This window comes from Gopherus evgoodei, chromosome 6 (genome assembly GCF_007399415.2).
Source record: "Gopherus evgoodei ecotype Sinaloan lineage chromosome 6, rGopEvg1_v1.p, whole genome shotgun sequence".
Taxonomy (NCBI): Eukaryota; Metazoa; Chordata; order Testudines; family Testudinidae; genus Gopherus; species Gopherus evgoodei.
This window is the reverse complement of record NC_044327.1, coordinates 110,633,770-110,777,948: the sequence shown is the minus strand read 5'-3', so window position 1 is coordinate 110,777,948 and position 144,179 is coordinate 110,633,770. Positions and strand designations below refer to the sequence as shown.

Sequence of the window (144,179 nt, the reverse complement as noted above, 5' to 3'; positions counted from 1 at the left end):
GGTCAGAAAAGAGCCACACAAATTATTCGAGGGCTGGAGAAATTGCTTTACAGTGAGAGACTTGAAGAGCTCAATCTGTTTAGCTTATCAAAAAGAAGATGACTTGATTACAGTGTATAAGTAACTCCAAAAGGCTCTTGAATATAGCAGAGAAAGGCATAACAAGAACTAATGGCTGGAATCTGAACCCAAACAAATTCTAACTGGAAATAAGGCACAAATTTGTAACAGTGAGGATGATTAACCATTGGAATAAACTACCAAGGAAAGTGGTAGATTCTCTATCTCTTGATGTCTTCAAATTGTAAGTGGGGGAATGGTCCCAAAATTGTGGGGATCTTTCCTGGCTTCTGCACGACCCCAGTGAAATGAGCTAGCTGAAGGATCTGAGTCTTCACTCCCACTTCCTTTACCCAGAGGCCTCCCTGCCCCCAAGAACTCCCCTTCCACTCTCCTGTCTGGCAGAGTCCTTAAAACCCCAACAAGGCTGGGCCCAGATTCCTGGGGGGCTTGACCCCCAATCTTGCTGTGGTCACCTAGGACAGGGACTAAGTTGTTCCCTCTTTGGGATACTCTCCCTGCACTGGACACTTCTCTGACCCACTGATCATTACATACAATTTAAAACAAATACAATTTATTTAATCAGCAATTAATTTTAAAAAGAATAAGGAAAAATGGGAAAGGTTAAAGAAAAACACATCACCTCGCTCTGTGAAACAGAACATTTACAAAGTCTCTGGAATGTCAGAGCAGTTCACAGTCTGTTCCTTGTAGGTCTCAGGCCTTCTCCTCAGGACCTGGCTGTGCTGCAGGGATGCTAAGGGTTGGACACTTGCTCTGGTGGTGGCCACACACTTCCGGGCTTTGGGTGGTGGGACCCTTCTTCCCAGCATCAGCCCCCCATCGGGTTAAGATCCCCCTCCCAGTCTGGCCTGCAAGGACCATTGGCTGGGGGCGATGTCTTTCTGTGCTGGGCCCTTTGCCCAGGGTCCCCCATTGGCTGGCCCCAGTTGCTCACAGCATCCGGCTCCAGACTGCTCCAGTTCCAGCCCACTGTTCTAGCTCCGATTCCACTCTGCCTCACTTATGCTGCTGCTCTGCCTCTAGCCTCTTGGTCTGCTTCTCTGGCTCTGTGGCTGCAGCTTCCAGCACAGAATCCCTGAGCTGCTTCTGTGACTCTGCCCCCAACTCTGACCTGCTTCCTGGGCTGCTTTTCTGGCCAGTCTGGATCTGGCACGGCTTTGCTCCCCAGCTTGGACCCCTGTTTTCTCCTTAGCTCCGCCCCACTCTGTCTGACCCAGGCAATTCCAGCTCACATGGAGGACAGGACCCCCACCCCCGGCCTCCTGACTCCCTGATTAGCCTGCCCACCCTGTCCTGGAGCATTGGTCTCTCCCCATTGTTCCTGGGGACTGTCAGTCTCAGGGTCCTGATTTCCCATTGACCCTTCCCCTTTCTTTTGGTTGTGGGAGCTAGCCAACCAAAACACCCCCACTGAATGTTAGTAAGGGGGCAACAGTCCCCTTACAAAATCAAGCCTTAATGTCTTTCTGGAAAATTTGCTGAAGTCAAACATAAGTTATTGGGCTCAATACAAGGGTAATTGGATGAAATTTAATGGCCTGTGATACGTAAGAGGTCATACTAAATGATCTAATAGTTCCTTGTGGCCTGAAACTCTATGGATCTATGAACATACTATTCAAGTATATACTTTCCTTCACCAAAATCTAAGCATATTCCCTTTGAGGTGAATTCTGTTCTCTTCCCAATAAATGTGAACAGTTTTTATAGATTATCATTAGAATTACATCTATCTTTAGGATCTCCTCCATAAATCTATGCCTTATGAAACCCACAACTGTTTCTATGCAACTCAACCATTTAGGGAATATGGGAAAATCAACCTAGGGCTCTGAGCATTCTAAGTGAGCCTGTCTCCTCAATTTCTCTGTTTATTGTTCATATCTATGTAAGGGGACCACAGATCCATGTATTAATACACTTCAGTATCAAGTCCTCTCCTTTTAGGAATAAGAAGTTCAGACTCTTATGGAACTCTGAGTGGGTAAAAACCTAGAAAGTGCCTATCTGCAATAGCAGGCGAGTGGCATTTTGTCAAGCAAACATTCAAAATGGGCAGACTAAAAGATTAAGTGACAGAATCAAAAGCTGCAGTGGCCACCTCACCTTCACACTTTGTAGTGACTCATCAAAGCCACAGAGGCCACTTGTATTCCCCTGTTATTTTGGTTGCCCAAGGTCTTTGCTGCTGCAGCCATCCCAGTTCTCCCCTCATGATACCTCAGTTCTCCTATTAGCTGCTCTGCTTCTGATTGTAGGACTACAGGATCTGCTAGGGTATGGGGCTCAAACCACCATCAGGGCTATAGGTGTATGTAGTCCATTGGGGGAGTGGCTCCTCCCCCTCCAGATCTGTGAGCAGCCAATCCACCCACCATGTCTCTAGGGGTTGTCTGATGTGGAGAATCAGCAGGGCAACAGGAGACATAAGCTCAGGCCTGTGATCAGAGTGGAACAACAAATGCTGTTACAGGGCCCCAGCTCCTGGTCAGGGCGGGGCAGCAAAGAGTCTCGGGCTCAGGCCTGTACTCAGGTTGGGCTGCAAACAGTAAATTAGCCAAGGCCCTTGATCGGGGCAGGGCAGAAGAGAGTCTCAGGGCTCAGGTCTGCACTCAGGCTGAGCTGCAAACAGTCAGGCCTCCTGGTTCCAGTGGAGGGCTGACAAGCACAGGCTTCTTGCCTAAGAGAGGGGAGAATGACACCCACAGATTGCAGTGGCGGGTTGTGGGGGAAGAGGGGACGCAGGCCCACCCACTCTACTGCATCCCAGCCCAGGGCCCTAACAGTGGCAGAGCGGTCTGCCACTGGGTCAGCGGGGATCCCGACCACAACACACTGACTCACTTGCAGTCAGTGTTGCAGCCAGACAGGGACTGGCTACCCCTGGGCCACTTCCCAACTTCCCCTCAGGGTGTACATGGCTCTGTAGAGGGCTGTCCTAGTTGTCAGGGAAGAAGGCCTCTATCAGGGCTTACAGCTCCTCCATGCTCAGGTCTATAAATGGCCCTGGTGGTCCTGGCTACTCCTCAGCTCCCTGGGGGTCTGCAGCGGCCTCCCAGCTTGGGAGCTTACAGAAGACATCTGGCTCCTCTGGCAGCTGCTTCCCCACTGAATTCTGTAGCACACCTTTTGTACTTCTAGTCCCGCCCGCTGACTTCCAGCGGGAGGGTTGAGCATGGTGTGGCTCTGCTCACCAGGGTTCAATGAGGGGCTTCTCCCCCTCTGGGTCTGTGGGCAGTCAGTCTGCCCCACTACAGTATACAATGTACATCCTTAGCTAAGACACCTTATCCTGCAGTGTCTATTTCTGTCAGTCAGTCAGTCAATGTTATTGTGGATTCTGTTTCTGACTCTTTCACCAAATCACTCTGTGATGCTGGCAAATCTTAACTCTTGTACGGTTCACTTTGCAAAATGGATACAATAATGCATAGCTACTTCACAAGGCTGTTGTGAGGCTTAATCACTGATCATTGCTTGTAAAGTGTTTTGGGAGTCTTTCATGAAGACTTTCTATTAATTATTTAATAAACGAGCAATACATGAATAAGAAAGTTTCTCAGTACTATTAGAGATTACATAAAATCCCAAAGGAACAAATAGGTAGGGAAACTAGATAATTGTTTAAAAAATGCAAATCAGAAAGCACTTTAAGGTGATTTTTTTTCTTGTAGTTTTGACTTCTTTCATTAGCAGGAAGCAAACTTTACAAAGTACTGAACCCTGTTTATATACATTGGCGTGTTAATTGGAGGTCTACTCAAAAAAGCCTCCTGACTGATCTTTCCTTTTTTTAACTCATCCAGAGACAGTCTTTGAGGCCAATGAAGCCTCTGTCTCTGCCCCTCCTTCTCCCTGATTTTAGAGACCTAGAAGTTGGAGATTTCTCTATAAATGAAAACTGAGTTTCTCTTACTTTGCAAAAGACAGATTAGAAAACGGAAATCAAAGTAAAATGGTCACTGTGGTTGGAAGTTTGTCATCATGGTTTTTCCAGAAACAATTTTCAAAGGCACAAAGGGCATTTAGGTGGTCAACTCCCATTGAAAAATCAATGGGGATTAGATGACCCATTTCCATTTGGACCTTTGAATATCTCCCCCATATTCCTCAGCTTTATGGGAGATCTCAAACCAAGTCACAGTGCCTCCAGGGCTATTGCTAAAGAAGGCCCCCACAAATCCATCTTAGGCACTAGAGGTGATATCCTAGCACTACTGAAGCTAATGAGAATTTTGCCATTGACTTCAATAGATCTAGAAGTTCACAGTCAGCTGAGCTGGCTTCTCTATTGAAAGGCCAACACGAGTAGGTAGCTCAATAGTATGGATTTGTGGTCTAAGCACAAAACTCAGAACAAAAGACATCCTCATGCTCACTTTGCATAAAACCGACCATAAGTTTGTTAAAAGCTTAGCCCTACTGGTGCTAAGTTTTTATTAGTGTCTATGTAAGTAGGAGGATGAACTGGAGACTTGTGACTAAAAGATCCAGGGAGACAAATCACCCTACTTTCACGAGTAATTTATTATGAGCAACAAGAGTGCCAAGCTGAATGGCGCAGAAGGAATTAGAATCACAGGGGAAAATCAGAAAGGCTGGCACACAGTGGTATAAATTACTGGCCTCCTTACCTGAAGCTTATTTGTTAAATTGTTTCTTGAAAGTGTCTTCTAATTGTTGTGAGCACTGTGTAGATTCCAGCACAATAACATGGGCCCCACTTCTCCTGCAGTGGGAGGATAGTGATGGTGTTCTGATTTCCGAGCCCTTTTTATATAAAACAAGGCAGCAAAGCTTCAAGATGCTCCCTAAAAAATCTCACTGAGCTTCCCTCAAATTCTCAAACACTCATTGCAAAGACCAGGGTGGTCATGATTGACAGGAAATATTTACAGGACAGGAGAGGAAGAGCAGGGGTGTAAAAATTGTTTTACGGGCCTACCCCAAAATTCTAAGCCTGGCTCTATAGCCTTCTAACTAACCTTAAGGGCATAAATAGGACAATAAACAGTTCTATAGCATGAAACATGTCTGAGAAACTGGATTATTTTATTTATGCCTGAACTCACCTTTCGAAGGGGATGGAATAAAAGCCACAAAGGCTGTTACTTTAGTATCTGCGTAACATGATTAAGGCATTAATAAAAACTGTGAACTCTAATTTCACATAAACATATAAACTGGTTGAACTGTAATGAGGGAATTGTGTGAAAATGCAGGAAATATCATTGCTAGAACTGTCACGTTCACAATTAAATTTAAGGAACCTTTAACAAATATTTCTTTTTTTCTCCTTTTCCTTTGGTATGAAGTTTTCCTCTGGCTACATGTAAAGTAGGTTCTCTTATTTTGCATTTGTTTGCTGCTACATTGTTAGTACTTGGATGTCTTTAAAGACTTCTAACAATAAGTAGGCAATGGACTGAATGCTTTAAAAAAAAAAACCTGGAGAAACGTTTACAGGGCTAACTAATGTTGCATATTAAGTTGCAAAACTGAGGGAAGTAAAAAGAAGAGAAGCTATTTTGTACTCACCATTCAGGGTTTTGGGTATCCAGGCTAAAGTAATGGTCCAAAGAACAGGAAGATAAGGTCATAGCTGTACCACATGAAGTGGACAGAATCCAAAAAAATCTTTTTGAAGGTATCCATTCTTGTAACAGAACAGAATGTACTCTTCGTTTGAAACAGCCAGATCAAAATTTTGCAGAAGACCTATGCAAAGTGCATTAATAAAATGGCTACGTACAGTTCTTACAGTTAAAAAAACCACCACGTTTAGATAAAAAATTCCCTTTCCTTATGCTGCCAAACATTATGAATAAGTACTTTGCATCAGGTTAAGGGAAACCCTCCATTTGAACTCTGCGATTCTGCGTTGTGATGAAGAGTGTCTAGTGGGATGCTGTTTGCAACCTCCCCAGATCAGTATTTTCAAGATAAGGAAGTGATTCTTGTGCTCTTTTTTCTCATTTCATCCTTGACATGTGATATAAAGCCAAAATCCTGAACAAATGTGGTCACTGAACATCCCATAGCACTTTTTGATAAGAATAAAGGTGTTAACTATGACCAAATCCTTGTCAAATTCCAATTTGGTACTTACATTTTGCACACCTAAATTTCTCCCTGCAGTTTCAACCAGATACAGTATTCTTCTTCATTTACTGTTCTAAATTGTTTTTCTGGAGGCTAGTCTAGATAAACTGCTAGGGTTCAGCTGATGTGTCAATTTATAGCACATTAGCATTCCGTGCAACCAACTGTCCATCTGGACCCTACTGCTGTGCATTAAAATTTCCCTAGCGTGCATTGACCTACTCCTGTTTCAGAACTTCTAGTGTGTGAAGCTTGATCCACAGAGATAGATAGTGAACGCTCTGCTATTGTGCTGCAGATTTACACCCTAGCTTGCTGCGCACTAAATGTTTATCTAGACAAGTCCATAGATATAACACTGCTGCCACATTTCATTCAAGCAATGGCCACACTTCAGAGATAGGAAAAGTCAGAATTTTGTTAGACTTTTTAGAGGCTTCAAGATCAAAAGGTGCTATCTCCTATTAATCAACTTTGTGACCGGATTTTTAGTGTGACAGTGAGAGAAAATTTTTACTAGAAACTTTCCATCAGTAATGCACTTAGTCCTTATTACTGATGTACCTGTTTTTACTATGTAATTTAACCATGCTGACCGTACAATATTGTTCATCAGTCAGGCTGTCTCTGGAAAACTGTTTAATATTTTAAACATATTTTAAAACAATGTGACTTATACTCACTGGATCATTAAGTCATCCTCCTCCTTCCTGTCAGGGCCGGCTTCAGGCACCAGCCGACCATGCACATGCTTGAGGCAGCACCTTGGGGCGAGGTGGCGCTTGGGTTTTTTTTTTTTGGCCAGGCGGCGCTCGGAGGGGGGCGGGGGCTTCTGGCGGCGCGGTGCTCAGTGGGGGCGGGGGCTTTGGGCAACGCAGCGCTAAGGGAGTTTTGGCGGTGCAACCCTAAGGGAGGGCAGGGGCTTCAGCAGCATGGCGCTTGAGGGTTTTGGCGGCGCGGTGCTAAGGGGGTTTTGGTGGTGTGGCGCTAAGGGGGTTTTGGCAGTGCGGCACTAAGGGGTGTAGGGGTTTCTGTGGTGCGGCGCTAAGGGGGGGGTCAGCGGCATGGCATTCTTTTTTTTTTTTTGCTTGGGGAGGCAAAAAAGTTAGAGCTGGCCCTGCTTCCTGTTATCTTGTGTAGGATGAAAACAAAAATGTGGTGCTTCCACATAAAGGCTGAAAGCTCCCACAGTCATTCTGTAGAGGAAAAAAAAAATTATGATTACACTGCCAGTCTGAATACCTACTACACTAGCATTTAGAACACACAGCAGTAAACCAAGCCTATGTACTCCAAATAGCAACAATACTTAAACAAAATTCCAAATCCATTTATTATATGGATGAGATGTTGAGGATTAACAACACCCCTGGGAGTCGCAACTTCCTACCAACATGTAGTGTAAGAATTATCAATTATGCACCTCAGAATATCTTCTTCCACAATATATCTAGTAGTTTTATATGCGTCCTCTTATAGTACATCATGTTAATTTGTCATAAACATTATCCTTTAAATATCAATACTCAAATTTATTTCAATAGTTATTTACTAATAAGTTCTATCAATTGTATGATCAATTCAATATTATAGTTAGAATTATTTAGATCTTTTTCATTACACATAAATAGTTTTCTTCTCTCACTCAACCAACTGTTTAGATGGCTTAACAATGTTTGGCAAAGCATTTAGCCAACATATTTTATTCTGTCAGTCATTGATTAAATTCATTCTGCTCCAAAACCAAGACTAGCTCCCTCTGCTGTACACATCTGAAACAAATAGCATATTATTAGCATATGCAAACTGCTCAAGGGTAGCTGGAAATTGTGGAGTTCTGCTGGCACCAACCCAGGGGGGGAAGCCCAGTGGCACATAATCTACCAGGGGCTGTAGTTATGGTGACACATTTCAGGGAGAGGATATTGGGGCTGGTACAGCATAAACAATGGACACTGTTTGCTGAAGAAGGGGAGTGGCCTGTGCAGCAGAGAATGCACAATTTCAGGTAGATGTTAAAGCCTGTCCCCTGCTGCAAAAATTAAGGGACGGCAGGACCCTGCCTTCAAGTTGGTGAAAAGAGATTATGTGGCGCAGGGAGTAAGTGACAATTTCCTAACTTTTTTCAGCTGGGCCCAGTGATTTTGAATTCCTTCTAACCCAATTAATCAGAATGAGTTTTTTCCCTGCATTTTTTTTCACAAGTCCATATGGTTTCTTATGTGAGTCCAAAATAAAAGATCTTATTTACAAAAACACTAACAAGAAATGGGACAAAATTATAGCTAGTTTTATGCAAAAAATGAATATGGATATATATCCTAAGGATGGATTTCATCTATGTGCAATCTTCTTCAAGAACTTCAAAGGAAGTTCAATGGCAATAGACATCTAGCTGAATCCTGATATGTCTTGATTTTATCAAGGCATGAATATTAAGGCCATGATTGTTTGGATAACCTATGTACAATTTTCAAATTTTGATAGATTTTATGAACTCTGTGTATAATTCCAATCTTCAATGTGCAGTAATCAGCCATGGGCTAACAAGGACTGTACCACATATCACACACCCTGTTTGGAAGAAGCTACAGAACAAACAGAAGAAGTCATTAATATGTAACAACTGTTCTCTGTCATAACAGTGGCTATGCTAAAGAGGGTGCCTGAGCTGGAAGAATCCATTTATTCCAGGTGGTATGCAGGGAGAGGGGGTTGGAGGAGTGGAAACTTCCCAGAGGAGAATAAAGAAACCAGGTGTTAAAAGTGGCTTTTAAAAAACTGAAAAGTTGAAAAACCAAGGGACATGCTTCTCAAGCAAGGACATTTTTATTACTGCACCAATTGAAGCTGAAGGGAGCTAGCAGTAGGGGTCACAGAAGAGATACCATGATCCAGAGGAAAGTGAGGACCAGGAGAAGGGACCTGGAACCCTGAAAGGACTATGACCAAATCCCAAAGAATGCTCAGGAGTAGTGAGGAAATTGTGGCAGGAAATGGCATATAGGTGTTCCTTTTTTTGCATGGCTCTGTATATCTCTTGTGCTGTCTAAAATAAAGAGTGATTGGTTTACAAATCCCTCTACATCAGGGGTTCGCAAACTTGGCTCGCAGCTTGTTCAGGGTAAATCCCTGGCAGGACACAAGATGCTTTGTTTACCTGAGCATCCGCAGGTATGGCTGTTCGCAGCGCCCACTAGCAGGGAACGGCGAACCGCGGCCACTAGGAACTACGAGCGGCCTTACCTGTGGGTGCTCAGGTAAACAGAGTGTCTCACAGCCTACCAGGTGCTTACCCTGAACAAGCCACGAACCAAGTTTGGGAACCCCTGCTCTACATAGTCCATGTTATTTGCTTCAACTATCATATGAAAGGGTAAACTGTGAACCAGAGTACCGCATGAAGGTGGCACTCTGGAGAAGTTGAGCTTAAGCTACTGAAGAGTCTTGGGTCCAGGACAACTGGACTGTAGGGTCCCACTTCCAAAGTGGGGTGCCAGACACAGAGTCTATGTCAAGGAAGTGAGCCTAGCAGTTGAAGAAAGAGATAGTGCCCGGAGCCTACTCATATCCAGCGCAGGTTAAAAGCACAAGGGTAGAGTATTGGGATCCAAACACAGCAGCCTGATGAGTGTCCAACAAAGGGAAGCTTGACCATAACTGTGTCAATGGCACTGAAGCCAGATGAAATGGGCAGTTTCCCCAAAAGCTTTCTTTCTTACATTTTGGCAAAGAGCTACTTTAGGTTGAGGACATTTTATAGGGGTGTTTGGCCAAATCCCAACTCCTATCCATACGTGCATCCATAACATGGTAACCAAGGTTGTTCCTATTCAGAGCTGAAAGTTAACTGTGAGACATGTCAAATAGAAATGAACAAACATCTTGCATTTATTTGCAAGTGTCAATTACCTGCACTGCCCATTATAATGCATAAAAGGTGGCATCTCCTGTGTAAGAAAGTAGTTTTTGCCCCTATACTAATACGAATCATTCCGCAGTACAGAGAGCCAGGAAAAACTGCAGTAACCATTGTAAGAATACTATAAGAAGGATGAAACAATACTAGGCACTGCCCTTCCCAACCCTGTAACAGTCTTGTGCACACAGCTAACAAAATCAGAAAGAAAAAAAGAAACAAAATTGAACAACTTTTGGAGTGACTGCCAGTCAAGGCTAGTCCTATCCACCTCCTTATCTCCATTGAATCCTAGTGTGCCCAATACAGGTTTTGTATCGCACTGAGATTTTTTAGTCTCATGTTATTCCTTTTTCAGAATTGAAGTCATTAAGTGTATGCTGGAAATGTATACAAGAGAACTCCATGAGAACATGATAATGGGTCATATATATGCTGTGGATACACAGATATCACGTTCTCAGTTATAGGAGCACCATAAATCTAGGCATCGCAACTCAGAGGATAACTGAGCTATATTGAAAATGTCTGCTTTGATCGAGTATTCACACATCAAGTATTTATTCATGAAACTTCCAGGGGTCTGTCATCCCATAAGCACAACTTCCATTGACTTCAAAGGGAGTTACTTGGGTGTACTTTATGGAATAATTAGGCCTGCTCTACACTACACGTTTAAACCGATTTTAGCAGCGTTTAAACCGATTTTAGCAGCTGTACCTATCCACACATCGAGGCCTTTATATCGATATAAAGGGCTCTTTAAACCGGTTTCTGTACTCCTCCCCAACGAGAGGAGTAGCGCTAAAATTGGTATTACCATATCGGATTAGGGTTAGTGTGGCTGCAAATCGACGGTATTGGCCTCCGGGCAGTATCCCACAGTGCTCCACTGTGACCGCTCTGGACAGCAATCTGAACTCAGATGCAGTGGCCAGGTAGACAGGAAAAGCCCCGCGAACTTTTGAATTTCATTTCCTGTTTGTCCAGCATGGAGCTCTGATCAGCAAGGTGGTGATGCAGTCCCAAATCCAAAAAGAGCTCCAGCATGGACAGTACAGGAGATACTGGATCTGATCACTGTATGGGGAGACAAATCTGTTCTATCAGAGCTCCGTTACAGAAGCCGAAATGCCAAAGCATTTGGAAAAAATCTCCAGGCTATGATACAGAGTCCACAGCACAGTGCTGCGTGACATGCGTAACGGAAAGCCAAAGAATCAAATGGATGCTCATGGAGGGAGGGAGGGGGTACCAAGGACTCCAGCTATCTCACAGTCCCCGCAGTCTCCGAAAATCTTTTGCATTCTTGGCTGAGCTCCCAATGCCTGTAGGGTCAAACACATTGTCCGGGGTGGTTCAGGGTCTATCTCGTCAATTTCCACCCCTCCTCCTCTGTGATAGAAAAGTTTCTTGACTTTTTTATACATCACCCTACGTATACTGCATGCTGCTGGTAGACATGGTGCTGCAGCAGTAAACAGTAGCATCCTCTCTCCTCCCCTCCCCAGTGGCAGACGGTACAGTGCAGTAGGACTGATAGCCGTCCTGGTCATGAGCCCGTGAGTGCTCCTGGCTGGCCGCAGGTGAGGCCGGCCTGGGGCGCGTGGGTAAAAATAGGAATGATTCCCGGTCATTCCCAGTAGATGGTACAGAACGGCTGGTAACCGTCCTCATCATAGCAACTGGGGGGCTGAGCTCCCTCAGACCCCTCCATTTCCTGTGTAAAGAAAAGATTCTGTACTATCTGGACTATCATAGCAGCTGGAGGCTGCCTCCCCCTCATTTTATCTCAGTAACAAGTCAGTGTTTCTTACTCCTGCATTCTTTATTACTTCATCACACAAATGGGGGGAACACTGCCATGGTAGCCCAGGAAGGTTTGGGGAGGAGGGAAGCAACGGGTGGGGTTGTTGCAGGGACACCCCCCGTGAATGGCATGCAGCTCATCATTTCTGTGGGATCTGACATGGAGCGGCTGTGCTTTCTGATACACTGGTTCTCTAGTACACTTACCCCATATTCTAGGCAGGACTGACTCTATTTCTAGATACCATAAAGGAGGGATTGACTAGGGGAGACATTCCCATTTTTGTCTTTGCGCCCCCGGCTGATCTCAGCCAGGGGCACCCATGACAGCAGCAGATGGTACAGAAAAACTGATAACCGTCATCTCATTGCCAATTTACAATGGCGCAGCAGATGGTACAGAACGACTGATAACCGTCTCTGCTGTCATGCAAAGGCAAATGAATGCTGCTGTGTAGCGCTGCAGTATCGCCTCTGTCAGCAGCATCCAGTACACATACGGTGACAGACAGCAAGAACCTTAAAAATAGGGTCTTTATTTATTTATTGTAATTGTTATATAACACCCATCCCCATGGTTGCCATGCTATGGCATCTGCCAGGGCAATCTAGGGAAAAAGGGCGCAAAATGATTGTCTGCCGTTGCTTTCCCGGAGGAAGGAATGAGTGACGACATTTACCCAAAACCACCTGCGACAATGATTTTTGCCCCATCAGGCACTGGGATCTCAACCCAGAATTCCAATGCGTGGGGGAGACTCCGGGAACTATGGGATAGCTACGGAATAGCTACCCACAGTGCAACACTCCAGAAATCGAGGCTAGCCTCAGACCATGAACGCACACCACCGAATTAATGTGCTTAGTGTGGCTGCGTGCACTCGACTTTATACAATCTGTTGTACAAAACCGGTTTATGTAAAATCAGAATAATCCTGTAGTGTAGACGTACCCCCAGATTCATAAAGTCCTGTGCCAGGATGTATTGCATACCAAAACCCAGGACAAATCCTTGCAAGAAGGGAAATGAATCATTTTTTGTTGTTGTTCCAGAGTCCTGATCAGGAATATATAGGCTTTGTTCCCAAGACATTGAAATATATGAATTATTTTTCCAATCAGGAACTTAATTGATAGAAGACCTAGTCTTGAAATGCCTCACATAGGCATGTAAAGGCCTCTTGCACCTTAAAAATTGTATGTGTGAGTATATGGGATTTCAAAAGTAGTAGATGCCCTGTGCAAGGACTCTCCATAGCCACTTGTTCGCCACTGAGATATTCATGACTCTGTGGAGTCGGGGATGTTGGTTTTCAGAGGCATGGTCAGTGGGTCAATGACTGGTATGAGACCAAATGGCACAAAACCTGCATAGCACAAAAGCAGTAGTTGTATCTATAACTCTCAAGCCCCTCCATCCCCCCTCTCAAATGTCTATTAGTATTTGGATGTGGCCCAATTATGCATGTGCTCCATCTTTGCCTTGCTTCCAAATTAGTGGTTAAAATTCCATCTTTACAGAAAAGTATTCTTCTTTGGTTTGGTTTTGGGCTCAGGATTGAGCCTTAGGTGTATGCTATTGTAAATGGGCTTTGAAAAATAGCATTCAGTGGTCCAAGTACAGAAATTGATGTTATGTTTTAACAAAATATATAAATAGCTTGAATTTTGTTTAAATGTTCCTGGCACATCCAGACTGTGTTTATGTTGCACAGGACTAGTGAAACAATGCTGGAATGTTCACCACATGATACACACAAAGTAATTCCACATTAAGGTGGACATTTAAAAATGCAAGAAAACTAGAACTTTATTTCTGTTTCCTTTGGAGGAAAAAGTGTATTTATGAAATAATTCACAATCTTATTCCTGATGGCCTCACCATCCTTAAGACTATGTAGTTTCATACAGGGTGTGACACTCCCATATGGTGTACTCTAGAGCAGTGGCAGACAACTTGCAGCACGTGGGCCATTAAGGTGAGTTGATTGCAGGCCGTGAGACATTTTGCAGATGTTGACCATCTGCAGTCAAGGTCTCCTGCAGCTCCCAGTGGCTACGGTTCGCAATTCCTGGCCAATGGGAGCTGCGGGAGACCAGTACGTCTGTCTAATGGCTAAGACTTAACTTAATAAGCTATAGTCTTTGTTTAAGGAAGATTTCCTGCCAATCTTTCTTCTTTCCAGTCATTTCTGACTTTCTTTCAGTCAGGACCTTCCACAGAAGTACAAGGTGCCAGTTTCCCTGTCTTCCTAGGTGAACGATAAAGATGGAGTCTCTCTCTGTTTCTTATATTCCCAAAGATGTTGTTTTTGTCTTACAAGTTAGCAAGGCTTTCTGGGTATTCAGTCTCTTGTGTCTCTCTGGAGTATAGGAGCCATGTTAATTCTCAGTGTCTTGAGTTTAGGATCAGGATAACTTCTGCTGGTTTAGCCTGATGGCTTTGTTTACTGCTATTATGTAAACTGAGGTAAACTCACATTCCTTTGTCTTGGGCAGACCTGTTTATCACCTTTACCTAGGCTAGGCTGTCTTGTCTTAGACATATTCTAGTAACATCATACAGAGGGAATTCATATCTTCACCTATAACATTCATACCTGCATTTTACAATGATATTAATAACCAGCAAGGTATTGGATTTTATGATACCTTACACGATACCTTTCTGATAAATACAATGACAACAGGATGCTGGATGTAGTGAGTTGGTTGGGTCTAATGAGAGACAGTGTACCCTATGCCAGTGGGCAATAGACGTCTGAGGGTCATAACAATCTTTAGTTAAAGGCTAATCTTTTCTCAGGAGCGAATATTCTGGGTGAACTCTTAAAACAAGTTTCACTATATACTTTGAATATCTGTAAACTAATCTCCTTGTTATCACAAGACCCCTTCTGACCAAACGTAATCATGTTTTTCTTCAACTATTGCTGAGTGCCCAACAGATTTATCTTAGTTTTGGTTTGTGTGCTGAATTGTGTATGGTGGAAACTGCACTTAACATTTACAATGAAGAAGAAGCCATATAAACATCTCCATTCCTCCTTGCATCAGCACCATACAGGTGGTTCTATATCATGACCAGCATTATTCTAACTGCACTGGGCTGCTTTTTATACCATTCTTCAACTTTCCAGAAGGACTATGGAGCAATGTGAGGCTTTCAGTCCCTTCATATACTCTCGTTGGGGCCAAATACTATGTTTTGACATCTCATGGAGTCCTGCTGCCATAACAGGACATGGGACTGGAAATGGAATCTGTCTCCTTCTTCATAGCAGTGCACATACCCACAATTAGACCTCCAGGTCAACTTAAAAAAGAAACACACCCCAAGATCGTTCTTCTGATTCCTGATACAGATTTCAAGCTATCTCCAAGGGATTATGTGTAAAGCACTGCTCCTACTTAGTGCCTTTCTCAGCTTTTGTATGATCACCTTCTAGTGAGAAAACCATAGTAATGCCCATAATCCTAACGTCTGTCAAAATATGCTACCTCTGACAGCAGTGAAACTGTAAATGGATTGACACTCTGGGTGATGAGGTCAGGCAAAACAAAACTCCTGTTCTCTTGAGATACTTAAAGGTAAGTGCTAGACTGGCGTGCTCTCTTATTCAATGTTCAAACATGCAAAAGTAATAGTTTCTTTCTTGTTTCACAGCTCAGAATTAAAGATGTTCTCCAAACTGCCTGTGTCTTTCCTTTCTCTCAGAGAAACAATACATACTGTACATGAATCCAGTTATTAAAGAAGATGAGAAAAAATAAATAGTTTGCGGGAAGAGAAGAAGACATAAGAAATATTGAGGAGGAATTTAATTGTGAGTGCCAGTGACATACTTGGCATAAAAGGCAATATCATGCATCATACATTTTACAACAAAAACTTTTGACAATTTTACCATTGTCCCTAAATTACCTGATTACCTATTTAATTTTACATACAGCTCCCAACCAACATGTCCAAAATACCCCTCCTATTCTTTAGCGATTTGCCCCAATTAAGATCAGAAAGAGCATTTTTGTGTAACAAGCTCCTTTCTCCATGACCACAGCCTTCTCTCCAGACAGCAAGAACCTTAAAAATAGGGCCTTTATTTATTTACTGTAATTGTTATATAACACCCATCCCCATGTAACTGGCTGTGCTACAAAAGTTAGCAACAACAATAAATAAAATAAGTCTGACCCAGTGGCCCAGAGAGAAGCAGTTGTTCTGCCAAGAGAAAAGCCAAGGAAAAAATAACCCGGAAAAAAAGAGCTGGTTAGAAATGGGAAGACGAAATGGTCAAAGATGCACTGACCAGACAGGTCAGCACAGTTTGTATACCTAGCTACTCATATGTTGTCATCACTGCTATATGTGAGCACCTTAAACTCAGCCCCAAAGACAACTGCAGACAGACATATTTAGGAAGGGTATCATGGAAACAAGAAGGCTCTGCGCCTGTGTGGAAATCAGTGTAGTGCAGTGAAGACATCAACAGCAAGGACAGATCCACCAGCTCCATCCACTTTGGAAGAACAGTGCGGAAGCAACAATCACTTACTACCCTGATCTTAGATTTTCAAGGATTTTATGTATCATTAGCATAAGCAAGACCTTGAAAATCCAAATCTTTTCACTCCAGGGATATGTTAATGTGCAGGGTCCTTGCAAGAGGACACAAAGTCAGTGTCCAATTATAGCTCCCTCACACCCCCTGTTGAATTCAAAGGTGCCTTTGGATGTATATAGCACATACTGTAGTACAACCAGCGCTTTCTAACTCAACTTAGAAAAGGATAACTCCAGCTTCACTTTGCCCTTACACAGACGTTTGGGTGAGAGCTATGAGAATAGCTGCTGGTGAGCATGTCAGAAGGCAGGTCTCCGTCTTGTTTTTCTTATAATAAGTAGTTTTGATTAATGTTGATAAAGATTTGCTTCTGCAGAACAATCCAGTTGTTTACTGATGTCCTGTTTCTGTTAAGTCCGCACCAGTCCACAGGCATGCTGAAAAGCACCAGTCAGTGTTCTGCTATGGTAGCCAGGCTGTGCTCACTGAAGCGCTACTGCTCTGCACCTCCTCCTGGAATATACAGATGTGCACTACACAATCCTGGGGCATGGAATGAGCTGATATACATTTATTTTACTTTGATCTAACTTCCTCAGCTTTCTGAGTGAGACGCTGTCATAGGTGCTCCTATGGCCACTGCCTATTGCCTCATCAGCATTCCTCTTGGTACTATACCATCAAAGAGGTTTAGAAGTTCATCTTTCAGTAGGAATAACTCCAATCTACCTTAATCCAACAGCTATAATCTTTGGATAAGCCTTTTACTTTTCTAAGGATGCAACCTGTATCTCTAATTATATCACTTAAAAACACATTTTCTGGTCTAAAAGAAAGAAAATCAAGATACAGAACACTGTGTGCAAATGCGGTCAGCTCATCTCAAAAAAGATATATTGGAATTGGAAAAGGTTCAGAAAAGGGCAACAAAAATTATTAAGGGTTTGGAATGGCTGCCATATGAGGAGAGATTAATAAGACTGGGACTTTTCAGCTCAGAAGAGAGACAACTAAGGGGGGATATGATAGTGTTCTATAAAATCATGACTGGTGTGGAGAAAGTAAATAAGGAAGTGTTATTTACTCCTTCTCATAACACAAGAACTAGGGATCATCAAATGAAATTAATAGGCAGCGGATTTAAAACAAACAAAAGGAAGTATTTCTTCACACAACGCACAGTCAACCTGTAGAACTCCTTGCCAGATGATGTTATGAAGGCCAAGACTATAACAGGGTTCAAAAAAGAACTAAAGTTCATGGAGGATAGGTCCATCAACGGCTATTAGCCAGCATGGACAGGGATGGTGTCCCTAGTTTCTGTTTGTCAGAAACTGGGAATGGGCGAGAAGGGATGGATCACTTGATGACTACCTGTTCTGTTCATTCTCTCTGGGGCACCTGGCATTGGCCACTGTCAAAAGACAGTATACTGGGCTAAATGGACCTTCGGTCTGACCCAGCATGGCTGTTTTTATGTTCTTATGTACCTCCTAGCTATAGAAGGGAGCCAACATTCATGGACAGCCTCCAGCCTAGAGACTGTTTCTGGATAAAAACCTCAGTCCTAAAAATGCTTTTAAAAGGCTTTTTTCCTTTTATTCCCCTCTCTCAGTCCATGATGACTCATGATTATTCAGAATGGGGAAATTCCCTCATGACTTTATGCTTGGAGCCAGGATGTTCTTTTCAATGTCTTGACATTAACTCTAATGGTTCACTACTCTGTTTCTGGACTGGACAATGGGTAGTTCCTGAAGCCCATTTCATGTAAACAACTGGCTTGGGAGATGTCCCTCCCTGCCTGACTGCTCACCACTCTGCTGTGAGCCGGATCTGAAGTTTATGAGCATTTTTTTCTATATGCACAATTACATAAAATCATAACCATGCTCTGTATACATGTCATAATGACTATCAAGTTCTAAAACATTACAAGCTTTCATAAAATACCTTACTTGATGTATTTTATTGTATAATAACACAGTATGCAATTGGCTTAACTGTCTGTTTGGAGGTTTAGACCCTCTGTTTTCCCCTTGGGGTGTCTGGACCCTGATTATCACAATCATCCTTCTCCCCTCTTTTCTGTGAGTGTCCCTCAAAGCTCCATTCTTGGCCTTCCTCTTTTCTCCCCCTACACTATCTCTGTAGGTGCTCTTATCCCTTTTATGCAGGTGATTCTCAAATCTACCTCTCCGCTAATGCTATCTCCTTTCATCCAGTCTAGTATCCTGGCCTATCTTTTTTATATTTCTTCTTGGATGCCCAGTTGTCATCTTAAACACAATATAGACAAAACTGAGATTTGGATTTTTCCCTCAAGCCCCCCCCTCTTCTTGCTTTCTGTATCACTATGGACACCACCACACTTTTCTCAGTCATTGAAGCACATAAACTAGGCGTCATACTTGATTTGACTCTTCCACTGGGCACTTGTTCAAGCCATTTCCAAGTCTTGCTGATTTTTCTACATTGTATCTCTAAAATACAGGCTTTTCCTTGTCACAAGAACATAAGAATAGCCATATTGGGTCAGACCAATGGTCAGTCTAGCCCAGTATCCTGTCTTCCAACAGTGGCCAATGCCAGATGCTTCAGAGGGAATGAACAGAAATGGGGGAAATTCTCAATTGATCCATCCGCTGTCACCCAGTTCCAGCTTCTGGCAGTCAGAGGTTCAGGGACACCCACAGCATGAGGTCACATCCCTGACCATCTTGGTTAATAGCCATAGATGGACCTATCTTCCATAAATTTATCTAAATTCTTTTTTTAACCCAGTTATACTTTTGGCCTTCACAACATCTCCTGGAAATAAGTTCCTCAGGTTGATTGTGCATTGTATGAAGAAGTATATTCTTTTGTTTGTTTCATTAGAAGACACCTAGTTTGCATATTACGTGAAAGGGTAAATAGCACTTCCTTATTCACTTTTTCCAAACAAGTCATGATTTTATAGGCCTCAGTCATATCCCCCTTAGATGCCTCTTTTCCAGATTGAATAGTCCTCGTCTTTTTAAGCTTTCCTCATATGGAAGCTGTGTCATATGCCTAATCATTTTTGTTGCCCTTCTCTGTACCTTTTCCACTTCTAATAAATCTTTTTGAGATGGGGTGACCAGAACTGCACACAGTATTAAAAGTGTGGGAGTACCTTTTCTAATGGTTCCTAACATTCTATTACCTCTTTTAACTATCTCTGCACACCGAGTGGATGTTTTCTGAGACCTATCCACTACGACTCCAAGATCTATGTCTTGAGTGGTAACAGCTAATTTAGAATCCAAAATTCTGTATGTATAGTTGGAATTATGTTTTCCAATGTGTATTACTTTGCATTTATCAACATTTAATTTTATCTGCCATTTTGTTGCCCAGTCACCCAGTTTAGTGAGATCCCTTTGGAACTCCTCACATTCTGCTATGAGCTTGCATAATTTTGTATTGTCTGCAAACTTTGCCACTTTACTGTTTACCCCTATTTACAGATCATTTATAAATATGTTGAACAGTACAGACCTCTTGGACACTGATGTTTACCTCTCTCCATTCTGAAGACCAACAATTTATTCCTACCCTTTGTTTCCTATCTTTTAAGCAGTTACTGATCCAGGAGAGGACTTACTCTCTTATCTCATGCCTGCTTACTTTGCTTAAGAACCTTTGGTGAGGGACCATGTCAAAGGCTTTCTGCAAGTCCAAGTACACTATATCAACTGGATCAACCTGATCCACATGTTTGTTGATTCCCTCAAAGAATTCTAACAGATTGATAAGGCATGTTTTCCCTTCACAAAAGCCATATTGATGCTTTCCCAACAAATGGTGTTCATCTATGTGCCTGATAATTCTGTTCTTTACTATAGTTTCAATCAATTTGCCTTCTACTGTAGTTAGGCTTACTGGTCTGTAACTGCCAGGATCAGCTGTGGAGGCTTTTTTAAAAATTGGTGTCACATTAGCTATCCCCCAGTCGCCTGGTACAGAAGGTGATTTAAGTGATAGGTTACATACCACAGTTAGCAGTTCTGCAATTTCATATTTGAGTTCCTACGGAACACTTAGGTGAATACTAGCTGATCCTGGTGACTTATTACAGATTCATTTATTTGTTCCAAAACCTCTGCTATTGACTCCTCAATATGGGACAGTTCCTCAGATTTGCCACCTAAAAAGAATGGTTCAGGCATGGGAATCTCCCTCACATCTTCTGTAGTGAAGAAAGATGCAAAGAATTCATTTAGCTTCTCTGCATTGGCCTTGTCATCCTTGAGTGCTCCTTTAGCTTTTCAATCATCTACTGTCCCTACTGATTGTTTGGCAGACTTCCTGGTTCTGGTGTACTTAAAAACATGTTGCTGTTAGGGCATGTTTTCACTGGCAACATTAAAGTGCTGCCACGGCAGCGCTTTAACTTGGCTTTTGAAGTCATGGCACAGTGCTGAGAGAGAGAGCTCTCCCAGCGCTCTAAAAAAACCCACCTCCCCAAGGGGCATAGCTCCCAGCACTGGTGCACTGTCTATACTGGCACATTACAGCACTGAAACTTCCAGTGCTCATGGGGCTGTTTTGTCACACCCTGAGTGAGAAAGTTGCAGCACTGTAAAGTGCCAGTGTAGACAAGCCCTTGGTTTTTGTGTCTTTTGCTAGTTGCTTTTCAGATTCTTGTTTGGTCTGACTAATTATACTTTTACACTTGACTTGCCAGAGTTTGTGCTCCTTTTTATTTTCCTCAGTAGGATCTGACTTCCAATTTTTATAAGATGCCTTTTTGCCTCTAGACGCCTCTTTTACTCTGCTGTTTAGCCATGATGACCTTTTGTAGGGAAGGGAGCCTTTTATTCTTTTAATTTGGGATATACAATTTAATTTGAGCTTCTATTATGGTATTTTTTAAAAGATACCATACAGCCTGAAGACATTTCACTCTTGTGACTGTTCCTTTTAACTTCTGTTTAACTAGCTTCCTTATTTTTGTGTAGTTCCCCTTTTTGACGTTAAATTCTACTGTGGTAGGCTTCTTTGGTATTTTCACCGAGACAAGGATGCTAAACATAATTACGTTATGGTCACTATTACCAAGCGGTTCAGCTATGTTCACCTCTTGAACCAGATCCTGTGCTCCACTTAAGACTAAATCAGAAATTCCCTTTCCTCTCGTGAGTTCCAGGATTAGCTGCTCCAAGAAGCAATCATTAATTGTGTCTAGAAAGTTTATGTCTGAACCCCATCCTGAGGTGCAAAGTACCCAGTCAATATGGGATAGCTGAAATCCTCCATTATTATTATTATTGTGTTTTCTATTTTTATAGTCTCTCTAATATCCCCGAGAATTTCACAATCCTCAGCAGGTGGCCAGAAGTATATTTCTACTGCTAGGGCTGGCTTTAGGCCGAGTTGCCCGATTCCTCTGAATCGGGCCCCGCACCGGCACCGGCACCTTTTTAATTTTTACTCACCCAGCAGCGCTCCGGGGGTCTTCGGCGGCATTTTGGTGGTAGGCCCTTCACTTGCTCCAGGCATTTCGGTGGCGGGTCCTTGAGTGCTGCGGAAGACCCAGAGTGAGTGAAGGATCCACTGCTGAAGTACCGCTGAAGACCCAGAGCACCGCCGGGTGAGTACGAATCAGGCCCCGCACTTGTTAAAGCCAGCCCAGTCTACTGCTATACTCATTATTCAAGCATGGTTACCTAGTATAGTTTGATTCATTTAACATTTTTACTATATTTGACTCTATGCTTTCTTTCACATATAGTGCCATTCCCCCACCAGCATGACCTACCCTGTCATTCCTATATATTTTATATCCTATAGTTATAATGGAACATTCCATCAAGTGTCTGTGATGCCTATTATATCAATATCCTCATTTAATACCAGACACTCAAGTTCACCCATCTTAGTATTTAGACTTCTAGCATTTGTATATAAGCACTTATAAAATTTGTCACTTTTTAGTTGTCTGCTTTCATGTGATATACTTGAATGGGACTCTTTTTCATTTAACTGTTTCTCTTCAATTCCTACCTGTACTTTATCAACTTCCATACTCTCCTCTTTATTAGAATATAGAGAATCCCTGTTTATAGATCCTCCCCATGGGATGTCCCTGTCAGCTTTCCTCCAGCCCTATGTCTAAAAACTCCTCTATAACCTTTTTAATTTTACATTCCGCCAACCTGTTTCTATTTTGGTTTAGGTGCAACCCATCCTTCCTGTATATGCTTCTCCTTTCCCAAAAGATTCTTCAATTCCTAATAAACCTAAAACCCTCCTCCCTACATGATCATCTCACCCGCACATTGAGACCCTGCAGTGCTGCCTAACTGGCCCTGCATATGGAACTGGAAGTGTTTCAGAGAATGCTACCGTGGAGGTTCTGGACCTTAATCTCTTACCTAGCAGCCTAAATTTGGCCTCCAGGACCTGTCTCCAACATTTCCGTATGTCACAAATACCTACAAGTACCATGACCACTGGCTACTCCCCAGTACTGCACACAGAATTATAGAAGATTAGAGTTGGCAGAGACTGCAGGAGGTCATCTAGTCCAACCCCCTGCTCAAAGCAGGACCAACCCCAACTAAATCATCCCAGCCAGGGCTTTGACAAGCTGGACCTTAAAAACCTCTAAGGATGGAGATGCCACCACCTCCCTAGGTAATCCATTCCAGTGCTTCATCACTCTCCTAGTGAAATAGTGTTTCCTAATATCCAACCTAGACCTCCCCCACTGCAACTTGAGACCATTGCTTCTTGTTCTGTCATCTGCCACCACTGAGAACATCCTAGCTCCATCCCCTCTGGAACCCCCAGTTCAGGTAGTGGAAGGCTGCTATCAAATCCCCCCTCACTCTTCTCTTCTGCAGACTAAATAACTCCATTTCCCTCAGCCTCTTCTCGTAAGGCATGTGCCCCAGTCTCCTAATCATTTTTGTTGCCTTCTGTTGGACTCTCTCCAATTTGTCCACATCCCTTCTGTAGTGGGGGGACCAAAACTGGATGCAATACTCCAGGTGTGGCCTGATCAGTGCTGAATAGAGGGGAATAATCACTTCCCTCGATCTGCTGGCAATGCTCCTACTAATATAGCCCAAAATGCTGTTGGCCTTCTTGACAAGAAGGGCACACTGCTGACTCGTATCCAGCTTCTTGTCCACTGTAATCTCCAGGTGTTTTTCTGCAGAACTGCTGCTTAGCCAGTCAGTCCCCAGCCTGTAGCGGTGCATGGCATTCTTCCTTCCTAAGTGCAGACTCTGCACTTGTCCTTGTTGAACCTCATCAGATTTCTTTTTGCCCAATCCTCCAATCTGTCTAGGTCACTCTGGACCCTTCCCTACCCTCCAGCATATCTACCTCTCCCCACAGCTTAGTGTCATCTGCAAACTTGCTGAGGGTGCAATTCATCCCATCATCCAGATCATTAATAAAGATGTTGAACAAAATTGGCCCCAGGACCCTGGGGCACTCCACTTGATACCGGCTGCCAACTACACATCGAGCCATTGATCACTATCCATTGAGCCCAACAATCTAGCCAGCTTTCTATCCACCTCATGGTCCATTCATCCAATCCATATTTCTTTAGCTTGCTGGCAAGAATACTGTGGGAGACAGAGTCAAAAGCTTTGCTAAAGTGAAGATATATCACATCCACCACTTCCCCTTATCCACAGAGCCAGTTATCTCATCATAGAAGGCAATCAGGTTAGTTAGGTATGACTTGCTCTTGGTAAATCCATGCTGACTGTTCCTGATCACCTTCATCTCCTCCAAGTGCTTCAAAATGGATTCCTTGAGGACCTGCTCCATGATTTTGCTGGGGACTGAAGGGAGGCTGACCGGTCTGTAGTTCCCTAGGTTCTCGTTCTTCCCTTTTTAAAATATGGACGCTAAATCGTCCGGGACCTCCCCCAATCACCACAAATTTTCAAAGATAATGGCCAATGACTCTGGAATCACATCAGCCAACTCCCTCAGTACCCTTGGATGCATTAGATCTGGACCCATGGACTTGTGCATGTCCAGCTTTTCTAAATAGTAAGTCACCTTGTCCACACAAACAAAACTCTCTTCCAAACCCTCAGAATTTCTTATCTTGACAACTGTAACCTCATCTTTTCTGGCCTTTACTACAACCACCTTGTTCTCCTCAAGTCTATTCAGAATGCTATGTTTAAAATTATCATCTTGGCTTCTCATTCTGATCACGTCAACCTCAAAAGTCCCTACATTAGCACCCCATCACCTCCCAATCAAATACAAGATTCTTGTCTATGTCTTTAAGGTCCTTCCTAACCTAGTTCATCTAGTAGTCTATCGTGATGTTGACCCTACCTTTGCTTTGCCAGCAGTCCCTGTTTTTCTCGCCTATCGGTTTCTCCCTTAAGCACCTCCCTGCTTTGTCCCATGCTAAGTGTTCTTGAAATGAATGTACAACAGAGGTTCTCAAACTGGGGGTCATGACCCCTCAAGGCATTGCAAAGTTATTATATGGGGGTCATAAGCCTCCACCTCCAAACTCCACTTCACCTCCAGCATTTATAATAGTGTTAAATATAAGAAAATGTGTTTTTAATTTATAAGGGGAGGCTTGCTGTGTGAAAGAGGTCACCAATACAAAAGTTTGAGAACCACTGAATTGTACAATGACCTCATATAGTAAAAGCAATACATAAATGATACATAATGATACATAAACTTAACACAGTAAGATCTCCCAAAAATATTGCAGGAAATTGCCATATCTGTCACACGATATCCCGCAATGGTGTGCACAGACTGGTGTATACCGCTCAGGCAATGAGATGGCAGACAATGCAATTTGCACATTCAAATTTGAAGTTTTGTACATGTAAGAAAAATGCAGAGATCATGCTGAGCTCCCTTTGAGTATCTGACTCATAAATACACAGTTCTGTGCAGAATTACCACACCACCATGCAAATATAACTGGTATTTTCTAGACTGCTCATCACCCTAGGCTCAGACAGAACTAGCATGGAGACTGAATTACTTCTCACCCATGGAGAGAGTATTCCTCTCTGGTCAAGGTGTCAAGGTTACTGGCAAGGCCTGAGAGAAGCTCTCTATGAAGCTGCCTGTATCATACAGCACTGTGTCTAACGGGAGGGAAAACAGCAGACTCCTACTGTGCCAACTCTTCACCCTCTGTGAACTAAGTACTGAATAAAAAGTAAGTAGAGGCAAGAGTATATTTTGCCAATGATACATGCAGCATTTATTACTCAAGTGCATATGCTCTGAATAAAATGATCTTTGTCATTAGTGCACAAGGAATAGTTTTTAAGTAAAAATTTATACAATGGGAAAAATTATTGAAGAATATATTACTTTACTTTGCTTTTTTATTCTTATTTTCCTACTATACTGTACTATGATTAAATAAATTAATAAAATAAGAATAAATAATGATGAAAAGTAACTCACCCCAGAGTATGAGTCCTTCTTGTCAAAAGGCAGCCATCCAATTCTGGAGTTTGGAATCAGCTCTTTGGTGCTGTCTCGTCAGGCATATCAGCACTCGCCTTTTCAATTACCAACTTCCTGACATGGAGAAGGTTACACAACTTTCAAACTCATGCTCATTATGGAAAGTTTGCAACTTGGGGATAGAATTTCAAATAAAACTGCTCTAATGATATATTTTAATCAAAAAACAGCGTTTCTTTTCACAGCTGTAATTATTTAAAACAGTTTGGGAATCATAAAACTGATTCACTAATCTAAAACACTTTTGCATTTTTGGAAAGGACACCAAAAGACTAGCTTAGTAGAGCTATTGGGCTAACCAGCTTGGCCCACTTTCATGTTTTGGATGAACTTAAATCCAAGTTTCACATGCGCCTCCTCTCTTCCCACTTGTGCAGGGCTTAGACTCTAAGCCATTCAAAATTCTGTAGTTTCTTCTCAATTTGCTTTGAGATTGCACATTTATTTAAAACCAATGCTTAGATCACTAGAACAAAAAGTTATTTGAACCTCATTTGAGCTGGAACCACCAAGTTTTGCATAAGATCTGAAAGTCTATATTTCACTTTTCAGTCACAAGGAATCAATGTGTGCCACTGTAATGAGTATTGTGCCAGGAGAAGGACAGCTTTGAGAACAAAGTACCGATTTTTCAGGAAGACTACAATCTCGTGTTTATTATAGGAGGTCACTGTACATTCATTTCAAGATGATTTTATTTATTACCATATTTGTGCACAAAGGGAAGTTGCAAGGCAGCAGACAGAACATTCAGGCAGAGTGATGTCAACAAGGTAACACTAGTGTAATTCAGAGAATTTGACTCCAGATTTCAGGTATGTGTAATAATTAGTGATGGGTGAACAAAGTTCCGAGGTTTAGATACTCTTCTGAACCATTAGAACCTCTTTGTTCTAAAAACTGAGCTGCAGATATAATCAGAAGCATCTTCTCTGAAAAACTTCCTTGCAGTAGCTGACGTAAAAAGACTTCAGAAATAAACCTTTCTAATTTCACTTCTTTTATTTCTGGTGCCACTTGAAAGAAGGAATTGTAGAAGCATGTTTGGGAGGGAAATAGTTAACATTTTCCATCATGATGAAATATTCAGATCAAGTTCAGGTTACTCTTTTTTTATCTGAACTGGTTAATTCAATCAATCAAGCAATCGGATATTTTTCTTCAAGCATATTCTATAAAGGACAAAGTGTAGTTAACTCTCTCTATAGATGGTTTTACTGACAAAAAATTGTTTAGTAATATAAAGGGTACGTAATCTCCTGTTAAAGAAAAAAAAGACACTGTGGTGCCACAAACTGCAACTTTAGTTTTTATTTTAGAATAAATTTATCATGTATTATAACTGTCAAATGGTAGAAAATATTCTTATATGAAAGGATATAAAAATAAAAGAGAAACTTACAAAGTTAACAATTATAGTTGATCAATTTTCTACACTCCAAATACTGTAATACATAATAAAGTTTACGGAGAATATGGTCTGGACCATCAGCTGGGATGAACCAGCATAGCTATATTGAAGTCAACAGCTTGTCTTGTGTGTACACTATACATGAATTTTCACACACATTTGTGTTTATGTACAGGGAGCATGTCTGTGTCAAGAGAATCAAACAAACATAAAATGTCTTGAAAACATTTTTATTTGCACAGCTGTCCTGCTGAGTTTGGACAGAAGTGTGCTATAAAAAACAGAAGATTATAATAGAATTGTTCTTGCTTTTTGAAGACTGCTGTGCATCCTGAGCTCTGCGTTCTCAGTGGGAAGTAATGCATGGAGATTTTGAATGTCCCCTTTATTGTACTGTGTTAAAGATGCCTGTATGAAGTGAATAGCTCTGAGATTTTGGAACTGTGGGAGAGGTTATTATAATGTTCCAATACCCTACTGCGGGAAGTGAATATATTCCCTTCTCCAGAGCTCTTATCTGGAGCACTCAGATAGAAACTGAATAGAACAGTGAATTGTTCGAACACTGCTTGGAAGACCAAAGTAGCAGACCTCTTCTGGGAAAACAGTTTAGTAATTAAAAAAAAAATCAAGAGGAAACTGAAAAGGTCTTCAGACAGCAAGTCTGAATTATTGTAAGCTTTGTAGCCACACTAAAAGGGAAAATTTGAAGGTTGGAGCCTACTCCATACTTCTGAAAAGTGCAATGGTAGAAACTGTTACTTACATCAAGTATCAGTTCAGAGGGAAATGGTTCAGTAAATTTCACCTGTGCAGAGGGAAAAAAAAAACCCCCTTCGTTGCTTCTACTAGAGAATATTTTATATTCATTTTGGGTTCAGTCCAGTTGTATGGTCTCCATCACCACAAATGTAACTCTTTCAGCTTCCAGATGATTTCTATGATGAAGTTTAATCACCAAACCCAGACAGCCACTCTCTGCTCAATCTGCCGAGGGGACAGACAGGCCTGATCCATCAATTCATACTTCTTTTCTGTTGTCTGAAGCTAGATACAATTTTCCAACCTCTTTTTTTGTTTTTGGTGTACCACAGGAAAAAAGTAGTTATAATCTGATAAGAGATTGGAGAGTATTTAATGTCCAACTAATATCAAAGGCCCTGATCCAGCTCTAATTAAAATCAATGGAATTTGTAATGACTATAAAGTGGTAGGCTTTACTGATGCTTCTGACACAGATTCTGTAGTTCCCCCTGGTTCTATAGCTCCCATACTAATTAAGCATAGCCTGTACAGTACACGGTCACCCCATAAAGTCTCCTTCATGCCCATCCTCAACTAAGCAGTCATGGAATTGACTCCTGACTACAGACGCCATATGCTGGGCAATAAACAACCACAAACAAAGGGCTATTTCCCTTCCACTTTTCAATAAAACAGCCATAGCCACAGAGTTTTACCCTATACCACAATGGTGCACTGATTTAGGTTAAAGCAACTGAAGGCTTTTGGTGCCTTTCACTGGAATTGAATTCCATTTAATAGTACTATGCCACTATAAATGTGGCAGTATATTTCTATTGATACGCGTAAACTAAACTAAAATTGAACGGTTCATAGTTATTTGGTGGTTTGTTCTGTAGTGCACAGCATATGTGCAAGTACAAATGTAACTCCATTTACATGTAGAATATCCACTAATCTTATTCAGGATTATGGGCCCAATTCAGCATTGCTCTATACCTTGTGTAGTCACTATACGCCAATGCAGAGTGGGTGTAAAACACTACCATATTAGAGTACAAGCATTTTACACTTTACACTAGTCCAAATGACTACATAGGCTTCAGGGTAGGAAAAGATCAGGCCCCATGTATATGAATCAGCAAAAGAATCGGGAAAGGAAAATAATAGACTAATATTTTAACAGAAACTGAGCCATAGTCTACCTTCATTCTGTACACAGATGCAGGCCCGCTGACATGGGCAGAAAAGGGGGTAATTTCCCAGAGCTCTTTTATATTGCCCCAGCGGGCTGCAGGGCTCCTAGACGCATGAGGAGTGGTAACGTTACCCCTTTTAAATTGCCTGGGTGGGTTGCAGGGCTCCTACGTGCGTGCAGGGTGGTACCGGCGGTGGCGAAGGCAGCCGGGCAGGCATGTGGAAGCCCTGACTATGCCAGAAGAGCATGCCCAGCAGTGCAGCCGCCAGCACGCTGGGCACCAGCCAATGCAGGCGCAGCACCGCACACACAAATTCAGTGAATGCCATTGTCATTTCACATATTTGTATCTTAAAATAATATCTCGCAATATTCAGGAAGGCATCTTTGGCTATGATGTTTTCAGGCAGTTCAATATGTCACTATCAATAAGATTGTATCTTTGGACAGAGACCAAAGCCCCACATTCCGCACATGCATACAAATGAATTTTCCTCTGAAGATCAGATAAAGTCCAATATTTTCCTAGCAATGAACATTTGTATTGAATATTTTATTTCAACTACCTCTTCTATAGGATATGTACTGTATGCGATCCTTCATATCCTATAAAGAAATAATTTCATACCAGGTAGTTGAAGGCTGCTGTCAAACCCCACCTCATTCTTTTCTTCTGCAGACTAAATAAGCCCAGTTCCCTCAGCCTCTCCTCCCAAGTCATGTGCCCCAGCCCCTAATCATTTTCATTGCCTGCGCTAGACTCTCTCCAATTTCATTCTATAATGTTTTTATTTAATTCAATTCAAAATAACAAATTCTACATTTTATATGTAGGCTCATGATTTGTTTAATACTGATGCTGTAACTGGAAAAAAATGTGAACTGCATCAAGTAAAGCCACAACTTACGTATATTGGGTTCTAATGTGTTATCAATAGGATAAAAAAGTAATGTTGTGAACCTCAGCCATCCCTTTCAAGGTGGCCCATTGACTGTTCTGCCCTGGGCCAAGAATTGCTGTCAAGGGGCCTGCACAGATGTCATCATGACTGAAGCTAGTTTAAATAACTGTACAGATAATATTTTATCTTTAATTTTTCTAAATGTGTTATTATAAAGTTATTTTTTCAGTTTTTAATTACAATTTTACATACAACTTTAATAGCTCATAGTGATACGAAGCCCCTGGAATCTTGTTTAAAGCTGTTTGAAGGCCACATGAACAATGCTGATGATATTAATAAATTCATGGTATACAGCTCTCATTTGATTCTCCTAGCATGAGTTTTGGAATTGTTGGAGTTCTGTCTGTGATAATTTTTTAGGGACCTGAGCCTGCAATGTGTTGAGTGGTCTCAACTTGCACTGAAGTTACTGGGAGCTGAGAGCACCCAACACTTCTCAGGAAGCATGCAGCCCCCTTGTGGGATCATGCCTTAATCACATTACACACCCAGTATAAAGCCCTGTCCCAGATGATGTGTTTCAGGATCATGGAATGAATTGAAAGTGCAAGTTAATGGTACAAAAAAGGGTTTCTATAGTGATTTTAGAGGCTAAATGAATCATCATCAGGAAATGGAAATCAAGACACAGCTGACTCAGGCCCCTGTTCAGCACTTCTGACTCACTCCTTATGCAAGTAAAGCTCCCAGTGAAGACAACGGGAGTTCTGCCTGAGTAAAGAGTGGGTCAGGAGTGTTGAACTCCCATTGTCTTTAGTGGGAGCTCTGCCTGCATGCGGAATGAGTCAGAAGCAATGCTGAATGGGGCCATTCACAGAGCAGCTAAGTAAGACACCCAATACATCACTATTTTGAAGTTAACGGTAGGTGGTAGACACAACTGGAAGAAATACAGGCATTTTGTAGAGTTATGTGAAAGACTTGCACAAAGTGGCATTTTAAATGAATTCACTTTTTTGGCCTTATATCAGCCTTTAAATTTTTGTTTTGCAAGATATCTGGCTGTTTGCTCTTGAGGTCATTTGAGTTTAACAAATCAATTAAAATGATGATTTTTTTATACTCTGTTTGTAGGCTGATGGGATGTCCCTGCTTTGAGGGACAGACCTTGTGTCCCTTGTTAGTTTACTGAAAATGGGAAATTGTTTCAGTTTCAATATACTGCAGGCATGTTTGATCATCCCAGGGGATTTCCACCTACCTCCACTATTCCCATTATTCTGCTCTATGTGCTTCACACACAAGCATAACCAATGGTTGCTTTTCCACTGATCTGTGTGGCAGAGGGAGTCAGTCACATCTCTTGCTGGTTGCAGCTAAAAGATACAAGCGGCAGCAGGAATAGAGTAGCAAGGACTCCACGCCCATAGCTCGGCAAGAGTAGAATTTTCAACTTTATATCCAGACCCTGGTGAGAATGGGTGTTGTGGGATGGTTTGTTCAGTCAGCAGGCCTAGTGATATGGGCCTCTGACTCCAGTCTCTCTATCAGTTTGTCACAAGGTGATTTAGCCGGCCAGCAGTCCTACTGTCTGGGCCTCTGACTCCAGTCCTATCAGTCTGTAGCAGAGTACTTTGGATGCTCAGCAGACTTATTGTCCTGGGCCTCCAACTCTGGCCTCTCTGTTAGTTCAAGGTGTCCCTGCCTGCTGGATAGCTACATTGGCCTCTTTGATTGTAACCCTTCCTTGGGGCCAGAGGCATAGCCCCAGGGTGGGTAGAGGGGCCTGGGCTCTCCCTCTCCACCAGGTTCCAGTACATGGCCCTGAAACTGAAGCAGTGTGCATTGGCCATAATTTGGCCAGGCCACTTGCTCACCTTCCCCATGGCCACTTCCTACTACCACTGCATCTCAGCTTAGGGCATGGTCACAGCAGACTTAGGCCATGTCTACACTAGCACTCATGTTGGCAAAACTTTTGTCATTTGGGGTGTGAAAAAACTCATCCCTGAGCTACAAGGTTTGCCAGCGTAAGTGCTCATGTGCACAGCACTATGTCGATAGGAGATGCTCTCCTGCAGACACAGCTACCACTGCTCATTGAGCTGGTTTTATTATGTCGCCAGGAATGCTCTTTTCTGTGGGAATAATGCAGCTACATAAGTGCTCTTACAGCGGCACAGCTGTATCAGTACAGCTGTGCCACAGTAAGCTTGTAAGTGTAGACATGACCTGAGAGTCTACTTCCAAAGCCCATAGTCTAGGGATGACACCTGCAGCCTTGTCAAACCCTTGCCCATGGCTTTCCCTCCCTGTTGGAGGGTATCCGTTTGTGGGGGGCTGGGGGGAGACTCACAGTCAGATCCCCTCAGTAGAAGCATCCTCCTCTCTTGCTGCAGAGAAATTCTCCTCCAGGAAATGGCCTCTTTCTCCCTCTGGGACTGCTGAAGCTCCCTTTACCATGGTCTTCTCTCAGAAGCATGCTCAGCACTGCCTGAGCAACAGGGCCTCTCTGGCCCAGTACTGCTCCAGCCCTCCTCTTCTCCCTGCCTTAGTCTGGAATTTCTAGACACTGGTGTAGAGGGTAAAAGAGAGGACAGAGAAGAGAGAGAGAGAGAAAGGGTGAGGCTTTAAAGACAGAGAACAGAGGATGCCAGGGAAAGAGGAAGGAAAAGGGACAGAGACATGGAGACATAGAGGGAGAAGGGAAAAATGAAGGAACAAAAACCAGAAGGACACAGGCACAGGTGTTAGAACTAGAGATACTGGGGGTGCTGCTGCACCCCCTGGTTTGAAGTGGTTTCCATCATATGCAGGGTTTACAGTTTGGTACAATGGCTCTCAGCACCCCCACTAGACAAATTGTTCCAGCATCTCTGGACAAAGGATACATCCAGAAGGAGTACAAAATAAGGTATGACTGGGAGTCAGGGGATCAAGGAGCAAGAATAAGCAAAGATCAGTGGAGAACAGGTTAAAAAGCCTGAAATCTTCTATTGAAGTCAGTGGTAAAACTTTCGTTGCATTTCAATGAGAGTGAAGTCTGTCCCCCTCCAAATGGAGCTAAGAGAAAATAATGGGGGAACAAAGAGGTGGAGATGGAACTATAGTCAACGGGTGCACTTGGGAGAAGGCGATCACTGTACCAGGCTGACAGGAGGGAGTGAGGAGTTGTGGCTCCACTGAAGAAGAAAGCGTAGGAGGAAGTGTGAGAGACCTACTTGTGAAAGAGAAAGCAACAGAAGTGAGAGAGGCAGCAGGAAGGATGGAATGGGTAAAAGGGTGAAAGAGCAGATCAGTGAGTGCACATATGAGTGACTGGACAACTGTGTGGGAGAGAGGGTGAGTGAAATACAGAACAGATGTAAGTGAGGGAAAATGAGCAAGTGGAAAAATAAAAGCAATACAGTGGGCATTTAGCTAAGGGAATAGGGTGGCTAACTTAGGAGAGGGAAGGGGTTTTCCACATTGAAAATCTGATCACAGTACACAAATAGGGGAGGAGCAGCATATGGCAATATGATCCCCACCACATATTTTGGGTATCAGACACCATGCAATGTACTAAGGATCTTTTTGAAGTTTATAAATATTTAATATGGCTTTTTTTTCAGCTTTACAGAAAGATCAGACCAAAACTTTATTATTTATTTTTCAAGCCATGTGTGACAAGGCAGTTACCTACCGAAACTGTGAGACTTGGATTTGGATGTGCTTTAGAAAAAAAATCACCCTTGCTGCTCACCAAGCAGATTATGCACATTTCTGACAGATTTAACTAATAGTACAATTTAAGACCTAAGTGGGAAATGAGAACAAAAAAGTCAGACAAACAACCAGGCCTTGATCCTGTAAGTTTTTGCTCTGTGCAAACTTGTATACAACTTCAGAGCAACTATAAGGGTTGTATGTCAGCACAAGAGCATATGGAAACCATTTATGGATTATAGGGCAGAAATAACATCTAATTAGTACATAAAGTAAATAAAAAACAATTTGATCTCTGCTGCTCTATGCGCTTCACACAGAAGCATAACCAATGGCTGCTTCTCTGCTGATCTGTGTGAGAGAGTCAGTCACATCTGTTGCTGGCTGTAGTAAATTTTTGGGTAGGACCCGGTACTGTTCAGGGTTTGATTTTCATTTCTTGGTAGGTTATTGTCTGCTCTGGAGTAAAATTATTGTCTGGTCTAGAGTGGTTTTATTCATTTCTACAATTGTGTTTATAACATATCAATAATGCTTTGTTTAGTAGTGAATGAATTTAAATAATATACAATGTAGCTGTCACAGTTGTTGATATGGTTGCCCTCTAAGCAAAATTTTAAATATACAAACATTTTGAAGATCTGTAATTTTTCTAAAATACGGTTTATCTGTTCCATGAATACTCACGTCACCTCTGACACTTGACATGAGTACTGAAAGAAAGAATCTAGTGCCACCCAACTGAGCAAGCTGAAACCACATTTCACATAAGTGACATGTCAGCTTTCCACTGTAAAGACTGGGCCACTGTGCTATGTAGCTCTTCTACCAGCCTAATTTTCATATAGGGTCTGAAGGCTGCCCTCTGACCATCTTTTGAGATGGAGAAAGGGTAGTGGGCAGTAAAGACCTGACCCAATGCCCTTTTAAGTCAATGAAAAGACTCCCACCGTCTTCCATGGGCACTGGATCAGGCCCCAGCAGAGGAGAGGCTTTCGGAGGGAAAAAAAGGATGACTACCACATAGCATGAATGGCAGATGCCAAGGATACTCTGAAGCAGAATGGCATTTTGAGTTCTCTCCTGTGTTATATGAAACAGAGACCAACTAGCAGAACATAATGACTTGAAATCATCTCAGTCATTATGGATTGATTATATACACAGACAGTAACACAAAATACTTTTTGCCATTCAGTTTTCTAAACTTGAAACTGCATTTTCCCCTTGCTAAAAAATTTGCATATTTCCTCAGAGCTTGTTTCTTTCTCACAATAAACAATGCATAGCCCTCCTGCCAAAAAAGTCCAAATGCTAAACAGTTGCTATAATAGTCGTTATTATAACAGCACTTTGAGCTGTGTGTCTTAAATTATAATTATTTTTTCAAAAGATTTCTATGTGGTCTTGATTGCTATAATTATGATTCTATAACAGTAAACATGTATGAAAAAATTCACATTAACATAATGCTCCACATAAATGAGTTTCCTTAATTGAGCTTCATTTAAATGAGTGGTGTTCTTTGTATTTGTATTTTATTTGCTAATATAAAAACTACCCAGAATTCATTTAGTTTAGGCAAAGTCATTTAATTATAGGTAAAATGCAGATGCATAAATGAGAGTGTGTGCACAATATAGGCTTCATACAGAGATGCTGTTGGAATGAGTCCATTTTAGAAATAATAATTTCCTTTAATCATGCCTCTCATTTGTCTGTCCTGCTTTCATGGGGGCAGGATGTCTAGAAAACAGGGGAAGAGCAAGGGAGAAGGAGCTAGAGTGACCATGATCATTATATATGCCAGAATATGCCCAGTGATATTTCCGTTCATGAAAGAGAAGTCATCCACTATCTCCACAGCATCATATGCCTCCTGTCTCTTAATATCCCATGGGTGGAGGGATATTCAAGGTGGGAGGGTGAGCAGCAGGATCCAGGAAATGCACATTGTCCCCTACTAATCCTGTGAGGAATCTGCAGAGAGGTTAGCACATCACCAAGCAGGTATTCTCACCCACAGTAAAGGGGGTGAGAAGCCTTGTGCCTTTGCACAGAGGCCTGCTATGAGGTAGCAAAGGAATACATGCACTGAGCTATGCTGGCTCCACCAGTAGCACTGGTGTCCCTGGAAGGGGCAGGAGTGGAACTATGGCTCTGTTGCCTTGCCACCTTGGCCAGCACTGACCTGGAAGGGTACAGCAGGCACTGCAGTGTGTATATCCTAGGCATAATTTTTCCTGGGGACTCTCAATAGTTCGGTTAATTCACAAACTGGTTAAGGTTAGGATTGATTGGAGAGAAGCTTAAGAAAACAAGTGAGGGAAAACAGAATGGGGATTAAGTGACATGACAGGGAGGAGATTGCAGGATTCTGGCTTCAGTGAAGTCCCTTCCACCCCCTCTTTCCATAATTAGTCTTGAAGCTGCTTAGGAACCCCATTAAGAGGCAGAATGTTGCCAGAAGCTGTGGTGGAGACACTGCAAGGCAGCTTGGAACCAAAATCTTCAATAGCCATGTGGAGTCCTCCAGTAGATCCCTAATATGTGGAGGCCAAACCCCCGGCTTGTTCTATGGGGCAAACTACCTCATTGTACTTTGTGTATACACACACACACACACACACACACACACACACACACACACACACACACACCCTTGATGTAATGCTTTGGGAGGGGGGAAGCCACAACTGTATTCTCTACCTGCGTAAATCCATTACGTTTTCCTCCCACATATCCTAGGAGGTCGTGATCTGTCTCCTTATATTTAAAGGAAACAAGCTGTCAGAAATCTCAGTATAAAGTTACAACTTATATTCATGGCAAAAAACTTGTACATGTTCTATAATTAAAATGAAAGGTGTTTTAGAGAAAAGAAGTAAAAACAAAATCAGAGGATTTGTATGCTGGCTACAGTCAGCAGAAACACAGTAATGCAGGGGAACGGCCACCACTGTAATTCGAAAATAAATACAAATTTATAGATTCATAGACTCTAGGACTGGAAAGGACCTCAAGAGTTCATCGAGTCCAGTCCCCTGCCCTCATGGCAGGAGGAAATACTGTCTAGACCATCCCTGATAGACATTTATCTAACCTACTCTTAAATATCTCCAGAGATAGAGATTCCACAACCTCCCTAGGCAATTTATTCCAGTGTTTAACTACCCTGACAGTTAGGAACTTAGAAACAAATCACTGAAAATAGGAGTCCTGCAGATCAGATAGCAACTGTTTTGCCTAATATCGGAGAAGATGTGCTTCCAAAAATCACACTTCGGGTGGCTCAGTAGGATTTTATAATAACCTTTTATACTCCATCATCAATAGAGTGGCCCGTTGGCATTCTCTTCCACAACTTCCCCATCATAAATCACATTGGCTTATCGACTATTTGCAACAGATGAAGTGAAAAGAGATGGCTGAAGTTGCCAGTAGATGAGGTTTCACATTGATGACCAATTATGAAATGAAGATCTTTTGCCATGGCTTAGCAAAGAAGAGGTTCTTTGCCTCCTCAAAGCATCTGCAAAATCTTGAGCACCAGAGTTATTCCATGTACTTGATAAACTGCTGAATCCGTGCTTTCTCTCACAGGAGCTGATAAGAATACCTTCTATTGGAAGGAAACTTCCTTTTATTTTACAAATAAAATTGTTCAGATCAGAACTGAATGAGGGCCCCATCCCCTCATTTCACACTGGCTCATAGTGCAGACTATAGCACCACAGGAACATGCTGCAGTATCTTAAAGCAGTGGTTCTCAAACTAGGGTCGCCGCTTGTTCAGGGAAAGCCCCTGGTGGGCCAAGCCGGTTTGTTTACCTGCCGTGACTGCAGGTTCGACCGACTGTGGCTCCCACTGGTCACAGTTCACTGCTCCAGGCCAATGGGGGCTGCAGGAAGGGCGGCCAGCATGTCCCTCAGCCTGCGCTGCTTCCTGCATCCCTCATGGCCAGTGAGAGCTGCGATCGGCCGAACCTGCGGACATGGCAGATAGCCCCTGGTGGGCCGGGCCAGTTTGTTTTTCTCTGAACAAGCAGCAGCCCTAGTTTGAGAACTACTGTCTTAAAAGAGCCTTGCGCCCTTACATTGACAAACAGGGCACAATCTAGCCCAGGGGTGGCCAACCTGTGGCTCGGGAGCCACAAGCGGCTCTTCAGAAGTTAATATGCAGCTCCTTGTATAAGCAACGACTCGGGCTGGAGCTACAGGCGCCAACTTTCCAATATGCCGGGGGCTGCTCACTGCTCAACCTCTGGCTCTGCCACAGGCCCTGCCCCTACTCCACCCTCTCCTGCCCCCTCCCCTGAACCTGCAGTGCCCTCACTCCTCCACCCTCCCCCTCCAGAGCCTCCTGCACACCACAGCTGATTGGGAGGTGGGAGAGGGAGCGGGAGGCACTGATAGAAGGGGCAGACTGCTGGTGGGTGAGAGGCGCTGAGAGCATGGTGCGGGAGCTGATGATGGCCTGCTGACATATTACTGTGGCTCTTTGGCAATGTACATTGGTAAATTCTGGCTCCTTCTCAGGCTCAGGTTGGCCACCCCTAATCAAGCCCTTCATGATGATTTGAATGGAAGGGGAAATGCTGGATTTCAAACACATTCATACGTTTGGTGAAAGGAGAGGCAGTCTGATAATGCAATTTTGCATTGGTGTTGATAAACATCCATCAAAATGCTACAACTACTTGTAACCCTTCTGTCCCTCTGAGTTGGCAGCAACAAGGGCCGGGTTCAGTATCCAGGGGTTCCGTTTCAGTAACATAATGCATAACCAGCTCAAGCCCCCACCCAGTGACCTGGGACACTCACATACCACACTCCCCTGGGCGCCTCTAGGAGGCAATACTTCCCCTCTCGCAAGCACGGAGTCTGAGTGTAGCAAAATCTTTTTAATAAAGGAAGGAATCAATGCGGCATCCCATTGGAGAAACACCACAAACAGGGTTATAACACAAACCATAAACAAAAAACCACCTCCAAGTACATTTGGCACTGTCCTTTTTCCCCTTAGGGTTTTAAGTCCAATCACCTCAAAGTCCAACAACCCAAAAGTCTCTGGTCAATGCCACCCCAGAGTTCGAGAGTTTATCTCTAGAGGTCCCTCCCCCCAGCCTGGGTAGAAAGGGGCACCTTACGTGGTCCGGGGCCAACTGCCCTGCCTCTCCGTGGGTTCTGCTTCCGCCTTCTCCACGAACTGCTCCGCTTTACCAGCCACTCCACACTGCTCCTCCAGCCGTCCTCAGAAACTGCTCCGCTCCACCAGCTGCTCTGCTCCATGAGCTGCTCCAGTTCTCTCTGCAAACTGCTCTGCTCCGCTCGCTCTGTGGGCCGCTCCACCCATCCCACAGCTACTCCGCTCTGCCAGCCGCTCTGCTGCCACCAGCTGTCCCGTGATCCGCTCCAGCCGTCCCCACAACTGCTCCACTCCGCCAGCTGCTCTGTTCCACAGTATAGCTTCAGGCTCCCCCACTAGTTAGCACAGTACTCAGTGCTCTCAGCTCAGTACTTTCAGCTCTTTAGTGATTTCAACTCGTAGTGATCTCAGCTCTTAGTGGGGGAGCCCCAGTGCTAGTGCACCATTAGCCCAAAGTGAGTTCAGCTCAGTAACCTGTATTTAGATTCTTGAGGGAATAAAAAAAATCAAGTCTGACATTCCACAGTGGAGAGAGGAGGGGGTGGAACTGGTGCTTCTAGCTCCACAAGGAGACTGCACCACCAGGCACAGATACCTGTCCCCAGCCCCTCTCAATTCACTGGGTTTTGGAACCCATGTCCCTTGTCTAGCAAGTACCACCCAACTGAGGGTGAGTCATTTGTCACCAAGCAGTCCCACAGCTCAGCAGTCTGGGATAGGGTAGGCATACCTATGCAAATATACTCTCTGAAATTCTTTCCACCAGATGTCAGGGTAGAGCTTATCCTGACTCTGCTTACATACTAATTTGTTATTTATAACTGTACAGTATTGAGGAAAATATTGGATTTCCCTTTACCACATACAGCTAAGTAATAAGCACAGGACAGGGTTTGAAACCACTCCTGCAAGGAATGGCAATGGCCACACATTCCTGTAAAAATGTGTACCTGGCAAGAGCCACAGACAGATGCAGGCATGTCTACTGCATGTCAGAATTGGAGCTCTAAAATAACCTGACATGCAATTGCCGTTAAAAAGAGTCAGCATTTGCCAATACTTACCACATAGCAGTATCTGAGCTATAGGGGAGATAGCTACAATAACTGTGTGGTGAAAAGCTGGCAAATATCAGCCTTTTATGGCTTCCTCTCTATCTAGAAAATTAAAACAATTCTTATGTGAAACAAGACTGGCACTTGTCCATAACTCAACTTTCCCTGAAATCATGTGTGTTCAATTATAAGACATGGAATAGTTTAGGTAAACTTCATATAGTTTTATCTGTATGTACTTACACCTTGTTAGGGGACAACTTACATTTTCAAATATGATCATACTGAACCTCCTATCTAGGAAAGAAAGCCCAGAATGGTTCTACAGTAAGCTTAGCCTGTTTTTTTTTCCTGTATGAATTTAAATTGTATTCCTTGTTTCATTCTTTCCTTGGCAATATTTAGAAAAGCAGCACTGAAGCATTTGTTTAGAAAAAGAATCAGTCATTACAAAGAATTAGATGATCTTTGCTAATATATTCTTAGAGGTATGCAGAGCACATATGAATAAATGGAGTAAAGGGTCATCTTCACGTCCCACTGGCTTTAATAAGAATTTTGTCATTGGCCACCAGACCAAAATTTGGCCTTTAATCACCAGTACTGTACATTTTTCACATCTGGTCAACCAAAAATCAGATACATTAGAATCCACAGAGATGGGTGAACTGGTTTGTAATAAAAGAAAAAAAAAGCAGCTCTAAATTTTCCAACCAAACCAAACCTTGACAAAAATCCTGCCCTTTACATTAATTCAGCTAGACTGGAAGCAAAACTGCCAAAATATCACAAGAGAAACTATTTTCACAGCATGGGAGGGACCATGATTTAGTGGATAGGGGATGAGACTGGAAAATTAGAGGCCTTCATCTGTCTCCTAGCTCTGCCATTTACTCACTATGTCACCTTGGGCAGGTTATGTAAACTCCCTGCACCTCAGTTTCTCTACCAGTACAGTAGGGCATAATGATACTTACACATTTCTAAAGTTGTCTGAGGCCTATGGATGAGTACTAAGTGCATTCTGTCCCACTGGATCAAAGACAGGACATATCAAAAACCATATAGGAGAACAAGTTCTCATGAGATTTCCATACAATTTTTCTGATATAAGATAATTTGAGTAAGGCTTTGATAGGCCACTCATGAGTGTGTCTAAACCTCCAGAACTTTTGAGATTCACCCAGTATTAGCATACAGTGATCATTTGCTTAGAGGTAAGAAAGGTTAAAATGCATATTTCAGCTGGGATCAATGCACTCATCTGTGTTACATATATGATTATTATTATTATCAATCGTCATCATCCAAAAAATGGTCATATTGAATTTTACTATGTATTACTTAATTTCCACCTCTTACATTTTCTACAGCTGGATTGGCTTGGTTGCTGTTTAATAGTTTGATGCATCTACAGAGAGATATAACAAAACTTCACATTTATATTGACTCTCTCATAACATTGCTTCACAAAGGCACTCAGATACTGATGGGTGCCAGTAAAACCCTACATAACCAAAGCAATAAGTATTATCTTTGTTTTAGAGCTAGAGAAACTGAGGCATAAAGAAGTTAATATAATTTGGAAAAGATCATACAGTGAGTTAGTGGCATAGATTACCTGTCTCTTAATTCACATTCCACTACTCTAGCCACAAGGCACACTGCTTTCTCTTTCTTATATTCTCTTTGTTGATTAACTTCAGTCTAACATTATCATGTTTTAAGTACCTTTCCCCAGAAACAATAAAAACCTCTAGCACTACTGGAACCATATGCTGAATTTAAAATACTAAACTTTGAGACAACTCAATGTTCATTTTCTCATTAGGTTTTAATTCATTTCCTTTCACAAGCAAATACTACACATTCTCACAATATCTACAAGTAGTTAAATGAAGAAATACTTGCAAATCACTTGATTTGGTACCTGATCCTCTCTCACTGAACTCAATGGGAGCTTTACCATTGATTTCAATGAGGACAGGATCAAATCTTTATTTGGGAAGTTCCATAGAAAGCTTGCCAGCCTCCAAGGGAAAAATTAAACAAGCAGATCATTAAGGCCCACAAGTCAGCTAAAAGGTCAAATCTCAGTTTCAGGCTACATGGCAAAAGCATTTAAAAACTGCATCATAAAAAATACCATTCTGTTGATTGATGGGATAAATAGGAACCCTTAGGCAGGAATTTAAAGTATAGCAAGTACTGTTAAAGAAAATAAATTGCTATTACATTTGCAACATTACAGTCTATAATCATTTGCCCATTTTATTAAAATAGTATATAAGGTAATTTTAATTGAATAAATTATATATGCATTCATCCAATTCATAGGCAATTCAAAATGAGTTCAATTTTGATGTTTGTTTTCTTTACTCAGTGTTAAATATCCAAGTACCAGATTCTTCAGTCTTTACTCAGAATTTGGACCTAAATTAACTACAAACATTGTTCTTTAATCCAATATTCTTTGTATCTAAAGGCAACATTGTTAAGCAGAGTAGATTGTAATTATACATTGACTCTATCTGGTTTTTAAAGAGATCTTTTTAGATAGTCCTCATTTTATTTAGAATACAGCTGAAACCAGGCACAGTACATATGGTGAATATCGACTTACTCCCTAAATAAGAAAGCAGAAACATTGGGGTGATTTTTGGCAAATAATTCTAATACTATTAAATTTATTCTCAAAGTTTATCCTTATTATGCCTAGTTTGTATGATCATTGTGACATTTAATATTTTTTCTTTTTACAGAAACCTTATTAACTGAAAGTCCTGTCCTCTGAAGTAGTAATAATAATATTAGCACCTAGTACATGGTATACTTAACATTTTTCATTTGTAATTCTCAATAGGGAGTCACCACTCAGGAATCTGATGAAAGATATGCTAAAAAGTAAGCCCCCATTATTTAAACAACATGATTTATCACCCGGCACCTGTCAGTTACTCAACCAGCATTTAAAATCAAAATTCATATTCTGAAAAAGTAAAAGATGCTGCTTTTTATTTATTGCAAAATATTCTTCCAATGGTGCAAGCTTTTAAATGCAAAAAGGCCACTTATTTTTTAGGAAAAACTGGCTGTTTTCCTTTATTAGTCACACTGTGCTATTGAGACAATCTTTTTTGAACTGGGTTGACTCTAAAAGACTCTAAAAGAGTTTCATCTTGCTTTTTGAGTAACAAGAAAATTATAAAGAACTAGATCTGATCATATTTTGATCGATTCTTGATAGCTTTACATTTCTCAGGAGTAACTGGAACACTGTTTCCCACCTTAGAGAAAGATGCTTCCTTAAATAACTGTCATTAAGGATTAGAAAACACTTTGGAACTACCAATCAAAACACTTATAGTAGAATAACATCCTCAGATATGTCACCATTTTTTTGAAAAAGTAGTGGAATAATGTTATATAATTATGTTTAATTTTTACAGACTCCTGGTTTGGAATCTCTAATAACAAAGACTTCCAGCCTTCTGTGTTGTGTGTCATTCTTCAACTCTTCCTGAGTCCTGATTTTGCATTTCTAATGAAGCTGAACTGACAAAGCGTGAAAGTGGTCTAAAGGGAAAAAACAAAGAAAGCAACCCTGTTTTTACTGTGCCAAGACTAATCAATATTCCAGAAGCTCAGCCTTTTATTCCTCCTTCAGTTGTGTTTATTTTTTTTCCAGAGTTGGATTAATAGTCTCCTCCCCTTTTCTTAAGTTGCAGTGATAGTAAGTTGTTGTATCCAGAGCACATGCATATTGTCAGTCTTCTACTTCTCTTGCTCACTGAATTTTTCCATCTCTATTGTACCTACTGGGAAATTTACCTTGTTGCTTGGCTTTTGTGCTGGGAACATTGCAGAATTTGAAAAGGTGAGCTTGTTTTCTTTATTGGTGTTTTTCGTTTTTCATTCTCTTCTTTTGTAAAATACTTTTCTAGGTCATTTGATATGATGATGCTTTGAGGTGTATACTGAATGTTCTTTCTTGATTTTAATCTTACTTAAAAAGAGCAGATTGGGGTGATATTGCGTTAACTGGTCCTGGAGGGAGAAGAGGGCTGGGTGAATCTATAAGCTTGTTACAAAATACTGCAAACTAATTTTCTGAAGAAAAATCTTTCAAACACACAGCAGTCATGCCTCCATGATCAAAAATACCATACACAATACATTTAGTTCAGCCTAAGAACTCCCCCCCCCACTCTGCAGCCAATTAAAAAAAGACTAATTAAATATTATAGCTTTTCCCAATTTAAAATAGACATTTGTTAAACAAAAGGAGAGAGGGGAAGACAGAAAAGGGGGAATCGGACATGTGTGTATATAGACAATCTTGTTAAAAAACCATATTACAATGTGTTAAAATGCAGGGAGAACAGTATATTAACATATTAGTTTTAAACATATATTAACTCCAAGAGCAAGACCAAATCCCATCAAAAACATTTTCTTACCTTTTTAAACAACATGATTAGCCCCTTCAAACATCCTTCTTCCAAAACCTGAACTTTCTAAATGCTTTCTGCAAGGCTAATTAGGCAATAGATGTAGGAAGGCAGAAAGATATAAATGACCTATATAATTGAGAATGGATTTCAGTGGTGCAGCCAGCTATATCCATTCATGAATTTGTGACCCTACTAGAGAAATACTAGAATAGATAGCAGGCATAAATGTGTTATCCAACATTATGGAAAAGCAGATTCTCACTTTGCAAAATAGTTTTGTGCAGATTTAATTACAGAATAAATTAATTTCAAGCAGTCAAAAAAATTACAGCGTGTTTGAAATGAAAAGTAGATTATCTTGCAAACATGTCCCAACTATTTTAAAGAAAACTTTAAAAAAAAATCTTAAAGGCAAATCTGTAGTGTGATTTTTATCAGATCATATCAATGCAAAGCATTATCTGTAGTGTGAACTTGTAACAAACATGAAGAAACAGGCTAACTGGGTTACATCTTCTGATGTTTTACAGATGTGTTCAGAGTAGCTTACATACTTCAAAGAGGAATGTTACTATCAAAGACATACCTCCTGAGTAGTAAGTAAAGAGAAACTATTCCTGCTGTGTTTTGCAATATAACAGGAGAGAAATCAATGCAGGACAAAGCATTAAAATTATCTAGAAACATCTGAAATACATAATATTCTGAATGCTATGATTTAAAAAGATATTTATCAGAAGTTTCATTGAAAGGTGGGATAGGCAGATTCTGTACAGATAAATATGTGCCTGCTAAATACATGAAAATGAGGCTTGATCAATAGTTATAGATATACAGCAGCTGATTCTCCTGTGACATCCATTTTATAGTATTGTGACTCCATTGACTGCAGTGAAGTTACTCCTCATTTATACCAATGTGAAAGAAGAATCAGGCCCATTCCCTGCAGATGCAGAAATACAGATCTGAACAAAATCTATACTTTCAAATCAGGGTTCCACCAACTGTTGCACTTATTTACCACATACTGCAATCAATTAATTAATCTAAATAATCCAAGTCTGCTTGTTATATGATGAGTATTTGCCTGCATGTGTAGATATGACTAATCATTCCTCTGAAGTTTAACTTATTGTGACATTTGACATATCTTGTCTTCTAGCTTCCTCCTGCACTTCCCAAGGAAGAAGGTCTTCTGTCTTTCTGGAGAGATTTTAACAGCAGTAAATTATAAAAGAAGAAATCACATTTCAAAATATAGATGACTAAAAGTAACGGAGAAGATCCAAGATCTGGAAGTAGGATGGAGCGCTTTCAGCAAGGAGTACGGAAACGTACACTCCTGGCAAAAAAGAAGATGCAGAGCGTAACTAAGGATGATGTTAAAGGTTACCTAGTGAGGAATGCCTTTGTGCTCCTCACCGTCACTGCTGTCATTGTTGGTGAGTAATTTGATCAATAGGGAGATTCTGTTTCTCCATTGCATTTGACAGCCTTAGAAAATGTCCTTTGGCCTCAGCAATTAGCATTCTGAAAGAGATCCCAGATTCTTCTCCACTGATAATAACTTGCTGGCTTGGAGCATTTTTGGCTATGGAAGTGTATGTTGAAGTTTTGGAGAAAGTATAATTTTAGTTATTCTAGTATTCAAAGCGGTGAATCATTTTGGTAAAGGACATTAATTCAGCTGTTTTATTAATTCCTCTGTTTAAGAATCAACCCTACTATAACAGAACAAAAGGACTGAATAATCAAACAAAATCTGTTTCTGCCAAAAAGCAGTTGCAATACAATGCCTCAGAATGTCACTTTCCACTAACCCATGCAATTAACATGTTGAAATGAGAGACAGAAGTCCCCAATATTAATTATAGGGTCATTTGCTTCTCAGACAAGCCAAATATCAGAGATCAGAACCCAGAGTCTAAACCTTTTGTGCTTTCCCTTGACAAATATAAAATAAAACACAAACCTAAATCCAAGGTCATGCTTTCTCAATTACTCTTATTCTTACACTTGCATCTTTCAGATACAATCTGAGAGGCAATAAGAGTTCTACCTGCTCAAGGACTGCAGGATGGTGACTAATCAGACATTGTTTCTATACATGGTGGAAATTCAGTAGATCAAATAGCATGCTCAAACTTTTCAGCTTCCATTAATTTAAATCGGAGGGGGTCTGGCCCGCGAAATGAGCAATGCTGGATTTAGAATGTGCCAAAATTTAAAAATCTTTTAAAATATTTTTAGCTACATAAAAGATTGATTTGATGGAAAGACTTTTATCTGAAGACAATGAATTTTCACCAAAAAGTGTTCTATACAGAAATATTTTATTATTCATAATTGTTATTTTTCTTAACTAGAATTTTGCTATCTAAACAATATCATTTTGCACTGAATAAAACAATTCCCTCTTTTGTGGAGCAAGTAGATTTTGGTTCTGTAATAAAAAAAAATTGTGATCAGATTAATTTCAAGCCTAAACATATTAATCCACTCACCCACATGCCAAATTTTAGAGTTTACAAATGAGGCCAAATCCTGCTTGGGTGAGCAGTCCCATTAATACCTTTAGAGACTGCTGTAATGATGCTTCCTTATGTAGATTTGATTGTTTCATTTCCTAAGCTTCCTTAGGAATCAGACATCATTGTTGCTGTTACTGTTTCTCATATCTGTAGGATTATTTGTAAGAATTTCCATTTTATTGGTGGTCTTTTGCTGACAGAAAATGCAGTCTGGGGGCCAAATACAGTACCTACTTTATATCCCTAACAGAAATAGCACCTTTTCACTTTTTATCAAGAGTAATTGGTTAACAGTGTTTTGATTCCTAAGTAAGAATTTGCCACAGTCAACAAAAAAATTAATTAATATCAGTAACATAAAACAAAGTATTTTAACTGGTTGTCCACTGAGGAAGGTGCATTATAGGATCTGAAGTTAAAAATATGATCTAATTCAAAAGCAATTTAATTCTTAGACTAATCTGCTCACAGCAAGGTATATCACTAAGTTTATAATGAGGAACTAGCAATTCTTCCAGCACTGGTCTAGCACTGGTGTAGTTCCCCCAGCACTAGCAATGGTGGGAACATTCATATAGGCTCTCATGTTCACAAGTGCATCCACCATTGCTAGCACTAGTGGAGCAGCAGTGATGCTAGAACTGTTGAAAATTCACACTGTAGCAAAGACCATTGTGACAAATTCTGACTACTCATACAGTGGTATATCTGGAGTACCTCTCACTCCAGCAGCTTCAGAAGCGTTACTTTAGATATACTAGTGCAGTGGAGAGCAGAATTTGCCTATGTTTGTAAAATGATGTGTAAACTTACATTATATGCACAAATAAAGGGGAGGCATATCTATGGCTCTCAACAAAAGAGCAACTTCTTATAAATAAGTAGACCTCCTGTTACTGGTATGCTGAGGTAGAAATATATATTAATTGGGAACTGGATGGCTTAAGAGTATGAACACCTCTAAATTGTCACTCTGCATCAGGTTGGTAACGACTAAATTTTGTTACCATCTCTCAGTTGTTTGGGAATCTACATAAAACCAGATGGTGGGCATGGTCTAGTTCCTAGTGGACAGTAGTCCACATCACAAAACTAATCACCGTTAGAATGAATTGGCAACCTTGTTGGCTATCACAGTAAAAGGACCAGAGTTTGAATGAACATGAAAACTGAACTGTGTTTTTGTGCCATGGCAGGGTTGAAACATCACCAAGTGGTAGCAGGCAGGGCACATTTGAGGAAGCTTTCATTGCTGACAGCCCAGGCTCTAACAATTAGATAAATAAACCAAGGGCTTTAGTTTCCAGGGCTGTCAGTACAGCAACTTTAAAAAGGACTGAATTCACTAATTGTAAAATCAAATGTTACGTACCAACACTTTCCTGCTGGCCGTTTTGTCAAGGTGGGAAAGCAGGTTTAATATGGCGCTTCCCACTTCATTTGTTAAGCAGGACTGAATCTGGTAGAGATTAAATTTGTAGGATCATAGGACTTAGCCCACAATTACAGGACCATAGTTTCAAGTGGGTATCTGAGTTCATGTAACAATTGTTATGAATGCATAGATACATATTTGCTCATAGAAAATGGATATACATTTATCTGATTTGTGCACATTTATTTTGTTGACTTAACTGACATTACCTAGCACTCACCTATAAGCAAGAGCATAGTGCACAGGAAATAGCATCGTGATCCTCACGAGATAAGGGAAAGTGTATCTATTACCTCTAACTTCAGGTGCTACTGCAATGAAAATTGAAGAGAATGAACAGAACTGATGAAAAAGGATGAGTGTATACATGCTATTGCAAAGCCCGAAAGATGAAAGAAGGCAATGCAAAGTGCCAGTTATCTTTGAGGGGAAAGCACAGAATCAATTGCTAGGGTACAGATAAAAGGCTTCCTTGTCTGCTGCAATAAAAACAATTAAAGTAAAAAAATTAAGCTATTGATATGGAGATGTCAGAAGTTTCTCCAGAGCTAAAGCTGAGACTAACTTCTATAATATTCCTGGTTTTGGCACCTTTTCTGAAACCTTCAAGAAAGTTCCTTTTGGTGTCAAATTTTGCATGTATGGTCTGTGGCTCATTATTACTATTGTTATAGTTTCATAAAATTGGAGCTGATTTCAAACAAGCTATCTTTGAGAAATATGATGTAGAAAAAAATAGGTCATTCTAAAGTTTTGAAAACGTCTGTAAGTTCTTTTGTCTGCAAAATGAGTTGTCTAGAAACTTTAAATGAGCTTTTCAGTGAATCTTGGCAAGTTCTAGGGTTCAGGACCTATTCTGAGCTGGAGAAAGGCATATTTGGGGAGTTGTTCACTAGTGAATTGAGTATGACAAAATGACCAGTAGCACTTCTAAGGTGTGCTGCAGGTCCTGATGACTTTTGGAAAGTTTGCAGGAGGTCTTACAGACTTTGAAATGTTCACCAAAAACTTTGGCATAATCTCAATGGCTGTTCCATTCCCCCATGCTTCCCTTCTTGTATAGTCTCTCCTGATTCCTGCTGCCCACCACCCAGTTTCCAAAACTCCCACAGGAGTCCAGATTTTTTCCAGAAGAACTCTGAAACTCCACAGGAACTCCAGTGGAGTTTGGTGGCTACCCAAGGGAAAAGCTCAAGTCACTTAGAGTTTATGAGTAGAACTCTTGTGAAGCTAGTCACAGAGGAGCACTACTAAAACTGAGAGGTCCAGTGGTACTAAAGGAGAATGGGGAGTATATAAGATAAGCAATAGTTCCTGCATATTTTGTGAGGTGATCACGACCCTACTGAACTCTCTAGCTAAAATCTTTTCACAGTGACCAGTCTAACTAATCTAGCTGTGCACTGGGACACTCCATGGGGGAAAGGGAAGGAATCCATTCCCCAGTCCACAGAGTTAAAGCAGTGCTGCTTTGTTACTGCTAATTGAGCCTAATGGCTGGAATAGGTGAAGGATCAGAACATGTGCACAGCAGAAGATCCTCCTGCCTCATGCCACAAAAGTGTAGAATTCTGAGCCACACAGATGATGTGCATGGTGTACCCACATTTTACCTCCCTGGTGTGGTGAAACTGCTCCTATGCTGCTGCTCAAGGGCACTCTGTAGCCCGAGAAGAGGGATATAATTTTCCCCATTTAAGATGCACATGATCTCAATATACACTTTGTAAGTGCACATGGCCACAGTGCCTGAGGTAGGGAGCTTAAAATTCACATGGGACCAAGATGTCAGGCTACTAAGGTGTGGTTTTAGGTGAGCAAGCATGAGCACATCACACAGGGCACAGAGGGTTCACCTGGAAGTGAGCAAAAGGGACAGAGACACATAAGAACCTGCACAGTTCACAAGCTCCTCACTGACTCCTCTCACTGAATAATTCCAAACTTTTCAAAAATGCCTCAAGCATATTCCCAGACAAACACTGAAATTGGAGTTAAGATTGAAAAAAAAAATCACTATGGGGAAAAAAATGTAAAAGATCACTTTAATTTTCTTACAACAGAACAAAACCTGAAAGTTCAAATGTACCAAGTTTTCTTTATCAGTTACTTCTTACAATACTACCATACTTTTGATTTTACAATTATTACACACTCATAGTTTGAAACTAAACAGCATCCAAAAATTCAAATGACTATTATTTTATTTAAAGCCACATACAGTACAGAGAAATCACATACTTGGTCAATGTGGGAATCGAAATGTACAGATCAACCAAGGTAGAAGTTCTTTTAGATATATAACTATATGTACAAACTTCCTGTGCTCCAAACTCTGGAACTATCATAGGGTAGAATAGTGCTGAAAAATAACATTTTGGAGCAGTCATAAAATTTGTGTGCAGAAAGTACACACTGCAGTTTACTGCACTGTACATACAAATTGTACTAATATCATAACTTTTTCTAAATAGATGTCAGAGACCTTCTAAAAACTCATTCTGAGCTGTTTAAAGCTGATTTAAGACTACTTCTTACAGACTAGATTTGAAGGCTATGTTGCATGGAATGTGAGAAGTTGGCATGAGCATAGCATTAAATATGTTTGTATGGCTTTAACTATGATTTCAATTCTCTATGTAAAAAGATAACAGGACAGGGCAAAGGCTCTGTGAAAAAAATACATTGCAATAGATAGAATGGGTGACCTGAACTTTGTCTGAAGGTATTTTATGGGCTGTATATTTGCATGACACCCAGCATATGTCTAAAGGGGATAAAAAACCACTATTTTAGCTATAGGTATTGTAAAAACTATTGTTAAGGTTGCCTGACCCTTTCTAATCTATGATTCAGTTGCTTACAAATTTCTGAAACTTTCATCTTTCAGGCTGAAATTTTCACTATCCTTTCCTTAACATAATATAATCTTTTAGATTCCAGGTTAATATTTAAACCATATTTCAGGGTAATTCCAAAGACAGCAGGATATGGCAGATTAAGTAACATTTTATGTGTCACTAGTATGTTTACAGATGAGTTGTGAGGAAAAGTATTTTGGAAAGTAAATAAAGAGCTCCTGGTTTTAAGGATTTTAGAATGAATCAAGAAAATTGTTAGATTTCTGTGACTATCTGGTATATCCTTGGCTACATAAGGTAGGCTGAGTGACAGCCAGTGATAGCTAACTAAGAGTAAAAAGACATCCAAAATAATTGCATTTTGAGGAATTTTTTGAAAGAGGTGATTTGGAGAAAGGAAGAGGTGATAGTTGTAAGTAGAAGAAGAGACAAAGGGAATTGGAGGTAGTTCAAACAATTAATATTAAACATTCATGTATAGAATAAGTAGGTGTGTTTTCTATGAATTTTCTTGTTTGTTTTTTTTACAAATCTGGAGATTGGCCTTTGGGATGGGTTTTAGGTCATAAATATAAATCAGTCAGATGGTCTTATACTTATTCTTACTAGATATTGGCATGGCTTCCACATTTCTTTGCAAATTAGCAGAACTGACACAATGTTTGTTCAAGAAAGGTGTAAGATTGAATAAGAGGTGTGTTGTGCACCCTGGCTGATCTGCCTTAGGTGAAACACTATATACAGAGAAGGTTACATGTGTCTACTTATAGCCCTAACTGCGTCTAGTTCATTATAGTCGTTCCTCAATTTCATGAGGACCAACTTTACAAACGAAACAAAAAATGCCACACACCTGTCTGGGTATCAATCTCTCAAGACTCTACTTAATCAGATATTATTGGAAGTACCGAAAAGGCAACTCACAGATGACACTGTCTAGTGCACAGATTTTGGTGTTTCTTACAAGTATTTTCACCTAGCCTTTTTTTTTGCCATTAGTGTAGTCTTTAGGGTGAGTTGTAGCCCTTTCTGAAAAATGTTTAACAGACCAGGAGATTTATTTGTAGATGCCATATCTGCAGGTGATGTGAATATACATTCATTATATTCAATATATATATTCATTATAAGGATCATGCTTCATGGACCACCCTTCCTAGAGGTGTGATCCTTCAAGAGGTTGAGCACCAAAGAGAATGTTGGGAAGATACAGATGAGAGACGCTGAGGCTGAAGAGTTAACAGAAGTTCTGTAACAAATCAATACATTAAACAGACTGTTCTCTCAGTAATACTGGACAGTATTCATCCAAGAATTGTTAAGAAATTTAAGAATGAAGTGGCTTAGCAAATATATGCAATTTATTAAAAATCAGCTAGTATACCAGAGAGCTAGAGGATTGCAAGTGTTGTACAGGAACCTACCTATCTTTTAATAAGTTGCTAGAGGTGATCTTGTGAATTACAGATCAGAAAGTCTTACTTCAATACCAGGAGATATGATTGCAATGATCATTAAAAATTATAAAAACATTTAAATAAGCATGATATAATTAGGGACAAACCAGCCTGCCTGACTTTTCTGATGGGAAATCCTTGCTCTAACCTACTCAGATTATTTGTGTGTGTCAAGAAATGTTGGATAAAAGAGAACTTGGAAATATAATTGAACTGGATTTTCAAAACTCCTTTGACAATGTGCCACACAAGAGTCTATGTTGCATGAAATGAAACATCTTTACCCCCTAGTGTTTACAGGCATAAAATGCTTTTGGCACAAGCAGAGTTTGATTCATCAAACATTTGTTTAGCACTGTGACAGACACCTCAATTACACAATTAGACTACTCAAGTACTAGATTTCATATGTTAATGGGTGGTCATTGCAGGAATCAGGAGTTATGATAGGTTCTCTATAGAGATCATGTATTCTGGATGTTAAAGTGCTATGCACATTGCAAGAGCAAACAGTTTCGGAACTAATGAAAATAATGAGCATATTATTTATAAATGGGATTGTGACATGGTACCTATGACTCCCTCCCAATAGAGTTAGAGGGAATGAATGATTGGAGTTAGAATAGGATATGACACTTTATGACATATGAGGTCTGATATGAAGCTAAAGCAATATTGGAGCTCCTAGCAATTATCTTTGAAATAACTGAGCATCGGAGAAGGGCAAACATAGCACTGATCTTTAAAAAGTGGAACAGAGAGGACCTAGGGACTGGTCATCTAACTTTGATATCTAGAAAGATACTGGCATAAATTATTAAACAATCATTTTATAGGCACCTAGATGATAATAAGGTTATAAGTAATAACCAACATGGATTTGTCAAGGACCAATCTAAATTTCCTTCTTTAACAGAGTTACTGGCTTCATGAATTGGGGGAAGCTGTAAACGTGATATATCTTGATTTTAGTAAGGCTTTTGACACAGTCCTTCTTGACATTCTCATAAGAAAAATAGGGAAATGTGGTTTAAATTACTATAAAGTGGGTGAAAATCTGGTTCACAGACCATATTCAAAAATAGTTACCAGTTGTCAAACTGGGAGAATGTATCTAGTGGGATCCCACACAGGTCTCTCCTAGTTCCAGTACCATACAATGATATAACATTTTTATTAAATATTTGAACCTGGGGTGAAGATTGTTCTTATAAAATTTGCAGATACAAGATTAGTAGCACTTTGGAGGACAGGAATAGAATTCAAAATAATCTTGACAAATTGGAAATTTGTCTGAAATCAACAAGAGTAAATTCAATAAAGACAAGTGCAAAGTACTACACTTAGGAAGGAAAAAATCAAATCCACAACTACAAAGTGAGGCATAATTGGCTAAGTGGTAATACTACTGAAAAGGATCCAGATATTAGAGTGGATCACAAATTGAATGAGAGTCAACAATGTGAAACAGTTGTAAAAAAGGCAAATACAATTCTGGGGTTTGTTGAGAAGCGTCATATGAAAGACATGGTAGGTAAGTGTCTCACTCTATTTGGAAGTAGTGAGGCCCTCGGCTGGAGTACCTAATCCAGTTCTGGGTACCACACTTTAAGATGCAGAGAAACTAGAGAGAATCCAGATGAGAACAATCAAAATTATAAAAGGTTTAGAAAACCTGACCTATGAGGAAAGATTGAAAAAGCTGGTCATGTTTAGTCTTGAGACAAGACAGCTGAAGGGAACCTGATAACAGTCTTTCAATATATTAAAGGCTCTTATAAAGAGGACAGTAATCAGTTGTTCTCCGTGTCCACTGAAGACAAGACAAGAAATAATGGGCTTAATCTGCACTAAGGGAGATTTAGGTTAGGTATTAGGAAAAAATTCTAATTATAAGGGTAGTTAAACTCCAGAATAGGCGTTCAAGAGAGATTATAAAATCCACATCACTGGAGGCCTTTAAGAACAGGTTTGGCAAACACCTGTCAGGGATGGTCTAGGTTTACTTGGTCCATCTGAGTGACAGGTGCTAGATTTGGTGACTTCTCAAGGTTTCTTCTGGCTATGATTTTATGAAAGTGGACACTTTCCACAAAGTATCATGCACAACTGTACATGCAAGAAGTCAAAACTAAGATGTACTGATTAGGTAAAACAGATATAAGACAGAACCAAAAAAAGTGTATCTTTTGTGGGAAGGACTCCTACCTGTAGTTATGGATACGTTGTAAATGTGTGAACACAAACAGATGTGGGATATTTTAACACAAATACAAGACACTGTAAAATCTTACATAAGACTATCTCTTAAATTAGATTGTTAACTCTTTAGGGAAAGGACAAAGTATGTTCCTGGGTGTTCATACAATGCCTGGCTCCATGAGACCTGGATCCTAACTGTGGCCTTTGGATGCCTCACCAATATAAAGGAAAGATTATAATGGATGTAGATATTTTGAAACTGTTGTACAGTAAATGGGAAAGAATCATAAGCTGTTAGAGAATATGTCAACTTCCAATCCAGGGAGAACTGGAAAAGAGAGAAATGTAAAGTTAATAAAGAAACTTTATAAACTGACCAGTATATTAAAATCAGTATTCCATTCTGCTTAAGAGAGAATAACTTATCTGTTGGAAGCCATTATTTTAGGGACCAAAAATATGAGCACTTCTCAAGAGGATGCAGCAGGAGTGATATCCAGACAGAAAAGTATGTCAAGATAATTATAGTTATTATTATAATTTTTACAAAGTGGCTAACAGCACCTTAATTGTACATGAACCTTTGTAACACATATAATGGGATATAATCCATGAGCCAGATTCTGATCTTACTTACACTAGTAGTGATCTGGTGTAATTCCAGTGACCTCAGTAGAATTATTTAGGATTTACATCGGCATAACTGACATTAAAAACTGTCCCTCTACTTCAAAACAGATTTTAAAAATAGGACAGTATTATTCTGCACTTCTAAATAACTTCCATCTGAGGATCTCAATGCATATTAATGAACTATGTTTCATAGCAGCCCTGAGAGTTCTGACAGAATTATTCAGTTCATCAAAATCGAAACATCCTGTGCAGATTGTTCTATTTCAACAAAGTTCCAATGGAACTCTGTCTGCCAGGCAACTTGTGAAACATGTCTGGTTTCCTGCCAGCTTGCTTCTCAGTCTCAGGGCTTCCAGGGTCCACAGCCTTGGGGTAGCCAGCCAGAAAACCTGCTCCAGAATTGGAGTCCCAGGATCCATGGCTCAGAAGAAGCCAGACAAGTGAACTACCCCTGAGTCAGGGACCCCAGGTCTTCTAGGGTCTGTAGTTCTGAGGAAGCCAGCCAGGTGGACAGCCCTGGAGACACAGACTCCAGGACTTTCCTTTACAAAGAGATTTTCAAATTTTTTGGTTTTCATTCCTAATTGGAACAAAATCAAATTTCAAAATATTGAAATCCCCTGTGACATGGAGACAGGTTTCAGAGTGGTAGCTGTGTTAGTCTGTATCAGCAAAAACAACGAGGAATACTTGTGGCACCTTAGAGACTATCATTTATTTAGGCATAAACTTTTATGGGCTAAAACCCACTTCATCAGATGCATGAAGTAGAAAATACAATAGAGATAGATAGATATACACACACAGACACACACACATAGTACATGAAAAAATGGGGATTACCACTGCAAAAGTGATTTTTCCTCCTGCTAATAATAACCCACTTTAATTGAATTGTCTTGTTAGAATTGGTAAGGCAACCCCCATCTGTTCATGTTATACATGAATATATATATATATACACACACACATACACACACACACACACACACACCTCTTCCTACTGTATTTTCCACTCCATACAACTGATGAAGTGGGTTTTAGCCCACAAAAGCTTATGCCCAAATAAATTTGTTAGTCTCTAAGGTGCCACGAGTACTCCTCGTTGTTTTTTCTGTGAAATGGAATTACCTGTCTCCACACAAGTGTACTGGCTAGGTACAGTAGTTACAGCATTATTATCCCTATTTTGCATATGAGGAAACTGAGATACAAAGAAGTCATGTGACTCACAAAAAATCTGTGACAGTCCCAGGAATGGAAACCACATCTGATGATTCCCAATCCTATGCTTTAGCCACATGACCCTCTTTCCTTGTAGTTCAAGTAAAGGAGAAATCATTGGTGAGAAACCAATGTAAGAAGGATTCATGGAAGAAGAGAGTTTTAAAGAGAAACTTGGAGACTGACAGAGAAAGCATTTGGTGGCTTAGAAGCAAGAGAGTATATAAGTTCCAGGTATATAAGGTACCATAAAAGTAGTACTAGAGCCAAACAGTAAGGAGAGTGAGGTGGATGAGAGATCTGAGAGTAAACCATAATGTACAGCACAACTCAGTAAATAAGGAACATCTAAAGGTAGCGAAGGGTTGACAGTGATTGTTTTTAAAATGTTTATAGTTGCAGCTTGCAAGTAATTAGCCTTATCATGGCACTTGCAAGATCACCCAATACAAATAGAATTGGCCAAAACATGAGTTCAAGTTCACAGGAAATTTTGCTATTTTAAAATTTCATTAAAACGAAAATTCCAAAAATATTTTGTTTTAGAAACACCCAGACATGGTGTTTCTGAAACTAAATTTGCTCCCGAGGACCCTGACAGACACTGAGTGAAACTGATGTCCTTGATATTTCACTCAGCAGCTGCCTGGAGCTCCCAGGGTCTGTGGCTCTAGGGAAACCTTGACATGTGGGCTGCCCTGGACTAAAGACACTAGGGCTTCCAGACTCCCAGGCCAGCTGGCAGCCTGAATCATCAGTAAGCCTGAGAGTCTTAGGTAGTCCATATGGCAGGGCTGCCTCAGAGCGCAGATCCAGGAATAGAAAGAATGAAATTTTGATAATTTGAGATCATTCATTTGATATTAGGGAAGATTTCAAATATACGTATATGTTATAAGAAAGCATCCAGGTGATTCTGGGAGCACAGAAATGCAGGAGGTCAAACAGTGTTAAGAGTAGAAGTGTTGGGAGGGGGTGTTCTTTTTGTTTTGGTTTTGGTTTATTTACTGTGGAAAGAGTCTCTGATCAAATCAGGAATTAAAGGTTATATCTGTGATAGCTGATCAGCTATCTAATGATTTTTATGCCCTCATCATGGAGGAATCTGCAGAAGATGAGATATGCTCTTGTTCTCAGATGAGACATGCTCACATGTAGTGGTTAGTAAAGGGGAAAGGGAAGTAAGGATGTCATACAAATGAGTAACCAACCAATCCCACAGCAATAAACACTAAATGCCCACAAACTAAGTAAAAATAACAAAAATGCCCGCATAGTCTCCCCATAGGCCATAGTTGGTTGGTGGAGTTGGAGATCAATGAGAACTAAAACTGGTGGTTAGGTTGACCAGATGTCCCTATTTTATAGGGACAGTCCTGATTTTGGGGTCTTTTTCTTATATAGGCTCCTATTACCCCCAACCCGCTGTCCTGATTTTTCACACTTGCTGTCTGATCACCCTACTAGTGGTGTCCCAGCTCTTTCTTCTGGAAGAGAGGTCCTTGGTGGCCACAAGCCTTGGCCATCCCTGGTTTCTAGTTCAGGGGAAACAGCAGGCTTGGGTGGCAGGCAGTCCTTACAGGCACAGTGGAGTGAGAGGATTCAGTCTCTTCCCTGTGGAGCTGTGGGCTTTGGGTCAGTCTCAGGTCCCCTGGCTGAAAGAGACAAAACAGCATCTTACTTTCCGTTGCACTGAGTAACCCTTGGGTTGCTTCCCCTCCAACTGCTGTAACTTGTCACTTTGCAGCCAGTTCTATCTGCACAAACTGTTCCCGCTTGTGCTCAGCTCACAGGTGGGGCAGTCCTAGCCATGTGCAGGCTATCTGGGGCCTGCAGTTGGGTGCCTGGCTTGTCCATAGGGTGGCTAGTTTGGCCCCAAGCTGTTTCTGTCTCTCAAGCAGAGGGGGAAGCAAGCAGTCCCTGTTTCAATTCCCCCAGTTTCTGCTCTGTAAGAAGTGCTGGGAGCCACTTCTATCAAGCCCCCAACTGGTAAGGGACTTCACCCAGAGAAATTAGGAGGATTATACTACCAAGAAAAATATATTGGGTGATATTCTGTGCTGCATCTTTAAAAGAAAACTCACAGAACTTTTAGCCTAAGAGAACGGAATTAAAGTGGCTTTAAGCTATCTTAACACTCTCCCAATTCTGGGTCTGACATAAACCCCAACATAACTTAGTCCTTGGGGCTTGTGTGAATTACTGCAGTATGTCCCTGGCTGCCTATAGGCATCAGTGGAGTCCAGAAACACTATGTGCTACAGCCCTACCCCAACAATCCCTGGCATGCCTCATACTCCAGAGCTTCCAGAAGACAGCTTGTAGAAGGAAGACAGCATCCTCCTGAACCAAGAGAATTCTCCCCTGGCTAGAAAAAGGACTTTTAGAACCTGTTTAGGTTATTTCAACTCTTTTACCTGAAATGAAGGGGCTGAAAATGGGGTTAGAATCTCCCCCACTGAGCACACATTGTTAAGGAAAATCAAAGGGCATAATAAAGCAGTAAAAATGGATGATTTCATACCCACATATAAAGTGGTCATATGTCACAGTGGAACAAGAGAATCAATTTCTCGACAATTTAAATGATTGCATGATGGAACAATTAGTTCTCATGCACACAAGAGCAAGACTACACTCAACTGAATCCTAAGTAAAACTAGAGTTGCTTTAAGAAGTAAGAAGAGTAAGAGTTGGTTTAAGACTAGAGACTTTAAGACTAAAACTAGAGTTGGTTTAAGTAGTAACTACTACTTTAAGTAACCACTGAGCAGTACTGACAAGAATATGATCAAGTTCATCTGGAGGTGAGCATCTAGTCAAAAAGACCCTAAAGTAAAGAGTATATTAAAATCCATAGGTTCGTCATGGCATTTCCTTAAGTATATCATAATGGAGTCACAGAAAGTATGCTTACCCCTAAATAACAAAGGAAACAAGAAAGCAAGAAAAATATTAATGGGATTAAATGGCAAAGTACAGGAGGTCATTTTAGATGAAAAAATCAAACCTATATGAAGCCAATAGAAAGGAACATAAACTAGGGCAGATAACACATAAGATGGAAATAAAAAGAGTAAATTAATCAAAGTCTTAATATGCAGTGTTGTTGTAGCCATGTTGGTCCCGAGAACACGGTGAATTAGGTAATATCTTTTATTGGACAAACTTCTGTTGGTGAGAGACACAAGCTTTTGAGCTTACAGAGCTTTTCTTCAGGTCTAGGAAAGGTACTCAGAAAGAGTCACAACTAAATACAAGATGGAATAGATTCTTTAGCATAAGTAGTTAATGCAGGAACCATTCAAGTTGAAGTAGCCCATTAACACTTCTCCAGTCACAAGGAAGAAAAGTAGGGGGAAGCTAGGGGGAGGATTTAAGTGGGTCATAGGTTGTTGTAATAAGTCGTAAATCTGTTCAGATAAGGATTTTTAGTATCTACCAAAGTTATAAATTTAAGCTCCCAGACTCATCTTTTGAAGGGGTTGCACAGGTTTCCTTTGAGGATAAGGACTGAGAGGAGTTCATTTGAGAGTATCGCAATCATCTTGTTTCACACACCTAGTTGTTACTGGGCTATTTGTGGACAGGATGAGCTATACCACATGTGGTGATAGGCATGTGTAGGACCCATGGATCTTGAAAGGTGTGTTGTGGGGGGTGTTGGCTATCATAGCAGCAGAAATAGATCTACAAATTTTACATTCATTGTTCTGGCAGTGTCTGGTTCCATTTTGAGTTGATGTGTTCTGGTCTGTGGCTAACTAGCTTCTGATGATGAGCTTAGCAAGGTTGGGGGAGGTGGTATTTGGCATATTGTGGAACCATCCTAGTGCCATGGCTGTTCCCATGGTTTGTTGTTGAATGTAAAATTTGTATGGGTGAAGATGAAATGGATGAGTTTGTCAATGTGTTTGGGGCAGAGGTCTGAAGGTTGTCCATTATCTTGTAAATATTTGAGGCAGGCAGCAATGCCATCATAGTGAGGCATGTTGGTAACATCCATGGTGAGGTGACATCCATGGTGGCAAGGATGGTGTTCTGAGGGAGGCTGTTAATGTTGGAGTTTCTGGAGGAAATCAGTTGTGTCCTGGAGGAAGCTGGGCCTTTGTGCAGAGAGTGGTTTGTGTATGGTTTTAAGGACTCCTGATATTCCTTCAGTAAGAGTACTGTGGCCAGATGTGATGGGTCTGCCTGGGTCCTCTTGTCTGTGTATCTTGGGAAGCTGTAGTGGGGCGGACTGCCCCACTCCCTGGGAGGATAGGCTGTGGCAGGCCAGGGAGCCTGCGCAGCCCAGGAGCCAATCAGAAAAGGGCTTATGGGGAGCCAATCAGGGCCCAGATTGGAGGGAACCAATCAGGGCCAGGGTCACCCATATATAAAGGCTGCCCAGAGCAGGAGTGGTCAGTCTGTCCCTACTTTTGAGAGGGGAAGGTCAGTTTCCAAGGGGGGAGACTAGCACCGCGGACAGTGCAGTGCAGTGCTGGGCAGGCTCAGGGAGGCTAGAAGGCTCTAGCCCATAGCTACAAGGCTGCAGGCCCTGAGGGGAAGGGCCTAGCTGGTGCAAGGGGCCGTAGGGGGGAAGCGGCCCAGGGAAACAGACAGAGGAGGGAAGAAAGAGGACAGCGAGGCTGATGCCAGAAGGTCCCTGGGCCGGGACCCAGAGTAGAGGGCGGGCCTGGGTCCCCCCCTTCCTCCTTGCAGTACATCCAGCCATTGGCTGTAGGGAGCAGCCATTATAGGCCATGCCAGATCCCTGCCAAGAGGGATTAGACGGTAGGGCGTGTGATGCACATGACGGCTGGAATGGAGGACTGCTGATGATCGATCCCCGGAAGGGGGTGCAGATGGACTAGGGAGCACTGCCAGAGGGCAGTGGCCTCGAAGAGGACGCCACCGAGCAGGGAGCAACGTGGGTCCAGAAACGTCAACTGAGGGCAGAAAAATGGATGGGACACCACCAGGAGGGGGCTCTCCACTGGAATCGAGCTAATTCCCAGAGTTACCAGCAGGAGGTGCCAGGTGGTGAGTCCCAACCAGTTTACAGAAGCATATAGGAGGTCCTTAGGATGGGTTCATAGGGAATGAGGTTGTAGAGCTTTCCTGAACATTGCATGGAAAGTAAAGTTAAGTGGGTGCATTGACCTGAAAGATGCCCACACATATGACTTTGTGTATCACATTGAATCCTATACCAAGAATGTATGTAATGGGTTGTGTCAATAGGTAAAAAGCAACAGAAACCGATGTCCATTTTTCTACTGCACCACAGCTGGAATTCATTAATTGCTTTGCAAAGGTTGAAATGGATGGGGAAGAAGTGTCAATAGCTGATGCAGAAGCTAAGTACAGAAAAGTATGTGCTTTGAATAGCACTGAAGACAAACAAATGCTTACAAGAAAGGCTCTTAGAGCATTTATTGAAGATGAACTGTGGGATATTGATGTACTTTTTAGCAATTCTATCTGCAGAATTGAGTCACAATGCATATCCTTAAAAGCTACAAAAGATGTGGCTCTATCAAAAGTGGAAGAAAACACCAATGTCAACAGTAATATGAAGACTGTTTGCTGCTGCTAAATTTTTGTGGAAAAACTTTTTGTCCTGCAGTATGTGGGAGTTTCAGGGATCCAAAGCCGATGCCAAACCTGAAAAATAATACCATATGACATGTACTACTTCTTTAAGTGGTGCATTAGTGATTGCAGTGACGTCAGCACCAATGAGAAGGAAAATAAGCAAGTGGAGAAGAAGGCTGCCATTTTATCAGAAAGCCTTATATACACACTTATATAAGTGCTTCAATGCAAGGCAGGTTTCCAATACATACATACTGCGGATCATATGTGTAGTTTACCATGACAAGTCGCTATTGGTTTAACAAGGGGGAGGGCGGGAAGAGAGAGAGATCAGTGTTACATATGCATAGCATTGGCTTCTCCATAGACTGTAACAAAGTATTCTACCAGGAGATTTCAATTGCAAACAAAGTTCTTTGCTGCATGGAACTGAATAAAGGGTTGTCCATTCCCCCAGACCTCATCAAGGGTAAGTTGATATTTTGTGCTGTCGATAACTTAGACTTCCTTGAAGATACAGCTGATGGCAATGATACTCTTTATGTTACTGTTATGGCCAGGAGTATATTAATGGGAATCAGTCTCAACCTCAAGTGCTATCTGGATCAACAAAGAACCATTCCTTGAAGGAGCTTCCTGACTTAATGACTCACTATCCTACCAACGTCCAAAACATCTGAAGCCAAGAAGTCCAGTTTTCAATGAAGCAGCCGTTAAATTGACTGTAATAGAGTTTTCTATATTTGCTATCTTTGACCTCCCTTGGTTATTGTGCAAAACTGGGATGCACTCCAGAGGTTAAAAATAATTGAGTATGGCTTCAGCTGAAGAGACAGAAAACGTACCCTCAAATGATCTAGACACCTAGGACATACCATACCAAACCATTTCAGGAGAAAGATACATTCCAACCTGGTCAGCCTTTAATTCAGCACTCTTCGAGGTACCAGAGCAAATGACCTGTGTACATCTGCCAATCATACCTGCTAGTCCCACTGATTGCTCAGTTCACTCAGCAAAATTGCCACCAACAAGAGATGCATTTATATCTGCTTCAAGGGGGCAAGTTATCAAGCAATGGAATGGCTCCAGGATTATAGAGTACTGGGACTGCTGTTGTTTACTATACTTCTTAATGCTCTGGAAAAGGGAGTGAACTACAATATATCAGATAGACAGACCTAGAGAAAACTGTGAGGATTTCAAAAAGACTTAACAAAATCTTGGTGAATGGACAATATGGTGGCATATGAAATTTAGCTGCTGACAAATGCAAAGTAATTGGAAAGAATAATGTGAACTACTCATTACTAATTCTAAATTCAGTGTAAGCCCCAAGGGAAAAGGTCTAGCGGTGAATGTGGACAGCTAATGAGAAAGCTTTGCTCAGGTCACAGAAATATGTACAGAATGGGTCTATAAAAATTATTTAGAGGCATGGAGATTTTCAAACACTAGTGTGCAGTTCAGAGAGGAAATGAGTAAGAAGGACAGGGTAGAGGTATAATGAATGGCGTAGGGAAAATAATCAAATGCTTCTAGTGGTGTTGAGATAGTAAACCAAGTGCTCATTACAAAAGAACAAGGGAATATTCAATAAAAATGAAAGACACATTAAAATTATTAATAGAAACACTTTTTATAAAATACATAATCTGCCTATAGAGCTTACTGCTACAAGATATCATTAGATCCATAAGGTTAGTGGGATTCGAAAAATTACACTTTTATATGGATTATGGGAACATCCACAGTCATATAAAAGATATAAACTCTCCAGCTTCAGGGCATAAGCCAACCATTAACTTTTTAGAGTGAGAAAGAAGCTTATTGCATTCCATATATGTCTCTAATTGAGAACTTGCACCATCCTCAGAAGAAACTGTGTCTGGTCATTGTGAGGAACCAAGTACTGGACAAGTGCTCAGATCTGACCTGGCAGGTTCCATTGCTACCTATGTAAATCAGTGGTATCCAGTTATTCATTATGTCATATTGAAAACAGAACATTATTCCCAGTATTGGTGCAGGACTGGTGCTGAATCAGCATTAATAGCTACCCTCAGTTTGGTGTGTTATTTTTACCTAGTGGAAGAGTAAGAACTTCTGTCTCAGTTAGGTGACAGGTTTTGATGTCTTCTGTTTGCACTAGTAAGGAAAATTCGGATCTTGTACCTTGTAATGGAAGCACGGTCTAGTAATTTTCTTGTGGAATACATGTTGATGTTTTCAGTTTGAAACAGCTATGTCTGGCTTTTGATCATGTCAACAATACAAATAATTTATTTTTATATACTTGTTCTGAAATATTCTGCAAATAAAGTTTATTTAAGAAATATGGACTGTAAATAAATCTGCAGTCCTTTATGTCCATAACTGCATGCTTCTGAAATAGAGAAACAGGTTAGGGATTCACGATTAGTTTTAAAAACTGGAAACTCAATGGTTTTACAAAACAGAGTTTCTGTTACTGTTCATTTCAAAAATGTTTGTCTTTTTATCTTTGAGAATTTCTGTTCTAGTTTCAATATTTCAGTTATTTCAGGGGAAGAAATCTGTTGAAGCTACAAGACTTAGTGAAAGATCCAGCCACAAACTTCAGATATCAAGGTGATGAGCTCAGGAAAAAAAAATCATCACTAGAGAGGAGATTAGATTTAAATTTCCCTAGAATTCAGAAGTGATTGGTTCTGGGTTAGAGTCCACCGCTAATTTTTTAACTGTGACCAGATGGTTCTATTGATGTAGAAACTAAATCCTATTTGAAGGTGTGTGGCCTGCCATCCATCCCATCTATACAACACAATGAGCCAGGTCCTGGAACAGTTTTCTACCATTTCAAGACCAAGCCCACATTGTAGTATAGATGGGATTAAGAAGTTCTTTATGTGTTCGATAAGGAGATTTTTTATGTTCATTTTAAAATTCATTTTACAAAATGAAGCATATTTTATCTTTCAAAATAAACTGCTGGTGCTTAGATTCCTTCTGTAGAATCTCAAAAGACACCTTTTGTTATGCCCACATAGAAAAATACAGCATTTATATTCACTATTACTCAAAGGAAAAAAGAATAAGAATCATCTTCATAAATAAATTATTCTCAAAAATTAGTTAAAATGTATTAATTTTGGTCTCCCTTCTTGCAGAAAGTTTAGCTATAGCATACTAAATTACTTTCCACCTGGTGTTTATACCTTTCCAATAATTACAGACAATTATCATGTTTCCTAGCCATTAGAAAAACAGGTATAGTTTTTAAGATATAAATAGGGAGAAATGGGCACTCTAAATTTGTTACATCTTCTTGGTGCAAAAGTGTCTAGAACGGAATGCAATATTCCAGTTTTAGTTTCACCAGAGTCATGCTTCTCCCTGTCCTGAAATATCATGGCTCAGTATAAACAATCCCAAAGCACATTTGCCTTTTTTTTTAATGCCATATGTATTATAAGATCACATCTAACTTATTTACCCATTTTCATCCCTATGCTACTGCCAGCCTTATTAATTTCTTCTTTCTATGAATAATAATTCTAATAATAATGGTTTGGACCATTTTGTCCATTGTGTTTAAACATGCAGAATCTCATTTGAATATAATCACTAAAAAATCTGCAATAAAATATTCCCAAGGCTGGGTCTAGGATTTTGGAAGCCCCACGTTCTTCATGGCAGATTTCCTCTCTTTCCTCCTCTCCCAACTATGTTTTCACCTTGTATCTTCTTTCTTCAAATTTACCCTTCCTCATGTGTCCCAGGGGAAATTGGGGCACAACATCAAAATTCCCTCCATACCCACATTCTAGTCAAATAAAGGAAGAAGTTCTAGCAGCTGGGTGTTTTCTCAGTTGGCCAACAGAGATCACATTGTCCTCTGCACTTTTAGGACTGTCTATTGTGAGTTCGTTAGTAAAATGTCAATCGATGCATGAAAGACAACAAAAGACTCCACCATTGGGACTGTCCCACAAGCTGGGAGTTTTCCAGGAATTCAGTTGCATCTGTGATGGGTACATCCTAAAACCAGTCTTTGATTATTTCCAATCTCAGTTCTTTCTGTTTACAAGAATAACTGTACAATTCAACCAAGGCTCTGGTTTTGTTGCAGTACCACAGTTATCTTTTAAAATTCCACTCACTGACTTTAACAAACAGTATTGATTTTGGTCTTGAAGAAGCCAAAAGATTGTTACAAAATGGTTCTCCACTACAGTGCAGAAGTGGTGCACCATTTTACCATTCAGAAAGTTGGGCTTCTGATATCATAGATTGCTTGCGCTTTACTTGTAGAGAGGAAAAACCTGTGCAACAGGTTGTGGGAACATTTAACGTGAGGCTTTGTTTCAGTACAATGTTCAGACTGAATTGGAAACCTGAAACTCTTACTGAAAAAGGCCAGCTCCAGCATTCAGCCTCTTCAAGCCTGATCTTGCAGGGTACTAGCAACTGCTAAGAGATGTTAAGCACCCTGTTTCACAGCAACATTAGATCAGGCCCTGCTTCCTGATTTATTTTGATAGATAACCTTATCGCTGTACTTTATCTGTAAAGGTCCACTACATCAATACGCTGATTTGTCTCATTGTTTAAGACTTTTAAAAGCTAGCACTACAGACTGAATTGAAACAAGTTAAGAAAGTTTGCCATATCTTCTTCAGACTCATTAGTCACTTAAAAAAATTGTAAATATGTTCTATAGCAAGGATATAAAATGTGGTATTTAAATATTTAAAATCTCTACTAAAGTCATGTTAAATATCTTTTTTATTTTTCATAAATTTTAAGGTCAGATGGGATTATTATGATCATCCTGGCCTGACCTACACAGCACAGTCCATAAAATTTCACCTAGTGACTCCTGCACTGGAGGGAATTATTCTTTTAAATCCTTTCCTGCACTGCTAATAACATTATCTGATCATAATTAATCCTCAAAACACCTCTTTGAGGCAGGTACATTATGTATCATTATACCAGTTTTACAAGAGGGAAAACTGAGATCCAGTGAGGTTAAATGACTTGCCCCAACCATACATGATGTCATTTGCAAAGCAAAGATTAGAGCTCAGCCCTCTAGATCATTCTCTGCATCTCAGAAGTTCTGATTCCTTCCACTATAGAATGCTAGACAACCACTGTAATACGACATACAGTGGTTTACTGAACAGCATATTGAATAAACCAGAAAAATCTGCAGAAATTTCTTGGCATCTCAAGTTTCAGAAGCTGCAGTAACTTGCTTTCACATTCAGATAATATTCATAGAACTATCCACTGAATCAGACACATAGTGGGGCCCCAATTCTCCACTATGTGCAAAAAAGGCCTGACTGGACCAGAAAATGTAGCCCTTATAACACAGTATAAGGTCTGGACCTGACATACTCACAGACCCTTATTGATTTCAGTGGGGCAACAGGATGCATCCATCTGAAGATAATTACAGGATCAGAGCCTAAGTAAGAAGCCTGTCTATTCTACTTGCTTATTATTCAGTATAGTGCTTATTAAGTGCAGAAATGAAGTGTCCATATACGTTACTCCAATGGATTCTTTATGCACAAGAATTGTGTTTCCCAAACAAAGAAGAGAACCATAGACAACTGATGCATCTCTATACTAGGGTGAGGGACACAGAATCTAAAGGGGAGGACACATAACAGCCCCATGTATCTCCTCTGTACAGTGACACTCCCCGCCACCCTGAGCCCAGCCCAGCCCAGGCCGCCATGTTCTCCCCGCCCCACATTATTTGCAGGAGAGAGGGCTCTGTCTTTCTCTCCCTGCGCTTCCCCCGGCACATTTGGCCACTCTCCCTGGCAACTGGGCAGGGAGCAGGATATGGAGCTACTTCTGCCTGAGAGAGCATGGCTGGGAGGCAGCGGGGACCCACCTCCCGGCTGGGCCTTGCTGTCAGGGGACAGGGGCCAAGCAAGCTGGAGCCACCCTTCCCCCCCATGCCCCGGCATGCTTGTCCCTTGTCCCTGGCAGATGAGCCTGGGTAGGGAGCGGGCTGCCGCTGCCTCCCAGCCAGACTCTCTCAGGCAGAAATGACTCTATCCCACCCCACATGCAGCTGCAGGGAGTGTGGCCAAACGTGCCAGGGAGGGAGGCGCAGAGAGAGAACGACTGAGACCTCTTCCTCCCTACCTCCAGCAAGCTAATCTGAGGGAGCGCTTGACCCGCACATGCCCCCCCTACACATAGCCTCTGAAGAGAACAATCACAATCATGTTGAAGTAGAATTTAAGGACAGCTCCATCCACAGAGCAATGTGCTGGCTCTATAACTTGCTTTGTGACCTGGTAACTCAGATTCCTTCTCTCCCCAGGCTGTATGACCAGTGCATTACTGGTTTTTATTTGAAATTGTGTATTTTAATATTATAAAAGGACCTGGAGCATTAACTGGGCACCTAATGACTGAAAAATCTTTTCTATAAATCCAATAAATAAGTAAAATTATAGTGCAAACAATAAACCACCTTCTTATACTCTTACTCATGTTCAGAAGCAATTTCCATTGACCTCAATGGGACTACTCAATGTGAGTAAGGATATGAGAATCTGGTCCATAAAAACACTGTATGTTCCACTGAGACACCTAATGGCAACTACTGCACACACATTTATGTTCATATTATGTTACTAGTGCTTAAGCTAGAAAAGTAAGTCATGCTTTTTGTTTCCTTCAGGCACAATCCTTGGATTTTCTCTCCGACAATACAAAATGAGCTACCGGGAAGTCAAGTACTTTTCCTTTCCAGGAGAACTACTGATGAGAATGTTGCAGATGTTGGTCCTACCACTCATCGTATCCAGTTTAGTTACAGGTACAAAAGCCTAATCAACTTTTTAAAAAGTTTTCTCTCCTCTCCGTGAATGTTAAAGATAAAAGAATGTGCACTCCATAATCTAGACAAACATGGCATTGCAAAGCTATACAACAAATTATACTAACCTACAACATGAGGCATTGCTCACAAAAAAGTAGATCCACACTCAAAAAACAGCCAAATGATCCAAAAAACTGGATTTTTCAAATGCCAAAGTCATTGTAACTACACAAAACAACATATCTACTATAAAGTTGCAGTTGACTGTACTCTTCTTCCTTGCCCTTACATCCTACCCAGAAACTGTCTTCCACAATGTCCTACTGCCATCAAGGGTAAGAGCATAGTCTGTATTCCACTGTTGTTCCAAGACTCACTGGAGATTTAAATTACTCTGTGCTGAGCTTGGGCAGGTACCTCTGCCACTCCTCTGTCACATACTTGTCTACTTCCAGTCTGTTCAGTGGCAGGATGGAGGCCAGGAAAATATGTATCTGTTGTGCAAGAGACTTCAACCTCCATTCCACCACTTGTGGAACTTCTCCCTCATTTCTGGTTTCCCTTTTCCACCCAATAGGCTCTTCTAAGCCTCAAGATCTCATTATTGACTAATACCAGGAGCAAGTTAAACTAGTGATGATGAAGTTGCAGATGAGGAGGAGAATAATAAAAATAAATAACGTGTTGTCCTTTTCTAGTGACTTTCTTACAAGGATGAACATTCATTAATTAAGGCTAACACCACACCTGTGAGGTAGGAAAGTATTGTTATCCCTATTTAATAGAACGAGAAACTGGGGAATAGCGAGGTTTAATTTTTCCAAATTTACACCACAACTCAGTTGCACAGCTAGGAATAGAACCCAGAACATATGACTCCATTTTATAAGCTAAGCACTAGGCCACACTAGCTTTGTTGGTATAAGATCCATACACAGAGTGACCATATTTCCCTATGCTAAATACGGGACATCTGGTAAAATTACTCATATTCAAGAGAGTTCAATGGCAATGCAGCACAAATGTTCAAATTAACATCAAGTTGACTGAGACCTTGTTAAAAAGAAATACTGCACAGATGGATTCTTTTTATTTACCTTCTTATCTTTAAGATTCACACGGGGAGAGGTAACAAACACACACTCCCATACACCTCTCTCACACAGGGTAGGTAACTGACCAACTTGATCCTCCCTACCCTGCCCTGTGCTCCCTGCCCTGTGCTCTCTAGTGGTTCTTAAACTTTTTACCATGAGGACCAACTTTTCTGAAAGCAAATGAGCACAGACTCCACCTTCACAAGTGCTAGAGAATTATGGGTGCTTTTTGCTATGGAGCAAAGGCGGAGTGGCCCCCCTTCCTGACTTTGCATAGCTCCTCACCAGCTGGCACAGTGATGTCTCCCCCCCAAGCCCGTGAGAGCTGCTGTGGGACAGGCTGGACCAGACGCCAAATCTCCATGATGTCAGCGTCACCCCACTGTCCCCATTAGCCAGACAGGAAACAGCAGCGGTGGCCTGGCCTGAAGCTGAGCAGAGGGACCCAGGCCCCAATCCCTGCCATGGAACGGCCATCAATGAGACGCCCTCCAGGATGGGAATATTTTGCTAACTCCCTACAATGAGCCACAGTTTGAGCAGGGAGGTAGAGGTAGGGATGTGGACACAGCTTTGCTCTCCTTTTATTTTTCTGAAATAATGCCCAGGAGACAATATTCATATATATCAGCTATTAATGAAAAACTAGATTACTAAAGTATGTACTGTTAGGATAGTATTTATTTTGACAAACTTTAGTGAGGTAGAGGAGTTTGTTTCTATGTACGTAGCTTATACAGATGTGGAAAGTCTGACCCAAAGTGAAACTAGAAACTGAGCTGTACATCTCCCTAGGGAACAGAACTGTTTCCTTTGACTCCCTTTCCTCCCAACCTGCCCTCCATCCTTCCATTGCCCCTCAAACTCTGGTCTTTTCACCTCCCTGTCATCTCCTCCCATCTCCTTCTCCCCATCAGCACCAAGCTTGTTGTGCACCAGCATGGGAAGGCACTGAAGGCAGAAGAGGAGAGTCAATCTCCCTCTGCCCTCAGTGTTAACACCACTACCATCCCCAGTGACTTGGATGAATCACTGCAGGAATAAAAACCCTGCTCAGTCCCTGTGTCCCTATATCCCTGCTGGGTGCATGAGCGTGACTCTAGTTGGAGCTGGAACAGCAGGGCAAGACATTTGCAAATCACTACATGGGATTTCTTCCAATGTCTTATTTTCAAATGTGTAAATAAAAAAATAAAAACGACAGACTGATAGAGCCTTCTCTACACAAGGTCCGTGGCCTCAGTAGAGGCTTCTGTGAAACAACAGTCTTTAAATGGATCCTCAGCCCAGGGTCTTCTGAAAAAACCTTACATCACTTGATATGAGCAAATCCTAGTTTTATAGATCTTCATGGCTGATATTTTTTCTGTTACACTCTTCTGAGCTTTGTACTTTTTTTTCAGTCTTCTCCTTTTCATGAGAGGCATTAATATTACCATATTTAAAGGTTTTGGCTAAAACTGACAAGCTATCCACCCATCTAAAGTACTTATATGGTCACTATCACTATAGGAGCTGAGTGCCTCAATATATTTATCCTCACAGCCCTCCTGTGAGGTAGGGCTAATCCATGCTCTACACTTTAAATATAAATGAAATATGTAATAAATAATATAATTATAATTAATTTAATATAAAAACTCCACTGTACCTCAACCAGGCTCGGGAGAAGAGCAGAATACAGGCCGCAAGGGAAAGATTTTATTCTCCAAGGAAGTGCTTATATCTAGAGTTGGCACAATTAATTTTTTATTTTTTTATAATTTCATTGGATAATATCAATGTTTATTTTTACACATTTTTTCAATTCTTATCAATTTAAACCAGTGGTTCTCAACCTATTTACCATTGTGGGCCACATATGCAGCTCTCCATGTGTTATATAGGCTGCATACACACAATATGTATACTACCTGTATGGCTCTGAGAATGTCAAATAGGCCACAGCTGTGTGCTGACTGGGCCGCATGCAGTCCCTGGATTGAGAACCACTGATTTAAACTTTCGCAGTGATACTACTTGGTGCTCTATTGTTACAAATAACTATAAACATAGATATTTGGTGCAACATTGTCTAAACAGATAGTTCTGCAAATTGTTGGCATAGAGGTTTTATAAACATATACGTGTGGGGGTTTGGTGCCAAGTTATACTCAGGTAAGTATGCAGTAAGTATTTAATTTATAAATGACAGATTATCATCTTTCTAGGTATAGTCTGATGTAATTTTTAATTAAATTCAGATTGTGTATTATAAGTAACTCACTAGCTAAAAGCCTAATGCTTTTCAAACCAGTCTTGGTACCACATAATCGAAGCTGTTATTGTTAATATTTTGAATGTATACCTTTGTTCTTTGTAGATTTGGGAGAGGGTCTCACAGAACATAATGCTCTGGGTTTTTGCAAGCTTTTATCTCTGTGTGACCAAAATATTTGGATGTGTGGACAATCTCAGAACGTGTATGTGGTGACCTATTTGCCCATATACACTCTAGAATACATTGGGGCTGTTTAATTTTGTTGAGGATTACTTAGGTGTGGAAGAAGTTACAAGAGTGTAAAACTAAGTCATAATTATGCAATAGTTGCTGGCTGTTACACAGGTAATAGATGAATTCAGAAAGTGAAGGGTTCTAATCATCTGTCAATACATAATTCTGAAAGTTAATCATGTACATTCATGGGAGAATAAACTTCAAAGGTTGAAAACAACATATTGGGTGCACATTCACATCCAGAGACTGTTTTGGTCTTTTTCCAAAAGAAACAATTCAGAGCCTTCTGTTCTTTGGCTATTACAATATTTAATAGAAATGAGCATATATGGATTTATTAGAAGCAATTTTATTGACCATATACTTTGCAAGGTTCATTAGTCTTGCATTACTTTTTGAGGATTATGTACCAACATTTGAGACATTACATCAGGATCACCATGCAATTAAAATGCAAACATTGAAATATCAAGCTTTAAACTTTGCCCTACAAGATTTGTCTGAGTATTTCAAACAGAGAGACAATTATTCAATGTGCAATGGTGTCATAGTGAGGTATGGTTTCACTGTAGTCATTTGCCCTTAATGAGCCACATACAATTTCTTATAATTACATATAAAGGATCTGCTAACAAGCATTTCCAAATTGTAGATTGTGATGGTCAGAACAGTTTCCTTCCATTCCTCACCCTCCCAAGACACTTTAAGTGTATCTTGAACTCTCTTCTATTTGCCCCACAAAATCACAGCATGAGGAAAGAACTAGACAAAATGAACATGTAAAAACTTTGTTTTTCCTTTCTTCAACTGTGAAAGAACAGCCAACAAGAAGCAATCAAGACAAACCAGGTTATGACTCTTTGGCTGTTTGGTAACTTCAAGGCAAGATCACAAACAGTATTTTGGGAACTGGTCCTCTGCTACCATGGGCTTCCAAGCATCTTCTTCATAGATTTCCCTTTCCTCCCATGTTGAAGTATCCTATCCTGGACACACGGGTGGCAATGAGTGGGCCTAGTAAGGTAACCAGATGTTCCGATTTTATAGAGACAATCCTAATATTCAGGGCTTTGTCTTATATAGGCACCTATTATCCTCAATTCCCTGTCCCAATTTTTCACACTTGCTATCTGGTCACCCTAGTGTCCAGATACCAGGAGACATGCAATAGCAATATGACTATCTAAAGAAGGAATGACACTTGTAGATTTAAACAGCATGCCTAACTCTTCACAATCTTTCACTAACACTTAGTATTATTTATTGTTTATGTTATAGTAGAGCTTAGGGGCTCCAACCAAAACCTGGGCCTCATCGTGCTAGGCATTGCACAAGCAAGTACTGAAGGCCAGTCCTGCCCCAAAAGAACTTACCATCTAAGTACATAAGACAAACAAATGCGGAGTGGTAACAGACGTACAGAGAGGTGAAGAGACTGCCTGACATTACACAGCAGGTCAATGGCAAAACTGAAAATAGAACCAAATCTCCTGATTCCCAGTCCCACTGCCCTCTCCACAAGATCAAAATGTCTCTCCAAATGCTGTTGAATTCTCTTAACCCCAAGATACTTTTGTAACAATGCAGTGTAGAAGATTGGGTATGGAAAGGTTACACAAGCATACGTAAATCATCTTGATTGCTGTTAGCAGTACCCAAATTCCAAAACAAATTGACTACCTGAACAAATGTGATGAGCAAACAGGTAGAATGCTCTCAAATGGTTTGGCACATAAGATTTTATGTTCATATTATTCAAGTTAAAAAAAAGAAGCATTCACATTTCACTGTACAGTAGACAACAATTCATATATCAGTATGTGGTGTGGTTTTGGTTTTGCAGTTTATTGTTATAATTTCATGATGCTCAGGAGCTCTCATTTTGCATTACTCAAATGATCTAAAGTTGATGGGCTATTTTCTGTGCTAGTGTAAAGAAACAAAACTCCATGGACATCAATGGAGTTATACCTATTTATGACAGAGAATTTGTCCTGGTGTATCTTAGTACTAGGTCTGCTGCATCTCTGTCCAAACTGGTTTCTTTTATTAATTCCATTTGTCTAAAGACATTATTCTAGAAAGGAGCCATTAGACAATCACGCATCATATGTATTAATTTAGTTTTGATAACATTACCTTTGGCATCAGGCAGTAAATATGCCTATAAAGTGTAACTGGATTAAACTCCACTCCAGTAGATCCTATGGATGATACCTTTCCTGGGCACTATCAGCAGCACCCTGATCACTGACATTGCCTAAAGAAAGCTGCAGGCCCAGCTGGAGGCAATTATGCACTTTCTGTTGGGGGATTGTGAGCACCTGGATAGCAATCACCTAACTGGCAGAATATAAGTGGAAGAAACAGGAAGCAAGAGGCTCAGAAGGAGGCTCAGAGGGTCAGCCTGGGCTGAGGGCTATAGGGAAGCCTACCCTTGCTGTAAGCCTGCTGAGTGAAGGCAGGAGATCCAGGCACCATGGACAAGATACTGCACTTGCTAGTGGAACAATAAAAGGAGATGCAGCAGACCCAGCAGGCGGAGAGGCAAGCACTTCTGAGTTGGCAGGCAGAGCAGCTGTAAACGTTGCAAGAATTCATCAAGGAGCAGCTGAGGTACAGCAACTGCTCCTGCAGGGGACTGGAGACTGAATGGTGATTATGGCCCCAATGCTTTTTTATTAACCTTTGAGTGGGTAGCTACTAGCGCCAGAGTGGACAAGGGTATATGGGCACTTTGGCTAGGCTCTCATTTGGCCAGTGAGGCTCAGGAAGCCTATGTGGCCCTGAGCGAATACCAGGCCAAAGACTATGATACACTGAAGGCTGCTATTTTGAACAGGATTGGCCTGTCAGCTGAGAAATACCACCAAAAATTCAGGACAGCCAGATGGAAAAGCAGGATGTGTCCCAGGGCCTTTGTGCAGAAATTGTCAGCGGGGACCACTTGGTGGTTGCAGCTGGATAGGCAGGACACTGAGGCCCTAATTGACTCCATTATTTTGGAGCAGCTTATACAGAGCCTCCTTGAGATGACAAGGGATTGGGTTCAGGCATCAGCCAGAATCATTAGAGGCAGAGGTGACATTAACAGAAGAGTTTATGGAAGTGGCTTTTCTGCAAAAAGGGCTGTGTACCCCAATGACCAAAGGTGGGGAAAGGAAGGCGGAAGAATCTCATACAGCGAAGCACAAGAAGGGAACGCGGGGAGCAAGCAATGGTGCCTCAGATGCCCATGCAGTAGTCTGCTACCAGTGTGGGGGCAAAGGACACAAAGAGTGACTGTCCCTACATGGACTATAGGTTCTGAGAGTGGACAGGTGTAAAAATGGGACTTGGGATAAGAACAATTTCTATCAAAGTAGGCAGAAGAACGACAAGGGGTGGTGTTGATTCAGTGGCAGCATGTTCCCTTGTAAGTACGCTTATTAAGTTTGCGGACGATACCAAACTGGGAGGGATTGCAACTGCTTTGGAGGACAGGGTCAAAATTCAAAATGATCTGGACAAATTGGAGAAATGGTCTGAGGTAAACAGGATGAAGTTCAATAAAGATAAATGCAAAGTGCTCCACTTAGGAAGGAACAATCAGTTTCACACATACAGAATGGGAAGAGACTGTCTAGGAAGGAGTATGGCAGAAAGAGATCTAGGGGTCATAGTGGACCACAAGCTTAATATGACTCAACAGTGTGATACTGTTGCAAAAAAGCAAACATGATTCTGGGATGCATTAACAGGTGTGTTGTAAACAAGACATGAGAAGTCATTCTTCCGCTTTACTCTGCGCTGGTTAGGCCTCAACTGGAGTATTGTGTCCAGTTCTGGGCACCGCATTTCAAGAAAGATGTGGAGAAATTGGAGAGGGTCCAGAGAAGAGCAACAAGAATGATTAAAGGTCTTGAGAACATGACCTATGAAGGAAGGCTGAAACAATTGGGTTTGTTTAGTTTGGAAAAGAGAAGACTGAGAGGGGACATGATAGCAGTTTTCAGGTATCTAAAAGGGTGTCATCAGGAGGAGGGAGAAAACTTGTTCACCTTAGCCTCCAATGATAGAACAAGAAGCAATGGCTTAAACTGCAGCAAGGGAGATTTAGGTTGGACATTAGGAAAAAGTTCCTAATTGTCAGGGTAGTTAAACACTGGAATAGATTGCCTAGGGAAGTTGTGGAATCTCCATCTCTAGAGATATTTAAGAGTAGGTTAGATAAATGTCTATTAGGGATGGTCTAGACAGTATTTGGTCCTACCATGAGGGCAGGGGACTGGACTCGATGACCTCTCGAGGTCCCTTCCAGTCCTAGAGTCTGAGTCTGAGTCTATGGAGTGCCCTGGTAAGACAGCAGTGGCACAGGTGAGGGCAATGGTAATGATCTATTGTATACATGGGGAAAAGAGCATTTATCCCATGGCCTTTATCCCCTTGGAAGTGGCAGGGAAGTTTAGATGGCAATGAGTAGGGATAGTAACGCTAGGAACTGATTGGACACCATTCCTCTTATGTAGAAAGGGTAGAAAGTGGGAGAAGGGACCCCAACTGGTGGGTCAGCATGAAAAGCTCATGAGTGTACACCCTCCAGGAGTCCTCCAGGTCCAGTGTGTGATAACCCTAGACATAAGAAAACAGGCTCAGAAAGAGGTGATACACTGGAGGACTTGAGGGGGATGAGAAAAATGTGAGAACAGTGAAGCCAAGGTGACAAAGCAGTGACACCTAGAGGCCAAAGAGGGTGGAGGCTCAGCTGACCTTCCCCACGCCCCCAAAGAACAAGCTGAATTGAGGGGGGTTGGGTTCCTAACAAGGAAGCTTTGGTGGGCCAACCTACCCTGGCATTCCCAAACCAGGGGAAAGATAAGGCAGGAGAAGAGAGGGATCCGAGAATGATGGCCCTAGAGGAACAGTCCATGTGGATAGATATAAACCCAGAGCCAAGTAAACTGGAGCAAAGATTTGGGAGATGTGACTGGTGTGATGACCTATGGGCTGAGGCAGAGCTGTAGGGATAATCTCCATTGTCAAAGTGTACTTCTTGTGGATGGAAGGCAGGAGACCCTCACCGGTAGTCCATGAAGAGCTATCCCCAAAGGACACTAACACTCTGAGTAGAATCCCAACCCCAAAAAGAGGGAAATGCGTGAGCAGTGAAGAAGACCTCTTTCAGAGGCAAGAAAAGGCCTCGGTGAAAGAAGGGGAGGTGTGTAACAGGGCACTATCAGCAGCACCTTGACACTGACATTGCTGAAGTCTGAAGAAGGCTGCAGACCCAGCTGGAATTAATTATAGGCTTTCTGTTGGGGTATTCAAAGCACTTGGGTGGCAATCACTGAGCTAATAAGGTAATTGAGAGAATATAAATGGATGAAACAGGAAGCAAGGGGTAGCTCAGAAGGAGGCTCAGAGAATGAGCAAGGGCTGAGGCGTGAGGGCTGCAGGGAAGCCTACCCTTGCTGTAAATCTGTACTGTACCGTGTTACTGTGTAAGAAAAAAAACCTCAGTGTGTGTTTGTAACTGTGAAACTACCTGAACTGGCTAGGAAGTGTGGTTCGCCAGGTAGTGATGGAGGTGCACTGTGACAGTCCTCTAGTAATTTTTTAATAATTCTGACAGTCAAATATCCTTTTCTAACACATGGACATGAGTATTAGTAGACAACGTAAAGGAACAGATTCTCCCCTCCCTAAGCGGTAACATCCTTGCTAGAGGCGGCAGAAAACTCCAGGATGTTCACCTTGTGAAGTTTTCTAGGAATCATTCCATCAAACAAGGAAGGCAACGAATCTTCCCTCTACCCCAAATCTGTGGAGACAGGAGCTATGCTGCATGAATTTCTACCCTTTTATAGAGCTCTGATGGTACTCTCTCCACCTGGCAACAAGTCTCCTTGGAGAAATCATGCTAACATTTGCTGAGGGCCCCTCCGTCTACTTAGTCTCAGCAAAAACAGTTAATAATGCTTTAAAACAGATTTTATCTCCCTCCTTGATTTCCATATATAAATCCACAGATTGAACAGAAACTAGTGCCTGCTCCAAAACTCCATAAACATCCAGTTCCAGGAGCATCAGTGGAATGGCATCCACAGAGTTTCAGGGAGGGAGATCAAGGGCCATGCAGCCAACATTCCTCCTCTTACATGAAGGAATAAAGTTCCTTCCATGCATCTTTGTGGAGGAGACCATTGGCTCTGTATACTGCATGTGCAGCAGTTCGGGTACTGAGAGCAGAGATGGAATTTAAAAGTATTGGAGCACCAGTCTGTCCTGGCCTTCTATGTCTCAGGTTAAGAGAAGCTAACATTCTTGCTCCAGCTCATATAGTACATATACGAAAACTGAGAAACACCTGGGCAATATTTTGCCCTATACAGTAGGTCATAAGAGTGATATGTTTCACAGATTTCTCACATTTCTTTTGTAGGCTCTAAAAAGCTCTAATATCTAAGTACAGAGTCAACTGAGAAATAAAATACCTGGGAGAGAAATCCAATTGTTTACTTATCAGAATATTATAAGAGCTGTTTATTTTGTCTATTTTGCTTCAGCATGTGGAATGTTTGCAAGTTCTACTGAAACGAATTATCTCTTTGAAACTAATATTGTTTTATGATCTACATACTGGTCCCATCTAGGAAGAGGAAAGACAAAAATTCCATCATTTAGAGCCTTCTGGAATGTCATAGGTTTTAGAATTTAAAATATTGGGTCAGATTCTGACCCCAGTGAAAACTCCTTGTACTGTGCTGCTCATGTAAAAAGTTGGCTTGATCAGCCAGCTGAGAATTTCCAGGGTGTAGGAATACCTGTGTTGTGTAGAATCTCCCCCAATATGTACCTCTATCAATATCCGGTTGGAAAGTATTCTGGACATCTGAATCTTGGTGCTAATCTATACATTTAAGATTATTCAAATAATTTGATTTCTTGCATTTGGAATCAGAGAATACAAAACATAATTTTCTCTCCTACAAAGCCCTTCAAAACTCGACCTCTGCCTACATCTCTGCTCTCATTCATCAGCAACCCCAGCTGCCAAACTGCTGCCTCAGAAGTCCCAATTAAAGTCATTCCACTAGTGAATCCTGTCTCACTCCTCACTGTTTCATCATTTCACTCTTAACTTTGGTATTTTAGCATGCCATCCCTGGTGCTCTTCCAGTCTTCTTTAACATCCTTCTACAAAGCCCCTTAATGCTAATCTTGTGACCCACTATTGCTAAGAAGGGAGTGAGAGCAGAAAAAAATCCCTTTGAGTCAAATTCTGATTTTAATTAATGCCTTTACCAGATCTACCCCAGATTTACAGTGGTGTCTTAGGGCCTGAAACTCATAGGCTTTCTGCAGGGTTTTTAACCCAGCTCTAAGAGCAGGATCTGACCCTACAACTAACCCTTCCTTTGAGTATCCCAATATGTTTTGTGTTTTCTGCCTACTTTATAAAGTAAGCTTAATCAGCCCACTGACACCACAAGTAATCAATGACATAAGGTCTGAAACTATAGCAGACACCCAAGCCTACAGTCTATTAAGCCACACTAAATCTCCCCCAATACAACACTAGATGTCAGTTTCCACAAAAATTGTCCAACTTAGAGGGGATTCATTTTTTAAACACATTGTAAATTAATATAATTGTTTTAAAATGTGTTAAGAAAACAAACATAGGATATTTATACTTTTAACTTCCACCTACCCCACCGCTGCAATATCAGTATATTCCCAAGTATTCCACAGTTGTAGAAACCAAGTTGTCAGGCAACTTCTGTTTTGTGCTCTTGTATATTTTAGGGGCATATACATTTCTGTATGTGCACAAGCATTTACTCATGCAGTTTGCATAACTGGACAATTGTACTACTTGATCTGACTAGCCTAATGCTCATTTGTGCACACAGAGAAATGTCTGCATTTGCACAAAATTGAAGCCAGGTAAAAGTCTGGCAATACAAATCTTTTTGTTTGTAAAGGACCCACTCCCAATCTGTATTTAAATGGGACTATTTGTGGGACTAAGAACAACCCATGTGAAGTAAGCTTGCTAGGACTGGGTCCATGCTCTGTAGCAATTTCTTTGCAAACTGGCACTTCTACAGCAGCTTTGAGTTGACAATCAGCAGCTGAGATCTACCAAGAAGACTTCTTACACTCAGCTGCTAGACTGCCTGCTGGGTATAAGCAACCCTTTGGACCTCATTTCCATGGAAACAGAAGTCAGAAGGATGAAACTCCATGGGCAAAATTACATGAGAACACGAGGTTTGCAATACCTGTTCAGATCAATAGTTGCATCAACTCTGGTAATCTGTCTTCAGCAGAGACAGGCAAAACCCCCAAAATCCTACAATGCACCCCTTGACTTGTGCAGTACTGTGCATGGTGTGGAGGTGCTGAACTTTAATGATGATGTAATGAAAATCCCAAGATGACCCTAATTTGTCACAAGTGTTTCACTCAGAGTGGTGCTTGACAATGGTAGAAAATGGCAAGATAAAAGCTTTGGAGAATTAAAAAAGGAATCCAAAAAGCACTAGTACTGAAATATTTGGAAATTAACAAACGGCCCAAGATCTCAGTCAAAGCAAGCTGGCATGAGTGGGGGTGCTGTCCCATCACTCAGTGGCCATATACTTCCAAAGCACTGACTTTAAATACAAACAGAATTATAGGCAGATTGAAAGAAATACTGGAAATTTATTTGCTTATGGGCAGTTTCTTGAATATGTTTAAGTGGCAAAATTGACGAAGGTAGAAAAAGTATATACCACTGAAAGCCATATTACAGAAATCATTGTGTCCTGGTGATGAGTGGAGAAGAAAGGAAGGAGAAAAGGAGATGATCGGGTCAGCGACACCTGAACTTCTTCAAAAAAAAAAAAAAAAAAAAAAAAGGATGAGATTTGATGGAATTTGAAATGTACTCTAGGGCCAGCAGCATTTGGGATTTGAATGGGATTTGAAAGACTTCCAAAATGGGCAGGGAGGAGTAGGATGGGGCATAACTTTAGCTATGGCTAGAATTATGTGTAAGAATTCTACTGAGGAACATAAAACCCCAGAATGGTGGAGGGATTTGACAATATTTTGCCAGAATTTCTGAAACATCTTGGCATCAACACCCATCAATGGTTATCCAAATTCCTGACACGGGTTGTTAATGCGGGTAGCCTGCCAAGCCTAGGCCGTGTGTGACTCCATTTGGGGAGGCTGCGTGTTCCTGAGCATGGCCCCACCCATGCTCTGCCTCCTCCCTCCAAAGCTGCACCCATGCTCCGTCCCCAGCCCTGTTTGGCCCCTTCCCCTGAGGCCCCTTTGCCCACTGCTCATGCCTCTTCACCCCCTCCATCTTTGCCCCCTCCTCTAAGCTCCTGCCTGCCTGCCAGTCAGCGGCTGCTCACCATTCACAGGCGCCTCTTCACCCGCTCCTACAAGGCCCCCATGTGGGTGGAGTGGGGACGGAAAGATGCAAAGAGGGCAGGGTCTCAGTGGATACAGGGGTGGCTCCAGGACCCAGCACACCAAGCGTGTGCTTGGGGCGACAAGCCACTGGGGGTGCTCTGCCGGTCGCCGCGAGGGCGGTAGGCAGGCTGCCTTCAGCAGCTTCCCTGTGGAGGGTCCGCTGGTCCCTCAGCTTCCCAGGACCTCCTTCAGGCGTGCCTGCAGAGGGTCCACTGGTCCTGTGGCTTCCCAGGACCAGCGGACCCTCTGCAGGCAATCCGCCGAAGGCAGCCTGCCTGCTGTGCTTGGGGCGGCAAAATGCCTAGAGCCTCCCCTGAGTGGAAAGAGGACAAGTGGGAACAGGGCCTCAGGGCAGAGCCCAGGCAATACTGCAGCCAGAGCTCCCTTTCACCAGCAGTGCATTCCAAAGGTGGTGGGCCAGCTGTTTGGGGAGCCTCTCCTGGCCTCTTATACCCACTGCCCATGCTTCCAAGCCTCTGGAAGATGTCAAAAGTGAGCGCTCTTCTAAAACTCAACGAGTCCCTACACAATGCGGTAAGCTACCCATCACTATCTGTCATCTTTAAAGTCCTTATATCTCCAGAAGTGGGGACAATTCTCAGTGTCAATCAAGCCGGCTTCCAGAAGGGTCAAAGAGTATGTGACCAAGTCCTAGCCCTCACTACATATATAGTAAATGGATTTCAACAGAACTTGAAGACAGGAGCTGTTTTCTTGGATCTGACAGAGGCCTATGATATAGTATGACACACTGGTCTTCTGGTAAAAGTGTCAAGAGCTCTCCCAGCATACGTGATGGACATAGTTGAACTTCTACTTCATGACAGGCATTTTCATGTATATATGGGTGCTAGAACAAGTGCATGGAGAACACAATCCAGTTCCTTACCCCAAGGCTCTGTGCTTGTGCCCATCTGTTCAATCTGTACACAAATGACCTGCCACTGACTCAGTCATGCAAGTTTATCTATGCAGATGACATCTGCTACAATATTCAGTGGCACTCTTTCACCAAATTGGAGAACATCTTGAATGCCAACCTGACCAAGGTGGCAGCCTACTATAGCAGTTGGCACCTTCAACCAAGTGGGACCAAGACAGTTTCTCGTCCAACTCCACAATACAAGCATGAGTTAGACATCTTCCTCAACAGAAAATAACTGAAACATAAGGCAAAACCGGTCTACCTTGGTGTCACATTGGACTGCTCTTTGACTTTCCACTATCATCTAAAAAAGACTGTTACCAAAGTCAGGACCAGGAATAATCTAATCAGCAAATTAGCCAGTTCAACATGGGGTGCAAGCACATAGACACTTCACACAGCAGCTCTAGCACTGTGCTATTCCTCAGTGGAAGACTGTGCCCCTGTGTGGCATCATTCACCTTACAGTAAATTGGTAGATGTTGAATTGAACTCAATCATGCATGTTATTGAAGGCACCCACGCGCCACTCCTATCCCATGGCTACCAATTCTGAGTGACAAAGCTCCTCCACACATTCATCACAGTGTCTACAGTCAGAGTGGTAGAAAAGTTATGTGCCAATCCAGGTCTCTCACTGTACAAGGACATTTTCAGTCACCCCCGAGCATGACTTACATTAAGGTGTCCATTGTGGTCTCAACTGCCAAACATGAATCTGTCAGCAGCAACCCTATGGCATGATGAGTGGTCAGCTAAAGACCTTTGGAATGTTTCCTTGCCACTGATCCAACCACTTGACCACCAGGATTCTACCTGCCACGTCACCTTTGGACTCTGCTGAACAGGTTCCGAACTGGCCAAGGAATATGCACAGCTAACCTCTATGTATATGGTCCGTGCAACAACCCACTTTGTCAATGCAGGCTCCATTAGTCAATGTTGCATGTTGTCAACAAGTGTCAAGATGTCACGGTGGCCTTAGGGCCCTTCATTCTGCTGATGAAGGTGCTAGCAGGTGACTTGGCAAGCAGTGCAAATGCTAGAAGAAAAAGAGTGCCAGTTTTGCACCACCATTACCCCATTTACTTCAGTAGAGTTATTCTTCAGCTAAATGGTTGTGACTGAGTACAGGAAGAGGCTCAGTATATTTCTTATTCTGCTTGATCTCAAGCAGAGTGAAAGAAGCCCAAACAAATGTGGATTTGACAAGAGCTGCATGTGGTACATGAAAAAGCCACATACATGAGCCTCTAGGAGGATCACTGGTTAAATAAATACTTAAAGAGTCACCAAACTAAATGCTAATTATCTGGAAAAAAAATGTTCCAGTGATTTTTTTTTTTTTTGGACACTTGAACTCAGCAACAGTAAAGATGATTTCAAAGGTCTGTTCTCATTGATATATGAAACAGGGTGTGTGATTATAGTGTACTATATATGTATGTATGTTGTTTGTTTTAAATTTTATGGACTATCCCAGGCCATGATCCTGAAAACACTTAGAGTATGTCTGGATGGGTGGCAGTGATCGATTCAGCAGGGATCGACTTATCGCGTCTAGTCTAGACACAATAAATCGATCCCCGAGTGCTCTCCCGTCAACTCCTGTGCTCCAGCTCAGTGAGAGGCGCAGGCAGAGTTGACAGGAGCGGCAGGAGTTGACTCACTATAGTGAAGACACCGCGGTAAATAGATCTAAGTACGTTGACTTCAGCTACATTATTCACATAGCTGAAATTGCGTAATTTGGATCGATATTCCCTCTCCCCCCCCAGTGTAGACTAGGCCTTACAGGCATGTTAAATTGAAGCATGTGAGTAAACATTTGCAGGTTCAGGGCCCTATTTTATAGTAATCCCGCAGACAACTGTGGTCACACTTAACCAGTACTCAGATTTCTGCAGAGTGGGAAGTAATAGTTGGTTATCCAATATCACCACTTTTCACTGGTGGTAGTTTAAAAAAAGGCTGTGAAGCCATCACGTTGGGCACCAATACTTATCTTTCCCCTATCGAAACACCACAATAAATAAAGCAAAATTCAATAATTACATTAAGGCCATTTCACCCACCCACTCCTGGTGTACATGCAAATATTTTGATAGTATCAGGGATACTCCAATGAAAAGAGACTCTTTTCAGAGCTAGAATAAAGTAGGTTTCGGTCAAAAGTTCACTTAATGAATGGCCATTTTATTAACAAAATGTTCTTACTCCAGTAGTCTACTTTATTTCATATTCACAACTGCAGTGAGTTTAACCCTTAAATTACTCAAAATGTCTGATTTGGAGAAGTCTAAACTGACTAAATGTAGCCCATGTCTGCCCCTTTGCACTATTCAAGTGATACAAAGGGGGTGGATTTGGGGAGAGAATCAGGCCCTCAAAATCAAGATAGGATATATAAATATTGCTTTGTAATGTTCAACAGCTTGAAATATGTGAAATGCATTATCCTCTGCATAACTTCAGAATCTAATAATATATTCTTAAAATATCTTCTTTCATCTGTTTTCCTCAAAAATCACCAACTTTTTGGGAGGACCTCAGACCTCCTAGAACTTCTGATCCTTTACCCTGGCCTTAACTGGGTCCTGCACACATGGCAACTGTGTACCACATGAACTGTGTAAGCCAAAACATATTTTTCAGCCCTATTTAGCAACATCAGGACCTGGAAAGGAGCTGAATAATACCATTAAAAAGCACTGAATGCTACTGTCATGCATTCTGGTGGAAGTCTCATTTCTTTCCATTGCTCCTACAAGCATGTGCAGAAAGATAAAGCAAAAATGTAGGTCTTTGATCATGTAAGGCTTTGACTGCATTAGTGACCTGAAGTTCAAGGGTCACTAGAACAATCAATAGGGGAAAAATGAAAACAAAAGCCCATTCACAGAAATGTCAAGTGTGCACTTTTGTCATGAGTTCTGCTAACAGTACAAACATTACTGAGTTACAAAATAACTGAAATACAAGTGCTGTTAGAAAAGTAATGAGTTAATTGCAGCTAAAACAATGTGACACCTTAGTCTTACTGTGGCACATTGTCAGAAGATCCTAGCCACTGAAATAAGAAACAATTTTCTTCTAAATCCCATTTGATCATTATCAGTTGAAAATACCTTGGGGTTGTATTTGTAATTTACTTATGTGAACTGGCGGGGGAAGGGAAAAAGAAAAAATGAGTTAGGTGCAGGACCTCTTGGTTATTTACTACCAAGAACAGCCACTCAGGGAACTGAACTAGTGTTTAGTTATCCGACTGTCTTTGGTAATAAACGTTAAAGTACATAAGTCTTCTCTGTAGTACATTTTTCTTCAAATTTCACACCATTTTACTGAGTACTAGGGCAACTTGAAGCTTAGAGTTTTATAACTGGACACGTGGACTTTAACCAATGCACCAGGCAAATGAAGTAAAAGAAAAGCTGGAACCCTTAAAGATAGGGTGCTGGAATGTTCTTACCATGACAACTGGATTATCTGAGGACCTCCAACAAATCATGATGCATGTAAAACTGCGTGATCAATGATGAGCTGAAATGACTCAATGTGGATATCGCATCTCTCCAAGAAATGTGGCTAGTATCAATTGGATCTCTCAGGGGAAAAGACTACACATTTTTCTGACAGGAGAAAATTGCTGAAAAAACACAAGATCATGGAGTCAGATTTGCCATCAAGAACTCACTTCTGGGGATGACTTAGCCACATGGATCAGAGAGAATTTTGGCACTATGCTTGTTTACATCTGAGGGCCCAGTCAACCTTGTGACTGTGTATCCCCCAACACTCTCCTCGTCTTCTGACATCAAGGACCAGTTTTACAACCAGTTGAATACCACCATCAGCATGATTCCAAAACATAAATATGTTTTCCTGCTAGGGGACTTCAATGCAAGGGTGGGAGCTGATCATGAAGCATGGACTAACCGTCTTGGTCAACATGGAACTGGTAAGATGAATGTAATCAAACTGCTAGAATTTCTTATTATGAACTCTGTGTAACAAACTCATTCTTCCAGACAAAGCCACAACACAAAGTGTCTTAGAAATATCCCAGATCTGGCCACTGGCATCAACTGGATCTTATCATCACGAGGCATAACAACCTTAACAGCATCCTCATTACCCACAGTTATCAAAATGCCGATTGCAACAAAGACCACTCTCTGGTATGCAGCAAGGTTAGACTTAAACCAAAGAAAATACACAAATCTAAAGCAAAAGGATGTCCTCATATTAATATCAGTAACACAGCAGACCAAGAAAAGTCACAGCAGTATAAGAACATGCTACAACAAGCCCTTGATTCCAGTGATTGTGCCACAAGTGCCTAGCAGAAATGGGAGCAACAAAAAAAACAATCTAAGATGCAGCTCTTGGGAACAAGGAAAACATTACTAATGATTGGTTTGATGCATATTCAAGTGAGATGACACCAGTCATAGAGGCCAAACACACTGCCCAGACCAACTCCAAAAGAGACCCAAATGAAAAAACCTTACAATCATTGAGAATGGCAAGAACCAAGGTACAACAAACGGCTTGACGTTGCACAAATGACTATTGGCTGCACTTATGCAAAAGCATCCAAGTAGCAACCGATACAGGCAACATCAGAAACATATATGCTGGGATCAAGAAAACCTTGCGTCCACTTCAAAGAACACAGCCCCATTGCAATCAACAACAGGGGAAACAATGACTGCACCAAGCAGATGGATCACTGGGTAGAACACTACTGTGAGCTTTACTCTCGTGAAAATATCGTTACAGATGCAGACATCAACACCATCGAAAGCCTGCCTGTTATGAACCAACTTGATGATGAACCAACAGTCAAGGAGCTTAGCCTTACCATAGATGGTCTCTCCAATGGAAAGAACCCCAAGAAAAGACTGCATACCATCAGAGGTCATAAAATGCAGAAAACTTATCCTACTGCAGCACCTTCATGAGTTGTTCTACCTGTGCTAGAAAGAAGATGAAGTGCCACAAGAAATGGGAGACACTCTATTAAAAAAAAAAGTGATAGGAGCAATTGTATCAACTATCATGGCATTTCCCTTCTTAGTATCATGGGAAAAGCCTTTGCCCAAGTCATGCTGAACAGACTTCAGGCCCCTGCAGACAGAATCTATCCTAAATCACAGCATAGAAAGATTTGAAAGTGAGAATGGGAAGAAGAAACAAAGGGAATAACATGATATAAGGAGTGGGCAGAGTACAGGAGGTAACATGGGGAGAAGCAGCATAAGAGAGTTGAGATGTACTCAGATGCTGAGCTGTGCATAGACTTAATAAGGATAAGGAATTTGTATAGAATTTAGAAAAAAATCACAGAAAGTCAGTGCAGAGACCTGAGGTGGGCAGGATGACATGCTCAGAGCAGCACGAAAGGAACTTTATTCTGAATGCTGAAGAGTAGAAAGTTAGCCAGGTCAGAGAGTTATAAATGTCCAAGAGAGAGAGAACCAGGTTGTAAACCAGGGTTTCAGAAGAAGGCCTGATGAGGAAGAGGTGGATTTTTAAAGTTAGAGAGGGAGAGGCAACAAGACTTCGTGAAAGCCTAGGGCTGAGGACAGAATGAAAGAGGAGACTAATATATTCCTAAGAATTTACATAACATAACATGAGGTCAAGTTAACAAAACCCAAGGAATGGTATAGCATACGTTCAGATATTAACAAATCCTGTACTGATGAGAAACTATAATTACACCATTAAAAATCTTTATATTATATTTGATTCCTCACTGAGTAGCAATTATTAGAATCCTCAAGGCTGTTGCACAAGAAAACATGGGTTAGGGATTCACTACACAGTAATTAAACACATCCTTGGGAGTAAATGTAATTGGAGCACACTTCTTTTTTCAGGTCATCTTAATATTGTTAAATCACAGAAGAAAGGTGACATCTCAGAGCTTTATTAGTTGTGTCAAGAATTAAACTCTGGAAGTAGAAATCCTATGGTCAAATTGTAATCACAGTTACATCAACACATATTAGATCATTTGTGGATTTATGCCTGATTTACAGCAGGATAAGTGACATCAGCATCTGATCCTACATAGAAGATCCAAAATTACTTAGCTTCTGGGTGAAGTGTCTACTTTTTGGATGCTAAAATTGTCCTTTGTGTAACTCAGAACCAATTTCATGATTATTAATTAGCTTAAAAGACAAAAATGGCTCTGCATTTGATGATATACAGAACCTTCCTGCTCGACTTGTTCAAATCCTGATTAAGTCACTTACGACTGAGCTAAAGATCCAATCTGTGGCTGTTCCGTGAACTATGTAAAATGAGTTTTAGTGGTGTCAATCCAGTTCCCAGTGGACAAGCACCTTCACTAAGAAAACTATCACTACAACTGGAAGATTCAGCAAAGAAGACTAAGACTGACTTGACCAAGAGACTGAACTACCTTCTCAACCCTAAAGTGGTCCCTCAGGTCAGAGCTGAGGCAAATTAGGATAGAGTATAGGAAATCTTGTACGCCTGTACACCATATATTTTTTCTTTAGAAAGAGAATCTCAGTTTCCTTTCAACCAGCACCTTTCTGAGAAGCATTGAATTTGTTTCATTTTTAAAGTAATTTAACATAAATGTATGCTAATATATGTATCACAAAATAAAGATCTAAAAGCAAATATACTTTTATACTATAAACATACAGTAAGTACTATTAAAATAGGAATACGTTAAACTCACAATTGTATTCAAAATGTATGTCACATTTTGTGATTTTATCATGATTTATCCAGTCAGATAACATATGCACTGTCTATTCCTAGAATATCATGCTTCATATGTACAGACTGTATTGTTGTATCATAAGTGTTTAATTTTCCTTGCAACGTAAGTTTTTTCTTCATACTTTCAGGTTCAGCTGTTGAAACTTAAATTCAATGGGACTACATGCATGTTTAAAGTTAAGCTCATGCATATGTCTTCGAAGGACAGGGCCTTAATTTGTCAGAATCCAGATCGAAGTCTTAATAGATTAAATCCAATACCTGGAACTGTATTTAGAAGCCAGTGGAGCCTGTGGAACACAGGTGAAATATTTTTAACACAGCTGGGAAAGCAAGTTGCCTACTTCTTCTTGAACAGTAGTATCTTTCCAGAATTTCAATGCATTATTTTTGGAAATGATTTACAGAATAAATGGAAGGCAATATTTTTCATTTGGTTATTTTTCATACTTTAGATCCTGGCATATTTATTTTTGTCTTATAACTACAAACTTTGTGGGTTTCAGATTATGTTAATGTGCTTTGCCTCGCCAGTTACTATACTACTATGAACTTACTTCTAATTAAACTGAAGTAATTTACCATGTTACATCATGCTTATTTAACATTAGTAGAGCCAACCAAACCATCAACCGGCAATCATTTTTCTTAAGGAAATGTTCTCTGGTTGATTTTTTGCCACTGTTCTAGTGAATGGAAAGCTTTAAACCTAAACAGAAAAATCACATTTCTAGGAGAACATGCTAGTCTTGTCTTTAATGCTTTTTAGAACTGCACTACGCAGGTAGCAGCAGTGTTTTGTTAACAACAAACATTTTGAGCAGCTATTTTCTGTGTTCCTGGGTTTCTAATTCTTGGCATTGGGACAGTCAGTCCTTTGTACTCTGCTATTACAATGAAGTAACCAAAGAAAAAAAGAGTCTTGGTCTGAGATTGTCAGCTGTTACTAATCACTGCTTCATGGCTTGCTGTGAATCCCTGCTTGCTTCTCCCTCCTGCTCTGCTTAGCACACATAAAGAAGATAAATTACTCCCTAGTTTCCCTTCAAAAACCATATTGTTTAGCACATTCCAATACTGTGAGGAAAGGATGGAATAATGCGAAGAGTTAAATGGGTATCTAAACAGCCCCACAGCAGGGCCCTGCTCTGGCAGATGTGGATTTCAGGAAATTTACTTTGGCATTTGGTTATCCAAAAGTTTCCTGTTACCTTGCAGCACTTCAAAGTAAATCATTTATGGTCTGCAGAACACTACACTATATTCCTGCAACAGTTGCACTGCAATTTCCTGCAGTAACAGGAACATCAGTAACATACAATGAGATGCAGCATTAGAGAGCACTGTATATACAGTATACCTTTCATTTAACTGTGAAATACAGTACTCTAGTTTCAGATTAATTACTTAGTAATACCTGTCATATCTTGGAGAGTTTTATTTAACTTTCCCCTGCCTTCATTAATAGACTCTGTCCTGATGAACTTATAACAAAGGACTTCAAAAAATAGTTCCTTATTTATTTTATGTAAGGCATGCACAACTCATGCAGGGAAAATAGAAAGAATAATTAAGAAGCTGCAATATTCAAACTGAAACCATTTTCAAGCAAATCACACACTACTGTCATTGTAAATTACTATATTACATGACAAATTGGTGGTTTTATTGAATTGGCACCAAACATGGTTTTATAAGATTTACAGTCTAAAAAGAAAGCAACAACAATAAAAGATACTTTATACCACACCAAAGTTAAATGCTATAAAAGTATCAAAATGTAAAAAGCAGCATAAAACCACTTGAGATTTTTATTAGTGCCTACAGTGTCCATTCAGTCACTGAGGTCTCAATATTTTAAGAGGCTACCACAAAAGTGTCCCTTCCCATGATAAAATTCTGTGTAACCAAGAGTGCAAATGTTTGCAGACAGGAGAGATGGAGGACTGGGAAATCTATTCCGATGTTTATCCATTTAAACATTTTCTCATAGCAATAACCAAGGAGGGATGGATGAAACACCACTTGGCAAACCAGCCTATATTAGGCATACTTGCTACTGTAGCAGTACTTTTACTTTCTGACAAAAAATACTGAACCTCTTGATAGCAAAGCAAATGTTCTTCCTACTTGTGTCATGTGAAATGGTGTGTGCACATGTGTGCATACGCTTTGCAGAAATATCCAGAGGTATCCATTGCTGGCAAAAATATCTGGCATTTAGTGCAATCTGGTGCATTTAAAACGAATTATTCAAAAGTACTTTGTTTCAGAGCTCCGACCTTGTCCCTGTGGGTCCTACGCTTCTAGGCGGTTTATGCTAGCCTCATTCTCACTGCGACCCTCCACTTCTTTCTCTAGGGCCAGGGTTACAGTCTACTGAGCCCTTTTCATCAAAAGCCAGCAAGGAGGGTGGTGAGAAAACTCCCACAGTCTCTGTTGTCCCTAGGGCTTATTTCAGAACAGTTTAGCCTCCTGTCCTGACAGGGGCCTGTCTTCCCTTCCCAGGCGGTGTTTCTATAGTGGCAGGTTGTGGGTGGAACTCGGGCCTGCCCTCTACTCCGTGTTCCGGCCCAGGGACTCTAATGGTAGCGGCTGTTGGCAGCCAACCATTCACTGCCAGAGTTGCTACATTTCCCTGGGCCACTTCCCCACAGCTCTCCTGCATCTCCCTTCTTCACCCTTACCTTAGGGCTCCCTTACCAATGGTGTCTTTATTAACCAGCCCTTCAGCTGCACTTCCTCTCCTCTGCCTGACTGGAGTGAGCCTTTTTATAGTATCAAAAGGGCCTTAATTAGAGTCAGGTGTTCACATTACTCTAATGGACTCACCTGACTCTTTGCAGGTTAATTGAAGTCAGGTGTTCTCATTAGTCTGGAGCAGCCCCTGCTCTGGTCACTCAGGGAACAGAAAACTGCTAATCCAGTGGCCAGTATATCTGCCTTCTACTACTTTGTTGTACCCAACTGGCCTGGGTCTATCACAACTTGTACAATCATCAGGGATTAGTCATCTCTGGGAGGGATGAGTTAGCAGCCTCCGGAGAGGGGGTCACTCCATCATATGCAGGGTATCATCCCTATGATCCCTTTAGTTTGGTGGTGGAAGGTTAACAAAGGTCTCAGAGAGTCACTTAGACCATCTTAGAACACATCACTCTACTCGGCTGCTCCTCTGGGCTTTTCCATGCCTTGTCAATTCCCATGGTTTTCTTATGGTCTTTTCTTTCTTTGTCTCATACAATGAGACCTCTTCTTACATGTAGTGGGGTTTTCACTGGCAACCCTGCACACAGTGATTAGATGAGAAGCTGAATTAGTCACAACCATGTAAGTGTGGATTGAACTTACTTACATTACTTTAATACTATTTTTTCGTGAGGTTTTTTTCTTGTCCAGTGTTTGCATAAAGCTGGCAAAAACCTATTAAAATGTGTAATCTGATTATTAAACTTCTAACTACGTAAAAATAAGGGGAATTGAATTCAAGGGTCCTGTCTTCATCTCTCATCATGAAATAGATCCACACAGCAAAACATCACACAATGCTGCATTTTAGACACATCTTTTATGTGAAATTCAGGTTGTCATCAACTGTATTAATTTTCGCTTTGCTGAGTTAACGTGAAGCTACAGTGTTAAGTATCTGCAAATGTTAACAACATTGTACTTCTTTGCTATTGCATTATCTCCTTCTGTGTTGATTAATTAATTTTTTTAAGTCTAGAGTTTAGTTGTGTCTAACTCTGTATTAATTTAGGGCCTGATCCTGCAAGGTGCTCAGCACCCTCCACTCCCATTGGCATCAGAGGCAGTGGAGGGTGGTCAGTACCTCCTAGGAGACACTCAGTGCCCCTGAGGATCAGGATTTCTGAGCTCAAGCATGTTGACTACAGTCAGACAAAAATTCCCACTGGTTTCAGCTAACTAATGACTTTTCTTTAGAACTTTTCCAGGCAGATACTTGCTCTGATCATGTTATTCATTCCACATATCCTCATCATCACCCACAGTGGGAATCATTCTTATAGTCTGAAGATGTCAGTTTACTCATCCTGCAGTGCTCAAAAGGATGTGGGGGGTAGAGAGTGGTCTACATGTAACATTTAAGCTGACATAGCTACAGCGTTTAGGAGTGTGAAAAATCCACACCCCTCAGTGCTCTACGTATGACAAACTAACCCCTAATGTAGAGGCAACTAGGTCAACATGAGAAATGTTTCTGTCAACCTACCTTCCGCCACTCAAGAGGTTGTGTTCCTACAACAACAGAAAAACCAGATGACACTGGCAATATCCTGTAATAACCTGAACAAACCATACAGAATTCAGATAACCTTTACTGAACTAAATTAAATCTTATTGAATTAGGGTTAATACTTTTGGAGTATATTGTATTGAACATCGAGGAGTCCAGCAGCACCTTAAAGACTAACAGATTTATTTGGGCATAAGCTTTCATGGGTAAAAAAACCCACTTCTTCAGATGCGTGGAGTGAAAATTACAGACACAGGCATAAATATACTGGCACATGAAGAGAAGGGAGTTACCTTACAAGTGGAGAACTAGTGTTGACAGGGCCAGTTCAGTCAGGGTGGATGTGGTTCACTCCCAATAATTGATGAGCAGGTGTCAATACCAGGAGAGGGAAAATTGCTTTTGTAGTGAACCAGCCACTCCTAGTCCCTATTCAAACCCAAATGAATGGTGTTAAGTTTGCAAATTAATTGTAGCTCTGCAGTTTCTCTTTGGAATCTGTTTTTGAAGTGTTTTTGTTGCAGGATGGCTACTTCTAAATCTGTTATTGAATGTCCAAGGAGATTGACGTGTTCTCCTACTGACTTTTAAATGTTACCATTCCTGATGATAAACATGTAGTTGTGTGTGTTATTGTGGGATTGTATGTATGCACCTTCTGTAAGAGACTGACTAATGCAATGTCTGGAAGGTATTAGGAATTTCAAAGGACTTTGGAACAGTATCTGTGGATTTCCTAGGAAGTACCTGGGGAATGCAAATGACCCATTTTGAATCCACCCTTTGAAGCTAAGCTCTGGGAAGGAAAATGTGTTTTCTAATGACCTGCTCCTGACAACTTTAAATAACCACAACCCCCTCCCCCTCCCCAAACTGTATAAAGGGAAAACTAAACCTATTATGAGGGTGCTGTGATGAACTTGTAACCACAAGGAATCATCTGGGGTGGGGATTTGAAGGACTGCTTCTCCCAGAATCCATCTTAGAATTGAGGTGTGGGGGAGAATTTCTCTGGTAAGTGCATTAGCATGTGTGTAGGTTCTTTCATTCCTTTTGGTATGTTTTCTCTGTTAATGTTTAGTATCTTTTCTCTTTTTACCTCAAGACTACACTAGGCTTGCTCAAAAAGACCTGTGTGGTAACTATAATTGTGGGCAGTCACACTGTTACCCTTTTCTGAAGAGGAAGCAAGCAGGTGCCCTTCAGCAACCTATCTGTGCTGTGAATAACATAGTGAAGGCAGAGAATTGTGCAGCCTGGAAATAACCCAGTCACAAGGGAGAGAGATACATGTCTCCATTCTGGGGAGCTGGAAGCCTGTGAGTGAGTGCCCTTGCTAGACCACTGAGGGGAAATATAAGAGCAGCTGCCTTGAAGTGTGAAAAACCCCTTCTGTCATGTCTACTCTGTCTACATTAGGAGGTTAAACTGGCATAGCTATGGTGCTACAGCTTTGCTGATACAGTCCCTGCACGGTAGACGAAGCCTAAGACTGTTTCTTTAGGGAGTGAAAGACAACATTAAAAAAAAACCTACTAAATTAAGGCCACATTCTTAAATCAACAGTTGGCATTACCACTGTTCTACCATGAGACACTTCACCTAGCAACTACAGCTTCATAATGAAGAGTCTGTAAAAGGATAAATAGGAAAATAATTAGCAAAAATTCTGTTTTCTATGTCATGTTTTGAAAAACTGAGACTGAAACCTTCAGGGGAAGTGTATGTAAAAAAGTATTTTGGAAAGAACTTGTTGCCAATTTTGTTGCCAAAATGTGGAGCTAGCATTAATTTAAAATCACTTTCTATTTATCCACCATATTAAATATTCATGAAAACATAAACCACTTTGCTCTATAACCACCCATCAGTTGGATATTAGTTTATAATTTAAAAAATTAAACACAGATCCTGTCAAGTGCTTTATAATTATACTTCAAAACTATGTTATTACAACAGCTTTGGTTTTTTAAAGCAACAAAAAGTTTTAAAGAGTTTGGGGCAAAATCTTTGCTGAGTTCTGTCTCAGATAATATTTATTTATTGTACAAGAGCAAAGTAGTAAGTCTCCTATTTTCACCAATAGGTACTGTTAGAGAGAGGTAGAAAAACGCTGAAAGTGTGATTTAACAGGTGAAATCAGGAGCTGAAGATTACCCCAAATTAAAGAAGAAAAGTAATGATATCAAGGGCACAATGCTGCTTTCACTAACATCATATGGCAAACCTCAAGTAGGGAAGCTACCTACATAAGAACATAAGACTGGTCATCCTGGACCAGACCAATGGTCCATCTAGCCTAGTATCCTGTATTCTGACAGTGGCCAATGCCAGATGCGTCACAGGGAATGAACAGAACAGGACAGTTATCAAGTAATCTATCCCCTGTTGTCCAATTACAACATGAGGCAGTTAGAGGCCTAGGGACACCCAGAGCATGGGCTTGCATCTCTGACCATCTTGGCTGAGAGCCATTGATGGACCTATCCTAAATGAACTTATCTAATTCTTTTTTTTAATCCAGTTATAGTTTTGGTCTTCATAATATTCCTGTGTGATGGGGCAATGACTCACCAGTGCAGCGCCTCCTGCGGGTCATCCAGGGAATTAGCTCTTCCAGCCCAGAGCACCCTCTGTGGGCTGGTGTCTCGCCTGCCGCTGGCCCCATGTCCTTCCCAGATCCTGGTGCCCTTTGCCCAGGGGTCCTGCCCACCGCAATATTCCTTCACTCTGGGTCTCCCCTCCCAGGGGAACCTCCAACCCCCTATCCTTACCTTGCCTCAATGGCTACTGCCAGTCTCCATTTAGCCCCTGCTCCCTGGGACAGACAGCAGTCTGTAAACCACTCATCATTGGCAAGGGGGCCTGGACCAGCTGCCTCTGCTTATTCCTGGGCTGCCCCTCTGCAGCCTTCATATCCTTTTGTGGGCCCTTAACTCAGCCTGCAGCTTGGGGCTTTGCTAGGCTGGAACTCCCCAGCTCCCTCTACCCTGCCCCAGCACTGTTCCACCGTAGGTACCCTCCTCAGCTTCCTAGACAGCCAGGTCCTTCTCTCTCTAGAAGCTAGAGTCTCTAGCTCTCAGCCCTCTTATAGGGCCAACTGTGGTCTGATTGGGGTGTGGCCCCACCTGTGGCTGCTTCCCCCAATCAGCCGAGCTTTTCCCCTGCCACAGACCTCTCCCACAGAGGTTTTAAGGCCTTCAGGATCAGAGCAGGGTGACCATCCTGCTACACCCCAGCAATGAGTTCCACAGATTGACTATGCGTTGTGTGAAAAAGTACTTCCTTTTATTTGTTTTAAACCTGATGCCTATTAATTTCATCAGATGACCTCTGATTCTTGTATTACTTGAAAGGGTAAATAACACTTCCTTGTTCACTTTCTATACACCATTCATGATTTTATAGACCTCTACCATATCCCCCTTACTCGTCTCTTTTCCAAGTTTAATAGTCCCCATCTTTTTAACCTCTCCTCGTATGGAAGCTGTTGCATAATCTCAATCATTTTTGTTTCCCTTCTCTGTACCTTTTCCATTTCTAATATATATTTTAGGATGGGGTGACCAGAATTGCATGACGTATTCCGGTGCAGGCATATCAAGGATTTATATAGTGGCATTACGATATTTTCAGTCTTACAATCTTTCCCTTTCCTAAGGGTTCTTAACTTTCTGATAGCTTTTTGGCTGCTGCTGCACATTGACCGGATGTTTTCAGAGAACTATCCACAATGACTCCAAGATCTCTTTCTTAAGAGGTAACAGCTAATTTAGACCTCATCATTTTGTACATATAGTTGGGATTATGTTTTCAAATGTGCATTACTTTGCATTTATCAACACTGAATTTTATCTGCCATTTTGTTGCCCAGTCACCTAGTTTTGTGAGATCCCCAACTCTCTGTAGTCTGCTTTGGAGCTTACTATTTTGAGTAATTTAGTATCATCTGCAAACTTTACCCCTTTTTCCCAGATTGTTTATGAATATGTTGAAGAGAACTTGTTCCAATACAGATTCCTGGGGACCACTATTTACCTCTCTCCATTGTGAAATCTGGCCATTTATTCCTACCCTTTGTTTCCTGTCTTTTAACCAATTACTAATCCACAAAGGGACCTCCCCTCTTATCCCATGACTGCTTATTTTGCTTAAGAGCCTTTGGACTGCTTTGAGCCTTAAGAAGGACCTTATCAAAGGCTTTCTGCAAATCTAGATACACTACATCTACAAGATCACCCTTCTCCATATGCTTGTTAACTACCTCAAAAAATTCTTATGGATTGGCAGGGCATGATTTCCCTTTACAAAAGTTGTGTTGACTCTTTCAACAAATCATTTGCATCTATGTGTCTAATAATTCTGTTCTTTAGTATAGTTTTAACCAATTTGCCTGGCACTGAAGTTAGGCTTATTAGCCGTAATTGATAGGCTTGCCTCTGCAGTCTTTTTATGTAAAATCGGCGTCACATTAGCTGTCCTCCAGTCATCTGGTACAGAAACTGATTTAAGTGATAGGTTATATACTACACTTACTAGTTCTGCAATTTCATATCTGAGTTCCTCAAAACGTCCTCGACTGACACCTCAGTCTGGGATTGTTCCTCAGGTTTGTCATCTAAGAAGAATGGGTCAAGTGTGGCTATCTCCCTCGCATCCTCTGCAGTGAAGACCAAACTAAACATTAATTTAACTTTTCTGTAATATCTTCTTTCAGTGCTCCTTGAGCACCTCAGTCATCCTTTGTTTGAAAGGCTTCCTAATTCTCAAGTACTTAAAAAAAATCTGTTCGTTTTTGAGTCTTTTGCTAGTTGCTCTTCAAATTCTTTTTTGACCTACCTAATTATACCATTACATTTGACTCGCCTCAGCGTATGCTCCTTTCCCCTCCTCAGTAGGATCTGACTTCCAATTTTTAAAGGATGATTTTTTTGTGTCTAACCACTTCTTTTACTCTGTTTAACAGAGGTGGGGGGGGTTGGCCCTCTTCTATTGTTTTAAATTTGGGGTGTACATTTAATTTGATCCTCTATTACGGTATTTTTTTAAAGTTTCCATGCAGCTTGCAGGCATTTCATTCTTGTGGCTGTTCCTATTAATTTCCATTTAACTAGCTTTCCCTTTTTTGTGTAGTTCATCTTTCTGAAGTTAAATGCTGCAGTGGTGGGTTTCTTTGGTATTTTCCCACCCAAAAGAATGCTAATTTAATTACATTATGGTCGCTATTACTGATATTCATCTCTTGAATCAGATCCCTTGGTTCACTTAGGACTAAATCAAGAATTCCCTGTCCCCCTGTGCATTCCAGGATTAGCTGCTCCAAAAAGCAATCATTATTGGTGTCTAGAAACTTTATTTCTGCATCCTGTCCGGAGGTGACATGTATCCAGTCAATATGGAGATAGTTGAAATCCACCATTATTATTGAGTTTTCTATAACAGAATTCAAAAAAGAACTAGATAAATTCATGGAGGATAGGTCCATCAATGGCTAGTAGCCAGGATGGGCAGGGATGGTGTCCCTAGTTCCTAATAAACCTAAGAAGCCTCCTCTCTACACCATTGTCTCATCCACACATTGAGACCCTGCAGTTCTGCTTGTCTAATTGGCTCTGTGCATGGAACTGGAAGCATTTGAGAGACTGCTACCATAGAGGTCCTGGACCTTAATCTCTTATCTAGCAGCATGAATTTGGCCTCCAGAACCTCTCTCCTACCTTTACCTATGTTATCTACATATACTATGACCACCTCCTTCCCAGCACTGCACATAAGTCTGTCAAGATTTCTCAAGAGATCTGCAACCTTTGCACATGGCAGGCAATTCACCATGCGGATCTCCCAGTCATCACAAACCCAGCTATCTATATTTTTAATAGTCAAATCCTCCATTACTATTACCTGTTGCTTCCTAATAACTGGGTTCCCTCCCCTGGTGAAGTATCCTCAGTGTGAGACGATACCACGACATCATCTGAAAGGAGGGTCTCAACTATGGGATCATTTCCCTCCACTCCAGTTTGATGTTTTCCTTGCCCGAGATTTCATCCTCCTCAGCGGCACAGAGGCTGTCATACTGGGGTAGGACTGCTCTGCTGTGTCCCAGAAAGTCTCATCTGTGTATCTCTCTGTCTCCTTAGCTTCTCCGGTTCAGCCACTCTGTTCTCAAGAGCCCATATTCGGTCTCTGAGGGCCTGTTCTCCTTGCACCAAATACAACACATATGCCATCTGCTCACAAGGCAGGTAATCGTACAGGCTGCATTCAGCGCAATAAAACAAATAACCCTCACTCTGCTGCTGGACTTCTGCCTGCATTATTTTTAACTCCTGCAGGTTTTTGGGCGGGGGGGGCTGGGGGCAGGCTTCAAGGCAGTGTTTATTGGACTAAGTTTAGAGACTCTTAGGTGTATCTGGCTCTCTCGCTCCCTCTCTAAATTACCTCATAAAACTTCTGTTTGCTGCTCCCCATCCCTAGCTGGTCACTTAGGAACTGGCTTTTAAACCCCTGTTTTCCCTAAGTTAGCCCCCACCCCCGGTTAATAGTTCCTAAAGAGATTAGGGATCAAAGCATTGTTAAGAAGCTCTTAGCTTTGGCTAGCAGGTCGCTAGGCTCAGCACACAGTCCCCCAAACAGACCACACTATATACTACAGTCAAGCAGCAAGAACACAAATAGACAACAAACTCCCTCCCCTACACCCCCAAGGGTCATCTAGTTGCTCCTCCTTCACCTGGAAAACTCCCTCACAATACCCCCCCCCTATTTGCTGATCCTGGTCTCTAGCAGCTGATCAGCAATGTGCCATTAGTTGTGTAATCTTTTCTGTTCAGCTGTTTTAGTAAATTCTGCTCATGTATGTAGAAAAGCTAAAAGGTCAAGGGCAGAAATATATCCTTGAGGGACTATGATGTACTGGCATATTAAAAGTAGATGTGGGCTTGAACCAGACTTGAAAAGTTCACTACTCCTGACTTTGGGGTGTTTAAAACCCATCATTTGATCAGGATGCCCATTTTTCAGCTTGACCCCAAATCTAATCAAAGGGAAGCGCATTCCAAAGTTGCAGGCCTGGATGGAGAAGGCTTGCCTCTTAAGATTATAGCCTGGAGCAGTCAGCAGCTCCAAAGCCACTGACTTTAAGGGCTATGATGAAAATGTCTATATATTATATTCCTGGTGTTAGTGAGGAGCACAAAAAAAATCACATATTTTATCATCAGTCTCTGGTTAGTTCTTTACCTTTACACAAAACTACAAATTAGCTTATACCCATCTCAGAACAACTTTATTGAGCCCTGTTTGGAATCATTAAGAAAATAAAATATAATAATAATAATTAATAATCCAACTGGGTTCAAGAAAATCACCATATCACAGCCCTTGGCTAATTTGTATGGCTATGCTCTGGTTGGGAAGGAATAAAATAGTGGCTGGTAGTCAATCATTTTTGGTAAGATGCAGTCTGTAATTACTGTATGCCCATAATTAACTACAACTCTTTGCGCTCTCTCTCAATTACCATACTTGTTGCTACCTTTCCTAGTTCTCAAAACATTTTGTTCAATTTCCTCTCTAGCACCTTTGTTAGAGAGCGATGTACTGATTTGCCCTTTGTCCCAAACACTTTGGAGAACTGCTTGTTATGTCTTTATTTCAGCCACAGTATGAATGATTCACACTCATTTCAGGAGAAGAGGGGCAGAGACTATGTGAAGAGGGGGGCGGAATTTGGGTTTGTTTTGAATCTTAGAAACCTCTTTTCCCCCAAACATGATTCCCATTCAGCCTGTGTGTGTGTGGATACAAAAATTACAGGCACTCTGCTCACAGTTGCCTTGACAACAGCAAGGCAGTCTTGTTTATGGTGACCAGTGGGCCTGCAAGTTTCCCAGGCCCATGGGGAAGGGGAGGGCATATGAAGAAGAAGAAGATGGAGCAGAGATGAATGAGATGGCAGAGTAGTTGAGAGCCAGCAGCCATGTGGGAGAGCAAGCTGCAAGCAGGATTAAAGGGGTACATACATCTCCACAGAACAATGGGAGCTTTTGCTGGCTTTCTATGGAAGAAAAGAATGTGTACACAATGGCCTGTGACACATAAAAGCCTTGGAGCTAACTTTATTGCTTCTCCATTAAGGACTTTGCCAGAGACCCATTCAGCCCTAAGAAGCCTCATCAACCCTTAAAAATAATTACGAAAATAAAACCTTTCATTCCTTCTTGTTTTAAAAAATCTGGATTTTTTTGGATTTTTTTTTAGTGTTGACACGATGAAAGCTGTTGAAAGCTTTGGGCTCAATCCTGCATAGTGCCAACAGCTTCTTGTGAAGCGCTAAGTGCCCTTTGATCCCAATGACTTCAGCAGGAGGTGAGGATACTCAGTACCTCCCAGGAGCAGTCTCTGTAAGGTGGAAACTTGCCTCCTCATATAGCTATACATGATCTTTTGTTAATATTTGGCTCTCAACACGCCATCTTGAATATTTATTTTAGCACTCTTAATCGTCAAGAACAAGAGCAGAGCAGTCAGCCGCTCCTTCCCTCAAACTAGAAAATCCTTTGTCTGAAGAAGAAGAGCAGGAATAAGACCAGAGCAATTGATCACAGAATAGGAAGCCACGTTGGAAAGCAGCTTAGTAAGAAAAGAGTATGACTCCTGGTACCTACTCAGGGTCTCATCCAAAACCCACTGAAGCCAGTGGAAAAAAACTCCCATTGACTTCACTGGGTTCTGGATCAGCCCCTTAGGGTATGTTTATACTAATAAAAGACCCAGGGCTGACCTAGGTCAGCTGACTCAGGTTCACAGGACTTGGACTAAAGGGCTACAAAATTCAATGTAGACATTCAGGCTTGAGTTGGAACCCAGGATCTGAGTACCTGCAAGGGGAACATTCCAGAACTCAGGCTCCAGCCCAAGCCCAAATGTCTACACTGCAATTTTATAGCCCGGCAGCCCAAATGCCGTAAGCCAGAGTCAGCTGATGTGGTCAAGCTACAACTGAGCCACAGGTCTCTTATTGTACAGTGCAGACGTACTGTAAGACAACAAATCCAGCTCATCACACAAGCCCCATGACAGTCCAACAATGAAATAGGATTATAGGGTCTGATTCTGCAAAAGTGCTGATCACCTCCAGAGAGGTGTTGAGCAGCCCAATTCCCACAGACTTTAGGAGCTGTGGCCATTCCATCCCTGGCTATCTGGCCAGTGGTACAAGGAGATGGTAAAACCTAAAAAAGCATCAAGAGGCCAAACCAACAAAATCTCCGGAAGTTGAGAGCACTCAGCATTAGCCCCCAAATCACCTGGCAAGAGCAGGACAGTGTCTCCTGACAGAGGACATAACAGAGACTATACCTGATCTTAGTTAAAATGCAGAGGAAAAAATGCACAGCATATTGCTACTTGTTTAGCAATATAGTACAAGGGGAATAAGAACATATGTTCATTTAAACTCAAAATTCATAAGCAAAATTTTGAACAAATTGACTTGCAAAGTGAATATAAATTTAGTCTTGATTTTGTTAATCTCACATGTTCTTTCTATCTTTGTTAATTATACATTTTTTATCATGCTGAAGAACTAAAAATAATATAATCCTAACAAATCCCATCTGGTATAAAAATTGAACATGTTCATTAGGGAACCAGAAAGGGCCAACAATTACTAAGTTTGTGTTTAGACGTATTAGTAAAGTAGGGTGAATATTTGAGTTCTTTTGTGAAACTTTGAAAAAAAAAGATAAACGGGTTTTTATGATTTACTTCCTGTTTAAAAAATACTACTACTTTGCTCTCATTAGTATATAACATTCAAGGATCACAAACATGGAATTAGATTTCACAACATCACAGTGAGCTACCGTATGCAAGTATTATTACCTCATTTTACAGATGAATGGTCTGAGGCACAGAGGAGTTACAGGCCATATATTCCAAAGGTTGGATTCCCATTTGACAATACAATTTGTGCCTGTAAAATTTTGCCCTTGCATTAGAAGTAGATGTTTAAAACAGGCAGTTAAAGATGTCAGTATAGCAATCTCCTTCTGCATCATTTTGTGGGTGCAATTTTTACACAAAAAGAGAGTGCAAATGAAAGATTAGGCCTAAGTGGCATGATCACATTCACACCAGAAGTCTGTGGCAGAGCAAGGAATGGAACCCAGCTGTCTCTTTTGAGCTTAGTTACATCAGTGTACATCTAGGGTAACATCCTTGTAACTCCAAACAGTGCATATTTACAGCAATTACCATGTATAATAAATTTTACAAAAACAAATCAGTTTAATTAGGCCATGGTTCTTGTTTTAGGTTTGCATATTATTTATGTTCACTTTATATTCATGACAGTCCTTTTTTATATGCTGCATGTTTTACCTATGAGATAGGTTCTCAAAATGGGTGCCTTTCACTGTACTTCATAAATTCAAAGACAGCTATAAATGAAAAGACAATGCTCAGATACTATGGTGATTGGTATCAATGTAAGAACCTAGCAAGACAGACAGATAGAAACAGGAGATACCCTAGGTTAGACAGTGCCCAACACTATGTGAGTCCACACAGAGAAGATGGAAAGGGTATAGGGATCCTTTCCCATCCCTTGCATCATTCCACAGGTGGTAGGTACAATTTCAGTGGGAGCATTATTACTTATTTTAAATAGCTGTGTTAGCATCCCAAATGCATGCTGGGAAGGTGTTTCACCCCTTAAAGTAGTAACAAGAGGAACACTAACCGTATCTGTTTAAATAGTGATGGATCAACCACCCCAACTGTGCATTTCCTAGGATCCATGGGAAATTCTTACTTAGGGAGCCAGAGTTCCTCTTGGGTCTCCTACTACGGAAAGGCTCCTCCACTTGAAAACCACAATCTGACCCTGTTTGTGCAACCTAGTGAAAAAATGATTAAGTAGATGCCACATTGGGTACCCTGATATCCACATTAAATCAGAATTGCACTAAGATCAGCCAAGTGTTAGGATTAATGTCTCAAACTTTAGGATGTCTACAAAAGATTCCAAATGTTTAATTTGTACAATCTCAAAGATTTTCTGAATTCAACTAATTTCACTTAATCTAGTTGAAACTCCCATGGCTTGGGCCAGAGGTAAACCCAGGTCATTGTATTAAACTTTTAAGAAAGGCACTCCATGCATAGTCACTTCTATAAACACATCAGGTAGTCAATATTGTCTGAAGGTACCCTGTGATTTCTTCCCTGACATTCCAGATTAAATGCAGCAGATTTCTATGAAGCATTTTTGGATTATGCTTAATCTGTCAACTAAAACTCAATGTATTATCTCTGTGGTACAAAGGAATTGCCACATTGGAGCAAACCAATGGTCACTCTAGTTCCGTATCCTGATTCCAACAGTTGCTAACACCAGATAATTCAGAGGAGAGTTAAGCCCTCCTGACAGACCATTATGTAATAACAAGCATGGGGGGCAGGGATGCAACAATAGCAGCACTACCTGTGAAGAGGAACAGAGTAGTTTTACTAGGCCAGTATAACTTGGGTTATTTTAAATGTACTTATCAGAACTCCTCTCACAAAGCCATACTTAGGTTGCTGAGTTTACAATCTTTACTCACAGTTTTATGAGGTGAATGTCCTTGTGCTTAAATTTATTAGGAACGGCTGCCCTGGATAGTAAAGCATCAGGGAAAATGGGAATACGAGCAATAGTCTACTACATGAGTACTACGATCATTGCTGTAATTATTGGTATAATCGTTGTGGTCATCATCCACCCTGGGAAAGGTACAAAGGAAAATATGCACAGAGAAGGCAAAATTATGAAAGTGACAGCAGCAGATGCCTTTCTTGATTTAATCAGGTATGGCTATTATACTGTACATCTTCTGTAACAATGGCAACAGCAGCAATATTTAGATGTACATCACAAGGAAAATTAACATAGAAAATCTGGGACAGTGACTAGCTAAACTAGCCAAACTTCACTTGAAGCTGGTGATGCCATCAGTGTCATTACAAAATACAGAACTAGCACAGTAAGTACTTTCAAATAAGCAGCTGAACAAAATGGCAAGGAAAGAAACTGCTTATAAAATTCAAAGCAATGTTGTGTTCAGAAACCTGCTTTACTGCCTCCACATGTTCCTCTCCTCCTTCCAATACTACAACATCTAACACCAAGTTCCTCTCCTCTCCTTTACCCCCTACTCCAAAAAGAATCTCATTCCACCTGAATCCATTCATTTAGTCATTCATCTTATTTTACATGGCAGCCCCTGCTTTGGGGCCATATGGTTACCTTTGCTCAATTTGCATGGAGAAGAGAGAGAAACCAGGGAAAAGCAGATAAGCAGCATGGAGCGGAAGCAATGTAGCCTGTTCCTCCAAGCTAAAAGAAACTCTGCAGTGCCATTTCTATCCAACTGATGTTCCACAGGGGTATGCCAGGAAGTGGGGAAGCAGATAATGAATGTGAACCCAATGGCTTTACCACCAAGAAATTCAGAAGAAGTTCAGGCTTTGTTAACTCCAGCGGTGGGGGCATAGAGCGCAGACATGGAGGGAGGCCTCCAAGAGCCATGCTGCCAGGAAGGTGGTCTCCAGATTGGAGTAAGAAGAGGCTTTCACTCAAGATAATTTTTCAAGATAAGCTAGGTGCAGACTGGCATTTATTCCTTGTAGAATTTCAGCATTGTGGAAAAAACACTTGTAATACATATAAAATATTACTCTAAAAATACTTTATGCTATGTCAAATGTACTTTAAACATTAGAAAGAGAGCTGGATGAACAGATTTTTTCAATTTGATGGCAATTTCCAAAAAAAATAAAAAAATTGTTTTCGATCAAATGAAAAATATTTTTTTCAAAATTTTAGGCAAACTGATCAATCAAAAAACTTTTGCTTCGGGTCAAACAAAATGAAACATTTTTGTTCAATTTTGAGCATTAATGTTTTTTAATTTAAAAAAAGTAAAATAAAAGGAACCTTCAAAACAAAAAGGCATTTCAAATCAAAAAATTGAAACACTTTGATTTGAAAATGTCAAAACAAAATGTTTTGATGTTTTGGGGGAAATTTTTTTTTAACTGAAACAATTTGGCAAAATTGACGTGAGTGTGTGAAATGTTTAAGTGTCACTGAACCTGTATCATTTGCTGAAAAAAATATTTTGGTTGAAGAATTTCATCCAGCTCTAATTAGGAAAACTTACTGACTATTCCCTTTTAGTAATCACAATAAGATACACTAGATTGTGTGACTGTCAAAATGTCAGCAGTTTTCATTTGAAAAGAAGTGGTGCTGCATTACATATTGAGCAAAGTTAATCTGTATCCAGATCATTTTAATAAATACCCATACCAAAAAAAAGTCAGTACAGACCTTCTAATCATGTTCATTTGGCAAACCAACCAACATTCTGTTTCATGGCCATGCCTGTTATATAGGATTTGAAACACAGTTCTTTACTCGCTGGCCCAAACCATCCCACTTAAATTTTGTCCTGAAAAGATAATAAAGTCATACTATAAGTGAGGTCCTATTCACTGTAACATATATGCATGTATTTTTTCATCTTAGTGATCCTTTAGTAATCAGTTTATCCCCATCAGCTGAGCTACTGGTTAATATGTTGCTAGAATGTGATTAATATTTCTGACATTTTATCTCTTTTTCACAGAAATATGTTCCCTCCAAACTTGGTGGAAGCCTGCTTTAAACAGGTAAAACTGTGCTGTTATTTCTAACTGAAACTCCAATATGGTATCTTTCATATAGTAAATTAAAGACTGAAATGTTATTAATGTTTTTAAGGAACAGCCAATGATTTTGCTTGCCCTTACAGCAATCATGGACCTTACATGTACTGTTATTTTTCAGCTAAAGAAAATGAACTAAAATGGATGTTTTCATTCATTCATTCATTCATTTGTACAGTGGTAATTGCTATGAGAACTTGGGAAAATCCACTTAGGCCAGCAAGTTCAAAAATTAAAACTTCTCCAGATTGCCTGATTCATGAGCCTAAGGCAAGCTTAATGAAAATCAATGGAGAATTTTCTTTTCAAAGACAATATTGGGCTCAGGGGGACGAGGAGATGGTGAATAATCAATGTACTATTGGTACAAAGGCTGGAAAACATCCAGGAATATCACATGGGAAATCTGCAAAGAACATAAGTTGGAAGTAGAGAATCCAACTCTGCACATGTCAAAGGCAAGGCGTAGAGATCAAATTAATATAAAGCATTGCTTGCATTTCTCACTTAATGCCTAATGATAAGGCAGGAATGCCTCTTAACTGTTATTTATCGTGTTCCTCCACCTGTATTCTAGCCTAACCAACATTCCCGTTAAAAGGGAAAAACAAAGACAATAATAAGATTTTTAAATTGCCTTAAAAATTTTGGAGGGCAATACATGAATATAGTGAGCCTTCTAACTATATGTATGTTAGTATGAATATGGTTATTTCTTTCTGATACTATAGTTTCTCATCTTTAACTGATGCTATACACCATTAATTAGTGTCTGTATCAGAAACTTTGCCTGGGATCATAACTGTATCTTGAGGCTTCTCTATGCCTTACAGTATCTTTAAAATCTCTCACCTTCATGTGCTCAGTACTGAGGGGGTCTAGTCTTTTAAATAGTCTTAGTAACACTCCAAGCTACCATGGAAAAGAGTTCTGAACAAACACCTGAATGAGGCCAGTTTAAATGACTGATAGTAGTGAACAGCAAAGTAGTTCATACTAGTTGTTTTCAACCCAGTATATGCAAGGAGATTTTACCTTAGTAAGAGAGTTAAATTTTTATTTAAATGTACAATTTTCACTCTATATAATGCAAGAACTGTTATGCAAATAAAAATATTCTGTAGGTTTTGTTGACAAACATACTATGCTCCTCAATTTACCTTACAGTACTGAAGAATTGCCAGAAGTAGCTGAAAAAATAGGAGATATTTAAGGACAATTCTTTCTTGCTGGTCCCTTTCATCATTAGACTGTGCTTACTGAGAAAGCATTTCTTTAAATCTGTCCATTTCAGCATTATTAATGTTTAAATCATACCTTAAACTTAGAATTAAGTAAGATAAATAAAATACAATGGGATTTTTAAAAACTAGAAATTATTTTATCATCAGATCTGTAATATAAAATATTAATCCATTTCACAGCAGAAGTCATTATGGGCCAGATTTACAAAGGTATTTAGACATCAAAATACCCTGGCCCTGTAGCCTTCTTTTCAAAAACTTACTTTAAGGTTTTCAGTGTGTTTCTCAGAAGACTTGTGAAGAAGATATTATTTAACTGGCATAGTCTGGTTCACTAACATCCTAAGTATTAGCATAAAGACTGAAAATTCTGACACGCATATTTCATAATCCTTTGTTCCCAAGAGATTACAATGATGTGTGGCTGCAGAAAGATGGAAATCACAATTGCCATCAGCTCTATATCCAAATTGCCATCAAATCTGCATCAAAATCAAGCAGTTCTGATAATCTTTTGAAAAACAAGATTATGTGGTGAGTTCTGCGGTGGCATGGTTCTTTGCTCTGTTGTCTCCTTCAAAAACGAATGTATTTGCTTGAAGAGATTGGCGGAATATGCACTCGAGCCTTTTCTTTCTTTATCCTGCTAGCCCACACAGGAAATAAGGTAGTGAAATATATTGAGGTTTTATTCTCCTGTCCTTACATACAAGTATAATGATTCTGTTTGAATCATTGGGGTTTGAATCTGTGACCTTCAGCACTGGAAATATGAGCCTTTACCTTTGAATTAAAAGAGTAGCTCTATTAAGCAGCAGCTAGAGCAGACCAGTTATTTCCAAATTTTGTACTCCATCCTTCCATGTGCTACAGCCCATGCTCATATATATCAGCTATTAATGGTATGCTACAGTACTGTGGTTTATGACATTATATTGTCCTTACCATGAGTCGTTTCCTTGAGGTGGACACTTGTTTTCCATTTGCATGACTGAGGAAAGCAGGAGAAAGGGGAGCGGAATGCGGGAGCCAGCGGAGTTGGGGGAGCAGGAGTAACTGTGGGTAGTAAGGTAGTGGAAGGAGTAAGGGCAGACTAGGGGCAGGAGGGAGACCCTGGGATAGCCTGGAGCGGGTTACTGGGGGAGGGGAGAGAGCCTGGAAGCCTGAGGATTGTTCAGGCAGGATCTTGGAGTAGTCTTCCCCATTCTGCCCTTGCTTCCGCTTCCCTTTCAGTCCTTTGACACCCCCACCTCCTGTTCTGTCCCCCTCCATTCTCTATCAGCAAAACCCTGAGGCAACAAGATGATCCCTCCTCTCCCTGACCCTCCCTGTCTCTGCTGGCAAGTAGGAGGAATCTCCACAAGGGCTGCACCAGCAAAGAGGAGCACTGAGAGTGGTGGAGCAGACAGTCTCTCCACACTCAACAACAGCAGCCACTGGTGAGAAGGGGGAGTCACTACAAGGTAAAAAGGCCCTGCTCAGTCCCCACTGGGTGCATGCGAGGGACGTTTGTCAGAGCTAGGAAAACCCGGCCAATAAATTCCCAGCAAAAAAGTAGCACAACATTGTTAGGCCCCCACAACTGGGGTCTAGCCCCATAGTGTGAGGGAGCCTACAGTGGACTTTTATTTGGACCAGGCACTAGAGAGGGACAAAGACCCACACTGCCATGGTGTGTCAAGCTGGAAAGAAAGGTGCTGACTCATAGATTTTGCCAGGAAAGTTGAAGTGCTTCTGCCCCAATAAATCAGTTTTACCACCTCTAGTCCCCTGTTTTTCCTCAGGCCATCACTATCAACGTCCCATTCTAATCTAGGCAGTACACTTCCCTAGATGTTTGGGAATTGCCTGGGAATTTTTGTGTTACTCTCTTCTCCCACTATGGAAGAACACACATACTACTACCTCCCTGTCTCCCTCAGATCTCTTCCAGTGCATCAGTAACAGTTCGGATCACTGCTAGCCTAAGAACCTTAAACTAGATTGTGTGAGTCTTTACACCAGTTATCAGAGGGGTAGCCATGTTAGTCTGGATCTGTAAAAGCAGCAAAGAATCCTGTGGCACCTTATAGACTAACAGACGTTTTGGAGCATGAGCTTTCGTGGGTGAATACCCACTTCCTCAAATGTTGTGTCCATCCATGTGATAAGTGTCAAAGTCTTCACTCCACTGTACATTGACAATTGTTTTTGTGGTTTCTATTAGCAGTGGATGAAACCAAATGATTCAGTGCCAGTAAGTATCCAGATAACTCCGGTGCCTATCTGACGCTTAGATAAATTTATTCAAACACTTCTCTCTTCATAATCCCCGTATTCTCTCTCACTCATGACATTCTAATAGATCCCTGGCACAGTCTTCTATCTCTGACCCTGATCCCTTCATTTCTTTGCCTCCCCTAAATTTGAAGAGCCTATGGTATGACCCAGAAGAATTAGCAACCTGTCTAGTAACCTGCAAATGCTATTCAGTTCTAATTCTTCATTTTCTGAGGCTATGTCACAGGGGCAAGAGAGCTCAGGATGAACTGGACAGCCCTGGGGAAGGAAAGGCAGCACAAGAGCCTGTGGGTTGGTCAGCATTTTGGCGGTTTTCACTTGAAAATAAGTGGAACCTGAAGCCTATTGAAGTATCACAAAATGGAATTTGTGGCACCTAATGTTGGAAATTAAGAAGGTCTGACATAAGAGAATGGCAAGGTTCATCCTGCTAACTGTATTTTTTTCTGAACCTGTTCATCCATTCACTATTATTCTTTCCTGCAAGTCCCTGCACAATGGAACAGAAGTGTTAAGCATACAAGAAGACACATTAAGTATATCAACATAATGCTAGCTATTGCCTGCACTTATAATAGCTGGTTGAGATATATTGCAGCTACTGTTAAGATGCCTGATTCATTAATGCTTCCATAAATAATTTAGTATGATTAAAATGTGCATCACACTTTTGCATGAAATTAAGAGAAATGCTGAATCACAAATCTGAGGTATCATTTTTCTTATGTTCCTCATTTTTGCTCTTATGGTGTATTTCACATTGGCAGTGGCAGGTTGGGAGGTTTGAGCTGGTATAATGATCAACATTAAAATATATTTCACCAAAAGTTACACCACAGTATCTGAGTCACCAAATTTACATTATATTCTAATTGCATAGTCTCACATATCGTGGTGTTATCTCTGTTGGTAAATACTGAATTTTAATAGTAACCATTTTATGTCACTATCTTTTTTGCAAATTAATTACTGAAGCGTTCAACTACATTAGCATGAGGTTGCTAATTTAAATGTCATGCAGTAAATTAAAATCAAATTGCTTTCAATGGTTTGTATCACCAAATACAGTGATAATTCATTTTAGTATGTAAGACAATCAATACTGTTTGTTTTCATACTAGAATAATTTAATTAAAATTCATCTTGAAATATATTATTGATTACTGAAATAACACCACAGCTTACAAAAGTCCGGTAATGCCATTCTTTTAATTTCTATAATTCTATCAAGGAAAAAAAGGCTCTGCCTTGAAACAAAGGGGCCATATCCTCAGCTGGTATAAATCAGCATAGCTCCATTGACTTGTGAGGATCTCTGGCCCGTCATGTATTGGTGACTTGGACATGGTGTATTACTGCCAAAAATATAACAACCTAGTTTTCCTGATCCCCCAGTCCTGCACTGCCTTTCTTAACTCTCATGAGTAGTCCCACTGAAAAAATAGTCAAAAGAATACAGACTTGCAGTATCAGGAAGTAAGATATTAAAATGTCACTTTGATCTAACTGAACTTTACTAAAGTTCAGTTTAACCGCATAATTCATAGAAATATCCTCACCTAGCCCCCATATATAGATGTGCCTTTTCCTTCACATAAGGGCCCACACAGATAACATAGCTCTCCTCCTACTGAGATGTTGTAGCTGCCTACTTAAAAGTGACCATCTTCTGGTTCCCATCTTGGACTGATAAGGGCCGGGATTTATTAGCAGTTCAGGCACTGCATCTCAGACTGTGATTCGGTATATAAACCCCACACTGGAACTAAAGGGGTTAAGGAGCAACTCAGAGCCTAGGTGACCTTACCCAGCCCCACCTGCAAAGCATGAGCCAGCTGAAGGTGGAGCAGAAGGGACCTATTAGGGCAGGGAGGAAGAGCTATCTTGAGAGCTCCTGAAGAAGGGAGCTGCAGAAGCCTTTTCTCTGAGGGAAAGAGCCTGCCTACTGAGCCCAGAGGGGCTGAAGGTTCAATTATTCTCTTCTTCTTTCACTACTTTGAAGCAAACTGTAAGACTTTAGTGAGAGAGTGGGTGGTAGGAAGTGGTCTGGGGAGACAGCTTTAAGGCAGTTCTGGTGTTGGACATTGGTGCCTCTTACAAGACCCTGGGCTAAAGACTAGTGGAGTGGAGGTCCTGGGTTCCCTTACTAATCCCACTTGTTAAGAAGGGCATGAAAATTCTCACTTCCAAACTGTCATTTGGGGAAGGAAACAGAGGGTGAAGACCTTTAGAATCCTGCAGCGGGGATTGGACACCCACACGGATCAATAGACAGACTAAAGGTTCCCCACCAGCACCCCAATCCTGAGGGTGGGGGACGCCATATCTTCCTTAGGAGTCTGTCACCCTGCAGATAGATAAAACTGATGGGTGACTTGACTGGAGGATCGGAACAGTAGCCAAGGGGAAATATTGGAGGTGGGGCAAGCAGAGGCCTAGCCCCCAAACCACTAGGTGATGCCACCAACTAACACTGTCCATCACAGAGACTTCAAAGCAGTTGCTCCTGGAAATGTTTCTGCTATTGTTACTCCTTCATAAATTGCAGCAAGACTTGTTCAACAGCAGCCTGGAGTTGATGTTGTTGACTCAGCAATTCAATCATCAATTTCAAGACCTCCTACATTTACTCCCTTTGTGAAGAAGCTGTTTCATCTTGCCCGGTAAGCAGGTGGAGTTCCCACCCTGCTCCTAACACAATACACTCACTGGCTGCAGGCCAAACTTACCCCCTTCTTAGGATTTCCTTTATTGCAACCTAAAAAGCAAAAACAAAGTATAAACCTCAGCCTATATTTTCTCCTGAGACTAACTAGAATTCTTCCCTGCACTAATACTGTGCCCTAGGCCCTAGTTTTCTATGCCTCGGAATGACACCCGTTATCAACTCAGACCCTTTAATATCCTGGTTTGGCATTAAAAGGATGCCATAATCTGTCAACAGGGTGAGTCAGCAGAAAAGCTCTACATCTGTGCAGAGTTCTATTGCCTGACATCAGGATGAATGAGCAGAAAAGTTCTGAATCTCTCTGTAAGGTCCTTGAACTTGATACTCTATTTCATGCCCTTAAAGATAATATTAACTAATAAATGATCAAATGTTTCCCTATATTGAAATGGAATTTGAGAAATGATACTTCCACTGGGAGTTAAGGACTGAATCCAGCTTTATGCCTTTAATGGTTAAGCAAATACTCTTGAGCAGTGAATCAAGACTGTGTGTCTGATGTATGGAATCTAACCACACCTCAGACCAATTGAACTCTTTTCTTCCCCTATACTCAGGTTGCTGTTCTTAGTCACAAGAATGCCAACTGTGCATTCTTTTCACTTAAAAACTTCCAAAGTGTTGCAATAGTTTTGAACTATTAGTAATAGTACTGAGCTCCTTGGGCCTGATCCTCATTATCAGTGGGTAGGTGTAATGGGGTAAAATTATTAACATCACCTAAGTGACTTATATGCCTAAGTACCATTGGGTGCAATGAGAAAAAAGTTCCTGAGTCACTTAGGTGCTTTTAAAAAATTTTACCCAGAGGTGTAAAGGTTGCCATTATGTAAATGAGAATTAGGTTCCTTGTGTTTAGACAGGATAGGCTGTGATTTGTTTTCTGGTACAGATATAAATATGCAGGATATGAAATTGTCATGGGAAAAATAGAAATTAATGCATTGTGGAATATTGTTTTCAAAGCAAAGATTTGGAGAATGCTGAGAACTTGAATCTGATTTTTCCACTTGATAGTGGTCACAAGAAACAGAATTCTTTTGTAAACAAAGAGGAAAATCAATAACAAATGGTTAAAAGAGAAAAATTCATGGTTTTGTCATGGAAAAAATATGTAGAAGTCCTAATTTCAGTATTTAAAAATGGAAAAGTCATTATACATGATACTTGTATTATCCTTACATTTATTTTTCCAGTAGAAAAGTGTGAAATATCTGTAATCAATAGTTTAAAAGCATATAAAGAGCCAAAAAAGGCCAATTAATGGAAAAGTTTTGCTGAATAGTAGCCAAACTCAGTGAAAAAATCATGACTCATTATAAAAACACAAACTAAAAGACAGTTTTGTCACAAAAATCATATGTCTGACAAACATACAGCTTTGATCATGACTATGAGAAATATTAATCTGAGCACATGAATTCTTGAAAATAAAGATGAAATGCTGGCCCCACTGAAGCCAATGCAAGGTTTTCCATTTACTTCAGGGGATCCAGAATTTCACCCTAAAACTTTATTTTACCCCTAAATATGACACAAACTAATAACTCAAAAGACATTTTAAAGTGGGGAAGTAAAAATGCTAGAATCACAAGAGTGATTAATGACGAGTGTACTTGTTTGTTTTTGTAGTAAGTCACTCCATTTTCTGTCTTTTCTTCTTTTTTTTAAGTTCAAAACGAACTATGACAAGAGGATGTTTAGAGTACCAATTCCACCCAATGAAACATCCGTTGTGGCTTCCGTAATAAACAATGTATCAGAGGCAATGGAAACCCTAACTCGAATGAAAGAGGAAGTGATCCCTGTTCCAGGTGCCGTCAATGGAGTGAATGCATTGGGACTGGTGGTCTTCTCAATAAGCTTTGGATTGGTGATTGGGAACATGAAGGAGCAAGGGCAGCCATTAAGACACTTCTTTGATAGCCTTAATGAAGCTATCATGAGATTGGTAGCTCTAATCATGTGGTAAGTGCCTCTGTTAAATGCTATGTTAAATTATTATGTCAAAATGTTTTGAACATTCAGCACCAGTACGTGCTGGATACTGAGGATCTGTGTTTTGTAGGTCAGATTAGAAGGTCATTGTTCAGCTTTGCCGGAAGGAGGACAGGAAAGACTGGCTGTGATTTAGTTAGGCCACAAGTTTATTCCTAAATGTCAGTGAGTACCTGGCAGATAAAAGTGTACAATGCAGATAATTCCATAATCCTTTACATATACCCGGGGGAGGGGGCTGATAGCAGACCCTCCCACCCCTTACTCATCCTGGTCTCCAGCCAACTCGCTGCTGGGATCTCACTACCTCCCTCCCTCAAATGTGGGTTAAGGGGGCTATACAAGAGGTGGGGTTGGCTCCCTGCTGTGCCAGTCACAGGAGCCCTGAAGCCCCCTTTCTCTTCATTTAAAGAATATCTCCTTTAAATCCTTTACCAATCTATTTTATGTGATCACTGTATCCATTCCCTATGGAGTACCTGCACTAGACATCCACCCACATTGACATAATGAGTCGCAACATAGTAACCTAACCATCATTTCATGTTTGCCCCAACTAAGCCCCCAACCCACTGTAGGGAAGGTGAAAAAACCCACCTTGCCTTGGCCAATCTGGTGATATGGGGAAAATGCCTTCCCAGACCCCTGAGAAAGGAGCAACTAGCGTAATCCCCACAGCAGATCATGAAAAACTTGGTATTTAACTATTTCTTGTGGGTGGGAGGATTGGTGATGCTCTGCCTGATCCAGGTAAAAAGAGGGCTTTTCCTGCACGAGTGCAGACCTAAATAGTCTCCCCAATTCCAGTCACCAGGGGTGGGGGATAAATCAGCATCCCCACACTGACCTGGTCTGAAGCTGCGTCAATCAGTCACTGTCACACTCAGAGGTCTTTCCAGGGAGGCAGCCTTTCCATCCTAAAAAGGGCCACACACCTTTTCTTTCAAGCCAACAATGTCCCCACAGCATAATGTACAGTGAGGTCATCATGGTCTCTTCTGGCCTTAAAAATCTATGACTCTAAGAATCTTCTGCTGCCAAAAATTGGTATAGCTCCATTGACTTCACTAGACCTACCCCAATTTACAGCTGCTGAGAATCCAGTCCTGAATATAATATCCATTTAGCTATTTATAACTAAACATGATGTTTTAAAATTGAGTTCTGCACAGTGATAATCTGAAAAGGATCTAAATATTTTAATGTATATTCATCGCTTGATGTATGTGAGTGGTTCCTGTTGTCATTACCATTAAGAGGTAAATATACTCTTTAGAGTCCATGACAAAGTTTGCTTGACATATAAAGATCCTCTTATCATATGCTAACTCTTATCACTCCTTCCCTTTATCTCTATAGGGAGGGAGAGATAGGTACCATGTCAATGTCCCATTTATCAACAATATGCCCGCTATTTTCATTAGTTCAGAACACTATTTGCTTTTGCAATGTGCATGGCACATTAATATGTCATTGCTATTCACAAATGTTCATTCTCCTATGAATTGTTGTTAGTTTTTATATGGTATTCTACAGACAAATAACAATGAAATCACTGCTCAGAAGAGTTACCATAAAATCTTTACAAAGTCTAAGATGCAACATTTCTCAGTCAGAGGCCAAATACAACAATTCATTTATGAAATGACATCTTCCCCCCCATGCTACAGCTGATCTTTTTACACAAACACATATACATCTCCAATGTCATGGAAACTCCTTAAGTAATGGATGAAAAGCTGTAAAGAAGTTTATTTTTTCTAATAATTTCTAATATTTTTTCAAATGTTTTGTTCTTTACAATCACATTTCTAAACATTATTAATTATTATTATACTGGAAATGTTTCAGAATTTAAAATATGGAATGAGAATTATTACATTGAGAAACTTCAAGGTGGCTTTGATGGCTGCTGAGTGTAATGTTACAATCAATGTAATAATCAAGTTATGTTATTTTACATGAGTGTAGTAAAATGACAGGTAACAACTTTGTAAATAAGACCCTGTGAAAAGTCCAGCTGCAATTAAGATTCTCTTTTATATACCTTAACTAGCAGGTTGGGGTATTGAGCGCTAGATCCCGACCTCAGCTCTGTCTGAGTAGTATTTGGCACAGCTGAGGAAAGTGGTTTAAGCTATTTTTGCAAAGCCCCAGCCCTGTGCACAGTCTCCATCATAAAAGTAGTCTAGGCTCTGCCTATCCTATGCCCATCTGCCTATGGCCTGAAGCAGCCTGGCATCAGCCAAACCTAATAGCTTTCTGGTTGTACCCCTTTCCCCAACCATTTTCAGCACTGGGAACCAGGATGCAGGTGCAAAAGGAGCCACTATGCCAGCCCTACAAAACCCAGGCATTCCCCTACACAGGGGTTGTCCTCAGGTAATTGTTTAAAGTAGCTTTTAAATGGCAGTCAGAAGTCCACAGGAGTCCATCAGCTGTAGATGGCTGGGAGATGGCCTGGCTGCATTTGGTTCCTGACCTCCTTTTTGCTGAACCTGACCCCAGAAGAGCCACGCAAGTGTTGCAGCCACTTTCACTGCTGCAGCCTCCACTAGATTGACTTGCCACTGCCCAGGATCTTGAAATGGGTCCAGGATGTTTATGGTCATTATATCAGTATAACTCTGTAAACAAACATCTATTTGTTTAGCACATATTGATTTGCTTACTTATTTGTAGGTATGCCCCACTTGGTATCATGTTCTTGATTGCTGGGAAAATTGTTGAGATGGAAGATATGGGTGTGATTGGTGGACAGCTTGCCATGTACACTATAACAGTTATCATTGGTTTGCTCATTCATGCTATTATTGTTCTACCACTACTCTACTTCCTGGTTGTTCGTAAGAACCCTTGGGTATTTATTGGAGGACTTCTGCAGGCACTGATCACAGCTTTGGGAACATCTTCAAGGTAGGCTATGAAATTTTAAGTCCCAATTATAAATAAAATCTGACCAGAATGTTTCTAGTCCTGCAGTCCATATACAAATTTCCAACAGATGTCAATGAGAGGGCCTTAGTCTACACAAATACATGAAGCATTAGAAAAGGTGGTTTTCTGCCATGAAGAAATTTACAAATGTCACTGGAGGTACTGCTGTAATTACTATGGCCAAAAATTTAAAACAATACCTAAACCTGAAATCTATGCTATAATATAATTGGTATGATAAACAACATAGGCTGATGTAACTGAATAAATTCATTGTCATAGACTAATTTTTTATGCTTTTGGACACTATTTCAGGCCTACTCCTCTCTTGTATAGAAGATTATTATATAAATGAGTATGTAACTATATTGTCTTTTTTCTTGTTTTAGTTCTGCCACACTGCCCATAACATTTAAATGTCTAGAAGACATTAATGGAGTGGACAAGCGTATTACAAGATTTGTGCTCCCAGTGGGTGCTACAATTAACATGGATGGGACTGCTTTATATGAGGCTTTGGCTGCAATTTTCATTGCACAGGTTAACAACTTTGAACTGAACTTTGGGCAGATTATCACAATCAGGTACAGAAGCCATTATCTATGTACTTTGATTCAAGGTGCCTTTAAATAACAATGATGTGAACAACTGATCATTGCATATAAGAGGGTCAGCAACAGCCATCATTTTAAAAGTATTTTACTTTAGAAAGCTTGAGTATCTATGCAGAACTTAAGAGCTGTAGATTTATATTCTGCTGTCCAGTGAGTGCATATTCCAGTTGCAACTTATGTTAGAGTAAGTTATTGCTATGAAGAATGCTAGGAGCAGACAGGGTGTTACTGAGACATAGCAAAGCACCTGATGCTGTCTAATTGTCTGTTTCTATTTGTGATTCCTCTGCATGTGAATTACGCACCATAAACAATCAGCACAGTAACATGCTACAATACTAATGCTAAAGGAATACAAATTAATTCGAGAAATCTAAAATTTTGTTCATTATGAACTTTGTGCTGTAAGAAGCATTTTTAGTTTTAAAAAAAGTCATCCTAGTTCAATATTCAATCAAGACAAGGGAAAATTCTGCTTTTCAAAATTCAAAAGCCTCATAACTCATTTTGATTCTGGATATCTGCTCTCCAGTACATATATGAAATTTGCCATGGATTATATGGATACTGTCTTTTAGAATAAGTTCTCCAGTATTACATAGGGATGATAAATGATGTGTTATCATTAGATCTGTGCTTTAAATCTTGATTCATCCAAACTATGGATCCAGATCCACACTTTCATAAAGTTTGTTTGTGTTCAGACTGGCGATTTAGATCAGACCCATCTCTAAAATAGACATTTCTACTTAAAGAACCCTTAGGTCTCTGCATCACGTGTTTCTCCACCAATGTGAAATCATATGAAAAATCAGCAGGAAAACTACCCACTCGAATGCCTGCCTTGATTCAGATTTTTCTCTAGAGCCTTTATACAATTGGGACAATTGTCTTTTCCTCTTTTGTTTGTACAGTGCCTAATACAATGGTGTGCTGCTCCATCCCTGGGGCTGCTAGTTGGTATCACAATTATAACATGTGTTCATCCTAAAATCAGTAATTTTCTTCATAACTTTTAAAATGTTTACTAAATAGTAAGGAGTATTCTTTTTGGAAATTGACTTATTTCTTCACTGTCATCTCTCTGCATAGCATCACAGCTACAGCTGCCAGTATTGGCGCTGCAGGTATTCCTCAGGCTGGACTGGTCACCATGGTCATTGTGTTGACATCTGTTGGTTTGCCTACAGAGGACATCACTCTTATCATTGCAGTGGACTGGTTCTTGTGAGTATTTCTTACACAGTCCTTAAAGGGCTATAGCGTATTATAAAATACATTGGACAAGGACATTCTGATAATTTCTGAACCTGCAAGTCATGTGATCAGTTGGCTTACTCCTTTACTAAAAAGAGTTGAAAATTGTGGTTACTTTGAAGAATAAAGTTTTACCCTACCATGAAGGAGGCTCGAAGTCTGAAAATTCAGTGGTTCAGTTCAGAGTTGATTTATCTCAACCCTTCTGGCTGTACAGACCAGTGAAGGTTTGTGTGCTTTCCCTAAGGAGGGGTGAATTGAATAATTAGTCTTCTGAATAATATGCATATTAGCCTTATCAGCCATCTGAATGTGGCCAGACATTTGGCTAATGTGGCTGACTCATTTGTTTCCCCACCTCTGTGTCTGCTAGAGCGGGGGCTCTCGACATTTTCTTTCTGAGGTCCTCCCAATATGCCATGAAAACTCCAGGGCCAGAGAAAGGGAGTGGGGGGCTGGCTCAGAGCTCCAGGCTTCAGCTGCCATGGACTCTGAGTTGAGAACCACTGTGCTAGAGGAGGAGAACACTGAGCAGCATTCCTACATCTGTAAGTACTTGTGAAATCCCCTTAGGCCCAGCTGCATTTCTCTGTGCACGGTTATAGGGATAGAACAGCATCACTGTCAGCAGCAGAAGCCAGGAACCTTTCCATGTCTTCCAGTGCAAATAAGGGTGACAGACAGGCTGCTCCACTTACCTGGAGATGCCTTTGTGGGGCTGGGGTAACTGAAGAGGTAGGTGTTCCTTCAGTCCACGTCAATATCTGTCAAGGAAGGATAGCAGCCATTTTCCCCTTTTCTCCATCCCAGTTCTTCAGAGAGTATTTATTTGGATCACTTGATGATTACCTTTTCTGTTCATTCCCTCTGGGGCACTGGGCATTGACCGCTGTTGGACGACAGGATACTGGGCTAGATGGACCTTTGGTCTGACCCAGTATGGCCATTCTTATATACTGTTATGTCCTTTTCACAGTCCTGCGTCTTATCTGGGTAGGGTAAAGGGGGATGCTGCTAAAAGTGAGAAGGCAGAGGAGAGATGAAATGGCTGTTGTTATCCCATGGAAGACATTCAGACAGGGATGAGAGATCACCTAGCTGTTCGTTCCTACCACCACCCCACTTCCTTATAGCAGCTCAAAGTAAGTGTAGCGAAGTGTTTGAGCCCATTGAGAGGGAGTACAAGGGAATTCAGATGAGATGGATGGGGGTTTAAACAGTTCCCCAATACTAGGGTCATTTGCCCATCCCTATGCATTACACTGTTCCTCACAGGGTTGCCTATGGATGGTGCTACTTCTAGGACTGAAAATACAGCAGCACCATGGCTCATGTTGTGATTCAGTGCGTACCAGAAAGAAAAATGTGCTTTACCCCAACAGTAGTGTTACTTATGGCAACAATGTTCAGTTTTTAAGGGTATCACAAACTCTGTGAAATTCTCACCATGTGCATAGATCCCAAACATTTAAGGTCTAGGCAGGTGGATGTGATGAGAAGGTGAAATCCAGCTCCAATCTGGCTCCAGAATTGTTGTGCATTCTTCCTCTCCAGCTGTTATTCCAGCCTATGGACTGTGTTGGGAGTCACTACGTTTACATAAATATGTCTCAGTTGCTCCTCTGTGGACCTTCCTCCAGCCCTTTACCATTGGGGCCTTCTGTGCAACTCTTTCACAGCATGTAGCGGTTATATTTACACTGCCATTTGGAGACTTAAGTGGTACAAAGGCCCTTGCTCTGGGCCTTTGCACCACGCATGAATCTCACCCTAGATTATTTACAATAGTTTATTTTCATTCTGGGAATGACAGCTAAGAAGGCAACATTCAGTCAATTCAGATATTAGGAGGTCATTACAGCTGACTTATTGTAACATACTCTCAAGCCCCCAAACATGAACTGCCACAAGCCCACTCTGCTCGGATCACCTCATAACACAGCAATCATATCCTCCTGTGAAATGGCTAGTACCATTATGTCTCAGGTCACTGCATTAGACTTAGAATTCTGGTACAATTGTTAGTTTCTGCAAAGATGAAATAATGCCATTAGCATTTCTGATAAATTAATACACATAGAAGTATTGGATCATTGCATGGTTATTTCCAAAAGCTATTTTAACACAGAGACTCTGAATGTTTCACTTAAACAAGTGGGGAAAATAAGACTAACTCAACTATTTTCCACAGGGACCGTCTCCGTACCACTACAAATGTCTTGGGTGACTCCATTGGTGCAGGGATCATTGAACATTTGTCACGGAATGAGCTGAAGAACAGGGATGCTGAGATGGGTAATTCTGTGATAGAGGAGAATGAAATGAAAAAACCATACCAATTGATCTCACAGGAAAATGAGAGCGTAAAACCATTAGACAGTGAAACCAAGATGTAGAATAGAACAGGCATGAGTCCAACACTAGAAGTGTGAGAAATATACTTTCTACAACCATTTATATCTTGTTTTCAAGAAGTCCATTTATATCTTGCTTTCTCCCATATGATAGCATTGGAACAGAGTTAATCAAAAACATTCTGAATTAGCAGTGACCAAGGTATGTGTTTGCGTCCCACTTAAAAAAAAAATTAACGAGTTATCATACTGGTCCTGCTAGAGATGTGCTAACTGTGAGGAGACGGGGACAGGAAGAGAGAGAGTGTCTATTAAATCATTAAAAAACATACCAGTGTATATGTTACTCAACCCTGTAAATGTGAGCTTGTTTTTATAAGCTGGAAAGTCACAATAGATAATACAGCCTGAAAAGGGTTTTATTTTTTTAAATACCTATTGCCCATTTCTTAACATCAGTAAGCACACAAATCAACATTTTTAACTTGACAACTGCACCCAAACAAGGAAATTAACAGGATTGCTTTTTTTCCCTTCTGGTGATATGTTATTTCTTTATCCTATTACTAGCAGGACAATAAAAAGGAGGACTTTTAAATTTAAAAAAAAAAGTTGAGATGTTCAGGTAAAAAAAATACCCACTATCAGCACTTTTATCAGCTGAGCTGAAATGTCATTTCTGAGGAGGTGATTTCTTCTTAATAGGACACTTTAAGGTCAGTGAGGGCCAGTTCTTGACAAGTGCTTAGCACTTTCAGCTCCCACTGACCAGCACACACTTATACATATGTGTATTTTCATTCACCTGAGTAGTCCCCTTAACTTCAATGCCACTACTCACATGAGCAATGTTACACATATGCAGAAAAGTGCTTGAAGAATCAAGTCCCTAGATTTTATGCTCTTTGGGGTGGGAGGTGTACTTCATCTGTGCTCAGAAGGCACATAACACACTGTGGGTGCATTCACAATCTAAATAATCTGTAATAAAAATAGCAGAGAGGGCCAGCACTTTCCAAGAGATACTTCATACCTGGCAAGAGATGCTCAGAACCTAACTGGATGGGGCTCTAAATCTGTCTTTGTGTTGCTAAAATTGCATTACTGGAAGTCCTGTGACCAAGACGTCACTTTCAAAAAATGGAAATCTTGTCATCAATTAGCCTGGTGTCATTCCATAATTAAGTAGTAAAACTATTAGCCAAATGTACCTTGTTTTACATAGGTGAGAGAACTCCTCATCCCACTGGGAGGTTCCAATATCTTTGTGAGTTTACCAGCAGCATCTCAAATATAAAAAATAATTCTTTAGAAAGCAAAACTAATGGGTGTTCTATTACTTACTAGGAAAAAATATATATAAGCTGCAGAATAGTAAATGCGTTTAATAAATGTTAAAAAGATAATAAGAAAAGATTTTTAAGAGTAATATTGTAGATCTCCTTCAAGTCACAGAGAAGGAAAGAAAAAAAAGGGGGGGGGGCAAAATACACTCCGAATCCTAAGGCTTTTTTTTGTTCATTTCAAGATTATTCCCCGAAGAAACCCTTTTATGAAAAATATTGCTTGTACATATTTTCCTTTTCCACTCCTTGTATTACTGTAGGAGTCAAACTGGAAAGATTTATGGTGCAGTTAGAGATAGGTAGCTGAGGAATATGAATTCACAAGCACAAAACTGGTTGAGTGGTCTATTTTATTTGAAAATGTTTGGTTTTGTTCTGAACTAAAAAGAGAGACAGACAGACAGACAGACAGAGAACTGAGACATTCCCATGTCATACCACAACTGCCACTTGCCAAACATCCAAGAACATCTGTAGCTTTTGGCTCTAGAAGAGCATAAGAATTGATGTGTAAATGTCAATGTAACTGGTGCAAATATGAGTGTGATTTTTGAAGGCAGTCTTTTCCCATTTTTAAAGCAACAAGGCAGGCTTCTTTTTCCAAGAGTGACAAGTACTACTCATTTTTAGCAGCCCAGTCAATGTGAGCAGGAACAACTCATGAGTGAAGTGAGCAGAATTTAGCCGAGAGTATTCAGCAGTCAGTGCTTTAATCACCTCAAAGCTCTAGATGAATCTCTGACTGAAAGTGATAAAGTGTGAACTTTTTTTGCTAACAGAATGAAGACCTAGAATGCAGACAAGCATCTTCGGATATGTAATTAGAGATATTTCTATATAGATCCTGTATTCAATGTGAGTTTATAAAAGTTAACTTTAGGATGTCTGGAGTAACAGTTTAATTTTTGTTGAGACTCTGTTTGGAAATACCCTGCAAAGACTTAATGTAAATGGTTGTCTTTCTATGACACAAGTTGAGAAAAAAGAATTGTGTCACAAAGTTTGTGATTTTTTTTTTACTAACTTTGTTTCTTATGGAAATCAATTACTATAGAAAGATTCCATTTCCCATCTCTCATTGGCTCTGCATTTGATTGCACCCAATGTGGATTGAGTAACATTACTTTGTAGATGTATTTTCAATAAAAATAGTTTTACATTATTTTCGTATTGTGTGATTTCTTTCTTTGTAATGGGGAAATCTTCAAATGCATTCCAAATATCTGAACTCGTATTGTAGGGTTTCGGAAAATCCTGTACTTCTTACCCAGCAGGAGTTTATTAATGCATCAGTACTTCTCAAGAATTCAAATACCCATTTCTTAAACTCTCACATGAATAAAAGGTGAATAATAGAATGCAAAAGGTGATTAAAGGAAGAAAAATGTGACAAAGGGAAAAAAATATGTAAAAAAACCCAGAAAGAAATGTTAATTCAAGTTAAGTTTATTTTGGTTCAAATTCATATAGATATTTGAATCTGAAGATACAGTATAATAAGAGCTTTCATAGAACTTGTAAATTACATATATCAATGCAAGGAAATCATTTAGTCACAGAGCAGCTGCACTCTGAGCACTGTTTCTGGTCCTGTGAAACAAACACTGACTGGTGGGACTGCATCATTTTGCAGGTATGGGATGATGAGCAGTGGCTGCAGAACTTTTGAATGCAGAAGCCACCTTCCAGGAACTTTGTGCAGAGCTTTCCCCTGGCCTGCAGTTCAGCAACACAAAAATGAGAGCTGATTCCACCGCAGCCTAGAAGTTTAATTAGGGTATCACCACAACTGAGCAAAGAAAAATAAAATCTGAAGAAAAAGAGTATGATGTGATAGTTAGAACTCAGTTCTGCCTTACAATCCCATCGAATTACAACATAATTGAGAAGTGGCTCAATTAAATTGTCAATGATGGGTGCATGACCTTTATTTCAACAATTCTACTGTCTAGTGATTGAGTTTAGTTTTCATGCCCTAAAATAAAAAAATAGTTACTTCTTTTGGTGGGTCAAAGTAGGGAGTTTTTCTAGATGTAATGCCACATGACTGGTCATTAGAACTATAACTAGAATTGTGCATGGAAAGTGTTTCAAAGACATTTTCTTAACTGGTGAATTCATCCACTGCCAAGGAGCTTCCATCATCCACTGTCTTAACTTATAACTGTTCAGAGCAGAATGGAAACTCCCTAGTCTCTCATGTATTGGTTGAAACATGACCAGATGTCAAGGGTAGATCAAATTTAGCTACTTATTTGCAGAACTGAACAAGCAACAACTCATTAACAAGAAAAAAATGAAACTAATATTTAATACGCAAAACTGCAAACGTATCCCTAACACAGTCTAAAGGACTACAACAGGCGAGAGTAAAAGAAAAAGGAAGTCCACTCTGCACTTTGTCCATAACAAGGCTCCCATTGACTTTAATAATGCAGGATCAGGGTCTTTGACACCACTGAGTGGGCATTGGGATGCTCTTGTCCTTCCACCCAGATATCAAATTTTAGCTAATTCCTCCTTTATGCCTCTTTAGGAGTGATGAATGGCTGAACACCACTCCTTCTCTATGAAATTTGTTTGGGTCTGATGTCTCTTTTACCTGTAAAGGGTTAACAAACAGGGAACCAAACACCTGACCAGAGGATCAATCAGGAAACAAGATACTTTCAAATCTCGGTGGAGGGAAGCCTTTGTTTGTGTTTTTTGGGTTTGGCTTTGTTCTCTCTGGGTCCTGGAAGGGACTAGACGTGCAACCAGGTTTCTTGCCAATCTCCCTGGTACAGTCTCTTATATATTCAGAATAGTGAGTATTAAGTAGAACAGGCAGTTATAGTCTTTTTAATTGGTTTTCTTTATTTGCAAATGTGTATCTGGCTAGCAGAGTTTTAATGTGTATTTGGCTGAAAGTATTTTAAATTGTATTTCTGCTGGAGGAGGCTTTTTCTCCAATTTCTATAAGCTGACAGACCCTGTAACTTTTACCATCTAAATTACAGAGATAACTTTTACTTTTCTTTCTTTCTTTTTATTAAAAGGTTTGCTTTTTAAGACCTGTTTGATTTTTTCTCCTTGTTGAGGCTCAAGGGAATTGAGTCTGTACTTAACAGGGAAGAAGGGGAAGGGAGGGGAGAGGGGTGGAATCCCTTTGTTTTAGATTCACGGAGCTTGAATCTGTATTGCCTCTGGGTGAGGGAGAAAGGGGAGCGGGGAAGGGACATTCCTCCCTGTTTTAAGATTCAAGGGGTTTGAATCACAGTAATCTTCCAGGGTAACCCAGGGAGGGAAAGCCTGGGAGAGGCACTGGTGAGGGAAAGAGTTTACTTTCCTGGTGTTACGATCCAGGGGGTCTGGGTCTTGGGGGTCCCCAGGGAAGGTTTTGAGGGGGACCAGAGTTTATCAGGCACTCCAAGTCCTGACTGGTGGCAGCGCTACAGGTTCTAAGCTGGTAATTGTGCTTAGAGGAATTCATGCTGGTACCTCAACTTTTGGACTCTAAGGTTCAGATTGGGGAAAGATACCATGACAGCTACGCTGAATGTTAACATGGTGAGATGCACTTGTCACTACAATAAGCTGTAAAATGGGTTTGAAATTTTAATTAAAATTTTAACTTCTGTGTTTGCTTCTGAGGAAGACAGTCTTGATGAAAAGTAACATAGCATCTGACATTATTAGCTGTAGAGTATCTAATAGACAAGACTGCAAACCAACATCCATATTCCTCTCGTGTTGTTTAACAGATATAAGGTGAATTCTTGCATGTGAACTTGAAAAACTGCTTCAGACATTTCAAACACTGATGCCTAGTTTGTAGTGGCAATAAATGCAGTGGCTCAGGTTGTCTCCTGTGCAGAGATCCGCTGGTACAGGAGAGGAGGTGGGGGCATTAAGGAGCTGGTAACAGCTTTCTCATTCTCCTGGTGCACATGTGCTGGCCTCACCACAGGTTAGAGCAGCGCCGAGGCTGCTCCAACTACACCAGCTCAAAACAGTCCCCAGTGGACAAAGGTAAACTGCACCAATGCAAGCAACTTTTTACACCATTGCAGCAAGTGTACGCTAGAAGTTTGCACCAGTGCAGCTGTATGATTTGCTAGTGAAAAAAACACAGTAGTCAAACTCTCCCAACTTTTCCCTGCTTTCATACTCTGCTGCAAACTTTTCCCCAGATCCCATTGGTATTAGCATATTACTGTCTAACAATGTAGCCCTGCCTATGCCCCTAGTTACACCCCCTGCTTAAGGAGCCAGGAATAGATTGGTATAAGAGTTGCTGTGCCATGTAGGTACTCCCCTACGTAGGGTGAATTCTCAGCAAGCCTTCCTACTTAAGTTTGAGGCTGTTTGTAGCTCTGGAACATCACAAAGAAGCTGTAGCAGGGCCAGGGATCTGACCCAATTATGCTGACCAAAGCACACGCAGTGGGGCTAGAAAACAAAGTTTCTCAGACTATGTTAGTGCGGGGTTTCTCAACCTGTGGGTCAGGACAAAAAATTGGGTCACCAGAATGTTTCAAAGGGTAATGTGGCAGCTCCTGTCCCACAGGGCTGGCTGGGCTCACCTCCCCGCTCCAGGCACTGCAACCTCTGGGGTCCCAACACCACTCAGGTTTGGCACAGCTATCATGATGATGGGAGTCTGAGTAAGCCAGATTTGAGTGAGTGACACTGCAACCCCATGAGCCAGGTCACAACTCCACCCATACAAATTTGGTCCAGTCAGAGGGGCAGGGCCAAATCTGAGTGGCTCTGCAGCCCCAGAGGTTGCAAAGCCTGGAGCGGAGAGCCAAGCCCAGCCAGTCCCACAGCACAGGAGCCATCACTGTGGGGTGAGTACCAGGCAGGATCCAGTCCCCTCCAGGGGGCAGGATCTGACCAAAACCACAGCTGGGCCCTCACCCCTAGACTATTTACTGGGGTGCAACAGGCCATAAACATTTACAAATGGTCCTGAGCCCAAAAAAGTTCAGAACCGCTGTGGTAGAGCACACTGGATTCATCCCAAATATAGCTTGCTCCTCCAGAAGACCCCTTGAGGACTGCATGCCTGAATTCCAACAGAGGGGGAACCAGAGGATTTTCTACCTAAAACTATAATTGTGCCTCTTCCCTTTTTTGCTAAGAACTTTTTCTGTTACTGAAGGAATCATATGCACATAGATATTCTGGATACATTACTCATGGGAATGGCTTTCCTGTTGGAATGCTATTAGAAGAAGGATTGAGAGTCTGGGATCATCCAATTTCTATTCCCAGCCCTGCCACTGACTCATTGCATGACACTGTCCAAATCACTTACTCTCTCTGTACTTACTGAAGTTTATCCATTGGTAAAATAGGTAGTGTTAATAGTAATAAATAATAATTATCTCGTGGAGGGGTGTAGAACTTAATTTGACTGTAAAATATGTTCACTTTGGCTGAAAGGTGTTAGGAATCGCAAAATGTTTTGTATGAAATTTTGCAGAGCGATCATGTACATAAACTGAACCAGTGAGATTTCTCCCACTTTATGTAATAAACCATTATATTCATGTTTACAGATTGATTAAAGGGCCTGTTATTTCTGGCATTACTACCACCATTGGCACAGCTAAAGATAAGTGTTTAGTTTATCACTTCGTGATCCTACCCACACAATTGCTCTACCTGTTAAACAGTGTCCCGTTCACTGCAAAGGGCCCTGACATTCTACAGTTTTTCAATAGCTCTTTTATTTGGGAGTTGGGGTACATAATGAACACCCTATTTGAAGACAAGAGCTTATGTCTGTGAAGCAGTATGTGGGCAGCATAAAGGAAAATGATCATTCATGTAGAAAATCAATTATGGGCACAGCAAAGTGCTTCTGTCTCCTTGTTTGAAGTACTGTACTCGCACAAATTCCGCAGTGAAGTTTGTACTCCATTATGAGAAGTGCCATTTTGTTCAACTAACACAATACCACATCCTTCATAAAATAGCAAGTTACACTGTGCCTGGTGCTAATCATCTATTCAGCAGCACACTTTACTTCCAGTGTGATTGAACTGCACTTAGAGCTGGGTGGCTAAGCACCTTGCAGCACTTATCAGCATCACTGTATTGAAAGATTAGCGTACAGTGCAGCTATGGAGTAACAAATGGAGAGAAAGAGAAAGCAGGATACACAGTGTGTAGCGCCATGCCACATCAGAAACACAGACTTGCAACAAAAAATAGGACATCAGCAAAGGTGGCAAGTTCACAGTGCTAATGAAGGAAACATTAATCCCAATACACACAGTTGGTGGACTGAGCCCTTGCAAAGAAATCTCCCAGCTGCATCCACCAGAAGAAGTGTGTGAAACTCCCAAAACTCACTGCAGGAACATTTGCCTCTGAAAACAGGCAATATGGCTCATTATACAACCTCTTTTCTTCAGGCACCTTGTATTTCTGATTTCCCCATAGCTACTAGTTCTCATTTCCTTTCTCTGTGTTGTCATTTGGTTGTTCAGTAGTTTCTCAAGACTCCTTTAAGAAATGGCAATAAATAACTTCCTGTTTCCCTGATAGTCTCCCTGTAGTTAGCCAGCTATTATTTATATGGCTTCAAAAACTTATGTCCATCCCTCCATCATTTCCTTCTTCTCACTCCCTCCTTTATTTTCCATGCCTCTCCATTACTCATACTCCCCTTTCCTTTTCCTGTTTTCTCTCTCTGCTCTTCTCTTCAATTTCTCCAATTTCCCTCTCTTTCAAACTTCCTCACTGTTGCCTCTCTTTTCTCATCAGAATAGCTCTAAATCTTTGTTTCCCCAAGGGAAATATCTCATTTCAATTTAGTTTCTCCCTTAATTCTCAAAATTCCTTTGATATCCAAAAAAAATGAAGTTACTCTGAATTTACGTGCATGATACCAGAGCTACTTCTGATTTTAAAAAGTTTGGCCATATTGTGTTTCTTTGTGAAATTGGAGAAAGATACAAAATGCAATTCTTCCTTCTTTAAAGATATGAACTTTCAAATGTACAAAGACCCTTTAAAGTGTGCAGGGAACATCTCCAGCTAAGGGTATGTATTCTCATACACTGGTAACACAAATCCTCTTCAGGAATGACAAGTTCTGCTGATTTATGGCTGTCTGGAGAGAGACATAACAGTCCTAGAAGAAGATGAAGTAAGATGGAGACAGGAAGAAGCATACTGTTGCTGGAGAGCATTCATTTTTTCTGTGGCAAATTCTGGATTACATATGTAACTCTTCATGGTACATACCATACAAGATAGAGTCTGATTTATAACTTTTTAATGACATACAAATTATTGTAATTAATGTCCTGGATTGAGTAGCCAAAGGTTTACTGTGACATGGAAGCAAGATGATCCACTGGGTATGCCACTCGAGTGTGACTTGGTAAATCCATGTTCAAATCTCTTCACCACAAATTGCCTGTGTGACCTTGAGCAAGTCACTTAGCCTCTCTGTGGCTCAGTTTCCCATCTGTAAAATGAGGATAATAGCAGTGCCCTGCCTCACAGGGATGTTGTGAGGATAAATACACTAAAGCTTGTGTGGAACTCAGCTACTATGGTAATGAAGGAGATATAAATACCTACTTCAAGGCTTGACTACTCTCTAAACCCCCCAGAGAGGTGGTGCCTCCAGTGCAGATGCTTAGGGGGGCTGACCTGCCATTGACTGTGCTATTGGTTCTCTATGTATGAACAGCTAAACTAAGTTCACTTTAAAAGAAATTTTAAATTAATTTGTTCCCTGCTGCTATGCATGAAAACAGAGACAAATCCTGCACTCCTTACTCAGATAAAACTCGCATTAATGTCAACTGGGATGACAACAAACCCAAGACCATTGGAGTTGGCTCATAGAAGATAAACCAAAATGAAAATGTTTTTAAAACTGAGTGTGAACTTAGGACCAATGATAAAATGTGCCTATCGTTAGCTCAGTGTAAACAGGTGCTGTACAAGTTTCCCCATGCAGTTATGCCAGTTCACCTTGCTCTTAAGCTGTGTCACCCTGGCTATTGTAATCCTATTCCTCTCCCAAGCAGAGACTGGCAGTCGTGCCAAACTGTGTGGCAGATTTTGTGATATGCACACATGGGAACTAGGATGAGACCACCCAACTTGCTTTCATTTATGAGCTAAGTCAGGATGTAAGCCCAGGTCTCCAGAAGAAAAAGACTATGGCACTAACCCACTGTGCCACTTAGCCCCCACAATGAGAAAAAGCTATTCAAATGCTGCCAGTGCTTCATTTTTTGATGTACTGTGGCTCTTTATCAATCAGCTTGCTAAAAGCTGTAAATGTTTCCCAGCAATGACAGCCAAATTTGAGCAGGGTGGATTCTGCTGCCATCATGTGGCAACGATTATTTTTACAGTAAACATATTCCTTTCTCTCCACCCCCATTTGCAAAACTAATCAATCAAATGAACAACTTTGCATACCCTTTAATGTACTAGCTTCAAATATAGCAAAATCAAGGGAGAGCACTTAATTTGCATTACTATTAATTATTAATTCTGGGGTAGTTCTCAGAACCCCTGATCAGGATGTGTTGTGATACACTTTGTGGAAACACATTCTGGTTTTGTTAAAACATAAACAAAAACACTTTCTTTCTCCGTGTTGATTTTCAATGCTATTACATATAGCAATCCTGTCATATGCAATCTTTCTTCAGGAGTATCTGACTCAGTGTTTCTCAGGCCTTGTCTACACTACAGAGTTGCAGCGCTGGTGAGGGGGTTACAGCGCTGCAACGTAGGTGGTGTACACACTTGCACAGCACGGCCAGCGCTGCAACTCCCTGGTTGCAGCGCTGGCTGTACACCCAGTCGAGCCTCGGGTGTAGAGGATCCAGCGCTGGTGATCCAGCGCTGGTCAGCAAGTGTAGACACCCACCAGCGTTTTTATTGACCTCCGTGGCATAAGCAGGTATCCCAGCATACCTTAGAAGCCTCTCTGGTAATCATGCAAACTCCACTGCCCTGGGCTCACCTGACCCCTCGTTTAAATGCCCCGGGAATTTTAAAAATCCCCTTCCTGTTTGCTCAGCCAGGTGTGGAGTGCAATTAATCAATCAACCACTCAGCAACCATGCCTCCACGCACCAAACGAGCCCCAGCATGGACCAATGCAGAGCTGCAGGACCTCATAAGTGTTTGGGGAGAGGAGGCTGTGCAAGCACAGCTGCGCTCCAGAAGGAGAAATTATGATACCTATGGGCAGATATCGCAGTCCTTGATGAGAAGGGGCCATGAACGGGACGCGTTGCAGTGCAGGATCAAAATTAAAGAGCTGAGGAGTGCTTACTGCAAAGCTCGTGAGGGAAATCGCCGCTCAGGAGCTGCCCCCATGACCTGCCATTTTTACCAGGAGCTGGATGCCATACTTGGGTGTGACCCCACTGCCAATCCTAGGAGCACGATGGAGAGTTCAGAGCAGGGAGAAGTGGGGGAGGTTGTAGAGGATGGCGACAGTGAGGCTACTGGCGTGGAAGGAGACACCCCGGAGTCCCAGTACACATGCAGCCAGGAGCTCTTCTCAAGCTAGGAGGAGGCTAGCCAGTCGCAGCAGCTGGAAGTTGATGGTGAGGAAGAAACTGAGGATCGTGCTCGGGGTAAGTAGATTTTTATGTTTTGGGAGACAGGGTTTTGGTTATGGCTGCCTGCATGCATGCCTAAACGTGGAATAGCCCATTGATTTGCTCTATCACGTCTCTGTAATCTGCCTCGGTAATCTCTTGAAAAGTTGCAGCAAGAGCGTTTGCAATTTGCTTTCTCAAGTTGATCGGGAGAGCCACCGTGGTCCCTGTCCCGGTCAGGCTAACTTGTCCGATCCACTGTGCAGCGAGGGGTGGGGGGACCATGGCTGCACACAGGCAAGCTGCATAGGGGCCAGGGCAGTATCCACATTCCTGTAGAAGACCCTCCCTCTCTTCCCAGGCAACACGCAGCAGTGATATATCTGGCAGTAGGAAACCCTGTTGAGAGTTTAGGGATACTTGAGTGCAGGGTGCCAGGTTCGCGTTTCCCCAGCCCATGGCGCTTTGTTGTTAACACCCCCCCAGCACGTAGCCAGCCACGTGGTGTGCTCCGGTGTTCCCCACCCCTCCTCCCAGCACGTAAGCATCCACACGGTGCGCTCCGGTGTTATGCACCCCCCTCCAAGCAGGCATCCAGCACCGCGGTGTGCTCCGGTGTTATGCACCCCCATCCAAGCAGGCATCCAGCACCACAGTGTGCTCCTGTGTTCCCCACCCCCCCTCCAAGCAGGCATCCAGCACCGCGGTGTGCTCCTGTGTTCCCCTCCCCCCTCCAAGCAGGCATCCAGCACCGCGGTGCGCTCCGGTGTTCCCAACCCCCACCTCCAAGCAGGCATCCAGCACCGCGGTGCTCCCCCCTCCCCCCACCAGCAGGACGGCGTGAACGTGGACCAAAGAACAACCCCCCCCAAGCAGCTCACCACCTTCCTGTTCACTACTGTCCCCTCTTCAGGACAGCTACCTCCTGTACCCATTGCTGATAAACCCCAGTGACCCATTGGTCAATTCCCAGTCCCAAGGGGAAATCGGGGCAAAACCACTCACCCCGTTGCTCGCCATGACTTAGCTTCCCTGCCCTCTCTGTGTTATGTGAGGTATGTGAGAAGGATGCTACCAAAAGTCTAAAAAGTCCTTCAATGTGTGATAATAAACAATGTAGCCTCTGTGTATTACATGGTTCTATCTCTCTGTTTTCTAGGGACCTTGACTACTGCAGCCGGATCACTGGCCTCATGTAGGTTGCAGAACTTGAGACGGAATCCTAGAAAATCAAAAGAGGAATTGATCAAATCTGTTATGAGCCACTACAACAGAGAAAGTAGGAAGACACAGGAATGGAGAGAGAAGATGTATGAATGGAGACAGAGTGTACATGAATGGAGGCAAACAGAAAGCAGGAGAAAGGAATTGTCTGCCAAAAAAACCACAAAGCAGATGATAAGCCTCCTGACTCGCCAAACTTGAGTCTTTCGAGTCTCTTGTAGCCATGCAGACAAATATGTACCGTTGTAACCCACAGCCCTCCCAAATCCCTCTTCCTTGTTCCCCAGTATTTCCACAAAACAACTTTCTCCAGCAGCCAGTTCCTTATTATCCCCAGCTGCCCCCAACACTGGTACGATCACCTACCAGCCCTGATAACTATAATTCTTACCCTGTTCACTCCACCCCCATTATTCTGCAGCATAGTAATCCTGAAGTGCAGCAGACATTGAATAGTGATCAAAATAGGACATATTCAAACCTGTGAATGTACAGTCCACCACCCCAACCCCCTTGCCTGTTATGTACTGTATGTTGAATAAAGGGTTTTTTTCTTTTTCACTACGTTATATTATTGCTGGAAGTGGTAAATATTATACACCAAGGTAAAGCAAAGCTCATCAAATGCATCAAACATTACTGTCGGCTCTCAGCATCAAATTGCTCCCTTAAAACATCCCTAATCCTTGAAGCCCTTTCCTGGGCCTCCCTATTAGCCCTGCTCTCTGGCTGAGCAAACTCATCCTCTAGGCGTCGAACCTCGGAGGTCCATTCCTCACTGAATCTTTCACCCTTCCCTTCACAAATATTATGGAGGGTACAGCACGCGGATATAACAGCAGTGATGCTGCTTTCCACCAAATCTAGCTTCCCATAAAGACAGCGCCAGTGGGCTTTCAAACGGCCAAAAGCACACTCCACAGTCATTCTGCACCGGCTCAGCCTGTAGTTGAACCGGTCCTTGCTCCTGTCAAGCTTCCCTGTATATGGTTTCATGAGCCAGGGCATTAAGGGGTAAGTGGGGTCTCCAAGGATCACAGTGGGCATTTTGACGTCCCCTACTGTGATCTTGCGGTCTGGGAAAAAAGTCCCGGCCCTCAGCCTCCTGAACAGGGAACTGTTCCTAAAGATGCGTGCATCGTGCACCTTTCCAGGCCATCCTGAGTAAATGTCAGTGAAACGCCCACGGTGATCCACAAGCGCTTGCAGAACCATGGAGAAATACCCCTTGCAATTAACGTACTCTGATGCCAGGTGGGGTGGTGACAGAATAGGAATATGCGTCCCATCTATTGCCCCTCCACAGTTAGGGAACCCCATTTCTGCAAAGCCATCCACAATGTCCTGCACGTTCCCAAGAGTCACGGTTCTTCTTAGCAGGGTGCGATTAATGGCTGTGCAAACTAGCATCAGCACCATTCCAACTGTAGACTTTCCCACTCCAAACTGGTTCGCCACCGATCTGAAGCAGTCTGGAGTTGCCAGCTTCCAGATTGCAATAGCCACCCACTTCTCCACTGGCAGGGCAGCTCTCAATCTCGTGTCCCTGCGCCACAGGGTAGGGGCGAGCTCAGCACACAGTGCCATGAAAGTGGCTTTTCTCATCCGAAAGTTCTGCAGCCACTGCTCGTCATCCCAGGATTGCAGGACGATGTGATCCCACCACTGAGTGCTGGTTTCCCGAGCCCAAACACGCCGGTCCACAGAGCTGAGCACGTCTGTTACTGCCACAAGCAATTTACTGTCTTCACAGTGAGGCGATTCAATATCATCGTCTGACTCCTCACTGTCACTGTCACGCTCACTTTGCAGCTGAAGGAATAGCTCCACTGCCATGCGTGATGTGCTGGCAACATTCATCAATAAGGTCGTCAGCTGCTCAGGCTCCATTTATAACAAAAATTGCAGAAAAAGCGCTGTAGAATCACAATGCCGCCAAACTGCTAGGAATGTATAGCAAAGTACCACAGGGCGTTGGAACAGGAAGCGGAAAGACACTCACACTTCCTTCCCCTTCCCACAAGCCACAGCGTCAAAATGGGACGAGGTGCTCTGTGGGATAGCTGCCCACAATGCACCACTCCCAACAGCGCTGCAAGTGCTGTAAATGTGGCCACACTGCAGCGCTGGTTGCTGTAAGTGTAGCCACTCTGCAGCACTGGCCCTATACAGCTGTACTAACACAGCTGTAACTACCAGCGCTGCAAAACTGTAAGTGTAGACATGGCCTCAGACTGTCACCTGAAGGCCTTGTTCACTTCTGAGAGAGGCTCAAAGGAAACTAAAATGGACACACACATACACAGAGAAAGAGATGCTGGAACAATTTGTATTGGGGCGGGGGAGAACTGTAAGCCCTGTATGTGATGGAAACCACTTCAAGCTAGGAGATGCGACAGCACCTATGGAAGCATCATTCAAAGTCTCAGTTTTACTTTAGAATGTTCAAACAAGCTTGCTTTTGTCAGTCCATTGTTACTAAAGAGCCTAAATGAAAATTTTAGCACTGAAAACTTTCTGCATTTGGAATCCTGGTATTTTAGAGACTGGGCCCAATCCTATTCCTTTAGAATGGAAAAAACACCATTTGCTTTGCTTTCAAAAACACAAGCGTTTCCATATACTTTCAGACAGAACAAATTTTATTTATATAAAGAGAACAAGATAAGACTGAACGAGGTGATGTCTCCATTAGCAAGCATACAGTGCATCTTTCTTCCAGAACAGGTTGAAATACACAAAGCAGAAGTTTGTGGGAGGCAGGGCAGTCCTAACAGATGGAAAGGGGCAGAACACTGAAAACAAGGTGTAACAATTACACACTGCCTCCACAAGGAGCAGGAGCAAACAAGCAGAGGCTTGTGCTTGACCAACTGTAAAGATTCTTCACAGAAATCCTCACATTAGTAATGAATCAATAAACTAAGATTCAGTTCTTTAGCTGTGGGCCAAGGACCACTTAGTGCATCTGAGGAAGAGAAGTACAAAGGCCTTTTTCATTCCCCCAGTCCTGGGCCCCAGTGCCTAAAGTGGTCTGAAAAAAAAATGGAGGTTTGTTTTTTTAAAACACAGAAATGAAAACATCACCACATCTGTTGCGCCCCCCCCCCACACACACACACAGAGTTCTGCCCTCTACTCTCAACTCCGTTCCTGAAGCTATAGGGTCCTCTTCTCCCCCTTCCCAGGCTGAGTGTTGCAGGGAAGGAGGAGCAGTCCTTTGCTTTCAGGAGGGGAGGGAAGAGGGAGCAGTACTGCCCTGCACTGCTGAGCTCTTTAGCTCCCAAAGCCCTCCCCCACTCCACCTCATGAGAGTAGTTCTCCTGAGGGAAGGGAAGTGTGGGAGAGCAGTGCCTGCTTATAACCCCAACAGGTGGGAAAAAGGGAAGCAGGCAATCAGAGGGGCTGAAACCTGCTTCCCTCACCTACCTGGTTTCAACTGTAGACATGTTATTTGCTCAGTCTTCGACTCTTTTCAATCAGCTCTGTCAGGCCGGTCCCCAAACACAGCTGCTCTAGCCTCCACCAGCTGCCAAGGGTGCCTGAAGGCAGCCAGGTATCCCCAGGGCATACAGAAGGCCCTGATCACCACCGCTTCTCTCCATCTGCATCCCTCATGCTCATAGACTCATAGACTCATGCTGGCAGCCAGGAGAGAGGTGGCAAAGAAACTTAGGCCCACCTGAGAATTCCCCTGGACAGGGGAGCTGTTCTAGTGCTAGATTCACTGCCTATAGCATTGTGCTGGTGCAAAGTGGCGACTGCATAGTACAGGATCAAAACCTGTGTTGCCTCCTCTTTCAGTGCTGCCAACTCTTATGGAAGTAGGCGTTTGTACTTCAAATGCCCAGACTCAAGTGACTGCACGAGAATCTGTTTATTTTTTTTTAAAGTTAGTTTCTAGCCCTTATAGTTGCAGAGGAGAGCCTGAAAATATAACTCAAGTGTAAGCTAAAGGCTCAGAAATCACAAGGTAAAGAAACAACAGCTCAAATTTACTATTTTTAAGCAAGTCTCAGGATTCTGGAGGCCTGTCTTATGAGTTTTGAACACTTGTGGCTGGTGATACTGAACCATAGTAGATGGCCCATCAAAACCTGCTCAAGCAAACAAAAAACTCTTTAATGTTTCTGAGGAAATACTACTGCATTTGGACAGGTTTCAGAATAGCAGCCGTGTTAGTCTGTATCCACAAAAAGAACAGGAGTACTTGTGGCACCTTAGAGACGAACAAATTTATTTCAGCATAAGTTTTTGTGGGCTACAGGTTCACCAGTTCTGCAGAGATCCCCCTCCAGCTGTGAAAGAGGCATGTGCTCCCAACAGTTCTTCAGCGACCCCTTCTTTCATGCCAGAGATATGCACTTAAAGTGTGGTGACTGCTCCTTTAAAACCATCAAACTATATTAATTTTAAAAGAACCGTTAAAAATAATTGAAATGTTTGTACAAAATCTGTGTTTATGGAAATTTTTAAACCGATTTTACCACCTTTGGTTCTTAATGCAGCCAAATTAAAGGAAACATTCTAAAACTAGTTACCTAGAAAACTAAGTGGTGGGTCATATTAAAGTAAGTGGTACACTAAGATCTCTAAATATCCTCTGACCAAAACTATCTCCTACAAGGTGCTGAGTGCTCTGCACTACCATCAACTTCTGTGGAAGTTGAATGCTAAATTGCAAATCAGGCCTATAAGTTTGATTTGAATCTATATGTATTTTGGGGGAATACATGATGGCAATAAAGATCTTGAGCAGTAAAGCTCTGGATACTACAGATTAGAGTACCCCTGTGACAGGGATATGTGTTTTCACCATTAGGCAGCAACACCTTCTGACTGTTCTAGGAATTAGCTCAGCCAGGCCAACACCCCTTCCTGCAGTTGCACTCAGTATCACTCTCTCTCTCTCACTCACTCTGCAGCCCTTCTCTCACTCTAGGAGCTGCAGCTTCTTCTTCATGACTCAGCCCTCCACCCAGGTCACTAAGTGGTTTCCCCTTCAGGCTATAGAGTCTCACTGGAGCTAATGTCAAGGCAATGCCAAGTGGCTGGTAGAGGAACCCAGACCCATGCACTATCCTGGGTTCAAACCTAGGGACCCTACAACAGGCTGCTCAGTCCCCAGCCTTGCTGCTCTCTCCCTAGCCTGCTTCCTACTCACCTCCCCACAAACTCTCTTCTCCACCCTTGTCTCTTCAGGGTACTGCCTTTCCTCAGGGCCAGGCTCCTGGGGTCCTACTCTTTTCCTAAGCTCCCTCTTTCCCTCTCTAATACACAGAGGATAGCTGCAGACTTCTTCACTACAGCCATTTCTGTTGCCAGCTCTCTGGCTTTATACTATACCAAAACCTGCTCAGCTGAGCTCTATCTTCCAATCAGGGTTGCTTCCCCAGCCTAAACCGCTCATGTGTAACTGTCTCACTAACTGGCCCTTTCTCAGCTTCCTTAACGCTTTCAGGGCTGGTGTGAGAGTGCTCACCCCATCACAATCACAATCAAATAAGGCTATGAAACACACGAGCACCCACTCACCTTATGTGGGTTACAAAAGGCTAATACTCTGGTTACAAGGCAGAAATCAACATGCAATGACTCCAGTGGCTATTATTTCACCCACAAGCATTCTTTTGGCTGGCCGAACAGAATAATATATATATTGCAAATTGTAAAGGGTAGCAACCAAGTGTGTTTAAGGCTAAGGAATTAATTCATTCATTATATCACTCACAAGCTGTGGTGACAGTTACTGTCTTGGTGGGCGGAAGATTTATGTAGAGAACTCCCTTTTGCATTAACAGAAGTTATATATATAAGTCCCTCGAGTATCAAGGAGAAAATAGACTCTCTATTCCCTTCAGTGAATCCCTAGAATAAATTAGATTAGAAACATAGCATTTCCCACACTACATCAGACCATTAGTCCCTCACCAACATCACACCTGTGGCTAATTTCCTAGTCCCTACACCAAGCCTGAGTAAAGAGGGTTGGTGCAGAAAGGTTCTGTGTTCAGCTAGGAGAATGGAATCCTTCTTCTAAGCCTCTTTGAGGACAATAGTACAGCCTCAGGGTTGCAATAGCCTCCATGATAGACTGCTGCTTCTGTGAGTGTAGAAACACATCCCTCAGTGATCATGCCTGCCCTAGCTCCACGCTATCCTGACCAGCCTGCTCTAACCCATCCTAAAACAATCCTATAGTAATATAGATGAACTCCTGTAAAGCAAAACTCTGACTTATAGAGGGATTTTGGACCTGCTGCAGGGGCTCCCCTCATCTCCTTCTTGCCTGTACACAGTGAATACATGTTGATTTTGCTGCCTATAAAGCCATCTGTGCTCTTGGAGAGATGGACAGGACTTGTCTGTTCTGATGGTTGAATAGAAAATAAAACATTTTCATGCTGCACCTAGCCAATACTGTACATGGGGGAAGGAGGAGATTCCTTCACAGCTCCTGCTGTGACCAGTCTCCATGACCTGTTTATATCCGGAAGCACAAGATATTTTTGTTGTTCATTTAGACTTGTTACAGTGATGTCTTTCCAAAATACATTTGAAGTGTTTGTAATAAATGTGACAGGATGTGAAAAGTTCTGAGGGTGGGCTGTATGACATGTAAAGTATGACACCAGTGTAAGTCAAGATATAGTTGAACCTCCTGTTTTCTATGGTCACAAAATAATTCTGTCCTGTGATGAAGACTTTACACAATCATTTGTAGTGTTATCAACTCTTGTGATCTATCCCAAGTCTCTCAATATTTAGTGATGTTCTAAAAGCCTCTGCTCCTGGAGTCCTGTGAACATGAGACTCTCAGTTTTCATTTAAAAAAATAGGTTTCTAACTCTCCTGGTTACAGAGAAAAGCTTCAGAATTTGACCCAAATGAACCCCAATAGCTTAGAGGACAAATCTCCCCCCCACACCCCGCCCAACCAGTCTCATAATTTTTTGACTCAGACATGGCATCATTTGATAGGGTGCAGATTAGAAAGACTCACTACCGGGCACAATGGGATTCTGATCTTTGATGGAGGTTCCTAAGATTACCTGTAAAACAAATATAAAAATTATTACTGTTATCATTAATAATAAAGTAGAACTCCATATCGACCACTGAAATATTGGATGTGTTTGGGGGAGATGTGGCACTTGTGCCTTATAAGTGAATTGGATCCCTGTGCAGAAAGCCAATCGAACGATTTAAGGTCTATACTATGGGTGCCTCAATAGCACAATTACAGCTCTATCGCTATGCCACTGTAGTGGTATAGTATAGACAATTATTTCCTACAGTGATAGAAAGGGTTTCTCCATCACTGTAGGAACTGCATCTCCCCAAGCAATGGGAGCTAGCTCAACAGAAACATTCTTCCATCTATTTAGCTGTGTCTACACCAGGAATTAGGTCCACACACCCCTGAGCACTAGAGTTATGTTGACCTAACTTTTAAGTGTAGACCATGCCCTTATCTCCCTCTTTATGTTTAAGAGGGTTCACAGGCCTTGCACCAACCCAGTAGGTAGGGATTAAGTCCACCCTAACTCATGAAGTGTGAATTCTTTGTTTCCACTGACATCTAGTGGACATGAGTAGAAAGCTGTTTTAAACAAATTATTTTTGTTCCATGTTTTACCCATTTTTAAAGTATAGGTTTATAGGAAAGTTTCCTACAGATTTCATTAAATTGTACATAGGGAATAAGGATTAATCAAGTGAGGAAATTCAGTGATGTGGTGAATGGATGCAGATCTGTGCAAAACCTTCATCATTAAACTTAGAAACCAGGAGACATTGGACTTGCACTGAGTTTCACATAAACCTGTGTTGATTTATAGTTTTAGTCTGAAACCATGGGAAACCTGGTGTTTTTTCAGATTTTTGCCCCCCACTCAGGCAAAACAACATTTTGGTCTGAATTTCACTTAGAATTCAAAGGAAGCCAAAAACTTAGACTAAAACTCAAGGGAATGCAAATCCATGCAAAACAGAAACACAAGGCACACATGCACATGAATGAAAACCAAAGCAGCTCTGGATACATGAGAAGTGAAATAACATCTATCCTTACTGTATTGTGACAAAGTCAGACATGACAGCTCTGGAAGGGTGGTTGAAACCAGTACAGGCAGGTCGCATCTTAGGCGCATTTAACACGCACGAATTCAGCTTTGCACAGTAGGCAAAAACAGGGGAAAAAAAGGAAAATAACAACATAAAAACTCTATCTGTAGTGCGGGTGATTCTGTCCGCCATTCAGCTCAATGAGTGTTTCACTATATGTGTTTTTCGCTTTACGCGCTAACCGCGGAACAGAACCCCCGCATAAGATGAGACTTGCCTGTATATCAGTCTTAGAATGGTTAAAGCTCTTTTTCCTATGAACTGAAAAAGGTTACTTCAAGTTAATTATGGACACCTGTGTCTAATCAAGGGCAGCCTGTAACCTTTAAAAACCTCTTCAGTGAAAGA

At 41.3% G+C, this 144,179-nt stretch overlaps 1 protein-coding gene across 1 annotated transcript; it reads left to right on the top strand.

Annotated features, from left to right (window-relative positions):
* Positions 1-43,879: 43,879 nt before the first annotated feature.
* On the top strand, positions 43,880-126,064 carry SLC1A3 (solute carrier family 1 member 3). Its single transcript, XM_030567187.1, has 10 exons — positions 43,880-44,044; positions 45,784-46,063; positions 69,242-69,379; positions 106,039-106,243; positions 108,066-108,108; positions 116,069-116,364; positions 119,077-119,310; positions 119,721-119,915; positions 121,038-121,172; positions 123,394-126,064. Exons 2-10 carry the CDS (start codon positions 45,883-45,885, stop codon positions 123,596-123,598), a joined length of 1,632 nt encoding a protein of 543 aa, XP_030423047.1. The 5' UTR covers positions 43,880-44,044; positions 45,784-45,882; the 3' UTR covers positions 123,599-126,064.
* Positions 126,065-144,179: the final 18,115 nt, after the last annotated feature.

Bases quoted from the DNA above. Each gene is read 5' to 3' on its own strand.
- SLC1A3 (XM_030567187.1), top strand. From the start codon at position 45,883: ATGACTAAAAGTAACGGAGAAGATCCAAGATCTGGAAGTAGGATGGAG. The intron at 116,365-119,076 runs GTAAGTGCCTCT...ACTTATTTGTAG, and splicing joins TTGGTAGCTCTAATCATGTG to GTATGCCCCACTTGGTATCA. The intron at 119,311-119,720 runs GTAGGCTATGAA...TTCTTGTTTTAG, and splicing joins GCTTTGGGAACATCTTCAAG to TTCTGCCACACTGCCCATAA.